This window comes from Diospyros lotus, chromosome 3 (assembly GCF_014633365.1).
Source record: "Diospyros lotus cultivar Yz01 chromosome 3, ASM1463336v1, whole genome shotgun sequence".
NCBI classification, from domain to species: Eukaryota; Viridiplantae; Streptophyta; class Magnoliopsida; order Ericales; family Ebenaceae; genus Diospyros; species Diospyros lotus.
In genome coordinates this window covers 4,943,457-5,087,635 of record NC_068340.1, presented here as the reverse complement: position 1 = coordinate 5,087,635, position 144,179 = coordinate 4,943,457, and the positions used below count along the sequence as shown (strand labels likewise).

At 35.5% G+C, this 144,179-nt stretch overlaps 8 protein-coding genes across 15 annotated transcripts; 5 read left to right on the top strand and 3 right to left on the bottom strand.

Annotated features, from left to right (window-relative positions):
* Positions 1–13,032: 13,032 nt before the first annotated feature.
* LOC127796357 (WAT1-related protein At3g28050-like) lies at positions 13,033–16,943 on the top strand. 2 transcript variants are annotated; one of them, XM_052328451.1, is made up of 7 exons: positions 13,033–13,257; positions 13,341–13,409; positions 13,545–13,645; positions 15,247–15,517; positions 15,894–16,052; positions 16,185–16,336; positions 16,459–16,943. In XM_052328451.1, exons 2-7 carry the CDS (start codon positions 13,380–13,382, stop codon positions 16,613–16,615), a joined length of 870 nt encoding a protein of 289 aa, XP_052184411.1. In that variant the 5' UTR covers positions 13,033–13,257; positions 13,341–13,379; the 3' UTR covers positions 16,616–16,943. The 2 variants fall into 2 exon arrangements, with proteins under 2 accessions (XP_052184411.1, XP_052184409.1); XM_052328449.1 differs by having other exon boundaries at positions 13,532–13,645; positions 16,459–16,942.
* Positions 16,944–52,615: 35,672 nt separating this feature from the next.
* On the top strand, positions 52,616–55,774 carry LOC127797738 (probable serine/threonine-protein kinase PBL28). 3 transcript variants are annotated; one of them, XM_052330874.1, is made up of 8 exons: positions 52,616–52,899; positions 53,086–53,187; positions 53,277–53,449; positions 53,673–53,871; positions 53,955–54,118; positions 54,214–54,318; positions 54,912–55,034; positions 55,141–55,774. In XM_052330874.1, exons 1-8 carry the CDS (start codon positions 52,785–52,787, stop codon positions 55,375–55,377), a joined length of 1,218 nt encoding a protein of 405 aa, XP_052186834.1. In that variant the 5' UTR covers positions 52,616–52,784; the 3' UTR covers positions 55,378–55,774. The 3 variants fall into 3 exon arrangements, with proteins under 3 accessions (XP_052186834.1, XP_052186835.1, XP_052186836.1); XM_052330875.1 differs by having other exon boundaries at positions 52,780–52,899; positions 52,985–53,187; XM_052330876.1 differs by having other exon boundaries at positions 52,800–52,899; positions 53,053–53,187.
* Positions 55,775–56,033: 259 nt separating this feature from the next.
* Positions 56,034–59,485, bottom strand: LOC127797544 (uncharacterized). Its single transcript, XM_052330532.1, has 2 exons — positions 58,261–59,485; positions 56,034–56,782 (listed from the first exon to the last, which is right to left on the bottom strand). Exons 1-2 carry the CDS (start codon positions 59,007–59,009, stop codon positions 56,518–56,520), a joined length of 1,014 nt encoding a protein of 337 aa, XP_052186492.1. The 5' UTR covers positions 59,010–59,485; the 3' UTR covers positions 56,034–56,517.
* A 152-nt stretch (positions 59,486–59,637) lies between these two features.
* LOC127797543 (xyloglucan O-acetyltransferase 1) lies at positions 59,638–63,651 on the bottom strand. 2 transcript variants are annotated; one of them, XR_008022242.1, is made up of 3 exons: positions 63,106–63,651; positions 61,546–63,022; positions 59,638–59,966 (listed from the first exon to the last, which is right to left on the bottom strand). XR_008022242.1 is itself a non-coding variant. In XM_052330531.1 (2 exons), the coding sequence occupies exons 1-2, from the start codon at positions 63,320–63,322 to the stop codon at positions 61,920–61,922; spliced, it is 1,320 nt and encodes a 439-aa protein (XP_052186491.1). In that variant the 5' UTR covers positions 63,323–63,651; the 3' UTR covers positions 61,440–61,919. The 2 variants fall into 2 exon arrangements, 1 of the variants encoding a protein (XP_052186491.1); XM_052330531.1 differs by lacking the exon at positions 59,638–59,966 and having other exon boundaries at positions 61,440–63,022.
* Positions 63,652–71,525: 7,874 nt separating this feature from the next.
* On the top strand, positions 71,526–106,205 carry LOC127797078 (uncharacterized). 2 transcript variants are annotated; one of them, XM_052329590.1, is made up of 7 exons: positions 71,526–71,787; positions 72,008–72,172; positions 72,283–72,363; positions 100,584–100,707; positions 100,807–100,872; positions 101,138–101,183; positions 105,450–106,205. In XM_052329590.1, exons 1-5 carry the CDS (start codon positions 71,531–71,533, stop codon positions 100,852–100,854), a joined length of 675 nt encoding a protein of 224 aa, XP_052185550.1. In that variant the 5' UTR covers positions 71,526–71,530; the 3' UTR covers positions 100,855–100,872; positions 101,138–101,183; positions 105,450–106,205. The 2 variants fall into 2 exon arrangements, with proteins under 2 accessions (XP_052185550.1, XP_052185551.1); XM_052329591.1 differs by lacking the exon at positions 100,807–100,872.
* Positions 106,206–106,576: 371 nt separating this feature from the next.
* LOC127797077 (nucleobase-ascorbate transporter 7-like) lies at positions 106,577–111,963 on the top strand. The gene is made up of 14 exons (XM_052329589.1): positions 106,577–107,505; positions 108,304–108,401; positions 108,510–108,686; positions 108,770–108,870; positions 109,044–109,119; positions 109,241–109,300; positions 109,409–109,593; positions 109,683–109,779; positions 110,206–110,292; positions 110,617–110,675; positions 110,782–110,873; positions 110,949–111,026; positions 111,113–111,273; positions 111,372–111,963. Exons 1-14 carry the CDS (start codon positions 107,400–107,402, stop codon positions 111,588–111,590), a joined length of 1,596 nt encoding a protein of 531 aa, XP_052185549.1. The 5' UTR covers positions 106,577–107,399; the 3' UTR covers positions 111,591–111,963.
* A 5,919-nt stretch (positions 111,964–117,882) lies between these two features.
* Positions 117,883–119,250, top strand: LOC127797798 (uncharacterized). 3 transcript variants are annotated; one of them, XM_052330940.1, is made up of 3 exons: positions 117,883–118,541; positions 118,650–118,789; positions 118,858–119,250. In XM_052330940.1, the coding sequence occupies exons 1-3, from the start codon at positions 118,280–118,282 to the stop codon at positions 118,987–118,989; spliced, it is 534 nt and encodes a 177-aa protein (XP_052186900.1). In that variant the 5' UTR covers positions 117,883–118,279; the 3' UTR covers positions 118,990–119,250. The 3 variants fall into 3 exon arrangements, with proteins under 3 accessions (XP_052186900.1, XP_052186902.1, XP_052186901.1); XM_052330942.1 differs by having other exon boundaries at positions 117,891–118,541; positions 118,892–119,248; XM_052330941.1 differs by having other exon boundaries at positions 117,907–118,541; positions 118,650–118,795; positions 118,892–119,245.
* Positions 119,251–136,782: 17,532 nt separating this feature from the next.
* On the bottom strand, positions 136,783–140,676 carry LOC127796284 (cyclin-D1-1-like). The gene is made up of 6 exons (XM_052328350.1): positions 140,326–140,676; positions 139,874–139,960; positions 138,511–138,609; positions 138,213–138,414; positions 137,958–138,088; positions 136,783–137,855 (listed from the first exon to the last, which is right to left on the bottom strand). Exons 1-6 carry the CDS (start codon positions 140,548–140,550, stop codon positions 137,646–137,648), a joined length of 954 nt encoding a protein of 317 aa, XP_052184310.1. The 5' UTR covers positions 140,551–140,676; the 3' UTR covers positions 136,783–137,645.
* Positions 140,677–144,179: the final 3,503 nt, after the last annotated feature.

The window sequence follows — 144,179 nt, the reverse complement described above, 5'->3', positions numbered from 1 at the left end:
TTCTTCTGGAGCCTATAAATAACACTATTTCATCGCTGTGAATGCTCTGTAATTTTTAACGCGCCGAAACCCTGCCCTTGTGTGTACGCGAGGTATAAAAATGTTTTAAATTTATTTAATAATGTTGTTTATGAATCAGTCGCATGTTTAGCTAAATTAATTAGCGACGTAACGACGATAATTAAAGTTGACTGCGCGTTTAATTAAATAATTTTTATTTTACGACTGTATAGGAAATTGGAACGTGAAATCGACACGCAGCTCAATATTAACGCGTGGTAAGGTTTAATATGGTTTGTGTGTAAATTTATTTTGGCATGGCTTGTAATAGACTCTAGGAGAAGTGTCTAGGCATGTGGCTGTAGATTTGGGCCGTGTGAGTTTCGAGATAGAGTCCTAAACACCCCAAATTTCTTGAGCGTGTTATAACTTAGGATTTTGGGACTATAAAATTTTTCATATCTCAATAGCTGTCATACATCACACAACATCCAAAAAACCTTAATTTTCACCTTCTCAGCTTAACAAACCCAATTATTGAATAGCTAAGACAGACATTAAAATTTCAAATGCGGAAGCTAGATCGAACCTGATATGGTTTACAACCATAATGCTTTATTTATCATAAAATTGTTCAAGACGTTTACAAAATGAATTACATGGACATCATCTCTCGCAAGATATAACTGAACGTCTTAAACATATCCAAGACATACATAGGTTCGCATATAAATGAAAATATTCTAAACATGCTATAGACAGCAAATTAAACTTATTCTTCAGCTACCTCATTTCCCTTAGAGTCGCTCGTCGAACCTGGAACGTTTGAATATTCCAGGGACATAGTCCAATTAGAAGATGAATCTTCTAGTAAAAAACTCTAAAAATAGTTTATATCGATGCATGATCAGATATAAAATGTATGATAAGACAACGAGAACTACTCCGAAGTGCCTCGTGAACACGTTAGCCTCCTTCAACGAGAGTTTTCTCAATGACGCACGCATAGCGCTTCTCGGGAGGTCCCTAACCATGACACTTTGGCCCGACTTCATAGTACTCATGCAAGCACCACATCCGTTGTTCCTTAGGCTCACGGTCTTCCCCATGAGAGCTTTCTCGATGGCGCACGCATAGCGCCTCTTGGGGGATATCCGACTTTTGCCCTCGGCCAACAACAAATAGGTACAACAATATGGCCATCCGAATTTTATAAATGCAACAGTTAAAAAGCCAATAGCATATATTTTTCAGAAAAATACATTTCATATATGCAACATGATTTCACGTAAGAAAATAACAAGCGTTTATGTATAAGAACTTCACGAAACACATCTCATGCAATAGAAGTCTCTCATAAGAGAATAAAAAATAGGATTTGGAGTATAGGAGTCTCATCTTGTTGGTTTATCTCTTCGACGGTATAATTTCACAGCAAACGGCCTATGTTTCTGTAGAAAACATGCGTTTCGGTAAACCTAACCTCGAATATTTTTATATAGGCTTGAAGGGTATTAAAGTAGGGGCATAATTGGAAAATTTGAAGGAAAATAGGCCCCTAACGCACCCTCACACGCCTTGGAAAGGCGGGCCACGCGCCTTCACGCACAGCCATTTTCCGACACGTGTAACTCACGCGCAGGCACCAGATTTCGGACAACAATGCCTCGTTTTCGTATTTCGGCCATAACTTCCTCGTTTCAACTCCGATTCCACCCCCGTTTGAACCTACGCGACCCTCTCTTCCCCCTCTACAGGATTATAAAAAAATGACTTATCTCGCTTTTTTTCTAACTGATTTTGGCGAATTCCGGCGAAAACCCGCAACTTTGACGAGGCTCGTTCTCCCCGACTTCTCCTTCGATTCCTTCCCGCCTTCTTGCCGAACTTCCTACTCTCTCTCTAGAGCAAGATCCTCCTCTTAGAGTGATTCAACTCTCAAGCTTGCTTGGAATGATTTGAGAACAACCCATGGTGCCTTTTTATAGATTTCTCCAACCAATCACATTATGCCACTTGTCAAAATCTTAGCCATGGACTCCAAAGACTCAAAGCCATAATTGAGTGGCTTTTGAAATCTAAAACTAGAATGAATTGATCTTTTGAAATCCAAGCTAAAACCCCAAACTTCTTTCAAATAACACTTTGGCCCTTATTTCAAATCCTCAACTTCAATATTTTACCACATAAGCTCTTAATTTTATCCTTATTTCGTTTGGATAATTCTCTAATTACAATTACACCCTCAAACATCAAATTTATAGAGATACTTAAAATTTCAAAATTAATAACTCAAAATTACTCAATATATACGATTTTTCGGAAGCCCCTTACCATCATTCGGTCTTTTTAGGGCTACAACTTAGCTTAACCGAAAACCATTTCTAATTTGATTTTTTTTCAACGTCATAAATCTCGCCTCGAGATGCTCGTCAAAAATATACCTTTAACCTTAGGTATCTAAGCTCTAGGGTACTCCCTACGACTAATTCGGTCACTTGTTGCCATTTCAAGCATATTTTTTGGTATTTTAAACTCACTTAAAATACGTGACAATTTCACGAAAATATGGGGTATTATATAAATGAAAATCAATGGGGCCACCAAAATCCGCTTTAGGGTGAGGTGGACAGGCCAGCATGCATGATGCACTTCACATTATTCTATAATTGCCATGCATTTTAATTTACTGCAACTCATATTACCCTTATTGAGTCCCCGAGACTCACCCCTGTATTTTCCCACTAACCCAACAGGTGGCTCGGGATCCGAGAAAGGAAAAGCGGTGTTGATAGATGAGCCGCCAGTTGGCAACGACTGTTAACCGTGGGGGTGGGGGTTAACCTCGAATGTTAATAATGTAATATAACTATTGTGTGATAACTATGAGTGTCAGATATGGCTTAACCTGAAGTAAACCAGAACCAAGTTAAGGTTCCCACTATGAGTAAACCCAGTAGGGTAGGGAACTTGTACCTGTCGGCTACGGCCGAAAACTGAGATATGTTTAATTATGTTTAGTGGTTGAAGTAATTTATTGGACTTGTTGATATAATTTGTTTGAAATTGGACTTATGCTCCAAGGGCCTAATCAGGTACGAGGCTCGGGGTGAGTTTCCATTGTCCTCGCAATTAACTCCGGAGCTCTCATCCGGTCGAAGGCGGCAAAGCCTGGACCCCACCCAGAGCGCCCTTATTATTTAAAAGATTTATATTGGCAAGGGCATAACCGTCCTTCGAGTAGGCCGGGGTTGTAATGTAGGTTATGGTGGCACCTGTTAGTGGGGCCGAGGCGTCACAAAATACATGGTCCATTTTGCATAAAATGATCGAAATATTCTATTCCATGACTTCCAAATGTTCAGTTCTTAACATTGTTGACCATATTTCTTTGAAAAACTGGCATAACTCAATTATTGGACTCCAAATTCAATTCGGTAATCCTGAAAATGCCTTTGGCAGTAACCGCTCCATGAGAACATAACAATCATGGCTCTTCAAGCCAGACAACTTCTCGTTTTTCATATCAACACATCTGCCCAATCTAGATACATATCCGTCAGGGAGTTTAAGTTCTTTTATCCATTTGAAAACACTTAATTTTTGCTCCCATGTGAAAATATATTGGGTCTTGGGTTTTCAATATTTACCCCCACCATGTTCTACTAATTCTAACTCTTCCGGCTTGCAACATTCCTTCAGGTTCATTCTTGTTTTGGTATTATCTTTAGTTTTACCTTTCACGTCTATCATTGTATTGAAAAGATTGTCAAAAATGCTCTTCTTGATTTGCATGACATCCAAGTTGTGTCGAATAAGATTATCTTTCCAATATGGCAAGTCCTAAAAAATACTTATTTTTGTCCAATTGTGTTGCACACCATATCCGGTCATAACACAATCTTGTTGCTGTAAGATAGATAAGACATTACATATTCTACAAAATACGTTTTCTCCACTTAAGCGAGGGGGTGGATAAGAATTATCAACTTTATTTTTTTGAAATGCAGTTGTATTCCTCTAAAATGAGTAATCCATTAGTAATAATTGTCGGTGACAGTCAAAAAATGATGTCTTTCCATCGTACGTGAGATTAAAATCTTTTGTGTTTTCCATATAATACAAGCATGCTAATCTACCTGATGTCATCTAACCAAATAACATTCCATATGCAGAAAAGTCATTGGCGATCCACAACAGAGTTGCCTCCATCATAAAGTTTTGCTTTGTTGATATGTCATAAGTCAACACTCATTCATGCTAAAACAATTCCAGTTCATCAATTAAAGGCTGTAGAAACACATCTATCTTACTTTTTGAATTTGATGGATCTAGAATAATAGCCGTTAGAAATATAAACTCTCTTTTCAAACATACTCCAGGTGGCAAATTATATGGGGTCGATCATAATGACTGGCTAATAAGAGTATGGGCAACCCGATTGACCATATGAAGTAAGCTCATCTGCACACAAATCAAGCCTCACATTTCTAGGATCGGAAGAGAAGTCAGGATATGTCCGATCGAAATATTTCCATACTTCACCGTTAGACGAGTGAGACAATACCCCAAACTTTCTCTGATTTTCATAGTGTCATCTCATGTTCGAAGCTGTAATTGTTGAAGTATAAATTTTTTGCAATCTTGGTATGAAGGGCAAATACCATATTCTCTTAAAAGGAATTTCTTTAAATTTTGTCGTGCCACTTCTTGCAGGTCTAAAACGATGATGGTTGTAAAACTTACAACTAGTCTCAAATTCATCATCCTTATAATACAATATACAACTATTTGGACAACAATCGATCTTCTGACAACCATGTCCAAGCTTAGAAACCAACTTCTTAGTATGATAAAAGTCATCAGGAACACGATTACCAGTTGGCATTTTATGTTGCATAAACTACATGATTTCATTATAACAGTCTTCTGGCATGTTGTAATCAGACTTAATGCTCGGCATCCTAATTACAGCAGAAGTTCACTCTTCTGCGTCACAACCCAGGTATAATGGGGATTGTGCAGTAGATAACATCTCGTAAAATGCTTTTGCATTTTTTCATTAAGTGGTTCCTCAATATTGTACGACTGATAACCGCTTCTGCTAGCCGCCCCTTGCATTGTAGCAAGCCCATGTGACGGCCATGTTACATTCATTACCATTTGCTCATATGGATTGAATTGATCTCTAAAATTATCTTATCTATAATATTCATTTACAATAACACTTGGAGGCATTACTGGCATGTCTTCCCCATGGTTCGTCTAGTAATAGTACCATTTCATGAATCCATGCTTACAAAAATCTATTTTCACCTCATTGACTGATTTGAACTTCAAACACTCACATTTCATACAATGACACTTCAACACTCATTGTCTTATGAAACTTTCTTGAGCAGATGCAAGTTAAATGAACTCATCGACAGCAGCATAAAATTTAGGAGTGATCTCGCCCCTTCTTAGTATACACCTATTATCAATTCACTAACGATGCAATGGGACTTCCATTTTCAATTCAAAATTGTATAACGACCACGTGTTAATTCATCACAAGTATATGACTGAATAACTATATATCTTGAAATTAATCAAATTATATTTCATGACTCCAAACTGTCATAGGCAACTGATAAAAATGAACAAAAAATAAATATAATAATAGATAATTTCTTATTCTCTTAAATTTTATTTATTTAATGTGCATATTTATCAATAAATAAATACAACATTGAGATAAATTTTGATTTTTTTAAAATACTATATATTTCTAAATTAAATTAAATTTTATAAATAGGTTTGTCTAAACTAAATATTCAGAATATTTTTTGTATTACTTAGTTCAACATGTTTGAATTGAATTTTTCTTAAATACTTATTTAAATTTTTATTTCCTCTAATACTTAAACACTTATTAAAGTTTTTAATTTTTACATTTTTTATTTTATTTTGATTGAATTATTAAGAACATTATAGTCAAAATAGTGAATCTAATTTATTTTTTATTTTTAGTGTTTGATTTTAAATAAAAATCTTAAAATCTATTAGTGTGCTTATTTCATTTTATAACAACAAAATATATTTTTTCATGAATAGTACTTTTATTTTTAATCTTTCATTCCTTACATATTTGAATTTAAATATTTATCTAATTTATTTCTTATTTTACTTCTAAATAAAAGTATTTCATTACCTACATATTTGAATTAAAATAATTATCTAATTTATTTCATATGTTAGTTTTAAATATTTGAATTGAAATTTTATTTATTATTTTTAATGTTCTATGTTAAATAGAATTTTTTTAATTTTTTAATGTGTATATTTTATTTTATAACAACAAAATATATATTTCTTTAAATACTATGTTAATTTTTAGTATTTTATTTCCTACATATTTTATTTAAAATTATAGTACTATATTTTTTAATTAGAAGTTTTACTGTTTTAAATTAAAAATAAAAAATAAACATTATTTATTAATACAATTACATAACGAAATATGATGTACATTTATATGATGATTATTAAATAACAATCAATAAAGTTTATATTTTAATTTCTAAACATACTATAACAAATAATATAAACAATGAACTAAAACTAAACTAATTAACATAAAATAACCATTAAATTAAACTAACACAAAATAACTGCAACTAAACTAACACAAAATAACCAACTTTAAAATATTTAAACTAAAACTAAATAACACAAAATAACTAAAACTAAACAACACAAAATAATTGTCTGAGTGACTGAAAGAATGGCCGCAATGGCACCAGAGGCAGTAACAACACCGGTGGGAGGAAGCAGCCACAGAGAACAAGAGAACTAGGGGGAAGAAAGAAATGGCATGAGAACAAGAGGAAAGGGGGAGAAGGGTGGGAGATTTTAAACACAAATCAGCAACGGGACTAGCCAGTCCTGTCGTTGAATTGCTAGTCTTGTCGTAAATCAACGATTAGAAGGGTCGTCCCGTCTTAGCGATGTTGTTGCACCTTTTTGTATATTAGTTTTGATGATGAAAAACATATATTGGCTTAATCCCTAAGTCATGAGTCAAGACTATGGTTTTCAGCATATATCAATTTCAATATCAAGTATTATTTTATTCAATGAAAACCAAGTTAAGTTTATTTTTATACATATGGAGATTTGCAAAAGCAAGTATTATGATTTAAAAGAATCTCCTAAAGTGTTTTTCAAAATTAGCCTTGAAATCGTTGGTCAAAATAATTCTAAGACAAAAGATCAACTAGAACATGTTTTTGAAAATGTGTTCATTTTGAAAAACTATTTTCCGGTATTTTGATATCTAATATCTATTGGTATTAAAAAGATTTTTAAAGAATTTTTCATGAAATAGAAAGTATACATTTTGGAGGTGGTAATATTACAAAATCCTGAATTTGTACCAAAACCCAAATTCTACTTTCTCATTCTTATAGATTTTGATTTTCTAGATATTTTTATTGAATCCAAATAGAGGGTACCTTGTTATTTACTTGTATATATTAAAGTAAATGGAAGGTAAAATATAAATAAAAGAAAATGTAGACATTTACTTAAACTAAAAAAATGTAAATATGCTGTGATGTATACATGCTGTGGATTGTGCTTTCAAGTAAATCATTCTGAAATCTGTCATGTTTCTGTGCATGTTTCGAAACTCATTTGAAAAGATTTTCATGTTTTTTAAAGTGTGTATGCTATTTCGAAACATCTATGTATTAGCATTTGTTTCAGGTTTTGTACTATGTTTCGAAACCTCATTTCCAGAGGGGTATATTTCGAAACATGTATATTATATTTTGAAACCTCTTTCAGTTTAAGCAGTATGTTTCGAAACCTACCTTAGTATGTTTCGAAACCTATGTCTCTGTCAACAGAGATCTGAGATGCTTTTTGCTTTGCATTTTAATATTTATCTAAAAGTTTTTCAAAATATTTTTTAATGCATTCTCCATGATTTGCAAAATTCAAATTCAAATTTGAAGTTGAGATCATTATTATATGTTAGTGGGGAATAGATTATGTCTCATACTCAATGTTGTCTCTAAGTGCATGTACAGTTGGAAATGCTGTATGTTTCGAACCATGAGGAGTATGTTTCGAAATCTTAGTGTAAATTTGTGATGTTTTGAAACACATATGCTATGTTTCAAAACCCACTTTTTCTGTCTTGTCTCTAACGGCTATAAACAGTTAGATTTCTATCTTTTGATACAAATAGCAAGTGTTTGAAGACAAGATCAAGTAAGAACAAGAGAGCACACTCTAGAGACACATACACAAGCACAAGTGGAGATCAAATCATTTATTCAAGTTTTCAAAGAAGATCCATACATACAATCCTTGATGTGTATTGTGGTGTAAAAAGGAGAAGCAAGCTGAAATCCAAAGTCTCGTCCTTCTAACTCTCCTCACCTCAAACTAAGAGGTTTATGCAACCATTGGTAAAACATTTCATTGCTATAAATTTGTTGGGTTTTAAAAATAAGTTTTATTCATTTTGTTAATGTTGTAAGGTTTGAGTTTAATCTAAAACTCATTATGATGTAAAAGTTTGAGTTGAGCCTAAAACTCATTGTGTCAAAGGTTCGAGTTTAGTTTTGAAATTCACTTGGTGTAAGGTTTGAATTAAGCCCGTAAAAACTCACTTAGTGCTAGGTTTGAATTGAGCCTGTAAAAACTCACTTTATAAGATTTTAGGGTGGACCGTGGTAAAACCCTTGTTGTGGTGATCACTAATAAAAAGTGATTTGGATTGAAAAATCCTTCAAGTGGATAAGTTTGAAGGTAGTGGACTAGGCGGGGTGCCGAACCACTATATATCTTGTGTACAAGTGTTCTTTAGCTTTCGCTTATCATTATTGCCTATTGCACATGTTTTCATAAGTTTTGTTATCAAACTCTAAAACAAAGTTTTCTTGAGCTTAATTGTATACATACATACAAACATATCTTTGATATACAAACTTCTTTGGTATACTCTTACTTAAGTAAATAATCTTTGCTAAAGATCATTAGTTTGAGATACAAGCCAAAAGATTTCAAATCAAGAAAAATATAAAAGTATATTTCGAAACATACAATCTATATTTTAAAACTAGCAAAACAGTGAGGTATATTTTGAAATATATATAATAGGTTTACTTAACAGAAAGTCTTATTTCGAAACATATAGCCTATATTTTGAAACCTAGTGTTCTTCCTTCAATCAAAGTTTTAAATTATCGAAATTTTATACAAATCCCAATTCACCCCCCTCTTGGGATCTATTTGCTATCATTAGGAACCAACAAGCGACAGGTTTGGCAATCCTGTCACAATTTAGCGACGGGAATCCATGACCCGTCGCTGATTAGTGACGGAAATTTCGTCACTAGAATTCTGTGACAGACTATTTCGTCACTATATTTTGTGACAGGCAAGCCACTGTTAAAACATTTTAGTGACAGATTTCAGTCACTAAATCCGTTACAAATTAATGTCAGATGGGCCCCCGTCACTAAATCATGATTTTCTTATAGTAAACAGTCATCGTCGACCCACACTTGCTGGAGACACGAATGGCGACGACATATAAGCTCGTCAACAATGCCTCAACTATTGATCTAGCGATCAAGGAAGACCCATGAGCAGCAAGCCCACTGAATATGACAAACATGGCCGTCGGTAACTACAATAACCAAGTTGAAACGAAACAACAGACAAGGCCAAAATAATTTTATAGAAAAAAACACAATATTTTTCCCCAATCAAAAGATCATTATACAACGAGATTGTAGCAACAAATAAGGCAGAGATACAACCTACCTCTGGTACCAACTCTAAGAAATTTACAAAAATATGCACACTAACCCCCAGCCATTATTTATATGCAAAAAAATCGTTACAATTGATTTTAATGCTTCCAATCAATGAGACAACTGCACATTGATGGTGTATGCCCTCATATTTGTTCTTGATTAGGGACCCAAACTATTTTCTGTATATTTTTCAATAGAGGAACCTCTCTATTTATAAACTAAACAATGTTTATCTTCTTTCAAAACTAATCCCATTGTCAACGTTCAGAATTGCTCGACTAAGTTTCGTCGGCCCGTACTGACCAAATAATTAGAAATACGAGGGGAAGAAAACAATAACACCATTAGCAAATAATACGCAAAAGTTTTTTTTACGTGGTTAGGCCAGAATGATGCTTAGTCCGCGACTGTTCTCTGATCATTTTTGCAGAGTAACAGTATGTATTTTTTTTATCCTCCCTCACAATAGCTTTTGACCCCTTATTTATAGTGTGGAGTATTTACAATTTACACAAAGTTTCAGGTTGTGAGGCCACATCATGAGGGACAATGTGTCATTATTTCCATAAAACAGGGAGAAAGTTTCACACCATGTGGGGACTAGTTCCCACAAATAAAGACAAGCAGACATCAGATTCGGATGTTATGCTTCGTGGTCTTCCTTGCGAGCTAATCGGGTTGACCAGCGAGTTAAAGCCATCGCTGAGAGCTCGCTTGCTATCATAACCAGAGCTCACGCTTTAGCAATTATGCGACCTCTTAAAGATAGCTTCGATCTTGGGCCCATTAGACTTGGAGAGGTTGAGCCTTACCATTGGACCATTCCTTGTCCACAATGGTCCATACAATAGCCCAATTAAGGCGGTTCGAAAAATACTCGTAACACCCATCAAATTAGTTTGAATTCAACTTGAAAAGCAATTATCACTCATTAACTAGTGGATAAATATCAAGAGATAAATCTTTAATGGTTTAAATGGTATTTATCAGATAAATAAGGTCACCTAATAAACAATTATACTAATAGATAATTACATCTAATTTAATTATTCTAATAGGTAATTACAATTCCATCTTCTACAACCATATTTTCCAAAAACAGACGCATCCCAACCCCTTGTCTTGTGCCACTAACCACCATGATCGCTCACCTCCTCTATCGTATGCACCACCACAACCCAGCCTCCTTTCTTTATCCACTAAAGGTTACTAGAAACCACCCATTCCTCTTCCATCTCTTATGGTCAGATTTGCCAAAAATTGGCATGTCCCAACATTCTATCTTACACTGTCGACCATTGTGATCATTTGTCGCCTCCATTACCGACATCACAACAACCCAACATCCTATCTTCTTCTGCCAAAGGTCATTAGAAAACCAGTCATTCCTCGACCTTCTGTCTCTTGTGGCCAAATCTACCAGACACTGATGCATCCCCAACCCTTTGTCCTCCATCGTTAGCTATGACGACGATCTGCCGCCACTGACACCACCACAACCCAACCTCCTCTTGATTATTATTTATGTATTTGTAATTAAATAATCTTTTACTTAATTTTTATTGATTATTTTTACATAAAGAAGGCTAAAAATAATTTTTAACATATATTCGATAATTATACAATTGTTTGAAATTAAATATCATTTTCATAAGATGTTTTCATTTTATAGTATAAAAAATGCATTTTCGTCAACCTATTGATTTGTAATATTCTTTTTCATGAAAATAAAAGCATACCAAACATAATAATACAAAGGAATAGTCATTTTATTTTTATTTATACCAAATATGGCGACAGAATTGAGTAGTCATTCCATTCCATTCCACTTCCTCGTCCCTTACCCTCTTCATCCTTCTAATCATACCAAATGTAGCTTTATTTTGTTGGTACTACGAAAGGATGACAAATTTTAATACAAGTGGTCCTTACCCTTTCCATTCTTCTAGTCATAGTAGCTTTATTTTCTTGGTACCACCAAAGGACGACAAGTTTTAATACAAGGGGTCCTGCAAATTTTGGACTCTCAGTTGTGTCACTTTCCATAGTTACATTATTTGAAATATTATTTGGAGATTCAAATTTGACACTTCCCTTGCTAAAATAGTTTTTGTTTGTGAGTGAAAAATAAAAAATAAATTAATTATACACTTATTGAGTTTTAACTATTTAACTTGTACATTCTTAGAACTTTAAAATTAACCTAATCAATTTTTAACCTTTTTCCAAATTAGTCACTCATTAAACTTTGAATCTTTGACTTAAACTTATATTATTTACCAAATTAGTTCTTGAACTTTTTTACAATGGCCAAACATCCCTTACCTAAAAAAAGATATTAATTAAATTAAATTAAATTAACTAACTTTGTTTCTTACATAGGATTTACAATTTAGGGTATAAGGGGGATGTAATGACCCTTTTGGAAAATTTTTAAGACTAATTTAGAGAAAAATAAAAATTAAGAGGGTGTCCTGTCAAAAACTCAAAATTTTAAAATATATGCTCAATTTATTTAATACCATTGTGTCTATGACTAATTTTTAAAAATTTAAAAATTGATTGGACAAATTTTAACATTTCAAAAAGTGTCTAGACTAAGTGATTATATTCTAAAAAATCTATGACCAATTTACCAAAAAAATGACTTTTCTTTGAAGGGAAGACATTATATATAAAATAACTTAGGGCAAATAGCAACAAAAAAAAAAAATTAAATATTTTCATGAATTTATAAATTTATTCAAACGTTTTAATTTTGTTAATTATATCTTAATTAACTCAATTGGGTGTAATTTTAACTAACACCTATAATTATTTTATAACTTAGGGCAAATAGCAAAACTTTAAATGTATATCTTACTTATATATATTTTTTATGACAAATGACTTGTCACGCGAGTAATAACAAGCGTTTCTTAAATTGATTTTAAATGTTAAATAAAATTATACTAAGTCTATTAAGATATAATTATCAAAATTAAAAAATTTAAATAAATTTATAAATTCACAAAAACATTTAGGGTTTTTTTCGTTTGCTATTTGTCTAAATAACTTATTAGTATTTACACATTATAAAAATATTAAATTAAATAGATATTATTCCAAATTGAAGCAAATCAAACGTACGTCACACAAAAATATCTGCAACTAATTATTGTCTTCATAACATGATGAGACACCTCACCTAGGAACCGTCACCCCCAGTAACTATAGCCCTATATCTTGAGAGAGAGAGAGAGAGCGAGCGAGCGAGGGAGATGAGAGGATCAGGGGGTGGGATGATGATGGCAGGGTTGGTGATGGTGGAGACGATGGAGGTGGGGCTGCAGACACTCAGTAAAGCTGCCTTGAAGAAAGGATTCAACCTCTACTCCTTTGTTTTCTACACTTACGCCATTAGCACCCTCTTCCTCCTTCCTCTCCTCTTCACTTTCCACAGGTATCTCTCTATCTATCTAGCTCAGATGCATCATCATCATCTATCTCTCTCTCATAGATATCTGTCTGTATATAATTGTACAGAGTGACATCGCCTCCTCCGAAGCTCACCTTCCCTGTGATATGCAAAGCCTTTGTTCTTGGCCTCATCTGGTACGCACCTACATATACTTATATATTGCATAAGCTCAACATTCTTGTTCTAGGTAGCTAGCTAGCTACCCACGGAGGATTAATTATATATATATATATTAATACGTGGGAATTATACACAGTTGCTGTTTGCAGTTCTTCTCGTTAAGTGGGATTGGGTTTGCCAATCCAACTCTGGCATCCGCCATGAACAACCTCGTCCCCGCCTACACCTTCCTTCTTGCTATTTTGATCAGGTATATATATATATATATATATGTATGTTCCATAATATATATATATATTAGTAAATCACCACCAGTTCAATTAATTAACTGTTAATTTAAGCAGAAGCAGGAGAATCTTTATTTGAAAAGAAAATAAGATGGATATATATAAAAGTGGAGCCACTTTCTGTCTTGTGATGCTTTGTAGGGACGGACAAAACTAATTGAGTGTCCAGACAAAATGGCTTTCTTTCCTGGAAATTGTCGAAAAAGTAGGTTGCAGTGAGTCACCACGAATTCATCCCATCATCTCTCTAAGTTTAGCACCGTTGGGTTTTTGTCTTCAGTGTTGAAAAATTAATTAAAAAAATGGCTAGAGGCTCCCTCAACTTTCACCATCTAATTATTTTGTCTCCTAACCGTGAGGGAAGCTATTGGCCCCTTAACTTTCAATTTTCAAGTCCTTAAATTATCAATTTTGTAATAAATATATACCTTAGTTCATCAATTTTATAATAAATATATACCTTAGTTCAGTAAATATTGCACGTGTATTACATTGACCTGGCCCTCACATTGACCAAGTCAATGAAAATGTGCTACATGTCTCGCTCTGCAAGAGAAGAAGGTCGACGGCGAGCAATGCAACAACAATCGTTGGAAGACAACGAAGAAGCTACAACAGCCTCCTCCAATGACCCCAATCGACGCCAGAAGACGACCGCGGTGAACAACCGCTGGTAACGTCGGTCCCCTGACCCCAATCGACGCCATCTCTGGCCACTAGCATGAGGAAAGCAAGCGACCGAATGACTGCTCGCCTCCCACATCGCTGCCCACCGAGCTGCTATTATCGACAACCTTCCGACCCCGATCAACGCCTCTCACATCGTTGGCGACCATCGATAGAGAGAGAGAGAGAGCCAGACCAGGGGTTGGATAGACACCTCCCACGCCATTGGCAACCATTGACAGAGAGAAAGAGAGCAAGAGCGAGAGAGAGGCAACAACCACCAATAGAGGAAGGCGAGACCAAGGGTTAGTCGGCGATGTGAAAAGAGGGACCAGGGTCGGTCGGAAAACAGGAGGTCGTCGACGACGAGGAATGCTAGGAAGGAGGAAGAAAAAGATGCTGCTGCACGCACCTCAATTGCATGTGTACCTTACGCATTATCCTAGGTGTATGCTAGATTCAAAATTAAAAGTTGAGGGGGCCCATGGTCTAGCCTCAAATTTAGGGGATAAAATAGTTAAATGGTGAAAATTGAAGGGGCTAGGTATGCCTTTACCCTAAAAAAAAAATAGAAACACCATGCCATCCTCCCGTCACCAGTGAACTCCCAAAACTATATATATATATCGTCATCTGTTTATGTCAGACAATCCTGTTATTATTTATTTGATTTCTTCTTAATATCAACTGATTACAAGAGTACAGCCAAGAACCTACAAACTCTGATTCTATATATTATCTTCTGAGAAAAAGACCCACTCCCAAGCCACTCAAAATTGAAATAAGTGCCATGCCCTTTCACTATGAAAAAATCACAGTACCAGTAGTTGTCCACATAATTATTGATTCTTTTCTTATTTAAATATATATCTAAATCCTTAATTTGGTGATGTGTTAGGATGGAGAAACTAAATTTGAATATGAGAAGCAGCCAGGCCAAGTCCATTGGCACCATAGTGTCCATCACGGGAGCCCTTGTTGTGGCACTTTACAGAGGCCCTTCAATCAACTTCTTCAAATCTTCTTCATCTTCAGCACCCAGCAGCAGCAGTAGCAGCAGATCTACCAAATTGTTAGATACTCTTCTTTCACCTCCATCACGCTGGAGCATTGGAGGCGTTGTCCTTGCAGTTGCTAGCTTTCTCAAAGCACTACTGTACGTTTGTCAGGTAGCTAGATCTGGCCGACAAATGAATGCCAATCAAACTTCTAGCTTTTTTGTTTTTTTTTTTTTCTTTATTTAATTGGATAAAATGGGTAATTTTGAAAGGCTAAGAAATGGTTGTGTGAAGAAACCGCAAACTCGAACCCACCCATGAGATTAGGCCTCGACAAGGTAGCTCCTCATGTGGCAGCGAGTCATCTCTCCCCCACCCAAGTGTCATCCAAGAAATTAACTGACGGTATCTCATATTTTTAAATAATTTTAAATACCCATCAAACTGATACAATATTACCCATCAAAGACAATTAGCGACAGTTGTACAATATTTTTGGCGGCTCTTCTTATATATCCAACTGATTAATGTTTTTGGATGGCTTTAGGCTTGGTGTGTGAAGGAATACCCGGCGGAGCTGATGTTAACGCTCATCTCTAGCATTTTCGCCGCCATCATATCTGGGATACTGTTTCTAGTTGCAGAAAACGGCCCAAATGCCTGGAAAGTGAGCTCTAAAACGGAGCTAATCGCCGTGACCTGCTTTGTGAGTGAAGAAAATAACATTAATTATATGTATGTTATATGATGGGTCTATTTGATTGCGATTTATGATATCATGTCCTCTCATTTGGCTTGTTCTTGCGGTTTAACACAATCAATAAGTTCACGGATTCAGGGTATCTACGGAATAGCAGTTAGGGGATGTGTTCACATGTGGGCTATGCGTTGGAATGGTCCGATCTTTGTTGCAATGTTTAAGCCGCTCGGAATAGTCATTGCAATGGTTGCCGGCGTCTTGTTCCTTGGGGACAAACTTCATCTTGGAAGGTGTTTCCGATTCTCTAACTATGCGCTTCCAATCCTCAAAAGAGATTGCTTCTTTAGAGATCATTAATTGTGCAAACTAATAACTCAACAAATTAACCCTTTTTTTGGTTGGTTGGTTGCAGTATAATTGGAGGAGCCACAATAGCTGTTGGCTTCTATACTGTCATGTGGGGCAAAACCAGAGAAGAGAAGGTTGAAGAAGACAACAACAATATGAGTGGTTTAGGTGTTGACTCATTCTCTCCGAAGGCGCCGCTTTTGCAGAAAGAAGAAGCTTGAACTAAAAACAAGAAATATTAAAATGGAGCCCCACGTCCTAGCACGGATAGTTCTGTATAGCAAATTAGGATGTAGATATGAGTCATGATAGTTACAACGTGAGAGTTTTATTTTTTTGTGGAGGTGATTTTTTATGGGCACTATATATTATGTCTCCTACCTGATGTGCTGTCATGTACCATGATTAACCTATCTCACGTACGTGAGACAATGTGTGGGAGGCCCTTAAGATGAGAAATTTTACCTTTTACACCCAAGAAATATTAAAATGAAGTATTCGTTCATGCTTTGCCATAATTATTATAAGAGAATGCTACTTGTACAATTGTTTAGACAATTGATTTGACAATTTAATTTAATTACAAATTTATCTTCCATTTCAATTACAAATTCACCCCTAATTTGCTACTTACTTCCTCGTTCTTCTTCATATTCTCTCTCTTCTCATTCTCATTCTTGTTCTCGCCACCGATGTAATTGCTTTCATCATCATTCGCCATCGACCTAGCTGCCTCCACCGCCATTGATGCCACTATTTGCCTCTATCGTTCCAACCACTGTCAACACCTTCATCTTCTCTCTCTCTCTCTCTCTCTCTCTCTCTCTCTCTCTTCTTCTTCTTCTTCTCTTCTCTTTTTTCGTTCTCGATGTTATTCGCCTCCAACCCAACTGTCGCTACTACCATTGAACGACCGCCATCAAGGCTTTTGGTCGTCGTTCCAACCGCCGTCGACATCTCTATCTCATTCTTTATCTCTCTTTTTTTTTATTCTCATCGTCGTTTGCCACCATTCTCCTCCTATAGTCGTTTGCTTTCGTTTCTCGTGATAGAAAGATGTATATTTTTTTCCATTATTATAAACACCCCCACCCGGATATCCCTAACCACCGGGACTACCCGAACAGGAGCGCCTACGGGAGGAGAAATAATGGTAAACAAGACCAAAACCACCCTGGCATGCATACACAAAAATAAGAATAACGGAAGCGAAGCTAAACACATGCATGCACTACGGGTACCCCGCTAGCACAGCGATCACATGATAAATAAATAAACATAGACTCCTGTACCGACATACACGAGACTCGAGAAAAGACCTAGCACAGTACAAAATAATAGAGTAAACCCTACTCAGACATCAGAGTTAATAGGGATTGACGGGACTGCCTGTACACCATATCGAGTCTGCCGCTAAAAGCTGACTTTCTTGCTCATGGCCCACGCTGCCACTGCCTACAATGATGGAAAAACAAGATGAGTCGAGAGACTCAGCAAGCATAAGAAAAGAAAGGCTGAAGGCTGCACAAAGCCAATAAACTTCTCCCAGAATACCAACCCCCAAATACACACAAGCCGTGAGACGCTACAACACAATAGTATAGCATAATAAAAGCACATACCGGTCCTTGGGGCCCACATAAGACACCTGGCACCCAAGTCCCATACCAACATGTCGCTGCCCTGAAAGGCAACATGTATCTCCAACAAACCTGCGCGCGCTGTCCCGGGTCAATACTCCTGTCACCCGTCCATGTCGGTACTCCCGACACCCGAGCCATAGGCTCCCTCAAAACGATACTCCCGTCCAATAACTAATAACTACCAGTAGCCATGCAATGCACATAGAAATGTAATGGCGTAGTGAGCATCAACGTGATACAAGGCGCCCATACATCCAGGCATCAAGCCATGCTCCGCCTACATAGTAAATCACACACGATGCATATGCCCGTGCTGGATGCAACATGACCAAGCTAGAATGTCCGTGTCCAAGCATACTCAATAAATGAATATCCCAACATACAACCCATACCCACGTGCATATCAAATCCTGAACAGTAATATAATAAATCTAATCGTGTAGTAAATCACATATTGGCAGAGCTAGTCAGCAGTGCCCGGTACCGGTCAACGGCCAGTGACTAGGAGTGTCCACCCAACGATCCACATCAGGGTCGTACAATAGTCTACCCCAACGTCACCAACAACCGACCCCTACCCTACTGCTCAATAGCTCCAACCGAACCATAAATAAATCCGAGAAAAACTGTAAATAAACCCGATAAAATCGTAAATAAACCCGCACGTCTAGGAACCTAGTTCCTGATTAGTGGTTAATTTTGTAAAAATTTTGTTATAATTATACCCTTCTTTCGATCTTAAATATGGTTTAAATTAGATATTAATATATATTTTATGGTTATATGTAAATTTAAATTGAAAGATGAATGAAATGAAGTTCTAAAGTAAATAATAATAATATATAAAATTATATATAATACATATATATCATTATATGCATGCATGTAATATATATATATATAATATAATCTAATATATATATGTGCCATGTGTAATACATATATATAATATATAATTTATTAATAACATTAAATTATTTTTATTTTTTTTAGGCATGAAGAATTCAAGTCCATGAAGACTTAAAGTCCATGAAGAATTCAAGTCCATGAAGAAATCAAAGCCATGGAGAAATCAAGTCCATGAAGAAATCAAACCCATGAAAAATTAAAGTCCATGAAGAATTCAAGCCCATGAAGAATTAAGACCCAATTTGAGCAACCCATGGAAAATATTATTTGGAGAAGGCCCAAAGATTATTTTTAATCCTAATGAAGATTAAAAACCAATTTATAAAAATCTATTTTTATTTTTTATGTGAGAGCTTTATTAGGTGTGTTTTTTAGCTAAAATCCATTTAACTATTAGGTGGATATTATAGCTAAAATCCATTTAACTTTATGAGTGCTTTATTAGGTATGTATTTTAGCTAAAATCCATTTAATATTAGGTGTGTATTATAGCTAAAATCCATTTAACTTTAAGTGTGTGAGTGCCCATTAGATATAATTATGTCTAATTGAATAATTGAAATTGTGTGGTTTGTATTGCATCTTGTGGCCTATAAATAGCTCACTTGATTGCATTTGTAAGTGTGATTATTATTCTTGAATAAAAGTTTAGTTGTTTCTTTATAATTCTCTCTTTGAGAATTGTTCTTGTTCTTTCTCATTTTCTTTAGTACTTTCTCTTATAATCTTACTTTTTTTTCTTTCTTCTTTTAAATTCTTATGTCATTTATTATTACTTTATTATTCACCGCCTAAGTGGCCGGTTAATTTGTGCCTTTAAATTTCTGCAATTTTCATTCTTGTCATTTAATTGTTCACCGCCTAAATGGACGGTTAGTTTATGCCTTTAAATTCTTGCAATTTTAATTCTTGTATTTTAATTATCTACCGCCTAAATGGCCGGTTAGTTTCTTCTATTTTAATTCCTGTCATTTAAATTCTGTTATTTAAATTATGTCATTTAAATTGCTGTCAATTAATTTAATAGAGATGAGTAGCTAAATCTAATCTTGGGTTAAGGCAAGGACAGTGTCTAACGCCAATGATTCCCAAAGAAAGCTACGCTTTAAATGAGTAACATTGGTTTAAACTTCAATATCAGTGTGTTTTGATTATTGAAAAATCACTAGGTTTGGATTGGAGCGTAAACCTAACTTAAAGCTTTCATGTCACGCATGAGAGTTACTAGAACTGGAAACGCTATCATACCCAAACCCGGATGATTAATTTAGTTGTTTTGTGTATTAATTGTAATTGAATTTATGGTAGTTTCTTAAATTAGAATCCCGCATATCATGTATGGGGATTGCTTAAACTAGAGCTATCATTATCTTTAATTGCATTTAATAACAAATCCTCATATCTGAAATTAAATTAATGTTGCTAATCTTTTATGCTAATATTTGGGAATCAACGGGTTGGCACTGAAATTGTCTTAACTCAAGTACTTTCCAATTTCATATTCTCACGTTTAGTATTTATTTCAACTTCTGTCTTGCTTTATTTTCTAGTATTTGTTATCTAAAAAAATCATAAAAAATCATGTTATCAATCCATCTAAATGCGTGTGCGTGTGTGTGACATTCTTTTTTTTTTTGCCATAAATAAATCTCTCAGTGGACGACCTGGACTTATCCAGAAAGTATAAATTTAAATTTGAACTACAACTGCACTCGTACACTGACGAGTATAAACCTCTCGCCTAAATAAATAAATAAAACATAAAATTTTTATTGTGTTTTGTTTTGTGTTTTAATTGCAGGGTGAGAGTGCAGTCAAATTTTGGCGCCGTTGCCGGGGAGATTAAGGCAAAAACAAAAAGAAAAAAATAAAAAAAAATAAAAAAAAGAATAAGCATCTCTTGATAAAATCGGTAACTCTATTTCTCTTTTACTTTATTTTTGTTTGTGCATTGTATATGAGACTGAAATCAGGTAGAATTTTGAAACACTATTTTCATATCATTCTGAGTCTTTACCTGCAATTGGATTGTCAACTTTACACTCATGTCTCAAAATTACTACAATCTGTCTGCACAAGATACTTATCATGATGAAAATTATCATTTTGAATCTGATTTGTCTAGACCTCTTAAGGATTATCTATACCCTCTTAGGCAAACCACTTTTGATTTGCAATCAGACACTACCCATTTGTTACCCACTTACCATGAAATTGAGGTTTGGTGTGCTGTGTGTGAAACTTCAGCTCATTTAACGGATGACTGCCCTATAATACCTGCTTTTAAGGAAGTATTGTATGGTCAATCCAGTTACACACACACACACAACTATGAGAGAATGTATTACCAGAACCATGAGGAAAACTACCATTCGGACTTTGATACATATCACCTTAATTCACACTTTCATCCAAATTTCTCATGGAAAAATGATTTTGTAGCCCAACCACATGAGCACTTCCTTTCCCAGCCTCAATCATTTCAAACTAATGAAGGGTCTATATTCGATGCATATCAACCCCCTCATGGGAGTTCATTAGAAGATACCTTCAATCTATTTATGCAAGGCCAAATGGAAATTTTTACACAAATGTCCAAATGTCAAGAACATACCATTAGAGTTACAGAAGACATTAGGAACCAATTGACACAGCTAACACAGACTTTGAGCATGTCAGAGCCTGTCCATCCCAACTCACTCCAAATCCCATTAATAAAACCCATCATCAAAAGTGAAAGTCAGGAGCAGGACATAGGAGTGACTGTCTTAAGGAATGGAGAAATAATTGAGAAACTTGATGCCCCTAGGACAGTACACCCTTTGGTGCAAGAAGAGAGAGTGGTTGATCACAGTGAGGTAGATGTCAATGAAGCCTTGGAGGAAGAAAAAGACCAAAATGATGTAAGAAAAGAAGAAACCTGGGAGGAAGAAGAGGATAAAATTCGAGAGCCAAAATGTGAAAAAATCATAAGTTTATCCACATTTACCCCTCAATTTCTATCTTTTAGGTTAGTCGATATTATTGAGGATCAAATTAAACCAAACACGTGTGAGATGTTTGTGCAAATTAATGTGCCATACGCGGATATAATAAAACCAACACCTCCGGACGATATATTTTCAAAATATATATGTGCATTCATGAGAAAAATCAATTTATATAATTTTGAAAATAACTTTAAAAGTGGTGTAGTGAATGGGAGATATTATACGATTAGGTGGGCAACCACTCATTTGATCCTTAATTGGAAGAAAAGAAAAAAAAATTCTAAAAAAAAAATAAATAAAAATATAATAAAATAATTTTATATATATATATATACATATAAGTTGTTCCTTTTCTTCATTACTTAACTAGTGTTTCTCTATGTGCAGTCTAAATAAAATTTCTCCATACGAGTTTATGTATTGAAGACCGCCAGGTATGCCTATCTTCTATCCTTTTATTGCCAATTGAGGACAATACGCAATTTAAGTTGGGGGGTAAGGTGTCTACAAAATTTTACCTAAAAAAAAAAAAATTAAAACAAAATTAAAAAAAAAAATTGAATTGAGAGAGACAGAATTGACGCTGGTGGTAGCCATCTTTTCTTGGGCAGTGCAATCACACTGCCCTATAAAGAAAGAAGGCACACTGCCAAATGTTGAAAACAGAGGCGCCGAGCGTTGAAAAAAAAAAAGGCACACTGCCAAATGTTGAAAAATGAGACGCTAAACAACGTCAAGTCTGACGGTGCAATTATGGCATGCCTCGAGTCGAGTGTAGAATAGTGATGCCCATTGCTCTATAAGAGACTCCATATCTGTATGAGGCAAGTCACCCCTCTTGAGCTCAATCTTCTCTCCTTTGTGTTATTCTCCGATCAGGTACTCTCATCCCTTTTGTAAAGTTTATAGTTCTTTACTTTCTTCTTATTATAATTTTTTTTTTTTTTTTAAAAAAAAAAAGGATCTTTATCTCTCAAAAATTCACAAGTACTATCCATCTCTCCTGCAGAATGATTTGAAAAAAATTTATGTTGCTAGGTGTGAAAGACTTAGGTTGTTGATGCTTAATAACATCCCTGAAGATATTCGTTGGCTGATCGAAGCAAAAGTTCGATTAGCTGGTGAAACTTCACCTAGTTTTAAGCATTTTCCAGGCTTAGGAAAGAGTAGTTTTGCGAAGAAAAGAAGAGCGAAAAGAGTGAATGGTTGTTACAAATGTGCTCGATGGACCTGTAACACACGATGCAAATCTGTGGGGTTTACGTCCATAAATCGAGAAGATAAAATTAGTTTCATAAAGGATGGACTGAGTAAGGAGTCTCTGGATGATATCCGATTGACTCTTGAGACGCATCCATGTGGAATAGTGCAAAGAGAACTTCTTGCTTTATGGACCCAGTTCAGAAGTGACCACCAACGCTATAGTCTTGGGAATCTGACTAAAAAAGACCCTGTTTGCCAATCTATAAGAAAATTGGATGGGAAGCTTATCTCCGCTTCATAGAAAGTGTTTAAGCCGTTTCTAGACGTAAAACCAGAGGAAGATGTGAGCCACAATCACAACTACTTATACATACGCATAATTTTTGTTTGTATTTATTTCTTGTTGAATTGTTGTATAGCTACTTTTGATCGCCAAACTTCTTTTCAGGACATACAAAAGGAACAAACATGGAAGGCCAGTTAGTTCGTCGAATCAATACCATATGCGTACTTTGTGGCTCTCAACTTGGGAGCGATATTTGTTACGCACTTGCAGCGAGCGAACTTGGTAAAAAAATAGGAGAGAAAAAAATTAATTTGGTATATGGAGGGAGAAGTCGTGGATTGAATGGTTATGTTTCACAAGCTGTACATCTTGGAAATTCATCTGTGGTAGGTATAATGCCAATCCCTTTAGCTGAACCACATATTTCCGGGATTACACGCGGTCAACTTATAGAAACGACTTCTATGTCTGAGCGCATGGCTTGTAAGATTTATCAGTCAGATGCCTTCATTGCTTTACCAGGAGGTTTTTGAACACTTGAAGAAATCTTTTGTATAATCTCCTGGGCCAAGAGTAATCTCCATACCAAACCCATTGGACTTTTAAATGTTAACCATTTTTTCGATGGGTTACTCTCCTTTCTTGATCAGGCTGTGGACCAACAGTTCATTTCTCGTTCAGCAAGAAAGATTCTCATTTCTGCATCCACCATTGATAAGCTGCTAGAGAAATTACATGCTTATGTTCCACAGTACGATCCTCATGAGCCTCGGATAGACTGGTCTAAGGCAATTAGTAACAAGCGCCAAAGGGGTCCGATTAATTTAGATTTATCACTGTGAGAAATGCTCTTTATTAAGATGGCTGAGTAAGGAGTACTTTTTGTACTCTTGAGACGCATCTAGTTATTGTACAACTCGCAGAATTTTTCTTGATTGTGTTCTTTAAAAAAAAAAAAACAAAAAAAAAAACAAAAAAAAAAAAAAAACATAACAAAACTGTGGAATGTTGTTAGCAAAGTCTTTGATAAGATGGCTGAGTAAGGAGTACTTTTTGTACTCTTGAGACGCATTTTGCTTATCTTATGACTTGCATGAAATTTTTATTTTGGTGTGAAAATATAAATATATATATATGGTGTGTTCATTTGTTGTTTAAGTTTTAGCAGTTCACAGCAAATCTATGGACTTGTGGAGTTACAGGTATTCCTAACAACCCTGATTTATTACTGCAATTCAAGTTGGGGGGTGTAAGGTCTAGTCATGAATCATCTGGTTTATATTTAACTGTGAGTTTGTAATTACTAGTTTGTAGTCTTGTGGGAATTGATTATCTTTATCTGCTCTTATAAAAAAAAAAAATTATTATGTGTTTTAAATAATGCTATTCCTAAAGCTTTAAAGTTATGCACTGATAGCCGGTTAAGTTTGCAATACGAAACATGAATGTATTGATTTCTCATTTGAAAACGTTTATGCATGAGAATAAGTAATTTACATTCATCAGGGATTCAAAATTTAGAAATTGGTTATCGGTCATAAAGTCAAAGGTAACAGTAATTAGCTGATTAGTACATTGAATGATCCCTCAACAGAAGTGGAGACTATTACCCAAGCAAGTGTTTGAGCCTAATAACCGTTAATTCTGAGTGAAATAACACTTACTCTAAATATGCTCTCTTGTTTATCTTATCTTTTCAATGGCTTCAAAATATCAATTCGCTTTGAATGTCTAGTATGATAGCGGATGAATTTGACTGGTTTCAAACTATGAATTAGATGACTGAGAAGCATGATAGGGGGATCAGTTTCTTTCATTTTGAGCCTATTTTTTTCTTTAAATCAACCTCTTGTTAGCCCATTTGAGCCATTTGTAGTACAACTTCTTTCGTTACCCTCGTTTAACCCATAACCATATGAATTTTATCCAACCTGGTGTGATTTTGGGAATTAGTCTGTTTATCTATTTTCATATTTAAAAAGAAAAAGAAAAAAAAGAAAAAAAAAAGAGAAGAAAAAAAAAAGTGAAAAAAAGAGGACAAATTCTCTTAGTTATTCAGCATAACTGTTTCAAAATAAATGCTAAAAAAAAAAAAAAAAATCTCGACACACCCTTTGCACACTCTACCTTTTCTTTGACAACCTGTATTAATCTTATAGCCCCATTACAACCCAGTCTGGTCCTTTTTTATGCTATAAATCATGTGATCTCAGAATTCGAGTTTGGAGTAGGGAATCATGTTTAAATTCAGAAGTTACTCGTCTAGAGCATTATTCCAATCATGAATCTATGTCAATTTCCCTGTTCTTTCATGAAAATATGTTCCTTGTATTTGGGATGGCACCGAATTTTGAACTTGTTCTGCATTTACTCTTATAACGGTGCACCCCCTTATGTGTACACTTGAGGAATCCTTTTTTATTGGAGAGAAAATCCATAGTAAGATTTGAAGTCAAAACTTCGAGGGAGTAAGTCTGTGTGTTGGTTATCCTAATTTCCAGTCCTGAGATTGTATGACCTTTAACTAAAAATCTGATTTAGAATGCTAAATTATTTATTTAATTTTATGCATTTCGGTTTCGAATTTGAAATTTTTACATTCATACAGTTATTGTGAATAAAGTTTGGCAGGTGTATAATCTGATTGCTAAGGGACTAGCAATGTTTAAGTTGGGGGGTATGATTAGTGGTTAATTTTGTAAAAATTTTGTTATAATTATACCCTTCTTTCGATCTTAAATATGGTTTAAATTAGATATTAATATATATTTTATGGTTATATGTAAATTTAAATTGAAAGATGAATGAAATGAAGTTCTAAAGTAAATAATAATAATATATAAAATTATATATAATACATATATATCATTATATGCATGCATGTAATATATATATATAATATAATCTAATATATATATGTGCCATGTGTAATACATATATATAATATATAATTTATTAATAACATTAAATTATTTTTATTTTTTTTAGGCATGAAGAATTCAAGTCCATGAAGACTTAAAGTCCATGAAGAATTCAAGTCCATGAAGAAATCAAAGCCATGGAGAAATCAAGTCCATGAAGAAATCAAACCCATGAAAAATTAAAGTCCATGAAGAATTCAAGCCCATGAAGAATTAAGGCCCAATTTGAGCAACCCATGGAAAATATTATTTGGAGAAGGCCCAAAGATTATTTTTAATCCTAATGAAGATTAAAAACCAATTTATAAAAATCTATTTTTATTTTTTATGTGAGAGCTTTATTAGGTGTGTTTTTTAGCTAAAATCCATTTAACTATTAGGTGGATATTATAGCTAAAATCCATTTAACTTTATGAGTGCTTTATTAGGTATGTATTTTAGCTAAAATCCATTTAATATTAGGTGTGTATTATAGCTAAAATCCATTTAACTTTAAGTGTGTGAGTGCCCATTAGATATAATTATGTCTAATTGAATAATTGAAATTGTGTGGTTTGTATTGCATCTTGTGGCCTATAAATAGCTCACTTGATTGCATTTGTAAGTGTGATTATTATTCTTGAATAAAAGTTTAGTTGTTTCCTTATAATTCTCTCTTTGAGAATTGTTCTTGTTCTTTCTCATTTTCTTTAGTACTTTCTCTTATAATCTTACTTTTTTTTCTTTCTTCTTTTAAATTCTTATGTCATTTATTATTACTTTATTATTCACCGCCTAAGTGGCCGGTTAATTTGTGCTTTTAAATTTCTGCAATTTTCATTCTTGTCATTTAATTGTTCACCGCCTAAATGGACGGTTAGTTTATGCCTTTAAATTCTTGCAATTTTAATTCTTGTATTTTAATTATCTACCGCCTAAATGGCTGGTTAGTTTCTTCTATTTTAATTCCTGTCATTTAAATTCTGTTATTTAAATTATGTCATTTAAATTGCTGTCAATTAATTTAATAGAGATGAGTAGCTAAATCTAATCTTGGGTTAAGGCAAGGACAGTGTCTAACGCCAATGATTCCCAAAGAAAGCTACGCTTTAAATGAGTAACATTGGTTTAAACTTCAATATGAGTGTGTTTTGATTATTGAAAAATCACTATGTTTGGATTGGAGCGTAAGCCTAACTTAGAGCTTTCATGTCACGCATGAGAGTTACTAGAACTGGAAACGCTATCATACCCAAACCCGGATGATTAATTTAGTTGTTTTGTGTATTAATTGTAATTGAATTTATGGTAGTTTCTTAAATTAGAATCCGCATATCATGTATGGGGATTGCTTAAACTAGAGCTATCATTATCTTTAATTGCATTTAATAACAAATCCTCATATCTGAAATTAAATTAATGTTGCTAATCTTTTATGCTAATATTTGGGAATCAACGGGTTGGCACTGAAATTGTCTTAACTCAATTACTTTCCAATTTCATATTCTCACGTTTAGTATTTATTTCAACTTCTGTCTTGCTTTATTTTCTAGTATTTGTTATCTAAAAAAATCATAAAAAATCATGTTATCAATCCATCTAAATGCGTGTGCGTGTGTGTGACATTCTTTTTTTTTTTGCCATAAATAAATCTCTCAGTGGACGACCTGGACTTATCCAGAAAGTATAAATTTAAATTTGAACTACAACTGCACTCGTACACTGACGAGTATAAACCTCTCGCCTAAATAAATAAATAAAATATAAAATTTTTATTGTGTTTTGTTTTGTGTTTTAATTGCAGGGTGAGAGTGCAGTCAAATTTTGGCGCCGTTGCCGGGGAGATTAAGGCAAAAACAAAAAAATAAAAATAAAAATAAAATAAAAAAAGAATAAGCATCTCTTGATAAAATCGGTAACTCTATTTCTCTTTTACTTTATTTTTGTTTGTGCATTGTATATGAGACTGAGATCAGGTAGAATTTTGAAACACTATTTTCATATCATTCTGAGTCTTTACCTGCAATTGGATTGTCAACTTTACACTCATGTCTCAAAATTACTACAATCTGTCTGCACAAGATACTTATCATGATGAAAATTATCATTTTGAATCTGATTTGTCTAGACCTCTTAAGGATTATCTATACCCTCTTAGGCAAACCACTTTTGATTTGCAATCAGACACTACCCATTTGTTACCCACTTACCTTGAAATTGAGGTTTGGTGTGCTGTGTGTGAAACTTCAGCTCATTTAACGGATGACTGCCCTATAATACCTGCTTTTAAGGAAGTATTATATGGTCAATCCAGTTACACACACACACACAACTATGAGAGAATGTATTACCAGAACCATGAGGAAAACTACCATTCGGACTTTGATGCATATCACCTTAATTCACACTTTCATCCAAATTTCTCATGGGAAAATGATTTTGTAGCCCAACCACATGAGCACTTCCTTTCCCAGCCTCAATCATTTCAAACTAATGAAGGGTCTACATTCGATGCATATCAACCCCCTCATGGGAGTTCATTAGAAGATACCTTCAATCTATTTATGCAAGGCTAAATGGAAATTTTTACACAAATGTCCAAATGTCAAGAACATACCATTAGAGTTACAGAGGACATTAGGAACCAATTGACACAGCTAACACAGACTTTGAGCATGTCAGAGCCTGTCCATCCCAACTCACTCCAAATCCCATTAATAAAACCCATCATCAAAAGTGAAAGTCAGGAGCAGGACATAGGAGTGACTGTCTTAAGGAATGGAGAAATAATTGAGAAACTTGATGCCCCTAGGACAGTACACTCTTTGGTGCAAGAAGAGAGAGTGGTTGATCACAGTGAGGTAGATGTCAATGAAGCCTTGGAGGAAGAAAAAGACCAAAATGATGTAAGAAAAGAAGAAACCTGGGAGGAAGAAGAGGATAAAATTCGAGAGCCAAAATGTGAAAAAATCATAAGTTTATCCACATTTACCCCTCAATTTCTATCTTTTAGGTTAGTCGATATTATTGAGGATCAAATTAAACCAAACACGTGTGAGATGTTTGTGCAAATTAATGTGCCATACGCGGATATAATAAAACCAACACCTCCGGACGATATATTTTCAAAATATATATGTGCATTCATGAGAAAAATCAATTTATATAATTTTGAAAATAACTTTAAAAGTGGTGTAGTGAATGGGAGATATTATACGATTAGGTGGGCAACCACTCATTTGATCCTTAATTGGAAGAAAAGAAAAAAAAATTCTAAAAAAAAATAAAATAAAAATATAATAAAATAATTTTATATATATATATATACATATAAGTTGTTCCTTTTCTTCATTACTTAACTAGTGTTTCTCTATGTGCAGTCTAAATAAAATTTCTCCATACGAGTTTATGTATTGAAGACCGCCAGGTATGCCTATCTTCTATCCTTTTATTGCCAATTGAGGACAATACGCAATTTAAGTTGGGGGGTAAGGTGTCTACAAAATTTTACCTAAAAAAAAAAAAATTAAAACAAAATTAAAAAAAAAAAATTGAATTGAGAGAGACAGAATTGACGCTGGTGGTAGCCATCTTTTCTTGGGCAGTGCAATCACACTGCCCTATAAAGAAAGAAGGCACACTACCAAATGTTGAAAACAGAGGCGCCGAGCGTTGAAAAAAAAAAAGGCACACTGCCAAATGTTGAAAAATGAGACGCTAAACAACGTCAAGTCTGACGGTGCAATTATGGCATGCCTCGAGTCGAGTGTAGAATAGTGATGCCCATTGCTCTATAAGAGACTCCATATCTGTATGAGGCAAGTCACCCCTCTTGAGCTCAATCTTCTCTCCTTTGTGTTATTCTCCGATCAGGTACTCTCATCCCTTTTGTAAAGTTTATAGTTCTTTACTTTCTTCTTAGTATAATTTTTTTTTTTTTTAAAAAAAAAAATGGATCTTTATCTCTCAAAAATTCACAAGTACTATCCATCTCTCCCGCATAATGATTTGAAAAAAATTTATGTTGCTAGGTGTGAAAGACTTAGGTTGTTGATGCTTAATAACATCCCTGAAGATATTCGTTGGCTGATCGAAGCAAAAGTTCGATTAGCTGGTGAAACTTCACCTAGTTTTAAGCATTTTCCAGGCTTAGGAAAGAGTAGTTTTGCGAAGAAAAGAAGAGCGAAAAGAGTGAATGGTTGTTACAAATGTGCTCGATGGACCTGTAACACACGATGCAAATCTGTGGGGTTTACGTCCATAAATCGAGAAGATAAAATTAGTTTCATAAAGGATGGACTGAGTAAGGAGTCTCTGGATGATATCCGATTGACTCTTGAGACGCATCCATGTGGAATAGTGCAAAGAGAACTTCTTGCTTTATGGACCCAGTTCAGAAGTGACCACCAACGCTATAGTCTTGGGAATCTGACTAAAAAAGACCCTGTTTGCCAATCTATAAGAAAATTGGATGGGAAGCTTATCCCCGCTTCATAGAAAGTGTTTAAGCCGTTTCTGGACGTAAAACCAGAGGAAGATGTGAGCCACAATCACAACTACTTATACATACGCATAATTTTTGTTTGTATTTATTTCTTGTTGAATTGTTGTATAGCTACTTTTGATCGCTAAACTTCTTTTCAGGACATACAAAAGGAACAAACATGGAAGGCCAGTTAGTTCGTCGAATCAATACCATATGCGTACTTTGTGGCTCTCAACTTGGGAGCGATATTTGTTACGCACTTGCAGCGAGCGAACTTGGTAAAAAAATAGGAGAGAAAAAAATTAATTTGGTATATGGAGGGAGAAGTCGTGGATTGAATGGTTATGTTTCACAAGCTGTACATCTTGGAAATTCATCTGTGGTAGGTATAATGCCAATCCCTTTAGCTGAACCACATATTTCCGGGATTACACGCGGTCAACTTATAGAAACGACTTCTATGTCTGAGCGCATGGCTTGTAAGATTTATCAGTCAGATGCCTTCATTGCTTTACCAGGAGGTTTTTGAACACTTGAAGAAATCTTTTGTATAATCTCCTGGGCCAAGAGTAATCTCCATACCAAACCCATTGGACTTTTAAATGTTAACCATTTTTTCGATGGGTTACTCTCCTTTCTTGATCAGGCTGTGGACCAACAGTTCATTTCTCGTTCAGCAAGAAAGATTCTCATTTCTGCATCCACCATTGATAAGCTGCTAGAGAAATTACATGCTTATGTTCCACAGTACGATCCTCATGAGCCTCGGATAGACTGGTCTAAGGCAATTAGTAACAAGCGCCAAAGGGGTCCGATTAATTTAGATTTATCACTGTGAGAAATGCTCTTTATTAAGATGGCTGAGTAAGGAGTACTTTTTGTACTCTTGAGACGCATCTAGTTATTGTACAACTCGCAGAATTTTTCTTGATTGTGTTCTTTAAAAAAAAAAAAAAAACAAAAAAAAAAAAAACATAACAAAACTGTGGAATGTTGTTAGCAAAGTCTTTGATAAGATGGCTGAGTAAGGAGTACTTTTTGTACTCTTGAGACGCATTTTGCTTATCTTATGACTTGCATGAAATTTTTATTTTGGTGTGAAAATATAAATATATATATATGGTGTGTTCATTTGTTGTTTAAGTTTTAGCAGTTCACAGCAAATCTATGGACTTGTGGAGTTACAGGTATTCCTAACAACCCTGGCTCTCAACTTGGGAGCGATATTTGTTACGCACTTGCAGCGAGCGAACTTGGTAAAAAATTAGGAGAGAAAAAAATTAATTTGGTATATGGAGGGGGAAGTCGTGGATTGAATGGTTATGTTTCACAAGCTGTACATCTTGGAAATTCATCTGTGGTAAGTATAATGCCAATCCCTTTAGCTGAACCACATATTTCCGGGATTACACGCGGTCAACTTATAGAAACGACTTCTATGTCTGAGCGCATGGCTTGTAAGATTTATCAGTCAGCTGCCTAAAGCCCCAAATTGTGAAAGGCCCCATTTTTTAAATTTTATATTTTTTATGTTTTTTAATAATAAATATTTTATTAAAAAATTAAATATAAAATATTAATTTTATATTTCTTTCCCGTACTCTGTCCAATTTTGTACTATTGTCTATCTAATTTTATAGTATATTCACAATTCTCAATTCTTAAACTCACCCATTAAACTCATTTTTCACTTCTCATTCCCTTCCCTCGTCATCTAATTTATAATTAATAATTATAATAATTAAATTAATGTAAGTCTACTAATAATATTTTTTTACGCATAATATGAATTTGATGTTGAATACAAATTTAGTAAAATTAAGCGATGTTTACATTTTTTTTAAAAAAATTAATAAATAAAAATAAAAAATGACATCAATTATGTAATTGATTGAAATAAAAAATTAACAAATTTTGTAGTGGATTGAACTTTAACTTCTTTTTTTTAATTTAATGAATTGATGAGTTTTTTTTTTAAAAAAAATATGTATTATTTATTTTTTTATAAAAAAATAATACTTTTAAAAAAGCTTCAAAAAAATTTTTTTGCCTAGAGCCCCCAAACTAATTGGGCCGGCTCTGGTCGAACCCACGACCACAAGTTTCCCCCTCGCGCACGCGTGCCACCTGAGCTGCTGCCTTCTTCATACATATATGTGCATTTAACTAAATTTAAGGTTAGTCACAACCATTTTCAAAATTTACATTTCAGCGCTCATATTTTCCATTAATTGCACACTGGCCCGAACTTCACTTTCCTTCTTATTACACTCAAACCCCGAATTCTCCAAAAATTCTACCAAATTAATTTAGTTACCCCTTTTTATAAATACTCCCAATAATTTATTTAAATTTCCTACTTCCTCAAAATTACACAAATAAATATTTTTCTTAATTTCCCCAAATACCTAAATAAATTAATATTTTCTTTTTAACCCACAAATATTTAATAATTACCACAAATACGATAATTAATAATGATTAACTACTCCCAAGAAATTTAATTAATTACCTTTAATTCCCTATTTTCCTCAAAACCACATAAATAAATACTTCATCTTAAATTCTCAAATATCCAATAATGTCCTCACACACCGGTTTGAATAATTATTATTTATTTTTAAATTTTGGGGTATTACAATTATATTGCATTTAATATTTTAAAAATTTTGACAAAAAGATGCGCATTTTTAACATATCACAAATCATAAAAACACTTAACAGATTGTATGGATTGCCTATTTTTCAATTTTTAAAAACTTAAAACTAACACATATAAATATATAATATATTTACTGAAAATATATTTATATATAATTTCAGGTTAAATATATATTTTTTAAATAAAAGTATATACTAATAGTTTTATACAACTTTACATATAATTTTTGACTTTTTATTTCAAGTAATATAAATAAATAATAACATAAAAACATATAATTATTTATATATAAGATAATTATAAAATATATAAAATTTTATATTTTGTATGAATGATAAAGAGAAAAAAATATAATTATATTGTGATGAATATAAAATAACAAAATGTTTTTTTAAAATAACAAACCAACTCCTAAAAGTTTTAACGTGTTATAAGCCAAAATTTTTAAAAGTTACAAAATTAGTTTAATTTAATTAAGATAATTTTGTATAATATGTTTGTAGTTTATAGTTGTATTTAAAAAACATATTTATGTACATTTATAAATATATGTAAATCTTTTGTGTAATATATATATATATACTTAATTTCTGTATATTTATATTTAGATAGAATATACATCTTCAGTAAACATCAGCGAACAGAGAGGAGAAGTCACTGGTGAGAATAAGAAGACCCAAAGAAAGAGAGATGAGACGAAGGTGTTGATGACTGCAACGATAGGGAGAACAAGAGGAGAAGAGAGAGAAGAAGAAAGAAAGAGAGAATGAGATGGAGGTGTCGGTGGCAATTGGAATGACAGAGGTGAACAACGACTTCAATAGCGGCGAAGGTTGCTGCGTCAATGATGAATGACCACAAAAACGACTGCATCGGTGGTGAACGGCGACAACTACAATGGTGATGAGAACGAGAAGACAGAGATAAAGAGAGAGAGAGAGAGAGAGAGAGAGAGAGAAAATGAAGAGGAAGAATGAGGAAATAGGTAGTAAATTAGGGGTAAATTTGTAATTGAAATAAAAGATAAATTTATAATTAAAACAGATTATCAAATCAATTGTCTTAAGAATTGTGCAACTAGCATTCTCCATTATTATAAAAGCATTGTCACATACTATGTTAAATTGGTTATTTAAAGAATAGACAACTGTTATGTTGTCTAATGTCGAGTAACATAACAATTGCCCATGAGAAAAAAGAGGTGGGCTCTTGTATGTGGGACCCACGCCACATGCATGGGGCCATCCAATCATCCTCTCTCTCTCTCTCTCAATCGGGTAACTAACATAGCAGTTCCCTTAAAAAACATTAACATACTCTCGTAATAATCCCTAATAGTCGTTGCGTTAAACCTCCATTGGCTAAGTTGTCTTGGTCGCCTTTTCATATTATAATTGACATGGGCCCTCATATTATTGATGTTAGGTGGGCTGTCCAAATCAGAGCTGTCATCGGCTCTAAAGAGGCAAACTAGCTGGTCTACAAGGCCAACCTATTTTTTAAAATATTTTTTTTTAAATTATTATTTAATTAATATATAAGATATAAGAGTATTTTTAAAAATGCAAACTTAAACAATTGTATATGAGATGTAAATTTATTTATATATTTAGAATTTTTTGAAGTGATTATGTATTTTTATGTATGAGATACAAATTTCTTTATAAAAAAAATGTAACCTCGAACATGAGATATAAATTATTTAAAATTGATTAATTATCAATGTGAATTTGAGATATTTTTTAAATAATTTTTTAAGGGTTAAGAGTTATTAAATTAAAATATCAACTATTCAAATTTAAAATTAAGTCATTTATAATTTTATTTTTATAAAATTAAAATGTAGTTGGGCCCAATGGTCGGAGCCCATGGACATAATTCAAGTTCTTAGTTGGGCTGAACTAAATTGCAAAACTCAAAAATATTAGAGTCAACCCAACTCTATGTAACTGACAAATAAACTGAACGCAATTCCAACGAGCCAAGCAAACCCACGAGCTACTCTGACCATTTAACGTTTCTACATCGGATAATGGTAGATGAACCACTCCCTTGACAATTTTGTTACAATTCATGTCAATATTATACATCTACTCAAAGCCCCAATTACAGATCTATCCCTACCAAGCTTTCTTTCTCATTCTCACTCTCTCTTTCTCTCCACCAAAAAGTTTTGAATATCCGTCTTGTCTTTTTTTTTTTTTTTTTTCCCTCTCTCTCTCTCTCTCTCACCCCTACTCGAATGCCCAAGTCTTTTTTTTTGTTGCCGACATACTCACACTCTCTCTCTCTCCCTCTCATTCTTGCTCGCAATTAATCGGACCTCCATTGTTGCAACCACCGTTATTTGCCATAGACGCAGTGGCCTCTGTTGTCGCCATTAACACTTTTGGCTGTCGTTCACCTCTGTTCCAACCTCCATCACCATCCGTCTTCGCTATTCCAATGACTGCTGACACCTCCATCTCCTTTCTCTATTTATGGATCTTCTGCCACTTCTCTTCGCCGTTCGCCTCCACCTTTCCAATAGTCGTCAATGCTTCCACTTCCTTCTTTCTCTCTCTTTTTGTGTCTTCTATTAAACCAACACATATATATAAATATATAATATATTTATTGAAATTGTATTTTTATATAAATTTAGGTTAAATATATATATTTTTAAAATAAAAATATAAACTAAACAACTATACAAATAAATAATATACTTTGTGTAACGCCCCGCTCACACTTACGGATGTACTCGTGAACAATCATCCGCACTGTTCACATGCCTGATAATTTGTGAAGAACATACTATATTTCAACACAAAACGCCCTAGGTGAGAACTAGGTTTTACCCTTCCCTTCCCATAATCCCAGAATCGACTAACAAATTGACTTTTACAAATTCCACATTCTTTGAACTAATTCCCATTTAAGTTACCCAAATCCTTTTTAAATATTTTAATTCTTCTTCTTTCCAAGAATTTCATCGGGTTCCATATAATTCAAAATTTCAAAAACCTATTGATTTTCCCAATTTCAAGAAAAAAAAATAATGAATTTTATTTTTCTAAAAATACTCAAAAAATCCATTTATTTTGAAAATTCCTCCGAAATCCAAAATTAATCCAGAAATGCCCCAAAATCTCAAATTTCCAAAAATTTTAAAAAAGTTAGCCAACAAGGCCTACTGGAACGTACGAGGCTCGGTAGGGCGCTGGCAGCGCGGGCTAGCCGAGGGCAGCACGTGCCTGCCGCGCGTTCGCACTTGCCACATGCTGCTGCCAGCTTCCATCCTTCACTATTTTTTTTTTCTTGGGACTTCAAAGCCCAAATATTTCAGAAATTAACTTTAATAAATAATAATCAAAATCACCCACATTTCCAAAAAAATATTATTATTCAACCCCTTTGGTGCTTCCAACAACACATTCCAAATATGAGATTTATACTAAAACTTAGGCTTCAACATGCCATAAACCATTATCTCACTTTCAAAATAAAATCATACATTCCAACATGAAGATTAAACACTAGATACCAAAGAGATACTTCATCCAAGCTTGATATATCACAAGTCATAACCAACAACACAATTTACATCAAAGTATCTTAGATTTTCCAAGGCCTCAAGCTTATAACATTCCCAACCTCTTGCCATATTAACAACCTACAAGGTGAGGATGGAAATCTCATGAGTTATAAATCTCAGTAAGGGTACAATACATAAGTAAATGAAATATGAAAGAGCATGTAATGCAAAATGGGTAGTCCTCCATACTCTCATAACCTCCACAGGTTAAGGCATCAACCAACCCTTCCCACAACACTAGTTCTCCATATAGCCATAGGTACACTAGAACTCATATCATGCAAGTGTTAACCACTACATGTAACTCATAAAGAAAATTTTTTACTAATGCATGCAAGACCACCACCCTTCATCCCTTACTTTTTGATTCTTTGATGCTTCCCCAAAGACTTCTTCTCAATAACAACCTTGAAATAAAATTTAAAGAAACTAAGTTACCATCAAGAGAAACAAAAGAATTTACACAAGAAAAGGAAGACTTTCCCTTACCATTCTTCCTTACCTTTATCTTATTCCATTTTCTTTTCTTTCTTTCTTTCTATCCTTTTTATTGGAAAGCTTCTCCCAATTACTCTCTTGAAATTTCTTTCTTTCTTTGAGAGATTTTTCCTTGTCTTGATATCTCAAACTCAAGACTCAATTTCTACCCTTGATCTTTCTTTACGAGAATAAATCTCAACCCTTGAAAGAAACACAATCCATGCCACTAGATCTCTTTAAATCCCAACCCTTTCATCACTTTACCTTTTCCAAGACTTAATCTCAACCACTCAAAGAAAGCACAATCCATATGTTTAACTAAAATTAAATCTCACCCATGAATTTATTTGGAGAATAAATCTCCACCATCCACCTCATCTCCCTTTATATAAATATCCACACATTTGGTAATCCATATCAACTTGGAGACTCAAATTTCCACCATTGGATTTATCCCAATTTCAAGATTTATTCTTCACCATTGGATCAAGTCTTAATTTCCCTTAAAAATCTCTCATTTCCCATTTAAATAAAACTTGAAAATTTTCACTCATCACTTGAGTGACCACATGAGAGATATAAATTCATTTCTTTTCCATTTAAACAATTCTTCAATTTTCAAAGCATTAATAAGATACTAGTATCCATTTCATTTTGAATTTCTTTATTCCAACATAATAATGGCCCTCATTAATTACAAGAGTGACCACTTTCCATTTCCTTTTTTCTTTATTAATTACAAAGAGAAATCTCATTTCTCTTGAACATTAACTTACCAAGTGTCACTCTTGGATATTATCCTTGGTTTCCAAACTTTGATCCTAGCAATCCATGTAGCTCCACCACATTTATTCTCCATTTTAGGAAAAATAGATTTCTCCTCACATATTAATAAACTATAATTAATTTTCCTCTTTAATAATTTAATTCCATCATGGAATTATACTCCAAATTACCAAAATACCTTTAGAAATTAACAATCTCATCGATCTCCATACAATTGCACAAATGAAAATAATTCTCAACACATTCTCATTCCAATAAGAGAATAATTTTCAAAATTTTCAATTAGCCTTTATTGGATCTCGCTACCCAATTCACCAAAATGCCCCTTCCCGAATGCACCATTATTCTCATATATCCACTTATCTTACGGGTACTTTTTCAAAAGTTTCCATCAACCTTCTATATTTTCTAACACCACTAACACCGCACTAAAGAAAAATTGATTTTTTGTGGCGATTTGTAAATTATCGCAAAATACATTTTTTGCGGCGATCTTTTTAAAATTTTGCGGCAGTTTTTCAAAACTACCCCAAAATTCATTAAAATATTTAATTTTGCAACAATTTTCAAAGAACCATCACTAAATTTAAAAAATAATTAAATAATTAAAAGTTTAAATTAAATTTCACGATAGTTTTTGAGAAACCGCAACTAAATTAAAAAATAATTAAATAATTAAAATAAAAATAACATGTCAAAACCGTCGCAAAATTCATTAAAAAAATTAAATTTAGCAGCGGTTATTGAAAAACTACCGCTAAATTAAAAAAATTAAATAATTCAAAATTAAAATTAAATTAACATTTGTGGCCGCGGTTTTTATAAACTGTCACAAAATTTATTAAAAAATTAAATTTTATTTAAGAAAATAATTAAAAATTAAATCAATAAAAAATATAAAATCTTTAAAATTTTAAAATTTAATTTAAATTAATCATAAAATTCATTTAAAAAATTAATTTAAAAACTAAAAAGAAATTTAACAAAATTTTAATAATTTTTAAAAAAATATAAAATCTTCTTGTTATTTTTTAATCAATTAATTTATTTTTAATTTATTCCACTATTCTTTTAAAAAAATAATCAATTAATAAATATTTTTAATATATATTAAAAAATATAAAATATCATTCTAAAAAATAGTGATTAGATTAATATATAATTTATATACACGCATATATGTCAAGGAGACTTCGCAGATCAAACGGTTTGAAACTAAGGGAGTGGAAGGCTAGGATTTAATTTCCAACATTGCCACATGGCATGCACGAGCTAGCGCCCGCACCCAGGCACGAGCAGGGCTAGGCCCGGGTGACCGGACTGCCCACGCTTGAGCGCTCCTGGCAATTAAAAATTTATTTCTTTTGTTAATTTTTGTGGACGTTTTTTAATCGCTACTAAAATTAAAATTTCATTTTTTTTTTTTTTTTGCGATGATTCTGAAACCGCCACTAAATATTATAAAAATCGATGCTAAATCACTTATTTTGTGACAGTTTAAAAATCACCGTAAAAAATATAATTTGTAATACCCCATATCTGTGTAAGGTCATCGCGTAATTTAGATGAATTTAAAATACCGAAAAGTGGGTTTAAAAGTAAAATAAATCATCGAATCGACCGAAGGGAGTACCTCAGACCCTAGATAATTAAGAAAAATGGTATAACATCATCAAGTAATATAAATTATGATTTTTGGTGATGAAAGAAATTGGATCGGGAACAGTTTTCGGTACAGCTGTCGATCGGGTTGAGAAAATCGAATTGACATAAGAGACATCCGAAAAGTCAATGAAGCATGTCAATGACTAATATTTTATGTATAGAACAACCCTTAAGTGATTTCGGGTTGAATCGAGTGGATTTAGGGTCAAAACGATCAATCGGGCCTAAGTACAATTTCTTAAATTTGCCCGAGGGAGGTCAAAACGGAATTTTTTGAAAGTTTCCAGAGAGAAATGAGAAGTACTAATCTTGAGGGTCTTAGTGATGGTGTTGGGAAGATCAGGGGCGTGAGGATAAGGACCAAAATGCAAAAGAAAATTTCAAGAGGGTCAAACTGTAATTTTCAAAAAATCTGCTCAGAAATAGTAGATCTGGCCGTGATTTGTGGCCAAAAAATCGGGAGATTTGCAGTTGTTCTTCAACAGGGCATGGCCAAGGTCGCGTAAGGGTGAAGCAATGGTCTCTAATTGGTCGAAAAATGAACGAATTTGGCTATAAATAGCCGAGTTTTGGTGAGGGTTTGCATCAAAGATTTTACTTCGGATTTCTCACATTTGGGAGCGAATCAGAGGTCCGAGATAAGGGGCTTTTGTTCCCCAGGTTGAGAGTTTTTGGAGTAGTATAGAAGGTGTTTTCGCATATATATATATATATATATTCGGCCGCCTATATATATACGTATTGCAGGAATGGTTAAATCGGGTTGTAGAGTGATCGATCGAAGGATCTAATAAGGGGCTTTTGGTCGCGAGACTATGGGCAGCTAATCTGGAAAGTTTCGTGTCAATCGGAGATCGAATCGAAGGTCAATTTGGTTCGTCGGAGTTTGGTGGTGGGCAGCTAGGGCGAGCTATTTTTGGCCAAATCGGAAGGCTTCCAATGGTTTTTTTCAACCAAAAGAGGTACCATTGGGATCAACTAAGGGAGAGGAGCAGCCTGGTGTCGTCGCTTCAATTTTTCGGTGTGCCGTCGCCGGAGAAGATGACCAGAGGTATTTTTTGTATTTTTTAAATGTTGAAAATATAGGAAATTCGAGAAAAAATAGAATTAAGGGAAATAAAATTATAGAAAAATATCCATAAATTCAATAAAGAGGAATATTTTATTTTGATGAATTTTTATCTTGAAACTTTCTTGAGGAGATAATTATTTTTCATTTTTGAAAGGAAATGTAAATGGAAAATAAATATGAGGGCTTTTTATAAAATTCTGAGAAACTTCCAGAAGGATAGGGAATTTATTTTATGAGTTTTGGTGATTTTTCATGAAGGATATTCTAAGGAAATCAAGGAGAAATAAATTTTCTCAAGGAAAAGTAATTATGGAAATTTGAGAAAATAGGAGAAAAATCTGGAAAATTTTCATAAAATTCCATAGGCTTATAAATACTATTTTATGAATTATTATGGAGAAAAAGTTGGAAAAATGCTTGAATAGGTATTTATTTGGAATTATTGAGAGAAAAATAGGATGAAATTAGAGGAAAATTATGAGAAAATTGGAAAAATAGATATTTATTTTCCTTTGAATGCATATGATGTCTAGGGTATCGTTGAAACTCGAGATTGAACTATAGAGCACTTGACACGAGAATCGAGGTCGGGCATGCATTTCGAAGAATCTTGAATTTAGCCCAAGGTGAGTGGTTCTACCGGAAAAACTTGTTTGTGGCATGTGAATGGTTTACTGTGAGTTGTTCAATCCACATTAAATTTCATACACACGTATTAAATTTCGTACGATAAATTGCATACATTGAGATGTTGATTTTATGTCATGCATGTTATGATTTTTGGCATTGGCATGTTATGTGTTGCCCATGTGGGATGTGGGTTGTTAACCCATGATGTAGCCTCGAGTGGCAACACTCGGGATGCGCGCTAGGAATTAATGCTATGTGACCCACTTGGGACAGGGCTGAGATGGACTTCCCCCTACAGTACTCAAGTGACGGGGCTGAGAATGGACACCACCCCGGTTGTTGGCTCAAGTGGCGGGGGTGAGAGTGGACACCACCCCAGGTTCCTTTGAGCAATAGCATTAATACCGAGGTGTCGTTGATTTCGGGGATAGTGCCGATATGATACTCTTGGGGCTACGGTTGCGTTGGGTTTTGAAATGCTTTTGAGTATAAGCATAATGCCTAACAATGACAATGGGGTGGTTCCCGGGTTCATTTGTCAAGGTTGTCCCTCTTAAGCAGGATTGGGTTTGCCAATTGGTCGATGTGGTCGTGTCGCCTTTAGAGAGATTGCATTTTCCCCGGTTATAGCTAAATGCTGTGTGCGATTCTCTTAGGCTGGGGTATGTCAGGATTTGTCGGTTTTATATATGATTTTGCATATTTTCATGAAAATGTTTTTGAACTTTCACTTAGATGATTCAGCATCTAATTTGGACTATGTCCCTGGAATATTCAAACGTTCCATGTGAAAGCAATGGCGTCAAGGGAAAGGATGTCGCCGAGATGTAGCTGTTATGTTTAGTTTTCATAGGTCTTTGTCTATGATTACGATATTCAGAGATTATGTAATAATTTGATATTTTCATGTGAAATATCGATTTGGTTATTGTAAAAGGAATTGTTAATTATATATCATTGAGGTTTCGATCTTGCTTCTACTGATGTGATTGATAATACCTATCTTAATCTATTATTTTCTTAAATTTTAATATGCTGAGAAGATATAATCGGGATTGTCAGGAAATAATTATGATGAGGGTATGTATATCGAGAGACTTATGTTGTGTGTATGATGTTGGAAAAAAAAAATATTCCCAAAATCTCAAGGTAATGTGCGTTCCTGGAAAATGGGGCGTTACAGTTGGTATCAGAGCAAACTAGCAAAAACCCCGATTGGAGACTCAGGGGTACTAGTGGAAATTGAGAATGACTGAGTCAGTAATGGTTAGTTCGATGTGACGTAATCTAGCTATCAAGATAGATTTGCAAATAGGTGATGTGAATCATTGAGGTTCGAGTATTAGAGTGATTTGGTATTTACCATGGATTCTAGGGAAATGAGAAACCTATGATGGTTCGGTTAATGTTATTGAAAATAGAGTCTAAGGATTCTGATAATTGAGGTTACCTCTAAGAAAGTGTTGGTGTTTTCCTTTTCAGATGGTGAAAACTCGAAGAATCACGGACCTCAATTAACGAAATGAGGAAAGTGGTAGTAGCAGTCATCGAGGTCGCTCTGTGAGTCACACCACGAGTAGTCGCCGTAGTCACTCTACGAATTTCGCTACAAGTAATCACCTTAGTCGTTCAACGAATCGCACCGCGAGCAGTAAACGATAAGAAGAGCAATCAAGTCCTAGTGAAAGTAGACTTAATCGAATGGAGCGGATCTTAGAGAGCGTGCTGACACATGTATCGAGGAACGAGCCACCAGGGCGCACCCCCCATATGCTGGATTAGTATCGCCGGTAAAGACCCCCAGTGTTTAGAGGAAAAGTGGGAGATGACCCTAGTCCAACTGAGTACTGGATAGAGCAAACCGAAAAGCTGCTCCAGCATCTGCAATGTAGTGATGAGGAGAATGTTAACTGTGCCACATTCATGCTAGAAGAAGAAGCTGGAAGATGGTGACAATCAACTAAGCGGGCATTGTAAAGGACACCCAGGCCAGCAACGTAAGATCCAAGGCCGAGACAAGCTCAGCCAATAACCTGGGAAGCATTCAAAGAAGTTTTCAATGCTAAGTACTTTCCCCAAAGCTGGAAGGAAGAGAAGACTTGGGAATTCATGAAATTAAGGCAGACTGATGAGATGTCAGTAACTCAATATGATGTTAAGTTTACCCAACTGATCAGGTACGTGCCTATGTACGAAACTGACGAGTGGCAGAAGGCGCAGCAATTTGTGGATGGATTAAAGGTGGATTTACAACAAGCTCTCAGCTCATATACCATCAGCACTTACAACGAGGCGCTGAACATGGCTCTGACCACCGAGATGAACTTATTGCATGTAGGACTGATAAGATCTGATGAAAAGTGATTCGAAAGGCACGGAGCATAAGTCAAGTGGAAAAAATTTCAAAGATAGTAAACCATGTCCTCGATGTAATAAAGAACACCCAAGAAGAAATTGTTCTCAAGGGTATATCACGTGTTTTTCATGCGGCGAAAAAGGACATAAGGAAAAGGACTGCCCTAAGAATAAAGAGGCACCTCTGACTGGGAATCGAATAGGGATCACATGCTACTCGTGCAATCAACCCGATCACTACACTAGTGAATGTCCGAAAAGACAAAAGATTGATCAACCCGGGAAGATAAACATGACGCCAGGACCTCATACCGGATAAGTCTATTGCCTAGCAAGAGAAAATGAAGAGGTCTACCCTGGCTTGGTAAGAGATGACAAAGAGACCTATCCAACAATGACCAAAGGTATGTCAATTTTTATTCAGATCAATTTTTTATGCATTCATGGCATATGCATTAGCTTGGAAGTAAACTTGGAAATTAGGTCTAAGGATAAGGTTAAGGCTTAAGGTCTAGAACACCAAAAGTCAAGAGCATACGAATTGTGTTAAGAAAAGGAAAATTATGGGTTAGTGACTGGATGGATCAGGTGTTGCTTACCAAAAATCGATTGCCAATCACGTTACTTGAAAGAGTTAAAGCAAGACATAAGGCGTTGACTAGGAAATCAAAAATTGGGTGACGTAGAAATGTTATTTTAAGGATCAATCTGAAGGAATTTGATGAAACTGATTTGGATCTCTTGAAGTGAAAAATAGAAATGATTACGGCAAGAAAAATTGTGGTGATATCAAATGAAATAGGTTATTTTAGGGAGATGTGTAACTACTTGTAAATGAACTATAACTGAAAATTCTGTGAGAAACACGTCGTACCTAGTAAGCAATAGGCGTTTAATAAAAGCAAATTGGGATAATTGATTTTTGATTGAGGTATTTAGGACATTTCAATTGAAAGTTGTATCAATATCAGTGATGTAATCTAGTAATCTGTCAAGTGCAAAATTTTGACGACGAAATTTCTTTAAGGGGGGAGAATGTAATACCTCTTATCTGTGTGAGGTCATCGCGTAATTTAGATGAATTTAAAATACCAAAAAATGGGTTTAAAAGTAAAATAAATCGCCGAATTGACCAAAGGGAGTACCTCGGACCCTAGATAATTAAGAAAAATGGTATAGCATCATCAAGTAATATAAGTTATGATTTTTGGTGATGAAAGAAATTGGATTGGGAACAGTTTTCGGTACAGCTGTCGACCGGGCTGAGAAAATTGAATCGACGTAAGAGACATCCAAAAGGTCAAAGGAGCATGTCAAGAACTAATATTTTATGTATAGAACAACCCTTAAGTGATTTCGGGTTGAATCGAGTGGATTTAGGGTCAAAACGATCAATCGAGCCTAAGTGTAATTTTCTAAATTTGCCCGAGGGAGGTCAAAATGGTAATTTTTCAAAAGTTTCCAGGGAGAAATGAGAAGTACTAATCTTGAGGGTCTTAGTGATGGTGTTGGGAAGATTAGGGGCTTGAGGATAAGGACAAAAATGCAAAAGAAAATTTCAAGAGGGTCAAACTGTAATTTTTGAAAAATCTGCTTAGAAATGGCAGATCTGACCGCGATTTGTGGCCGAAAAATCCAAAGATTTGCAACTATTCTTCGACAGGGCATGGCCAAGGTCACGTAAGGGCGAAGCAACGGCCTCTGATTGGTCGAAAAATGGACGAATTTGGCTATAAATAGCCGAGTTTTGGTGAGGGTTTGCATCAAAGATTTTACTTCGAATTTCTCACATTTGGGAGCGAATCAGAGGTCGGGGATAAGGGGCTTTTGTTCCCCAGGTTGTTGATTTTATGTCATGCATGTTCTGATTTTTGCATTGGCATGTTATGTGTTGCCCATGTGGGACGTGAGTTGTTAACCCGTGACGTAGCCTCGAGTGACAGCACTCGGGATACGCACTAGGAATTAATGCTATGTGACCCACTTGGGACGGGGCTGAGACGAACTTCACCCTACGATACTCAAGTGGCAGGGCTGAGAGTGAACACCACCCCGGTTGTTGGCTCAAGTGGCGGGGCTGAGAGTGGACACTACCCCAGGTTCCTTTGAGCAATAACGTTAATACCGATGTGTCATTGATTTCGGGGATAGTGTTGATATGATACTCTTGGAGCTACGGTTGCGTTGGGTTTTGAAATGCTTTTGAGTATGAGCGTAATACCTAACAATGACAATGGGGTGATTCTCGGGTTCATTTGTCGAGGTTGTCCCTCTTAAGCAGGATTGGGTTAGCCAATGGGTCGATGTGGTCGTGTCGCCTTTAGAGAGATTGCATTTTCCCAGTTAGGGCTAAATGCTGTGTGGGATTCTCTTAGGCTGGGGTATGTCAGGATTTGTCGGTTTTATATATGATTTTGCATATTTTCATGAAAATATTTTTGAACTCTCACTTAGATGATTCAGTATCTAATTTGGACTATGTCCTTGGAATATTCAAACGTTCCAGGTGAAAGCAGTGGCGCCAAGGGAAAGGATGTCGTCGAGATGTAGCTGCTATGTTTAGTTTTAGTAGGTCTTTGTTTATGATTACGATGTTCAGAAATTATGTAATATTTTGATATTTTCATGTGAAATATCGATTTGGTTATTGTAAAATGAATTGTCAGTTATATATCATTGAGGTTTCAATCTGACTTCCGCTAATGTGATTGATAATACTTGTCTTAGTCTATTATTTTCTTAAATTTTAATATGCTGAGAAGGTATAATCGGGATTGTCGGGAAATAATTATGATGAGGGTATGTATATCGAGAGACTTATGTTGTGTGTATGATGTTGGAAAAAAAATATATATTCCCGAAATCTCGAGGTAATGTACATTCTGGGAAGACGAGACGTTACATAATTAGCAGTGGTTACTCCAGCAGTTGCTGAAAACCATCACTAACTGCTAATTTTTTTTTAGTACTGGGTGTTACACTTTGGATTAAAATATATTTTTATATTATTATTATTTTCTTATCTATTTATGTTATTGCATAAACCTGAAATATGATATTATGGTTTTGTTTAACTTTAATTATAATTTTTGACTTTTGTGAAATATAATATTAAGATTTTGTACAAATAAATAATAACATAAAAATATACATAATTATTTATACATAAAATAATTACAAAATACATAAAATTTTATATTTTGTATGAATGACAAAGAGAAGAAATATAATTGTATTGTGATGGATATATGAATATATATATTTATTAAAAATAAATATTATAATATTTTAGTTTATAGTTTGATTTTCGTTTTATAATTTAAAAAATATAACAAAACTACAAAATAATTTTTTTAAAATAGCAACCCAAACTATAGTCTTAAAAGTTACAACATGTTATAAGCCAAAATTTTTAAAAGTAATAAAATAGGTTTAATTTGGTCTAGATAGATAATTTTGTATAATATGTTTTTAGTTTATAATTATATTTAAAAAACATATTTGTGTATATTTCTATATATGTAAATCTTTTGTGTAATATATATACTTACTTTGTGTATATTTATACATATGTAAATCTTTTGTGTAATATGTATATTTAGTTTGTGTATATTTACATTTAGATAGAATATATATTTTCAGTAAACGACAGCGAACGATGGAGGCGTCGACGGCGATTGGAATGGCAGAGGAGGACGGCTAATGACAATAGGAAAGAAGTGGCAAACGAGAATAGAAGACCCAGAGAGAAAGAGAATGAGATAGAGGCGTTGACGGAGACAAACGACGAACGGCAACATGAGAGAAGCAACGAGCGAGAATAGAAGACCCAGAGAGAGAGAATGTAACATTGAGCATCAAGCACAGGCCACCGACGTAAGCGAGCTCGCCGGCGACCAATTTCCTTCGTCTTCGAGCTCGTCGATTGCTCCTTCGTTTTTGAGCTCACTGGCAACGTATGTGGCAACCATTGCTGGCGGAGGACCAACGACGACAGGAACGAGTGCCGAATGGTCAGATTAGTTGTAGACACACGTCAATGCTATTGCTGGTGAAGATTCAATGACGGCAAGAACGAGCACCAAATGGCTAAAGGTAGAAGAGAAGCAGTGGATAGAGAAAGAGATGGAGACACAATGGAGAAAGACTGTGGAGTGAGAGAGATATGGGGGCAAAGTATGAGGAAGAAACTCTAATTTTGGGCCTTCTTTAAATAATTTGGGTTCAATTTATCGCGATATTTTAATGTTAAAATATTGTGATAAATTAAAGTTGTCAACAAAGTTGTCAAGGAAGTTGTGCGTCTAGCACTATCCTTCTACCTAATATATGTATGTATATATCTATAAATATGTATATCTATAAATAAATACATATATACATATGTACATATATATATATACAGTCAAATACATATTTTAGCCCATTTATTTATATATTTTTTTATTTTTTTTCAATTGTACTTTTAAATTTTTTATTATTTTAATTACACTCCTAAATTCATTGTTCTCAATAAATTTGTCGAGAAATACAATTAACGCAAAATTGTATAGTTGAGGTATACTAGCACTGCTAAACTTTTTGTTATTTAATTGAAATAACAAAAAAGTTCAAAAGTGTAATTGATTAAAAATTGTAAGTTGTAAAATGTCTTTACAATAACAAAAAGTTTGAATGTATAAGTGAAAAAAATGAAAAACTATAGGGGCTAAAATATATATTTGGATAAAAGACACACATATATTTATATGTGTGTACATAGGTACACATGCACACACAAATATATATACATACCTATATATATATATATCAGTGATTCAGTATTGTAGAGCAGCATGATGGTCCGAGCATCACTGTCATTAATTTTCTTGTCAAAATCACAGCATAAGCCACCCATGAAAGCATCTGCATATCCTCATTGCAATCAACCAGAGAGAGAGATGAAGGGGGGTGGTGGTGCAGTGGCATTTGTGGGCATGGTGATAGCTCAGATTGCACAGGCTGGACGGCTGATAGCAGGAAAACAAACACTGCAAACTGGTATATGTCCAACTTCACCATCATTCTGTACTCAAAACGCCATTTCTTCTCTCCTTCTTCTTCCTTCCTTCCTTCTTCCTCCATCCACGGGTACTTTCAGTCTTCTTCTCAAACTACCCCTCCTTATTAATTTACACTAATTAATAATTATATATATCTGTCTTTCTTGCAAGTGATTTTCTTCCTTGGAATTAATGCAGATCCCGCCCTCCTCACTTTCACCATCCTCTGCAGAATGTTCTTGCTTGGCCTAATTGGGTAACGCGCCGTGACATATTACAACACTAAAAGAAACTGTTTTAGAATGAATGAAGCTTGAGACTGATATATACAAGAGAAAACAGGTTAGGGGCAAATAGCACCTTAAAAATAATGAATTTATTTTCACAACATTAAGAGACACTGGACCAAAGTACTGAAAAGAATCCTTGTGATTGAAATGGGTGGCTTTTAGGATGGAGAAAGCAGACTGCAGTAGAAGCTCAAGCCTTGTGGCTAAAGCCATCGGGACCGCCACCCTCTACCGGGGCCCTTCTCTTCTGGCGGCTGCGCTTTATTCCAACTCCTTCGATGCCCATCTTCTCCTCAAACAACAGACCAATCAGCGGTTTATTAGAGGATCACTCGTGGCTCTTGATGGTGCAGTCTCTGTTAGATATAAGCCCTTAAGATCAGTTCTAGTGACACAATAGGGCTTGATCTTGTAATTCTTTAAACCTTATTTAATGGCAAGTTTTATGTTTAATTGAAATTGCAATATGATTTAAATTGAACATACAAATATCCTTTAGTATAATAAGGAGTGGATACCATTCTTAATTGTTAAGAATAATCGAGATGGATAATCCACAATACGTTATACTATAAATATGTTCTTTGCCATAGAGTTCCTAACTTGGATAATTAGTAACTCGCAAAGACTGGCACATCGTCTTCCTCCTTGTTCGGTATAAGATACCGAAAGACAAAATTGGTGGGTCTCGTACCACTCTGTATAAGATACAGAAGAAAGACGAGTGGGTGCTCGTTATGGGAACGAGTTCACTGAACGGGACTATTAATATTGAATCACATGGGTTTTATCTCACGGGTCAATGATTTAATATTAACTACGGATTTGCATTGGTCCTTAGACTTGAGATGACATGGATATCTATGTGTTAATGGATTAGGATATCAGCGATATTATATGATTGTCCTAATCAGGGATAGCCGTACGTATCTATGTGCCTAGTTCAGTGACACACGAGGTATGTGTGCATCAGACATGGAATCTATCATCTCGAGATATACGAGGAAGATATCATATGCGATCCAGTGGTCACTTGACGATAAATCCTTGACCGAGGTAATATGACGATGGAATTTGGATTCCGTAGAGGTTGTGTCATATTAATCAAGTGTGATTATTGGATTTGGTCATACGACGAGATCGAGAGATTTGACCTACTGACCGTGATCTCATATCTCGTCGGGATATAGTATGATAGAGGGACTGTATTGCAGGACACCGTAATGTAAGGTTCACATTCCCGCTTCACATTAAATTGGATAATCATGACATATTGCTAGATGTCACTCGTGATTTGCGAGAATTAATAATTGATTAATTCTCGTTGCTAATTTAATTGTGAACCCAGAAAGTCCCACCCAATAGAAATCGTTTTAAAAGAAAAATGGGGCAAATTTAGTAATTATGGAATTACTAAATTATAAATGCAATTATTTAAGAAATAAGAATAATTAAATAAGTAATATGATTATTTATTTAATTATTAATTTGGTTTGGGCTTTTTGCTAGCACCTAAAGCCCGGCCCAATAGCATTTAGGGTTTTAGGGTTTCTTATCTATAAATATAACATTAAACCCAAAATCCAATCAATCAATCAGTTGAATCAAAAACGGAAATTTTAGAAAAAATTTCTGAATCTCTTTTTCTCTCAAGTCTATTGAAGTCTTGACGATTTCGGGTGGACCGACTCGGCATCTCACGCGTGGGAGATATCAGGCGGGTTATCGGCAACGAAATCAGATTTCGTTTCGAGGTAACTTTTCGTTTTATGTCTTCGATTTAACCGTAAGATTTGAAAAATGTGATACCAATAAAATCAGATTTTATTTTTCGCTGTGTATGATCAAATCAATGTTTTCTCGCAGTCTCTGCACTATTCATGATCTCTGCACTATTCATGATTCTACAGGTCCATTAATCTAGGTTGATTTGTATTCACATATAGGGATGTTCAATTTTCAGTCATTGCTTGTAAAGGAATACCCGGCACCATCGCCATTCTATCGTCATAATTTGATCTCTCTGGTTCTGGAAGGAGACCGGAGTCCTTGGGGCTTGAAGCCCATGTCGAGGCTCGTCGCCATTCTCTTCTCGGTGAGCTAGCTCATAAGATCAAGTCAAGGCTTTGAATTCATCCATTCTATGTTAGAACAATGATACAGACAATAAACCAACTTTGGCTCCGTAATAACAAAGTATAATAAAACTGTATGGTAATGGCAGTAAAAATTATCGTAATTATTCATGTTTATCGAAATATCACTGCATCCCAAGTTGGCATAGGAATATGATGCATTAGGAGAACAGGGCCTCTCTTTGGGGCCATGTTTCTGCCCTCGGGGATGGTCATTTCAGCCTTCGTGGGTATCGTCCTCTTGGGAGATGCTTTCCACTTGGGAATGTAAGCAATTATTCCCTCTCTTTTCATTTCCCCTCCTTGAAAATCATAGGAATATTGATTGACTCGACACCATTATTGAGTGAGTTTCTTGATTTTTGCAGTTTGGTGGGATCAATTGTAAATTGTTGATGTGGGGAAAAGCCAAAGAAGGAAAGATGGTTGATGACAAGTTGGTGAGCAACTTGGAATCATCCAACAAAGAGGATGCTCTGTTGCAAAAGTGATGTTTGACCAGATCTAATCATGTGCTTAGAATTTGTACGTATAGTGAAAATTTTATATAGAATGATGTAAGTTATTAATATCAATACATTAAAAATTAAAAAAAAAATTGGAAACAAGTTAAAATTACAAAAATGCCATTACAACATCATTCTGTTGTGTATATATATTTTAATTGAGCAGTACTTGGCTTTATCATGTAACATTATGGATTGTTCAGATCAAGCCAAGTAGCCAATTCTATGAGGACTGCATGATGAAGGGGCAATGCGTTGTTGATTTTGTTATTTAGATCTCTGAGCTTGGAGAAATTAATCACTGTGTGATGTTGATATTGAGTGGCTTTCTTTTTAAAATGGATGGATTTTACAGCTTCCCAAACAAGCCATAAAAAATGCTGCCGCATGATCATATGATTTTGACAATGTGTATGGGAAAGTGAGAGATTAAGTGGACCTTTCAATATCCAAATATTCATGGTACCAAATCTTTATTTGGATGTTTTAACTTTGAAAACCATGTCTGATTTGCGAGTCATGGCATTTTGATGTATAAAAACCAGAATTTGGAATGATAAAACAACAACATACAGGATGGTATTGAAAGCTGTGTCATAACAAGAGCAATTAGAGAGACAAAAATATGCGTTATGTTTGGTATTTGTTTGGTATTAAATATGCTTGCCAGTAGAGGTTGTTTCACTGTAAAGGGTGGGAGAAAAGAAGCATTAGAGATAAAAGAAGATGACCCCTCAACTGCATTAATAATGGTGGATAACAAAAATAATTAAATGGAGAAACTGCAGCCTGTCTTTCCTTTCCAAACACCCCACCACATCTCAAGGCAAGCAAGGAGAGAGCCTCTTTGGTGGGTTCCAATCTACAGCTTTCTTTATTCTGGTTCAGGTTGGTGGAAATTCAAATGCTTCAGCTGAGTAGTTTGAGTATTCCCTAATACTAATTTTCATTTGCTTTATGCATACTCTTAAAGGATTTTATACCAGCCATGGCATTCTCATTTTCTATATGTGTATCTATCTCATCAATGGTTTCTGCAAGTGATTGAACCGCTGATTCAAATCCAATAACTAGATTGGTTCAAAGAAGAGAACAGAGATACCATGCCTTTCGGGTTAGTCTCAGCATGGAACAAGCGCAAGAAAACTAAATCAGCTGCTGATCATAATTACCCTTGTATGTTCCAACTGCTTCTACTATGATCTGAGCTTAATTTCTTACATATTCTCAACCCCCCTTAAGAATCAGCTGTTAATGCTTTTCAGGGATATACAAACCTCTGGAGTATTGGCAACTCCCGCTCTCGAAAAGACCCCAAGGATCATCAGTTTTCACACTCAAGGAAATGGAGGAAGCAACAAATTCTTTCTGCGACGAGAATTTAATTGGGAAAGGAGGATTTGGCAGGGTTTACAAAGGCACTCTGAGGTCAGGAAAGGTATATATATGTATATGCTTCAACTTCAGACTTCAACATGGTTCCAAAGATCACAAATCAATTACAGGATTCCTCCAACTATCCTACTTAGATTCAAATCTCTAAACTACTAAATTTCGCCATGGGAGCGGAGCCATGGCTTGTGATCTTTTGTCCTTGTGAAAGAGGCAAATAAGAGTGTCATAACACCTAATTTCCCAATTCTGTGTTTTGGAATCTGAAGGTTGTTGCAATCAAGAAAATGGACCTACCACAGTTTAAAGAATCAGAAGGGGAGCGCGAGTTTCGTGTTGAAGTTGACGTGTTGAGCAGACTGGACCATCCAAATCTGGTTTCTTTAATTGGCTATTGTGCTGATGGGAAGCATAGGTTTCTAGTTTACGAGTACATGCAAAACGGGAACCTGCAAGATCACCTAAACGGTTGCTTTTTCACAATACAGCCTGCCTGTTTTCAATTTCAGATTCCAGCTTCTAACATCCAACTTTCTTGAACTCGACTCTAGGAATTGGAGAGGTAAAGATGGAATGGCCTTTAAGGCTCAAAGTGGCACTTGGAGCAGCAAGAGGACTCGCTTACCTCCATTCAAGTTCTGATGGTGGGATTCCCATTGTTCATAGAGACCTTAAATCCACCAACATTCTTTTGAACACCAACTTTGAAGCGAAGGTAACCAACTTGAATCATTTTCTATAATGTTGTTTGGGCTACTAGTTCTATTAGAGTGAAACTGTTTCTCAATGCTTCATTATCTGTTCCCGCAGATATCAGATTTTGGGCTTGCCAAGTTTATGCCTGAGGGTGAGGAAGCCTATGTTACTGCTAGAGTACTTGGCACTTTTGGCTACTTTGATCCCGAGTACACATCGGTATGCATCTTCAACTCAAAAGGATAACTCTGAAGATTGTTTTGCGTCCAAAATTATCATGTACTCTTTTAACTTCTTCATATTTTCTCTCCAATTCTCTCTCTTATCTTATGTATAAACTATTTGCAATTTGGTCTTCCTTTCCTTTCTTCTTTATATTGGCACTATTTGGTCTTCCTTTCAGTCCTAGTTCCTGCTATGTTTGATCTACAATGACAAACAACTACCACAAAAAAAAAAAAAAAATGATAATATGATATTCAGTTAAGTAAGCGAAGGAAGGAATAGAAGCAGAGCCTTCCAGAGTTGTTGAGATCCCCCTACCCACTCATGGAAGCATCTGAGATTTCAAGAAGGCTGGAAAGCCATAGGGCATATTCTTTTCCCCAAGAGAATCATCATCCATAGAGCAATTTTTGTCCTCAATTATCTGGATTAATGACAAGAAATAGGGAATCTATATACAAACTTCAAAATTATCCTCTTTAACTTTTAGGTACTTATTGAGAGCTATCTCCAAAGTTAAGTGCAATGGTTCTATGAAAAGGCTCTCTTTCTTTTCATGATATTAAGTGATTATCAAATGGCAACAGACAGGTAAACTCACCTTACAAAGTGACGTCTATGCATTTGGAGTTGTTCTACTTGAACTATTGACGGGAAGGAGAGCTGTGGACCTGAACCAAGGACCCAACGATAAAAACCTTGTTCTCCAGGTACAACATTGCTTCTCAACTATTATAGTACTCTAGTGTTTTGAACATCAGACACTACTAAACATTATTATTATGAGATAGTAAGGGAGCTTAGAAAATGTTTCAGGTGAAGCATATCTTACATGACAAGAAAAAGCTGCGTAAGGTGATTGATCCAGAGATGAGCAGGAGTTCCTACACAGTGGAGTCTATGGCAATGTTCGCAAATCTAGCATCGCGCTGTGTCCGTTCTGAAAGCTCAGAGAGGCCCTCAATGGCAGAATGTGTAAAAGAACTTCAACTCATTTTCTATACAAATTCAAAAGGCTTGGGAATGACTATGCATACATTAAGAATGATCTAGAATGCCAGTAAAACTGCTAGGCAGTAAGATCAAATATGGTTTATAAAATTCCTCCAAAATCTTGTTCTAACAAAAGGTTATGGAAGACCTATAAGCTTATCAGTACTGATAACAAGATTTTGAGATGGGACACAATCCAAGACTTGTATGATATGACAAAGAAATCAATTAACCGGAGATGGTTTTCTTAATAATTGAAAGAACTGAAAAGGGGCAGAAAGGAGATTCAACAACAGAAGGGAATATTTCAAATACGATGTGGGTTCTTAGTAACATCATTTGGTTCTAAAGTGTATCACTTAGTGGCTTCCGTTTTTCATGATTGTAAGTAAATTATCTAAGAAGCACGACAAGAAAGCTGCAACACTTTTATGAATAAAGATCGCATCAAGTTCTGCTGGAGACGAAGAAGAAATATTCCACATCTTCCATGGATTATGGTATAATAACAATGTTGAGCTTACCCACCACCCTAACTTATTTAGGATAAGGTGCAGTTGATGATGAATAATGTTGAACTTAACCACCACCCTAACTTATTTAGGATAAGGTGCAGTTGATAATGAATAATGTAGAGATTATGGATTCTTAAAATCATCCCCACAAATATGCAAGTTCTTACAAAGAAACATCTCGCCAATGCGAAGTATTAAACATCACTCGTAAAAAAATAAAAAAGGTACTAAACATCATGTTTTACCATTCCCGAGTTGAGCCGAGTTACTGCAGAAAGAATTATCTCCCACGCCATGCTATGTTGAAAAGGGAGAAAAAATCAAGCATATTCAATAGTAAATTTGGGAAAAAGTACTAACAGAACCAGATTATGGTAGGTTCTGAAAGGAGAACCCAAGAAGAAATTCGGAAAGTATGGATATTAAATTTTTACAATCTGCAAGTGCTTCTTTTTGAGAAATTCTGGGAAGGCAGAAAATAGAACGTGAAAAAAGTATGACACGTATTCTATGATTTGGTTAATGTACAACAGTGAATCACGTGTATTTGAGATGTTGAGAGGGCGGAAGAAGAAAACATCAAGAATTAACAGCAGCAACCATACAATGCTTCTGGAGGGGGGGGGGGGGAATGTAGTGCTTCTTCCCTGTACTTGCCCAAATTTTCTCATCTTCTCGTATGTGCTCAAGAAGGAAGTTCCTCATTAGGCTTGGAATTTTCTGAAGAGTAGTTGAACGCTGGAAGTTCCTTGCGCATCAAGTGCTTGCGTCTTCGTAATTTCAAAAGGACCAAGATGCTGTCCGTTTTCACAATGCTATAACCTGCTTTTGCATACATGTTGAGTGGAGCTTCATCAATCAATCTGCAGTGCAAATAAACTTCTCTTGAGGAACACATCTGGGAGATTAATTCCTCACTTGCCTTCAGAAGATTCCAACCAATGCCCCTCCTGAAATTGTAATATTACAATTGGGATCATGCAGAATACAAGGGGCCACATCTTAGACTTCCGAAACTGAAATAGAAGTGATCTCCCAACTAATTACCTTAATGATATACAAGCCATTGACAAATTATTGTTCAAAAAGACCAAATATGAGTACAAGCGAGAAACCATGACCAACATTATCAGGTGTCTGATCAAAATTAAGCGGCCATAATTTTAATGCCCTCACTATTCTGAACAAAAGTCAAGTGTGGGGATGGGATGGTCCATAAGAAAAGTATTTTCCACACCACCAATCTGTAAGGAATCCTACTCAGTGGAGGATATCAACCCAGTGGAGAATCCAGAACGTGAGGGTTCTGTCATTGTAGTGTCTGGTGAGGGTTAAATGTACATAACCGCGCACAGCATGCAAGCAGGCTGTTTCAGTTCAGGATCATAGCATTATAGATATTTTCTTTTACATGCTACATCTTGTTTCTGTATGTTAAGTTGTTTTCAGGTTGACACCTTAACTTGAAATAAGAAGTTCCAAATACGTTGGAACTGAGAGAAAGAATAAAGTTGAATCGGGATTTGATGTCACACCAAATCTGGCACAACTATCATAAAATGGATTGACTTCTGACATGGCAGGGAAACGGCATATCAAGGACCTTCCAATTTTGGTTTCTTTTTTGACGAACAACCATCTACCCAAAGAACTAATGACCATCCATGTCTCCAAACTAAACAACATGCCAAATCTTAATCCAAACCACCAATATGAAACTTCATCATTTGTCTTAGTATATGGGTAAGTTAACAGCACAAGCTACTAATTGGCTGCTTTGGGCTAGGTTGTAAAATATTGCAACCCATATCTACTCAATCCAAACCCCCACCAATTTGCTGTCCAAGGACCAATTGACAAATTTTTGTCTTGAAATGAATGAATTACGAGCCACACTCTTTATGTACCAAGTTGGTAAGTCCAAAACAATGTATCATCAGTATAACATTTTCAAGTAAAAAACCGATAATCAACAATGGATTTGTTTAAAGTGACATCCTATTGCTTTTCTAAATCCCATCTTTCATGTGCTGCACGGCTTAACCAGCAACCGATGTCTAGAACACAAAAGCCCCAACAACATACAAGGAAGCCAAAACAAGTTGAAAGTCGAATTCCATGTCTACAAAAAATGAAAATGTCTTATGGTCCTGATGATATTTCTAGAACTCAAGATTGTAAAACGACAAAATCACAGAGCAAAAGATTGTGGCATATTATCAAACAAACATGAAAGAATGATAATTTAAATCAACTAACTAAATTGCAACAAAGAATGGAACATATCACCAAAGCTTGAAAAATGGACATGTCATATGGTCCAAAAACACAAAATTACGTCGCAAAAAGTTGCGATGTGCAACATCGTATTAAACTAACACTGAAACAAGAAGCAGAAACTCCAGACACCCATAAAAATGAAACAAACCTCCTTAGCAGCGTCTTTACGGCCATATTACAAACATATGGCGAGTCCTTAGGAGCAGTCGGCGTAGGAGGAGAAGCATTAGCACCCCTTCTGTCAAAAGAAACCTCCACAGTGCCAGCCAACTGCAAATCTTGATCCCCGTCTTCTCTATAGAACCCGATGAGCGTCGCAGTGTGAGGCATCAGACTTCTCCGCTCTGTCAAGTACTGCTTCAGCAAGAACCGCAGCAGTGTCGTGTAACCCGTGGGCAATACCAGCGACTCTGCGAAAGACTCGGACAACAAGCCCACCACATTGTCCATGTCCTCGGATTTCATCACGCGAACAGACACCGACCCAGATTTCAGTTCTTGAAAATAATCGAAATTCTCGAGGAACTGAAGTTTCTGGATCTCTTCGTTCGTGAGAAACCGTCCCGTGGGAAATGGATCTTGGAGGCTAAATGATGACGATGTTGAAGGAGAAGGAGAAGAAGAAGAAGAGTCGGAGCAAGATGATGAAAATGTGAGCTTGTATTTGTAATGGCTGGTGCTGGGGAAGAAGACAAGAGGACGTGGTGGTGGTGGTGGTGGTGGTTGTCTGTGAGACAGAAATGGCGGCGGTTGGTGGCGGTGCCAATTGCGGTGGTGGTGGTGGTGGTGGTGAAGGCGGGAATCCAAGAAGGAAAGAGAGACAGCCGTGGCCATGGATAGAGAAACAGAGTATTTTGGATTTACTGTGCGTTGGGGGATAAGCTTCTGACCGACCATGTTTTGGGAATTATTACATCATAAATCTTGATTTCAAAATTTAATTTTTTTCCCTCATAATAAATTATTTTTAGTAACAAACTGTAAATAAAATTAAATATTAATAATGATTATATTTTTATTAAATAATTATAGCAAGCAATTAATTTATTTTTTTAATTATGCATGATGAACCACACAATTTTAGGATTATATATTTTTAAATTTTCAAATTTTATTTTTAATTAAAACTATCTTAATATTTTATATTTTCAAAAGTCATACTATTTATTTTTAAAAATTTTAAAACATATAAAAATAATATTTTCTAATTTATAGTATAGACTTGAACTAAAAAACTGGGCTTTTTTTATTTCATAATGAAAACTTAAATTATTCTAATAAATAAAATTAAACATATACATATATATTATTTTATTTTAATCAAAAATTAAATTTTTAAAAAAAACTAAAATTAAACCAAATACTCATTTAAACTTTTTATAATTTTAATTATACTCCTAACCTGATTTTTAAATTAATTTAATTTATATATTTTGACATTTTTATTATATAACAAGTCAAACTTTTCGTTATTTTGATTATATTCTTAAAATTATATTTTTGAATCAATTTAATTTTTTTATATAAAAATAAAATAAAATAAGATAATAAATTTAGGTATAAATGTTGCCCTAATTCAAATATAGTGAATTATAAATGTTGCCCTAATTCTGAGATATGTAAATCATTTTAATTGGGCACAATCTATTCTCTCAGCAGTTTGATTTGAATAATGAACCTTGGCACTTGGAGATCTTGCAAAGAGATTGTTGGTTTTTATTCTTCTTTCTTGGTTTTGGAACAGAGTGGTGCTTTGAAGAGCATAGACTTAAAAAAAATAAATAAAATAAAATTACTAGCTTGAGTACCATGAAAATCAGTTCAGCTTTGCTTTGTTTTGTCGATGGTTCTAGCCTGAAGAAGAAAAGAAAAATTAAACAAAAAGTGCTAACTGCTAAAGGAATTTAAAAAAAAAACTATCAACTAGAATCGTGTCGTGACTGATGAAAAACCTACTAGTGAAACCCATCAACGATGGGCTCGTTGCTAGTGGGTTTTAGTACACAAAGAGAGAGAGAAAGAAAAAAGAATTTATAGTCGATGCCATCGATTTTAAGATTCGACAAAGCAATAGATTTGGAATCATGAAAACCTTTGGGTCTCTCTCTCTCTCTCTCTCTCTCTCTATACCAGAAGCCACTCGCAGGCTGAAACCACAAATGTGGTGCATTTTACCCACCTAATGATGAATTAGCAAAACAAAAAAGCCTTATGAAATGTTAAAAATTAACTATTAAATATTAAAAATGTACTAAAGAAGTGAATGAATTTGAGAAGCCACTAGGGTCTTTAAACTTTGTCCCTGCACCATGTGATCCGATTATGATAATACAGAAATTAACCCAAGTCCTGTTCATAAAATTCATCACATCAAAACTGAAACCAATCGTAAATTAATACTAGCAACTCATCATGGCGAGTTTATTTTATTGTTCCGCATGGCAGATACACAAGGGTTAATGAATGATCATCTGTTAGATTAAGATCCCTGTTACCTTCTTCTGTTCTTCACAGCCTTCAATATGCCACTCATTAATACAGGTCCCCCAAAATCATTATAGTTTCTATCTTCATGGAAGGTTGAGTTATGACTCCTAACTCAACCTTCCATGAAGAGATCATCCAAGAGATTGACCAGATCCCCTGCTAAGCTCAAGTGATAGTGTTATTACCCCCATTCACTCTTGAAACCTAATTGATAATGGTGACAGATCACACCAAGACCACGCGTGGCAAACGAGGACACTCTCAATTGAATTCAAAACACAAAACACTTTCTCTGAGCATTCAACACTCGACCCACATAGACTACTAGAGGGGGGTTTATAAGCAACAGGTGCCTAGTCAAAACACCCAAAACAAATAGATGTACCCAGAAGCTATAAACAAAGGTGCTGACTTTTCTAGAAGGCAAGCTAACACTGTCAACTATTCCTAGAAGACTCAGCAAGAGGTAAAGTTACTGACCCTATCTTTTCTACCTTGTAGCTGATAGGGTAGGCTGGTGCTTCTTAAATAACCTATGCGAAGGTCGCTTTGGATTCCCTTCTACTCACCAGCTCCTACCAATGGGACCACACCTCCACTAAAGATGAAAATAGCACTTGTGTAGACCTTTTCGTCTTTTAATGTGCCTACGGAAGTTGTCAAGTTCTACATTATGTTCGTTCTTGGCCTTCTTGTTAGGCAAACTACCATAAACTTATTAGGAACTAGATTTGATTTTCATTTTCCCTCTTTTTCTTCTCCTTCTTCGTTTGTCTTTTCCTTTTCCTGCCCAGAAAGAGGACTGGCACAGTTGAGATAGTCAATTGAGTCCCCCAAACATAAGGCTAAGCTTAAGAATTTGATAATTGGAGTTTATCATCATAATGAATGTATAAAAAAAAAATAACAGACAAATGGAAATACTGAAAAAAAATAAAAAACTTACATGGGAGTGGACCAAACTAACAGACAAATGTTGAAGGCAAGTATGTCCCGTTGATGGGGCCAACCTGTGGATCTAGATTCTCAAGGAAGCAACAGTACTACCAATCCTCCTTTGATACAATGAAATCTGCACATTAAAGCCATGTGAATGTATCATGTAATTGTAGACCACCCATTTCATTGACAAGATCTGTATCACATTCTCTCCCTCTCCATTTATCTCTCTACATATCAGAAACAACCAAACCAATCACTTGTGTCCTCTTTCTCTTGGCTCTCTTCAAGGCAATATGCACAGGCAATAGGAGGAAAACATCAAAACCCTTCATTTTGACACAGCAATGGCTTATGGGTATTTATTGTACCATAGAAATTTTATCTTCCTTCCCTGGACCGACTCTCCCACCTCTTCATCACATCCAACAACATCTGATTCCATGTATCAATGGGCCCTGGCAGGCACCAATGGACACAATCATTTTGAACCCTCTCTTGAATCCCATTGGCAAATGGATTAGGGTACATGTATGGTCCAGGATGACCATCTGGTCTCATTAATGCCAGTTTTGTGACATCCAAAGCCTCTAACCTTAATCTTGCAAAATTCTTGGTTTTTACCTTAGCAGCCTTCACTTCTTCCACCTCAACTTTTCTCATCTCTTCATCCATCCCCTCAAGCTGCTTCTCACCTTCCTTGTAAGGCTTGGTCCTGGGACAGGCCCCAAACTTGTCCCAATCCCCTTCAAAATGGTGGGGTGAAAAAGTAGTCACAATCACATCAATCGCCTTGGAGCCGCTACCTTTCCTTTCAATAATAGCGTTAAGGGTAGTCTTAAATGCCTTCCCAAACACATCATAGAATCCTATTTCAGTGTGGTTTTGGCCTGTGCATGAATGGCAACCCAGCACTGAACCACCATAAAAATACACTGCTGGGTGTAGAAACCAGTGCCCTACTGATAGCACAACCATGTCCATCTGATCCATATCAGACGCCCACCTTTCATCCACAGAATCCAAATACAGTTTATTATAGTCTGCGCCCTCTGATTTCTCAACACCCTTTACAAGAAAAGGGGACCAATAAATTGAAACGTTGAGATTGTGAGAAGGAAAGTGCCATCTCCTAAACTTGTTATCTTCTCCACTGGTGTAAACAAGATGAGGGGGAGAAACAGTGGCCACCATACAAAGAAGAGACTCCAGTTGGTTCCTGGCCATTGAATCACCCACAAAGGCCAAGTGCTTGTTCCTTAGAATTTGAAGAAAAGTTTTGGGTTCAAACCTGGGGAGCTTGCAACCATGGGGCTTCCACCTCCAGTAGAGGTAGCCCTGGTCAGGCCTGCTATGGCTCATACAGTTCTGGCCATCCTTAATTGTACCACAGCTCGTGCCGTTGTACAACGGGCCCAGCTTGTCAGCAACCCATACGCCATTGGTGTAGTCGCATTCAGCCTCAACGTCGGCCCTCTTCTCTTCTGCGAAAAAAAAAGGACAGCAAAATCAATGATCTTGCTAGCTATAACTTGTAATACTTGGAAAATGCAAACCATTAATATACCTTTCAAAGAAGAAGACGAGGAAGGGGTGGCGGTGGCGGGGGTGGAGATAGCAATGAAGTCGTTTCTGGGAAGCTGATCGGTGGTTGAGGGAGAGATGGGTATTGGGTAGAGATACAAGCGAATGATAGCTATGGGAAGAAGAACATAAAGACACCAGGGTAGGAGCTTCTTTGTCATAGAGTAATTTTGGTCTTTGAATGGGCTGAATGAACCCATCTCAGATAGATCCCTTTCTCAGTTCTTCTCCTCCTCGTAAACTTCAAGAGTACAGCAACATAAACCTTAGATTGAGCCCCAGAACGGAGAAATGCCTGGAGTTGACACCCCCAGAAAGAGAGAGAGAGAGAGAAGAAAAGTGGGTTCTTCGTGGGGGTGGGGTGTCCAGTCAAAATCACACAGAGAACCCCATCATATAGAGAATGAGAAGACTAGCGTGTTGTTGCCAACTAATTTCGTACACCATCGGTGGTGAGGCTGCTGCTGCTGGTGCCGTGACATGTGGTGCCCTGACTTCCTTGTATTCTATAGTTTGTGTACAGATTAAACATGCGGCCACTGGATGGGCAGCGCAGCCCACAGCCCTCGTTTCAAATTAGATGGTGAATTAGGGATGGAAATTATACCCGACCCACCCGCAAAACCCGCACCATTTCAGGATAATTTGAACCAAAACATTTTTTAATAGAATAAATACCAAGTCTAGGTTGGAGGCGAGGATGAGTCTCAACTCACATATATATATATATATATATAATTTTATATTTCTATCTATATATAGAATTTCTGTCTAGAAAGATATTATTTTTAGTATTAGATATTATTTTTCTTATTATTAAATTGGCCATCTGATACTTTATCTATTATTTTATTTTTATTTTTAAATGTTAAGATTACTTTTTGGGTCAATTGTGAACTGTACTCTTGACTTGTCCGTTTCCGTATAAAACTACAACATTTTGCATAATGTATTATTTGTTTATGATTTTTATTTATTTAAGTTATCATTAGGGTGTGAACGATTTAAATTGGTCTGATTTTATAAGAATTCAGTAATCGAATCATTTTTAATGGTACCAAAAAAATATAAACTGTAACCGAACTATTACATGTATAAAATCAAACCATGACTAATCCGTCGCATCGGACCGATTTTGATTCTATCCAATTAACATTTAGTTTCTAAACATTTTCGTAAAATATGAAATTATAAATAAATTTATTAATTAAGATAAACTCATAACTTCATTAATATTTCAAATCTTGAAGTAAATGTAGAACAAAATAATTCATAGACTATCTCATCAAATGAGATTACATCGACCATTTAGTATAACAATAGCGCATAAAAATCTAGAAATAAAAGAGTTTATGAATAACAATAACTAATAACAAAAAAGAAATAAATAAAAACTAGTAGATTAAAATTATAAATAATAATATATTTATGCATATATATATATATTCAAAAAATTATAATATATATATAAATATAATATTAATTTTGGTTCGGTTCAATAATTTCAATTGATACAATTCAATTATTTTAATTATTTAACCAAACAGTTACTTATTGCACAATAATAAATTAATAGGACTGATTAGTAGATCTGAAACATCCACCGACAAATTGGCGCATCTAAGAGGACACATTATTTAGAAATTAATTTTGTGGCTTAAAATTTAAGGGGGGTAATAATTCTATGTTACGATTAAAATATTTGCTTGGAAACAATTCATGCTTTGGAAAGTGGGTAGAAGTGCTTCATTCATTATCTTATTGTATGTTGAGAAGGATAGTCATGGAGAACACGTCAAAGTCCATTCATTGTAAAAGTGAGGCGGTTTTTTTATTAGCTGAGGGATTATAAAATTAAAATTATTATTATATAAATATAATAATAAATTTATAATTATGAACAAGTATTAGTGTCGAGACTCTAATATTTAAAAAACTTGTAAGAAAGAAAACAATTAGGAGTGCAAGTCATCTCTCATGCAAGATTTGATTTATGATGTTTAAGTTATTTTTCGTTTAAGAGCGTAGAAAAATAAAAAAAATTATAGTTTGAGTGAGATTTTTATCTTACTTTGATTAGAAAAATCACTTCTTTTACTTATAGAAATTGAAGTTGATAGGTGAAAGAGTATTTACGTCCTATTAGATCATTTTTTTAAATTTTTAAATAAAAATATTATATGCAAGTTTAACACATTCTTGAATTCAAAGGGGGTCTGCCGAGACACCCAATAAAGCCTTTCGAAAAGGTTTCTTGGACTTCTTTTTTTAAGATTATTTCCCTTGAGATTGGATCTATTTTTTTTTTTTTGACACAACGAGAATAAATTAATTCAATTAAATTATAATTTTAGTTATTTTGATATAAATTTAATAAAACACACATCCTAAATTGATAATTAATTTAATCATATTTCATTTTCAAAACATTGTTTAATACTCATTGTTGGGTGTGGGTCAGGGTCTCACGCAAGAGGTCAAAGTGATGAGACAGCAAAAGGGCCGCCTCCAGAGAGAAGGGAAATCATTCAAAATTCCCCGCATGGGATTGAGACTAGTGACCTAATTGGGAGTACCCTTCTCTTCTCTTCTCTTCTCTTCTTCCCCTAATAAACACATTTTACACGTCCTCACCATCTACGATGAATCTCGATAATGACCGGATAACAATGGCGATGATGAATGACGGTGGCTTGTTGAAAAATAAAAATAATTCTTATACCAACTCAGACCAACCCAATTCTCTTAAAATAAGTAAATAATTTAGTGTTTGAAAATAGCTTAGATGGTAGAGAATGAATCGTGATATGTCAGTGTGATCTTAATGGATTACGTGTTTAAACTTTAACCTCCTTGAAGCATATCTCGCGATTTATCTCTTCTAATAGAATCAAGAGATTGAGCGATGGGAGCCCCGCAAAGAAAGGTCATCTTAAATAAATAATCTATTACCCCTAAGATATAGGTTGAGTTGTCAGATGAATAATATATTTATGTTAATCTGATAGATTGTGAGTTCGATTCTCACCATACGCAAAAGTCAAATACCCAATATACGAATTATCTCTCCTGACGTAATAAAAAGTCACGAACACCGAAGGTTGTACAAGGATAATCATTTCAAGTAAATAATCTATTTAATAATGGAATAAACCTATGATGCATGAAAGTCTTTGAGTCACTTCAGTATTTTCAAAATGTTCTATATCTAAAACGTCAAAAAAGGTCCCGACAAAATATTTTTAGATCATTTTTATAATTTTAAAAATAGCTTATGACCGTTTCTTAATATTAAGAAAATATAAAAAATGCATTTCTAATTTCTATCCATGAAGAGATTAGAGACAACAAAAATTATGGATGAAATTTTTTTGTCACTAATTCAAATTTTTTATTTTTAGTTTTAGAATTTGGTTGATTACATCATGGAATTTATATTTATTTTTATATTAAATAACTATTTTTTATATCATTTTATATTAAAAATTGTATTTACAAAAAAACCTCTATATTTTTTATTTACATATTTCTCCTATGTTTTCCTTTTCTATTTTTCTAAAAAATATTACTTTTTTATTTCTGTTTCGTTATTTATTTTCCATTTTTATTTTTATTTCTAGAAATAAATTATAAATCATCATCATAGCCTTATCCAAGGATGAGCATTTATAAAAATGGGTGGAATTTATTTTTTTGATATTGTTTCTTAAGTTTAAATTAATAATTATACTTAAAAATAATAATAAATTTATAGTCATATGACTTTACTTATAAGGAGCGTTTGGCATAGGAAAAGTTTTTAAATTTTTGAGAATATTAGGTTAGAAATTTACATTTTCATATTTAATATAACTTTAAAAAAAATAATATTAAGAAAATAACATTCTCATAATTTATTTTTAATCAATTTTCCTACAAAAAAATTTACACGAGAGGGGTTGGGAATTTTTTATTCCAATTAATTGAAAAAAAAAATTAACAAGAAAAAAGACTAAAACACCCTTTACTCTCTTATAATCCCATAATTTTTTCACGATTATCTTCGCCATAGCTTCTTTCTTGCTATACTCCTCACACGTTATAGCCCTCACAACTTCCTTCGTTGTTGCTCACAAAAAGCATATATTATGTATATTATATATACACATTCACGAATATATACATAATGTGTAAAAAAACCAAAATCTTTTAACTTCTTGAAAGAAATTGTGAGTCTCAATATTTTATATACTATAAGGAATTATAATTTTTAAATAAGGATAATTTAAAAAAAATAACATAGATTCCTATAAATGTTGCATTTAAACTAAACATAAGAATATAAAATTCTCAAAAAAAAAACTTAATATTTTTAAGAATATTTAAAACTAACCAAATATAAAATTATATAAATCCTTAAAATTAATCTCAGAAATCATGAATCTCCAAAATTTAAAATTTTCTCCCTCCCATAGAGATTTATCTTTGTATAGACTAAAGGAAATCAAGATTCGTTCAAATTCTCAAGATTTCATCATGAATTCTTAATTTTGATTGTTGTTATATAACAAAATCCTTAGTTTAAATTCAAATTCAAATAATCTCTTCCATATGATTTAGTTAGATTTGAATTAATTCCTTAAGATAGCATTTGTTAAAATGAATAAAATAAAGTAATATTAAAATAAGATTGAAATGAATTTTGGACCAAAATATAGAATTATCAAATATAAGATTAGAAAATATTTTAAATTATTTATTATTTTTTAAAAAATATATTAGAAAATATATGCATCATTTTTTCTTATTTATAAGGTTAAATATATGCAATTATAGTCTAACATGTGATTTATATTACCTATGGATCTATTTATAACTTTAAAAAAAAAAAGTTCAAAATATTTTATTTAGAGGGGGAAAAATAAACACATTTAAAAAAGTCAGATAAGAAATAACATAACTTATATTTTAAGTGTCACCAAATAAATTTAACAAATACATTAAAAACAAAAATTTGAAACACTTTTTATATCTTATTTTTTTGATCTATATTTTAATTAATAAACATTATCTAACAGATAACCAGACACAAGCAAGAGGGGAAAGAGAGCGAGGCCCATACCTCCTCTCTTATTTTGTCCATATCGAACAAACGTTATACTACTTACCAATATAGACAACATAATATTCTCGCACTATTTAAATATATATCTAAATTGGGTAAAGATAACATATTGCTTCCCTTTTACTTACAATAGAGATGCACATTATGACTTGTTTTTCCGTATTAACTTAAAAGCGTAAAATTCTTGAGAGCTAGACAGATTTATAAACTGAGAACTAAAAGATTAAAATGTTCTCATCCACGTTGCACTGTACTTTTTTTAATGTAATGTGGACGAGAGCATTTTAATCTTTTAACCTTCATTTTATAAGTTTGTTTGTCAATTTATCTGACTCTATAAAAGATCTCCTTAAAAATTTCTGTCTCCATTATTGATTAGACACGTGGAAAACGGCAATTAGCCAGCCCCTTACTGATTTAATAATAACATTAATCAAGGTCAAGGGCACATGCTTTCAAAAGTCCATGGCTCTTAATTAGTTGCGTTTTTAGTTTTAGATGTCACTATCTCATAAAAATTAATTAATTATTTTATACACACAAGACAGGACAGATTAGGTGGCCAACCACACCATAATCAAATCACCAGCCCATATTAGTTGAGATTTTACATCAATTTCAAACCCTAATACGTGCCCACGTTCCCCTGTGCCCATTAGTGCATAGAAAAGAAGAGATAAATTATAAATATAAGATTTTATTTTAATACATAAAATAAGAATTAAATTCATGACACACCAATATAAATTTGATATATCATTAGTTCGATTGCTCGATTTATAACTTGAGAGCGAGTAATGCTACTTAATAATTTATGTTAATACCTTATTAATTAATTATTAATATATATATTCTTTATCTGAATGATTTAATAAAAAATAGATTAATAAACATCAACTTAAATATACAATTAGCATTACTCATCCCCTAATTTTATTAGAACCAAGACAAAGCATTTATCATTATTAGAGCCAAGACAAAGCACAGAGACTCATTAACATCATTGATGAAGCATGGCTGAATAATATCCAGAGAGGTTGAGAGCAGTGGTGGTGGTGACCAGCTCACAATCCATATATAATATAATATATTGGAGCTAGCTTGAAAAGCAAGCTCACCAGATCCATGCCCTCCATTCCCACTTGATATGATAATAAAGGAGGCCATCTTTTACTGTTTGAGAGGGGGCCTTTGTCACAGGCCTGGGAGTTTTCATTCATCTTTTACTTTTTTTTTTTTCTTGGCTTCTTTGCTCATGGGCTTCTTATGTCAAGCTCAACAAAGTGAGACATCCCATCATTGTGCAACCAGAGTAGCTCCATGTGAAGAGAGAGAGAGAGATATATAGATGCAATTGCAATATTAAAGAACTCAAATTAAGCCCACAACGCATTAATCAAGCAATTCGATAAGTGATATATATATATTTATAGTTTGTATCGATAAATCATGAATTTGATCCTCGTCTTGCCTAATGAGATAAAATCTCATATTTGTGATTTACCTTCTCTACTAAAATTTAGAACATGAGCGACATGGATTGTGCAGAAATAATAATAACAAAAACCCAAATTAAAGAAGAAAATGGACACTAAACGAAATCAAGATTTTGAGTCGGGAAAAAAATTAAGTTTGTATGTTAAATTTTTTCTTGTAATATATTATTTTTTTAGTTTTTACTTTTTTGCTTCTCTCTTTCATTTTAATTGACATTACTTAATTGCTCCATCTTTTTATTTAAGGAGAACCAATGTTATAAAATATAGTAATATTTATGCACAAAATAAAGGACACTAAAAGACCATTACCCTAGATGTTCTACGTCTTCTTAATGTCACTTCTTCCAACCTTTATAATCTTAGCTCAAGATAACCAACATCTATTCAACAATTATAATTTTATTTAATCTTAAACTCGTGAAATAAGAAGAATTAACTGAATTTTCATGGCACGTGTGACATTAGCTATCTTTATCACTATTTTCTCCCACGAAGGATTAAAAAAAAAAAAAACTCGAATAATGAGTCAAATGTACGAAATTTATTATTGTTCTTATAGTTTTTAATGGTTTAAATCTATTTCTAACTTGAATATCAGAGTGTTGTTATTTTAATTGAGAAAAAAATTCTTTTATTCTTATTTATGCAAGCAATTCTAATCCATCTCAACAATACACACAATTAAAGTCTTATTTAAATCATGTAAATTTAATTTTTGAGTCATTCTTACATCATCAATTCATTTAAGGAGCATTATAAAAAAGCTATGATCATTGCCTCATTGCACTTAATTCCCACTTAAGCATACTCAATAATCTTTAACAAAAGTTTAAGTTTGTTTATTTAGAATTTTGTCAAGCACAAACTTAGATCTAAATTCAAGTTTTAAGTTACAATAGAGTTTCAAGTTGTTATTTTGGAAGCACTTAGAATCAGTTTCTCTAGTTGGAATTCATTACCTCACAATTTAAACAAATTCAAAGATCAAATAGATATGAAGAAAACATAATAAAAAATTGATAAAAATTAAGACAAACCACAGAAGAATACAAAGTCTTATCTTGATTCAGATTGTCTCTTAGGACAACCTTACATCCAGTCTCCAAAACCTCTCAAGAGCATCCTTTATTTGATTTACTAGAATGCGATGAGTACAGAAATTCCTTCTCATAATTACAACATTTCAAAATTACAAATAACTATTTTATGACACAACTTTTTCTCTTTTATTTTCTCGTGAGGATAATATATCGCCTAAATATTTAGATCACTGTCCTATTTATAGAAGATATGACATTAACTTCTAAGCACTTTATAACCAATATGGATATTACCGGTTTTAACCCCCAACTTAATTCTAAATACAAGTTGGTTATCGCCTATCTATACTCTCTAAATTTCGATGCATTCTTACCGCCAATCATAGGATTACTCGAGATAACACCTTAACACAAGTTTATCTATTTAAAATTTCTTTGAGTTAAACGGGTATACCCACGTAATTAAACCTTAGGACTTCGTCAAATGTGACAACCTGGAGTAAATTATAAGGTACGACCTTGTAAAACTTGGAATAAATCTTAATGAAAATTTAAAATTCATACACCCTACCTTACAGTATACTGTAATAAATTAAACGTAAAGGGGAATAATTGTTAGTTTGAAAACTTCGAATAAATTACAAAATATACACAGCAGAAGAAGGTTTCAGCCCAGCCCAAACGGAAGTAGAGTCGGTCCAACAGAAAGCGCAATTTGGGCTCCCAAGCCCAAATTCCTTTCCAGAGAACCTTGTAAATGACCGAATGGAGAGAGAGTGCGGTTCTCCCCGCAAGGACGGAGAAATCGAGGAAGGAAGAGAAGAGGTGGAAATGGAAGGGAACAACTTCGTCGGCGGCGGTGGCGGTGGCGGCGGCAGTGGAGGACCAGGCGGAGGAGGAGGAGGAGGAGGAGGAGAGGACTTCGCCGTCGGATGCATCCTGTCGATCAAAACCACTCTTGGCGACGAATTCGACGGCCAAGTCATCACCTTCGATCCGCTCTCTAACATGCTTGTCCTTCATATCCTTGCTTAAACCCCAGAATCTAATTGCCCGCACATTTCTACGTAGTGATTTATATGCACTTATCTCCACACATATATGTTTACTCATACAATTTGTTACTCATTCTCCACTGATATATCCTTGCTTGAACCCTAGAATTAAGTTGTCTACTCCCACTACTAATATATGTGGTGCATTTTCGATTTGACTTCTTTAACTGTGTATGTGATTGGCACAAGAGGGCACCAAACCGGTATCGGGTCCGAAGCGGAACATAAGGCTATTGAAGGCCAATTATATAAAGGAGTTTGCATATTTGGGCCAAGCCGAAGACCCTCTTGATATCAAGAGGTGTTACCTCGATCTCAATGCCCTCCAAGCTCGAGAAGAGTCTGCCATTAGGTACCTGGGATCTGCCTATAAACGATTGCAATTTCAAATTTTGTATTTGTCTATTTTTTTATTCTACAATCATTTTCTTCTTAGTGGTGGCGATATATGTCGAGTTGCAGGCAGGCGGAGATAGAAGCTGAGAGGATTGGCGTGGGTGTTACGGCAGAGGCACAGAATATTTTTGATGCATTGTCAAAGACGTAATTCCCTCTGCCCTTAATGATTGAAAAGAATGTGATATTGCCTGTTATTAGTGAATGTGCCTCTATTTACCTCAGTGATCTTTGCTTTTCTTCTGTTTCATGAAATTCTGTGTCTATGTCTTTAGTCATATGCAATAGTTATTCTCTATAAAGCAGTGTTTCTGTCATTGAAAATGTACTAAGGGAGCCAAGGATTGAATCTTAAGATTGACAAGGACCCCATTCCTACACTGAGAAATTTGAAACCAACACTCCACAAAAAGTAGGAGCAAGGGGCAGAAAACCCTACGAAATAACATTTTTATGATTACTTGGTTATTTCGCGAATTGTTTCATTCATGTTTCTAAATAAAGGACACATTTTCTCTCAAAATTTATAGCCCATCATGTATTCCACAATATGATGTACCATTGTGGATGAATTAAGAAGGGTCACTGGGGCAGATTTAATGGGGTGGGGGGGGGGGGGGGCACGTGCTCCCACTGTGTATTCTAGACTTTTTAATTTATTTTGCAGATGGAGTAGTTTTCCTCGTGAGTTTTTACTTTAATATGTAAAATGTTAGAGAATGTTCACATGGGATAAGGAGGCAGGACACTACTTTTTGGATTCTAGGTTTGATCCCCAGCAGACTTGAGTAAATGTTTTATTTATTTTGGAATCTGGAGAGAGCATTCCTAGCAACTATGCAGATCAAGTATTAGTAGAATTCCTATAAGCCTTAATCCTATTATTAGTACAATTTCTATAAGCCTTAATCCTGTCTTTGATACATAAATTTTAACCAGCCACTTCTCTTTATATATGATTATATTTTTTGTAAAAGTATTAAATCACTTTATCAGAGAATTTAGTTATACAAGTAGAGAAGAATATTAATACGTATAAAAAGATTTTTTGGAGTAGTTCAATCTGACTTGATTCAAAACATGTAATATTAAGTTCCTACTCTATTATTCAATAATAAATTTTACTACTCTCTGGTTAATGTATTTGGTTGCAGCAATTTCAAGCAAGACTCATTCTCATTCATCTTTAAAACCAAAAACTGACAAATTGCTTGTAGCCTATTGTGAATTTGATGATGAATATTCTCATACCGTATGTGAAGTTGGCAGACAGAACCATTTTCTACTCCCTTGCATGCATCCTATATAAAATTTTGAGAAAACTGAAGCCATATGGTGCATTATAGTATACTTTTATGGGTATTATACCTATAAATATTTATTGTACCCTACTCTTATGGGTAATATACCTGTGAATATATATGTGGCTTGTAACTATATACACACACAGAAGATGTTAGATTGCTGTGAGGCTCTCTCCAAAAATTTATTTTTTTGCATAAGCTGTCTGGCATAAAATAATGAAAGGTATTTCCTTTGAATAGATTGAGTAGATATGTGAAATTTTTGTATTTGTTGAATAAGTATTTTGTTGTATTAAGTTAATATATCATGGAAGGATATTTATTTTTATGTGAAGCAAAGTTCTAAAATTTATAAATTCTGTGAATGATAATTCAAATTATAAGTTGTGTCCCCACCACCATACAAAATTCCTGTCTGCCCTTGAAAGGGCCTATTTGATTTAAAAAAAAGACCAGAAATATTTTTTCATTTTTTGTTTTTGTTCATAATTCACTAAACATATTCAATGAACCATGTCTTGTGTATTCTATTTACAGATGATATTTTGTTGGTGGATAAAATAAAGGGTGTGAATACTAAGCTTGAGATATAGAGGGATACTTTAGAATCTAGAGGTTTTAAGTTAAGTAGATTGAAAATCGAATACATGGAATGCAAATTTAGTAAAAACATAAATGTTTATTATATTATAGTAAAATTGGGAGATCAAGTCATTGCAACAAAAGATCAGTTTAGATAGCTTAGATTAATAATATAAAAAGATGAAGAGATTAATGAGGATGTTATTCACAAACCTATGGCCAGATGATTAAGATGAAAAACTGCATCCGACATTTATGTGGTAGTAAGATATCATTACAGTTAAATGGAAATTTTTATAAGAAAGCTATAAGATTAGCTTTGTTGTATCACACAGAATGTTGAATAGCAAAGCATCAATATGTGCAAAATATGATCATAGTAGAGAGGAGAATGTTAAGATGGATGCGACTATACAAGAAAAAAAAATTAGAATGGCTTATGTTAAAGATAAAATGTGGGAGACACATTTAAGATGGATTTGTCCCGAAAGAAGAAGACCAATAGAGACTTTTGTGAAGATAATGGATGAAATGGAACAAGTATGTAGTAAAAGATGTAGAGGAAGGCCAAGATAAATTTGGGTGGAGACACTTGGGTGTAATGTGAGTTATATGAGCCTTACAAGAGATTAGATATACTTTTTGGTGTCAAACAAATTAATTGTTATATAGAAGTACTTGCATGACGACAAAACACAAGAAGTTAGGTAATTTACTTAATTCTTTTCTATAATTTTTATAAATTTGTTTGTATAAATTGTCATGTACCTAGGGTTTAGCCTAGGGTTGGATTGGAAATTGGAAGAATGAAGGGGGAAATTTAGAAGAAGAATAGGGAGAATTAGAAGAGCAGAAAGCGAGGGACAGAAAGATTGAGAGAGAGAATTTAGAGGAAGGAAATCAGAGTATTCAATTATCAATTCAAAACATAACCTCTCATCCTCAGCCGTGACTTATATATAGCCTATAGCCTCCCACATGCACCCATGTGCAATACAAAAACAGCCTAACTGCCTATTAGCTAAGGACAAAGCCTTATACCAGAAAACAAGAAAAGGAAATTACAATTATTGTATAATGCATGTAAACTCCTACTATTATATTTACTAATCTATCCTTGGGGTCATGACATAAATGCACATTGTTCTTATGCTTATGTTATTTGTATAAATTTGTTTGGTATCTTGGAAGCTTCAATATTTATATTTTATTTATTGTATAAATTTACAACTTGAATTGACAAAGTTACAATTAAAATTGCACGTAATGTTCAAAAGGACCTATATACAAGAACAAAGGAGATGTTCAAAATTGTGAAAATTACAGAGGAATTAAGTTAATGAGCCATACCATGAAACTCTGGGAGAGAGTAATAGAGCAGAGGCTCAGAAAAGAAACAAAGGTCTCGGAAAATCAGTTTGGTTTCATGCCTGGTAGGTCAACAATGAAAGTTATATACCTACTGAGGTGCCTAATGGAAAAGTATCGGGATCATCAGAATGACCTACATATGGTGTTTATAGATCTAGAAAAGGCCTATGATAGGGTCTCTAGAGAAGTATTAAGGAGGGTTTTAGAGAAGAAATGAGTCAGAATAGCCCTTAAGGACATGTATCACGGTGCAGAGACAAGGGTCAGAACATGCGGAGGGGATACTGAACCGTTTACAACTACAATAGGACTGTATCAAGGTTCTGCACTAAGTCCATACTTATTTACTCTAGTAATGGATGAACTAACTAAAGATATTCAGACAGAGGTGCCATGGTGTATGCTATTTGCAGACGACATAGTGTTGGTGGATGAAACAAAAGAAGGAGTGAACACTAAGCTTGAGTTGTGGTGAAACAATTTAGAATCTAAGGGATTTAAATTAAGTAGAAAGAAAACAGAATATATGGAATGTAAATTTAGTAAGAATGCAAGAGTGGATGATGTTATAATAAAATTGAAAGACCAAATCTTACAAAGAAAAGACCATTTTCAATATTTGGGATCAGTGATTAAAAAAGATAGAGAAATTCACGAGGATGTCGCACATAGAATTAAGGTAGGTTGGCTAAAATGGAGAAATGCATCGGGGGTGTTATGTGATGGTAAAATCCCATTAAAACTGAAAGGAAAATTCTATAGGACAGCTATAAGACCAGTGTTGCTGTATGGTTCAGAATGTTGGGTAGTAAAATACCAGCATGAGCAAAAGACGAGTGTAGCGGAGATGAGGATGTTAAGATGGATGTGCGGCCATATAAGAAAAAATAAAATTAGAAATGAAGTTATTCGTAATAAGATAGGAGTAGTGCCAATTGAGGAGAAGATGAGAGAGACTAGATTAAGATGGTTTGGTCATGTGAGAAGGAGACCAAGAGACGCTCCTGTGAGGAGAATTGATGAAATGAAACAATTAGTCAAAAAAAGAGGTAGAGGCAGACCCAAGAAAACTTTGGGAGAGACGTTAAAGTTTGATATGAAGTGTATGGATATAAATGAAGATATGACAAAAGACAAAAATACATGGAAGTCTAGAATTCATGTAACCGACCCCACACAGTGGGATAAAGGCTGGATATGTTGTTGTATACCATATGCATTTATCGTATACATTTTTTGTTTATAATTTCATTTGATTTTGGTATATATTTGTTGTATAAATTTGTAGAAACGGAAAGGAGCTAATTTTCCCTTGATTAGTGGGAATTATCTCAAATTTTTTGATTGATACCCCAAATCACTTCCTTGATTGATAGAGTATATTGTAGGACTATTATGTATATTCTTCTTTCCTAATTTTTTCTTTCCTATTGTGTTGTATTCTTCCTCTATAAGAAAGATAGGAATCATTGTATTTTAATTCACAATGAAATAGAGAATTTCTTCTCCATACATTTTTAGCTTATATGGTATCAAAACAGGGAAGAAATCACAGTCGTTCACTATGAAACCCTAGGCAACCGTTCATTTAATCACAACTGTTCACTTTGTAATCCTAGGCTGCCATTGCCCAACATTGGCCGTCGGCTAACTAACCCTCGACCACCGTCGTTCATCTCTAATAGGGTCCCGCGATTGTCAAAACCCCAGGTCGTTTGCCCCATCGTAGTCCTCAGATGGCCTTCACAAAGCCATTCGACCTTGATTGACCTTCGCGACACTGCTGTTGGCCATCAATGTGACGCCAGACGCCCTTTGCGATACTGCTACCAGTGCTGTTTTGTTCTCTACTTGGCCCTTGTCCAACACCACCATGTCTGACATTGCCTTTACAACCACTCCAACCCATCAAGCATAGGCAGATCCCGTTCAGTTCCGAATCCCTCAAGTCTCCTCCGAACCATACCCGGTATAGATTACTACCATTCATCTTAATTGTACCAATTTTTTGTGTTGGTCCTAATTTGTTCGTATGTGTTACGGTAGCTAGCTGTTAAGTGAAGATAACAGTGTATTTGGGCTATTAGAATGTAAATAATCGTTGAGCATAGCTGGGGAAAATGTCCCAACATGCAGGATCGCGTGAAGCGCACCCAGTGCACGCTGTAGCCACTTGTAAGTGCACATGGCCACTTGTTCGTGCACATGGGCAAGACCCAACGGCTTTTGGCGCCCAAACGAGCTTGATCAGTATATATAACTGATCAAGAGCACCTTAATGGTATGTTGAATGAAATCAGGAAATCAGTTTTCTTCTTAATTCATTTCCCTCCTAAATTTCACTCTCCTTTTTTCCTCCAAATTCTCTCAAGTCTTCTCTCTCTTTTCCTCTCGCCATTCTCGATTTCACTTGTCAGATCAAGAATATGACAGTATGTACATTCGAGGACGGGGAAAGATCGATTATTTGACGGGCGCTATGTAGGCTCTTGACAGTGCAAACCCAACTTATGACACTTGGGATGTCGAGTATTCAAAGGTGATGACGTGGCTCGTGAACTCCATGGAGGAAGAGATTAGTTCAAACTACTTGTGTTTCTCTACGGCTAAGGAACTTTGGGATGAGGTCACTGCCATGTATTCCAATTTGGGTAATCAATCCCAAATCTACGAACTCAACTTGAAGCTCGATGAAATTCGGTAAGGCAGCGACACCGTCACCACATATTTCAACTCCTTGAAGCATATATGGTAGGATCTGGATCTCTTTAACACTTACAAGTGACAAAGCCCTGACAACTGCAAACATTATCAAAAAATGGTTGATGCTAACCGGGTTTTTAAATTCCTTGTTGGCCTCAATATTGAGTTTGATGAGGTCTAAGGTAGGATCATTGAAAGAAATCCTCTTCCTTCACTCAGTGAAGCCTTTTCAGAAGTTTGGTTTGAGGAAAGCTAAAGACTTGTCATGCTTGGCAAGAAGAGCAGTGGTGCGAGTGGTTTAATTGAGAATACTGCACTTGTTACTGTTGATGCTAATGCTGGTGGACGACAACTCCTTGGTCAACAAAAGGTTGAAAAGAAACCCTGTGTTTGGTGTGACCATTGCAACAAACCATGCCATACTCGGGAAACTTGTTGGTTGATCCATGGAAAACTAGCCAATTGGAAGCCAATGTAGAAACAACCACAACCTACTCTGAATGAAGTTGAAGCTAAAGTTGGACCGTTCAATAAAGAGCAGATCGATCAACTCTTGAAACTGCTAAAGTCTAATCCGTCACCTAGTGCGCCCAATTGTTTATTGGCCCATTTAGGTAGAAATCCCTTCGCCCTATCTTGTTCCTTTAAATTTGCTCCTTGGATCATTGATTCAGGGGCATCTGATCATATGACTGGTTTATCACATCTATTCAATTTGTACATTCCTTGTCCTGGTAGAGAAAAATTAAGAATAGTCAGTATAGTCTTTCACCTTTTGCAGGTATAGGTCTCATTAAACTCTCTGATAGTATTAATCTTAAATCAATACTTCATGTCCCTAAACTTGCCTGCAATCTTTTGTCTATTAGTAAACTTTCAAAAGATTCTAATTGTCGTGTTATCTTCTTTGATTCTTATTGTACCTTTCAGGACCAGAACTCGAGGAAGACAATTAGTAGTAGTAAGAGAGATAAACAAACTTTACTATTTGGATGGGCATGTGTTCAGTAATAAAAAAGCTCATGGATTGAGTGGTATTGCTTCGATTTCTATTTCTGATCAAATAATACAATGACATCTTAGGATATGCCATCCTAGTTTTCCTTATTTACGACATTTATTTCCTAAGTTGTTTAAAGGAGTGGATGCTTCTATATTTCAATGTGAAAGTTGTTAGTTGTCTAAAGATCAGCGTGTTAAATTTTTTTCAAAACCCCACTACCCTTCAAAACCATTTTATTTGATTCATAACGATGTTTGGGGACCCTCAAAGGTTAAAAGATGGTTTGTAACTTTTATTGATGATCATACTAGACTTTTTGGGTTTACTTAGTTGCCAAGAAATTTGACGTGGCTAGAATTTTCAAAGATTTCTTCCACATGATTGAAGCCCAATTTAACACAAAAATTTGTATTCTTTGATTAGATAATAGAACCGAATATTTTAATGAATCTTTGGAGGCTTTTTTTGAAAGAAAAAGGAATTCTATATCAATCCACATGTCATGAAACTCCCCAACAAAATAGCATTGCTGAACGCAAAAATAAACATTTACTTGAAGTAGTTAGGGCTTTTATGTTTTCCATGAATGTCCCAAAATATCTCTGGGGAGATGTGGTTTTAACGGCCTCCTATTTCATCAATAGAATGCCAACTCATGTTCTAAACTTTGAAACTCCTTTACATTTTTTAAAAAAGTTTTTCCCCGTGTGCTGGTTGTACTCTGTGTTACCCTTAAAGGTCTTTGGATGCACTTGTTTTGTTTATATTTTACAAACATTTCGTTTCAAATTGGATCCCATAGCTGGAAAGTGTGTTTTTTGGGGGTTATACTCCAAATAAAAAACGATACAAGTGCTTTAACCTTGTGACAAAAAAAAAAAACTAATATAAGCATGGATGTGTCTTTCCTCGAGAATCAACCTTATTTTTTCAAAAATTATCTTTAGGGGGAGAATGGTATGGAAGAAGATAATTTTTTGGAACTTTATGTTGAAGAAGATACTTTTTTGAAAATCCATGAACCTCTTCCAACCATGATTGACACTCCACTCCACTCTGATAAACAATCCAAGGAAACGAATGTTCAAAAAAATAAAGAAGATGATGTGTTTAGTTCACATGTGCCTATCATGATGGAGTTGAAAATAGGGGGAGAATTACCACAAATGGATCAATGCAATTCGAAATCGGAGCTTCAATTTTATGCTAGAAGGTAAACTTAGAAGAATACTATCAATCCGAATATTCCTCTAGCAACTGAACAGTCGACATCTCCTAATGATGGTCTTCCTTCTTCTTAGGGTAACTCTAAACTTACTCCTTTGAATTCTTCCTCATTTGATTTGTCTGATCTTGATGTCCCTATTACTACTAGGAAATGGGTGCGATCTTGTACCAAACACCCTATTGCCAAATACTTGTTGATGGTTTGCCCAAGTTAAGTGTGCTGGAAGCTTAGAAGAAATCAGAGGAGTCAATGATGATGATCAAGTGGCAGTTAATGGGTAGGATGTTTCTGTAAATAACTGAATATATTAGGGGTAGTTTAGGCTTTATAGAGTCAGTTATATCCCTAGGTTGGTCCGTTCCATAGTTTATAAATATGAGGGCAAGGGATCAATTGTGATCATCAATCAGAAAACATTTCATTCTCTTGTTTGAGTACAGTGATAAAGAGAGAGAGAGCTATGAGAAGAATAGTTCTTGGATTCTTTTTGAAGAGAATTGTACTCGGGTTGTATGAGAGGGCAAGTGATTCATTTTACTGATTTCTTTCATTATTAGTGGATTGTTCTCTCGGTGGAATTGTTGGATGTAGTGTCATTTCCATGGCATGAACCAGGGTAAATATTAGCGTGCAAGACTTGTTGTTTGATCTTCCTTTTCTATTTCAATTATGTCTTTCTTTTACTTTCTGATTTGTGTATGCGTTGTGGTTGATTCGGTGAGTAATTAAGTGAGTTATTGGGTGCTAACAGTGCTCCAGTTTTAACACTTGTCATACCAGAAATTCTCCAATCACCATAAATCTTTCCTTTTTAATATTTCTAACTTGCATGTTCCAAGAACTATTTAGGATGCCCTAGGTGATTTGGATTGGAAGTTAGCGGTAAAGGAGGAGATGAATGCTCTTGAAAAGAATGGGACTTGGGAGATTGTGAAGCTACCGAGAGGCAAAACCATTGCAGGTTGTAAGTGGGTTTTCATTGTAAAATGTAAGGTAGATGGGAGCATAGAAAGGTACAAGGCAAGACTTGTTGTCAAGGGGTTCACCCAAACTTGCAGGATGGACTATCAAGAGACCTTCGCTCCAGTGGCAAAGATAAACTCTATTTGAGTACTCATCTCCCTAGCAGTGAATTTCAATTGGCCTCTATACCACCTGGATGTAAAGAATGCCTTCTTGAATGGCGATATGAAGGAAGAAGTGTTCATGGACCTCACACCTGGATTTGAGGAGAACCTTGGTATCAACAAGGTGTGCAGATTAAAAAAATCCTTGTATGGTCTGAAATAGTCACCAAGAGCATGGTTTGAAAGGTTTGGGAAGGTAGTGAAGAGCTATGGTTATATTCCGAGCCAAGCTGACTACACAATGTTTTTCAAGCACTCTAGAGACGGTAAAAGGGCTTTATTGGTTGTATATGTGGATGATATAATAATGATTGGTAATGACAGGGCAAAGATTGGATAGCTTAAGAGAAAGCTAGCACATGAGTTTGAGATCAAGGATTTGGGACCCTCAAAGTACTTCATTGGGATGGAATTTGCAAGATCTAAGGAGGAAATCTTTGTCAATCAATGTAAGTATGTCTTGGATTTACTTAGTTAAATAGGAATGCTTGGGTGCAAAATAGCCGAAACTCCCATTGAACCTAACTTGAAGGTGCAACCTGCTGAAACCAAAGATGTGGTAGATAGGGAGAAATACCAAAGACTTGGGCAGACTCATCTATCTATTCCACACTCAACTTGATATAACTATTCCAGTGAGTGTAGTAAGTCAATTTATGCATTCTCTAGGTTCATAGCACTTTGAAGTTGCCTATAGAATCCTAAGGTGTCGTGTACCTAGGCGGGACCTACTGTAATAAGAAACATATGGCTGTAATAAGTTTAATTAGTGGAACATTTGAATTTGAATGCGGGAGTGGCAATCGTTTTATTGGCGCCAACTTCTCGGGGAGGATGAGTATAAAAGCTCGATCTCAATTCATTTGAGAGGCATCGAATACAATTTGAATTGCATTTTCTCTCAATTTCCCTCTATAATTCTTCCTCTCTCGTTCTCCTTCTCAATCATTCTCCCTTAATTCTCTAATTTCCCCTTCCCTCTTCTTCAATTCTCACCTAATTCTCTTCTAAATAGAGGAGAGTTATATCTGTTGGATCAATGATTTGACAAATTGGTATCAGACCAGTGCTCTTGGCCAATGATTCAAACAATTCTAAATGCAATGGTAGACGACACACGTATGAAGCAGATGGAATTGCAGTTGTAGTAGGTGATGACCACGGTGATGGAGATGCAGACTCGAGTGGGATCCATGGAGAAAGCAATTGGAGTGGCGATTGATAAGAAACTTAGGGGATGACAGATTGTTTTGGTGGTTGACTGGATGAAGGGGGTAAGTCCTATCAGCTTTGACTTCAACAAGATGGAAGTCATGTTGGAAAAAGGAAGGAGGGTCACTCTCCAAGGGAATGTGGAAACAGGGGCCTGCAGGTTGATTAAGGGGAAATAGTTGCATAAGTTGCTCAAATACAAACTCTCCCAAGTGGCTCAATTATTCTCAGTTGAGGCAGGGGAGGAGATGGAAAAGCAAGAAGAACAAGGAGGGCAGTGTATGATGGCAGCTAGCAATCAGACAACACCCCCATGTACATGAAATGATTTCCCTAGATACACTATTGATTGAATTTCAGGCCTTATTTGCAGAACCTAGGGACCTTCCTCCTAAAAGGCCATTTGACCATTCCATTCCCTTACAACCCAATGCAGAACTAGTTAACATATGATCCTATAGGTACCCCCCAAAACTCAAAACCAAGATTGAAAAATTGGTGAAAGATATGCTGGACCATTCTATAATCTATCCTAATAGAAGCCCATTTACCTCCCTTGTCCTTTTAGTAAAAAAGAAGGATGGAACTTGGCATTTTTGTATTAACTACTGCCAGTTAAACAACATAATAGTTAAAGATAAATTCCCTATTCCAATTATTAAAGACCTATTGGATGAATTAAGCCATGTCTCAGTATTTTCCAAACTTGACCTAAGATTTGAATATCACCAAATCTGGATGAACTCAATTGACATTCCTAAAACCGCTTTTAGTACTCACCATGGGCATTATGAGTTTACAGTAATGCCATTTGGATCAACCAATGCACTAGCAACCTATTAGGCCCTAATGAACCACATCTTTGAGCCCTATCGTAGAAAATTTGTGTTGATATTCTTTGATGATATTTTGATCTACAACACTACCTTTTCTCAACACCTAGAACACCTTAGGACTGCATTCCAAGCCCTTAGATTCAATCGGTTGTGTATTAAAAAGTCCAAATGTGCCTTTGCTCAGAAACATGTGGAGTATTTGGGGCATGTGATTTCTAGTGCTAGAGTTAGCACGTACCCTAAGAAGATATCAGCTATGGTTGCTTGGCCTAGACCGATTAATGTCAGGTCTTTGAGAGGGTTTTTGGGGTTGATTGGCTATTACAGGTGATTCGTGAAGAACTATGGGGTGATTAACAAACTCATGATTGAATTATTAAAGAAGGATGGTTTCAGGTGGGATGAAAAAGCAGAGGCTGCATTTGGTCAGTTAAAACAGGCCATGAGTGAAGTTCCCATGTTGGGAATTCTTAATTTTAATAGGCCATTTACCTTGGAGGCAGATGCTAGTGGGACGAGAGTGGGAGCTGTTCTGACTCAAGATGGCCGACCCTTGGCTTTCATGAGTCAGGCCTTGGCTCCAAGGCACCAAGGGCTTAGCACATATGACAAGGAGCTATTGGTTGTACTCAAGGCAGTGGATAAATGGAGACACTACTTAGAAGGGGGTAGTTCACAATCAAGACCGATCATGAGAATCTCAAGTTCCTTTCACAACAAAAGTTGCACGCTAATTTGCAAAGGAAAGGTATGGCCAAATTGATGGGATTGAATTTTATAATTTAGCAGTGAACTAAAACGCGGCCTAGGCGGCCTCTGGCCGCCCCGATTGTGGCCTAATCGGCCACCTTAGGCGCCTGCCCGGCTAATTGGTACCGGGCGGCGCCTAGGCGGCCGCCTAGCCGCTTGAACGCCTGGCTGATTGTTTTTTCCCCTTCTCTCTCGCGCGCACCACCATCGACTGTCTATTGTAGAGTCGCCGTCACCGTCGCCTCTCTCGTGCTCACACGCCACCATCGTCTCTTGCAGTTGCAGAGTTGCCGTCGCCGCTTTCCATTCCTGTCAGCTTTGTCGTCGCACGCCGCCGCTTCCTCCAGTATGTATCCATCTTCCTCCACCTCCACCAGCAGCAGCAAGCAGCAACGCAAGCTTGCGTGCTTGCTGTTGCTGCAAGCATCAAGCAGCAGGTTGCTGCTTCTTGCTGCAGCGCCGAGCTTTAATATTTGCTCGTATTTGAGTCGTCTCCTTGCTGCTCCTTGTTGCTGCCTTTGTTAATATTTCAAATATTTTAATATTTACAAGCAAGTGTTGTTACATCATTTATTTTAATATTTGTTAATATATTAATAAAAAATAAAAAAACTCTGGGCGACGCCTAGGCCCCGTCTAGGCGCTAGGCGCCAGTCTGCCGCCCGCCTAGCGCCTTTTAGAACACTGTAATTTAGTATAAGAAGGGAAAAGAGCACGTAGTTGCGGATGCTTTATCAAGATGTCATAAGGAGGGAACTAGTGCTGCTGTCACATCATTGGTTTAGATTGGTACCAGGAGGTGGCAGTTGTCAGTTGTTAGCTTCCTAGGATCTGATAATGGTTCTCGATCGATAGAAAGACCGAGAGAAATGAAAGGAGATATCGAGAGAGAATTGAGAGAAGAAGAATGCATAATTAGGGGAGAGATAATAAAGAGAGAGAGATTCTAAATATTCTTATGATTTTTCATTTCCCATGGAAGGGAAATTCAACACTATATATAGCTGATTTCCTAATCTCCCATGTGCGGTAACCGCATACATGTGCATGGGAATGAATCAGCGGCTGATGCAACAACTAACTAGGTACAACCTATTACAATTAACTTACAAAATATACTGTTTTCACCCTCCTACTATTTTTAATTACAGTAAACTCCCCCTTAGTTAATACATGACAAATACACCCCCCCCCCCCAAAAAAAAAAAAAAAAATCAAAAAAATCAAAATTTTCTTGTCCTCAAGAAATGCTGAGAAGGCTCTCCATGTGAGGGAATTGGTTGAGTAAATCTGGAAGGTATTCCTAATTGTTATTGTTTGGATGAAGGCCCGACCATTGGACTAGTACTTGAGTGACCATTGGACTAGTACTTGAGTGATGGGAGCCTCGTGCTTGTCTATCACCCTTTTATCCAGAATAGCTGTAGGTTCTTTAGGCTTGTCTCCAGTATAGAGAGGAATAGGCAGAATTGTTCTCACTTGATGTGTCCCTACCAATTTCTTCAGAAGAGAAACATGCCTATAAGCCACACTTCCCATTTTGGCAATTATGAGAAATGGACCATAGAACTTTGGCATAGAACTTTGGCTGCAACTTTGAGGTAGGGTTTTGAGTTAAGGCTCTTAATTGTCTTGGATGAAGCTTCAGATATACCATCTCCCCCACTTGAAACTCCGTTTCACTCCTTTTATTTGCGAATTGCTTCATTCTGTTCTTTGAGTTATCCAACTTAGTTTTGATTATTTGTAGAGTTTGTTGCCTTTGTTGGAGGTAAGTGTCTAGAGTTGCCACTGTTGAGGAATCTCCTAATGCTAGAAGTAAGGGCGGCTTGTAGTTGTAAAGGGCTTCAAAAGGAGACCTTTTCATGGCACTATGGTGGTTGGAATTGTACCACCATTATGCTGTAGTCAACCATTTGTGCCAAGACTTAGGTTGTAAGAAACACGAACACCTCAATCAAGTACATCTCTAGACTTTGGTTAACCCTTTCTATTTGCTCGTCGGATTTAGGATGGTAGGCAGTACAATAGACATGTTGAGCTTGACTCCCAATAACCGCATTAATTCCTTTCATAGTAGGCAATAAAGATCTTGTCTCTATTTAACACTATGGCCTTAGTCACCCCATGCAATTTAACTATATGATCCATGAATACCTTGGCTATTTCCCGAGTAGTGTAAGGATGAGAAAGCCCAATGAAATTGCTGTATTTGGTGAATCTGTCTACAATTACCATAATACAATCCCTCATTTCTGATTTTGGGAGTCCTTCAATGAAATCCATGGATATGCTCTCCTAAGGTCCCCCTAGAATTTCTAATGGCTACAGTAGCACCAGATAAGCCACATTTTTTTGTCTTGCACCTCTTGCAAGTGTCACACCCCATGACAAATTCCATGATATCCTTCTTTAATCCCAGCCATTGGAAAAGTTGTCTAACTTTATCGTAAGTATTTATAATACCAGAATGTCCTCCGAGGGGTGAATTGTGCAAAGCTTCAATCTCCTTCTGTCTGAGCCTTTCATCATTCCCCAAAACCAACCTTCCTTGGTACCTTATGATACCATTGGTCAATGTATACCCCGATTTAGCGGTCAGATTGACCACTAACTGTTGCAATAGCTCCTTAGTTGTACCATCTGTTTCATAACTCGAGCTAATTTCTTGGCACCAATCCAGAATTACCATAGTTATCACAGCTGAGTTGCCCTCTTCAAAACACCGCGATAAGGCGTCTGCTGCAAGGTTTTCCTTCCCTCTCCTATAATGTATAGAGTAATCCAGTCCCATTAGCATTGTCATAGCCTTCTGTTGCAAGTGAGTATGTAACCTCTGTTGTAGCAAAAATTTCAGACTCATGGTCTATTTTAATCACAAATTTACCCCCTTCTAAATAATGCGCGATTTATCCACTGCCATCAATACAACCAAGAGTTCCTTCTAATATATACTTAACCCCATGTGTTTAGGTGCCAATACTTGGCTAAGAAAGGCCAAGGCTCTGCCCTCTTGAACCAAAACAACTCCAATTCCACTTGCACTTGCATTTGTCTCTAGTGTGAAGGGTTTGTTGAAATCCGATAGGCCTATAATTGATACCTTACTCATAGCGTCCTTAAGTTCACAAAAAGCTTGTTCTGCCCCCTGGCCCCAACGGGATCTGTCTTTCTTCAACAATTTAGTTAAGGGTCGACTGATAATGCTGTAGTTTTTGACAAACCTACGGTAGTAGCTAGTTAACCCTAAAAATCCCCTAAGTCCCCTCACATTATTAGGCTTAGGCCATTCCAACATTGTTGCCACCTTGCTAAGGTCAGTACTTACCCTTGCTTTAGATATGATGTGGCCCAAGTACTCCACTTGCTTTTGAGCAAAGACACACTTTGACTCTTAAATATACAAGTGATTGGACCTAAGGACCTCAAAAGTGGTTTTTAGGTGGTTAGTGTGTTGAGCAAAGGAGGGGCTGTAGATTAAAATATCGTCAAAGAGTACCAAAATGAATTGTTATGATTAGGAGCTCCTAGAAACCGATTCAATACTTAAGTTTGCCAATCTCTCTCACTCCTAACCTAGAAATCAAACCAACAGCAGAATATAGATAACAGGAAATGAAAACAACAAAGAAACGAAAGTAAAAGAGCAATCAAACCAAACAAGAGGCGTACAATTATCCTGGTTTGAACTACAAAATGCAATCCTACATCCAGCCTTCCTTTGAGAGACAAATCCATTAGAAATAGCTTGAAACAAGATACAAGAACCTTCATTCTCTCTCTCACACAAGTTCACTGCTCACACAAGAGAATACAAGGACAAACTTTCCCTCTAAGCCTTTCTCTCTCTCAGCAATATCACTTGCATATAGAGAAACAACACTAGAATGATTTGTTATATTCGACTTTAAGTCTCTCGCCTCCTATTTATAAACTATAGGGGCGGTAATTACAAGGCTAACTACTTAGCCTATACAAAAGACTAATATATCCCTCATAATAGAACAACTAAGTTAACTAATCTAACTTAGAATAAATTAGTCGAAAAACATCTTCACTCTAACAGGTTCTTTTTTTCAACTTCTAGAAATAATCCTCCATTCAAAAACCCAACATGAATTGTCATAGATATGGTTAAAAAATATGGTTCATCAAAGACTGGAAGGTAGCTGGGGTGTTGGTGAGGTCGAAGAGCATTACAAGGAACTCATAGCGTCCTTGATGGGTTTTGAATGCTGTTTTATGGACATCTTCAGGTTTCATCCAAATTTGATGATAACCTGATCTAAGATCTAATTTGGTAAAAACAGTGGCATGCTTAAGCTCATCAAGTAGGTCTTCTACAATGGGTATTGGGAACTTGTCCTTGATGGTTATGGAGTTTAGTTGACGATAGTCAATACAAAATCTCCATGAACCATCTTTCTTTTTGACAAGCAAAACAGGTGAAGCAAAATGATTGTTGTTGGGATGGATGAGTGATTTGTTTAGCATGTCCTTGATGAGTCTTTCAATTTCAATTTTTTGTATGGGGGGATATCGGTATGACCTTAGATTAATAGGCTCGGCATGGGGTTTCAAGTTAATAGAGTGATCAAAGGGTCTTTTGGGAATGGGGTTTTGCAAAGAGGTCCTTATATTCAATCAAAAGTAGACCAAGAGAATCAATTTCTTGTGCCTTTCTTTGGGTGTGAGGTTGGCTACTAACGACCACCTTTAACTCCCCTTCTTGTCCTGTTGTCTCCCCCGTATGTTCCACTGCCTGAATAGAGAAAAGTTGAGCCATTTTAGTGAATTTACTTTTGAACATCCGTTGCAGCCTTTTACCCAAAATCATCTTGCATACTCCCACCTCTTGATTACCCGCTAGGGTCTTCTTACTACCATCTTTCTCGAAAGTTACCGTCTTCTTATTGAAATCAAAGCTGATTGGGCTAACTCCTTTCATCCAACCCACTTCCAACACCACGTTGCAGCCCCCCAACTTGAGCAGCCTCAAATCAGTTGAAAAATTTTCCCTATTTATCTCCCAACATAAACCTTTACATGACGATTGGCTCATCACCTTGTGGCCATTAGCAACTGATACTGATAAGGGGTGGGAAGGAGTGACTTCACACCCCAACCTTCTTACCATAGCTTTATCCAAGGAGCTGTGGGTACTCCCACTATCTATGAGTACCATGATTGGATAATTGTTTACCCTTCCTTCCACCTTGATAACCTTGCTATTGTTCACCCCTTTCAAGGCATGTAATGAAATCTCCCCTTGGTCTTCCCTCTCAATCTTCGATAATTCCTCTCCTTCCTCAATGTCATCATCTTCTCCTTCTAACAGTAGCAACTGTCTTTTACACTTATGGCCTATGAAATACTTGTCTCCACATTTGTAGCATAGGCCAGCTAATTGCCTTTGCTCTATCAGTTTACTTCCAATGGTAGGGGTAGGGTTGGTGGGAGGTAAGGCTAAAACACCCTTACTATGGGATCCCACTTCCCTTGCTGCTATTCTACTTCCAGCCTGCCACCCTCTTGCAATTACTCCCCTTGCATGATTCCTCAGTTTTTTAATCAGTGCCTCAATAATCATCTCTTGTAGCCTTGCACTTTTTGCAGCCTGCTTCACCGTTTGGGGCTTTATCATCTTCACCATGGGCTTCACTTCATCCCCCTGGCTGCTAATAAAGCTTGAAACAAAATATTCCTCGAATAAATGGGGGTTGTGCACCATTATCAAGGATCTTAGCTCCTCAAACTTGAGTTGGTAAGCTTGTAGTGTCCCTTCTTGTTTGAGTTTATTAAACTCCTCAATTATATCCCTCATACTCCAATCCCCAAACCTTACACAGAGATGATCAACAAACACAATCCATGGGCTCCCCTCCTTCACTACAATCCACCCTTGATACCTAGCATCTCCCATATCATTCAGATAAGCAGAAGCTAGGGTGATCTTCTGCTATTCTAGAATTTGATATAGGGAGAATACTCTTTCACATCTCCTCGTCCACCACCTCGGATTCTCACCTTCAAACAATGGAATCTCAAGTTTTGGCACAAGATAGCTCGGTTGGTTGCGGTTAACCAGAGCTCATGGCCTCTTTTCTCTTGTATTTTCCCCCATTGTTTCTGTATCGAACTCGAACTCCGACATTCCCATTGGCCGATGCTCCATTCCCACTTTGGGAAAAATGGGCTCTGTCCTTTCCCCAGGAGGAAAATTGGGTGAGAGTCTCACCGGATGCTAATTGGCGAACATTTGTGCAATCTGTTGCATCTGCTCCATCATTTGTCCTCGAAGCAGAGTACTCTGCTCACGGCTCTCCACCTTCCAGCGTTCCATTGCTTGATCAATCTGGGAATCGATTGATTCGATTCCAGCTCCAATAGAAGATTCAAGTGTTCCCATCTGAGTTTGCATTTCCGCCATTGCTGTGGTTACTTGCTATAGCTAGGATTCCATTTGTCTCATCCTTGTTTTGTCAGCCATGGTTATGAATTTTGGTAACAATCGACGCCCAAGAGCGTTGCTCTAATACCAGAATTGTTAGCTCCCCAAGATCTAATAATGGTTCTCGATCGATAGAAAGATTGAGAGAGAAAGGGACGGAGATGTCGGGAGAGAATTGGGAGAAGAAGAATACAAAATTAAGGAAGAGAGAATATAGAGAGGAAGATTCTGAATATTCTTTTGATTTTTCATATCTTGTGGATGGGAAATTCAACACTATATATAGCTGATCTCCTAACCTCCTATGTGTGGTAACCGCATACATGTGCATAGGAATGTACCAGCGGCTGATGCAACAACTAACTAGGTACAACCCGTTACATCCAACTTACAAAATATACTATTTTCACCCTCTCACTATTTTTAATTATAGTAAACTCCCCCTTACAAGTTAATACATGACAACAAGAAGTTATGACAAGGGAATGTGGACGAGAGAGCTAATGGAACAATTGAGCATTGACAACAATAGCCAACAAGGATATACTACATACAATGGATTGATCAGATATCGAGGGAGGTTGGTGATCGAGGATTGTGAGGGCTTGAAGAATAGAATTCTCTAGACCATGCATGACTCCCCTCTTTGGGGGGGGGGGGGGGCACTCTGGGATTCAAAACATCTATCGAAAGGTTAAGCAAGTGTTCTACTGGCCAAGCCTAAAAAAACTAGTAATGGAGTTTGTTTTGAAGTGTGACACATGCAAGAGGTACAAGCATGAGTCAGTGGCAAGACCAGGGTGCTCCAATCCCTTGGCGTTCTTGATCAGGCTTGGACCAATATTACCATGGATTTTATAGAAGGCTTACCTAGGTCAAAAGGGAAGGATTGTGTCGTAGTGGTGGTAGATCGGTTAACTAAATACAACCATTTCCTCAGCTTATCCCACCCATTCACAGCACAAGAAGTGGCTTGGCTCTTCTTGGATAGTGTGGTTAAGCTGCATGGAATCTCCCAAACAATTGTTTCTGATAGGGACAATGTGTTCACTAGCCTGTTTTGACAAGAGCTACTAAAATCCCTAGGCTCTAAGCTTCACGTGTCCACTGCCCATCACCTGGAGACAGATGGCCAATCCGAGAGAGTTAATCAGTACCTTGAAACCTATTTGAGGTGCTTTTGTTTTATGCAGCCTAAGGGATGACACAAATGGATGTCCTTGGCATAGTGGTGGTATAATTCCTGCCACCATCGCTCTATCAATCTGACACCATTTGAAGCCTTGTATGGTTACAGGCCTAACTTGCCCCCATCCATTGGGGGGCCAACTATTGTTGCTGCCTTGGATGCCTATTTATAGCATAGGCAAAACACTTTACAGACCCTGAAGACAGAATTGGCTAAGGCCTAAAGCTAGATGAAGCAATTGGCAAATAAGAAAAGGAGCGAAAGGGTGTTTGAGGAAGGGGAAGAAGTATACCTCAAGCTCAGTCAACCTCATCCGAGGTCCCTCTCTAATTAACCTGTTTCTAAACTGAGCTCCAAATTCTATGGCCTTTATTCTATCATCACAAGGGTAGGGCAAGTAGCTTATAGGTTGCAGCTACCTGAGGGAACACATATTCATCCTGTGTTCCTCCTCAAGAAGTCAGGGGGAAACCAGGTGGTCAGTCAAGCACTTCCACCTCATTTTAGTGAAGAAGAGCCAGCAGCCACACCGGTAGCCATCTTGGACAAAGGGGTGACCTTCCAACAAGGAGCTTGACTAACCCAAGTACTAATGCAATGGTCTTCACTGTACCCCGACAATAACACTTGGGAGTACCCGTGTGAGCTTCTCCAGTAGTTTCCCAGTGCGGCCAGCTTACTTAACATTCTTAGGGACAAGAATTAGCTTAAGGAGGGGGAATTGTTGTGTACTTAGGTGGGAACTACTGTAATAAACATATGGTTGTAATAAGTGTAATTAGTGGAACATTTGAATTTGAATGCAGGAGTGGCAACCGTTTTATTGGCGCCAACTTCCCAGGGAGGACGAGTATAAAAGCTCGATCCCAATTCATTTGAGAGGCATCGAATACAATTTGAATTGCCTTTTCTCTCAATTTCCCTCTATAATTCTCCCTCAATTCTTTAATTTTCCCTTCCCTCTTCTTCAATTCCCGCCTAATTCTTTTCTAAATAGAGGAGAGTTATCTCTGTCGGATCAAGGATTCGACATAAGGTACCTAAAGGGAACACTTGGAAAAGGTTTGCTCTTCAAAAAATGAGGACACCTTCGCATAGAGGCTTATGCCGTTGCAGATTGGGCAGACAGTGTTACAGATAGAAGATCTACATCAGGCTATTACACCTTCGTGGGAGGTAATATTGTTACTTGGAGGAGCAAGAAGCAGAATGTGGTGGCCAGAAATAGTGTTGAATCTGAATTTTGTTTAGTAGCCTACAAGATTTGTGAGGTTATGTGGATAAAGAGGTTACTAGAGGACTTAAGGTTTTCACTTTCTTACCAACAAAGGTCTACTGTGACAATAAAGCTGCGATTTCCTTTACTCACAATCTGGTCCTCTATGATAGAATGAAGCGTATAAAGGTGGATAAGCACTTCATCAAGAAGAAACTTAACAATGGGATAATCTGTATGCCTTATATTCCAATAATTGATCAAGTTGCTGATATTCTCACAAAGAGATTACATGAGAGTTAGTTTGAAAATCTAGTGAGCAAGTTTGCCATGGAAGATATCTTTAAGCCAGCTGGGGGAGTGTAGAAACGGAAAGGAGCTAATTGTCTCTCGGTTAGTGGGAATGATCTCCAATTTTTTTATTGATACCCAAATCACTTCCTTGATTGATAGAGTATATTGTAGGAATATTATGTATATTCTTCTTTCCTAATTTTTTCTTTCCTATTATGTTGCATTCTTTCTCTATAAGAAAGAGAGGAATCATTGTATTTTAATTCACTGTGAAATAGGGAATTTCTTCTCCATTCCCTATTAGCTTATAAAATTAAATGTAAATATTTGGGTTAATTTTTTTAGGTATATTGTGCATGTACATGTTAAGGTAGGGCATTAACAAATAGAGAACATAGTTGAGGTGTGAAATAAAAGTTCCATGCTGCTTGAAAATAATTAACACAAGTAGATTTATCAAACACCATTTTCTATTTTTGTTTCTAAATTTTTGGCAATGATAGCAAAAAATTATGGATCACATCCCTTTTGGTTAAGACAAGTAGATTTATAATTAGTTATTATATGGTAAACTTTTTGGTTAACTTGATTTTTATATAATTTCCTCAATTTTGAGCATTTCTTCTATTATTGTAAGTGGGCATTAAAATGCTATTCCTCCACTCATCCGACATCATTTTTTATTTATGGATCACATTCAATAATTTGTTAACCAAAAAAATTCCCTATTCTCCCATGCATTTCCAATACTTGCATCAGTATATTATCTAGTCTAATTGCTTTATGTCATGCTCCTAGGGTTGGGCTAGGGTTTGAATAGGAATTTGGAAGAAATCGAGGGGGAATTAGACTGAAGAGAGGGAAATATTGTAAAAATTGGTGGAGAATAGTAGACATAAGAGAAAAAGAGAGAGATATCATAAAGAAACGAGAGAGAGATCAGAACAATTGAGAGGGAAAATAGAATTCAATTCATTCATCCATCATACATTCTCTATCTACCATAGCCTATTTATAGGTTGTCTAACTGAAAGGTACAACAGGTAAAGCAACAAAGTACAACACCTAACAATTACATGTAATTTACTATTACTATTATGCCCTTGGGATTGTGACAATTCCCCCCTCCTTGAGAGAGGTCCTGCTCTTCGTCTAATCCTTGTCTTCACTATCTAATTTATCCTTCTTTCTTTCTCCTTCTAGGTCGCTTCCTCTTCATGTTTATGTTCCTTCTTTTTTCTCTTTCTTGCAAATGTAAAATGCAGTCCTCAAAGATAACCATGATAAAGTTTTCTTCTTCTTCAAATTATCGTAAGTGCTAATAATTTCTTGGACCTTCATACAGAAATTACGCCTTTCCTCAACCTTTAACCTCTTTCTTTGGTCCTGCTTCATGCAGTCATATCTAGATTTGGACCTCCTATAATAATTTTCTAGAATGCAGAGGTCCAAACCTCCTAATGTTAAGACTGCATAAGCCTTATGATCAGTTTCCCTGGGGCCAATGTGAGATTGTGCAGGTCCGAATTGGTTGATCAAATTTCTTTAACTGCATGTGGACCGTTACAAACTTGATCCATCCTAGGGTAGGTGTCAGGCATACCCCTCATCAGCTGCATGAAAGCTATCTTCACCGCAATCCTCCTTTTCCAATGCTACTTCACCAGCTTCCTGCAAACATGTGATCGTCACTGATCTCCTTGCTTAAGCTCTCTTTCTCGCCGGGGTATTGAGTTACAACTCACAGGTCTACTTTCGATTGTTCCTTAGATTCTTGCACTTTGTGATTGGTAGCCATAGAAATACCTTCGTTCTATTGGCTGCTCTTAAGATAACCTTTAGGGGGCAGCCCATGCTTTCTGTAAATGGCTTCCAGTGCCAATTCTTGCAGCCTCGCCTTCTCCGCGACATGTTGTATAGTGACAGGATGCATCATCTTCATTGTAGGCCGCAGCGCATTGTCAATTCCACTAATGAAATTTGATACAAAATAAGACTCGGGTCAAGTTTGGATGGGAATTGATCCCAAGTGTTTTCTATTTCTCAAACTTGACCAGGTACTCCATAACTGAGCTCTCTTGTTTCCGCTTGTTGAGCTCCTCTTTGTAACTCTCATCTCTGGCCGGATCCTTCTTCTTAGAAAATATTATCAAAAAATCATCAAACTTACTCGATAGACCTTTCAATTTGCTGTCAACTACGTCCGTAGTGCTGCCAATTCTGTCCAAAGTATTCTCAATTCCTGTATCCATCTTCTCAGTTCAAATCCTTGCAAATTCTCCTCTGTAACAGTTTCTTGATCAGCTTCTAAGGATCTCCTCGGAAACTTGAATTTGGTCTGGTAAACCTAGTCTGCCTCCTTAGCGACTTCAAGTTCAGCTAACCTAATTCCGCCTTAATCGCTGCTTCAAAGAAATCGATCTGATCTGGTACTGCGATCAGAGATGCTTGAGTTTATCACCGCTTCCAGATTGCTGCTGGGATCAGGATTGGTTGCTCTAGATTCCTTGTTGAGGAACGTCACCTTCCTTCGTGCTTGAACCTGCTAATTGAATTCGCTGAGAATCAACCTTTTGCTTCGCCCTCAGAAGTTGACTCTAGACTCTGCCTTCAAATTCAAGCTGAGAATTAATCGAAGGAACTCGCCTGGCCTGCTTCACCTTCAAAAGTCAAAGAAGAATTGATAGAGTTGCAACCGAGAATCGACCTGTAGGTATCGCCTGTTGGATTAGTTGCTCTGGATCTGCTTCGGCTTCAGCTTCAACTTCGGACTGCTTGACTTTTCAACCTTTCATGACTTAATTGGCTTCGTTCAGCCACTTGATAATTGCTTGAATTCAGCGCCTCTGATTCGAAACCGTTTTCTAAAATTCGCCTTCTTGAATTGCAGCAACTGAGGAACACTGGTCCAGATCAACAGCTGGAATTCGCCTTCAAAAATCCAAACCAAACTGCTACTAGTTTGACAGAATCACAGTCGAGGATAGCTTTACTCTGATACCAAATGTCACGCTCCTAGGGTCGGGCTAGGGTTTGAATAGGAATTTGGAAGAAATCGAGGGGGAATTAGATTAAAGAGAGAAGTACAACAAGAATTGGGGGAGAATAACAGACAAAACAGAGAAAGAGAGAGAGATCAGATCAATTGAGAGAGAAAACAGAATTCAATTCATTCATCCATCATACATTATCTACCTATCTTAGCCTATTTATAGGTTGTCTAACTAAAAGGTACAACAAGTGAAGCAGCAAAGTACAACACCTAACAATTACATGTAATCTACTATTACTAATATGCCCTTGGGGTCATGACACTTTACTATTCTTTCTTTTTCAATGCTTTCTTTATTTGACGTATACATTTATAGAACATGTAATTTCTTTATCCTTTAGAATTACTAAGGGGTTGTTTAGTTGTAGAAAATAGTTCTGATTTTCCAGAAAATTACTTCATAGAAAATGCAAAATTAGAGAACTTGTCTGATTATAAAATTTTTCTAATCAGAAAATGAAGATTTAGAAAACACGGTGCTCCAAAATTGAACTGAACTTGGAAAAATCCTAAAATATGCTTCCCAAAATTTCCTTACTGATTTGGAGATTTGAAAAATGCAGTTCTCTACAATTTTTCCCCAAATCATCTTCATCTCCTTCTCTAATACACTTTGCCCAAATTCCCCACATCTATCTTCTTTGCACATATGTTTGAATTTTCTGAACTGGAAATTAATTTTATGCACTACTAACTTTTGAGCATTTCCCAAATTTTCTATGGAAAATGAAAACTAGAGATTTTGTAGAAAATTGGAGATAGAAAACTGAAAAACATTCTTCGCAACTAAACATCCCCGAAGATGTTTCTCTACTTCCATTTCTCCTTGATTGCTCCCTCATTTACTAATACTTTTTGGTTTTCATCTTTATGCATTTCATTTGGCTCAAATCTCTTATTTTTCATTCTCTTGCTTTAGCTAGTTTATATATATATATATATATATCTTGATTTAGCGTTTATATATCAACTCGCTGAAATAATTTTCATAAGCTTTTAACTTTGTTTCACTAATGGCCTTTTTTGCTTCTTTTTGGCCAAACTATACCTCTTTAGTGTTTTTTTTTTTTTTTTCTGCTATGACATTTATGTAAAGCCTTGTAGTAAGCTCTCTTAGTTTTGATTTTCTCTTCTACCTCATCATTCCACCACCAAGACTCTCTTTGATTTGGGAATTCTCCCATTAATTATCAGATAACCATTTTTCCCATATTTTGAATAGTATTAGGCTATTAGCCATTTCACTCCACATTTAGTTAGCCTCTCCTTTTATGATCAAATCTCTTTGACCACACACTTCTTCCTTGAAAATGATTTATTTTTCACCTTTTAAACCCCAGCATCTAATTATTGAGCCTTTTTTTTTTCCTCATTTATTTCTTCCATTTTTTTTTTTTTTTTGATATGGACATCAAGATTCTAAAGTCTATGTTGAGTAGTCAAGCATTCTTCCAGTAACCGTACAATCCTTATGATATAGTCAGTTCGCTTGTCTCGTGAAAAAGTAGTCCATTTGGCTGGTTGTAAATCTATTTTTATATGTGATTTAAGTGTTCCATCTTGTTTTCTAAACCTAATCCTGGGTATGATGAGCTCATATTTAAGCTATTTTAAGTGTTCAACCGGTCTAAATCATCCCAAAATTTTGCCTTCATCTCCTCTCCTATCCCAACTTGCATATATTATAACAATATTCATAGTTACTTCTCCCAGAACAACTTTAACTACAATAATCTTAGCACCTATTCTCTTCACATCCACTATCACATCTTTTAAAGTCTTATCCATAATAATTCCCACTCCATTTTTTGCCCAGCCCTTCCTTGATTTTCAAAGTTTATATCTAGGTTTTGACAATATTTTAGTCTTATCTCCAATCCATCTTGTCTCTTGGATGTGCATAATATTAATTTTTCTTTTAATCACCACATCTACCACTCACATAAAATTTCCTGTCAAAGTCCTAATATTCTGTTACCCAATCCTTAATCTATGATATTGGACTAGCTTCTTTATTCACATCTATCAATGAAAATGCGAGAAACTTGCAAATTTGACACTTCATCCAAGTGCCGATGCAGAGATTCTAGCTCATTGGTGACATGTGGACTGTAGTGCATCACTATGATAGGTTACTCCCCACAATAATTTTTCATTGTCTAGGATCATGTTTGCTTTGTTTGATCCGGCAACTTTTATGCTGGCCGTTGGCTACCCAACGCAACCCTCATTCTCTGTCTAGGATTGGGACTGGCATTAGATGAGATTCCACAGGCAGAATTTAATTGAAAGTAGAAATTGAACTGGAATTTGAAAATAAACACATGTAAACTAACAACAAAATAAATAGGCGAGAGCGTTAGCTAGGCACAATGGTAAGTGAAGCAAGTGGTTGAACTTCAACATCTACTTCATCAAATTTTACATGGCTTAAATAATTATTTCTGATTATATTTTTAGTTTTGCATGATGGTAATTAAGTATGTGAGCTCCATGACTGCTTTTGTCGCTATGCTTAAACTGCTTTTATGTCATCAAAATTTACTTAGCTCTTCTTGAGAGGTCATTTTCCCACCTGTTCTTTCTTCAGTATAAATATCTTTCCTCTTCTTTACTCAATTTGGGGCCTTCCATTTTCTCGAGCTTAATTACATGTATGGTTTTGGCTATGTCCTGTTCTTTGGTACATGGGTACATATGACCTGACTTCTCACCCCCAAAAGAATTATTATTTCCCATTTGGGGCATAAATCATTGTTCATTCACCCATTTCAATGCACACTAGTATGGAAAATCTCAATTGGCTTCTGGATGTTTGTTCTTGCATATTCCAAAATGGAAAAAAAGATGGTAACAAAATTGTACATCACTCAGATGTATGCATTGCGATAACATCAACAATCACGGGTCTTTATCTCACTAGTTGGAGTCAGCTACATGAATAGGACTTTGGCCATCTCTTTCCATGGCCATATCCTTTATGAGGCCATTAATCTAGTCTTTAAATATTGAAACAACTTGGTGTGAAACTCTGTATAAGCTCTAGTGCTATTCAGATCTACTGATACATGAAATGAAATATTGTTGAAGTTTGCCTAGAGTTTTGATGTGGTAGAAGATCAGTAATGTTGAAGTCTATCGGCTGGAAGTTTTAGATCAATTAGGGCTTTTAAATATAAGTGTAATTACTTTGTAATTTTGAGGGCCTAATTGTATTTTCCCATAGTAGTTAGTTATTTTGGGAATCTCGCCGTTTTCTATTTATAGGAGGGCGAGGTAGGCAGTCGGTTTACTGATAGGAGAGAGCTTCTGTTTTGTCTATGTTCGAGTGAGGAGTTCCGTTCTTGAGAAAGAGAGAGGCAGTTCAGTCTTGTTCATTTCTTGGGAGAATGTGTACTTGTACTCGGGGAGATAGATGAGTGTTTAGAAGCTTGGTGTACTGATCTTTGTCATCCTAATAAAGGCTGTTTGAGTGGGTGTTGATTGCTGGATGTAGGTTTGCCTAAAGGCATTCCGAACCAGGGTATATCTTGTCTCTTCTGGTTTTGTTTTTATCTTTTCTAATTCTGTTTCATTGCTGGTTTGTGTGGTTTTCTGTTTTCTGCGAGTTTCATTGAAATCGCAAAGGGAGTTCTCTTTGGTTGGCTTCGGTTTAACAGTCCTATATATCAACAAATATCATGGGCAACAAAATAAGGTTGAAGTTCTTTAAATTTTGTAGTTCAAAGTGAGCCTATCCTTTCATCTTTTGTTTGTGAGCTTGGTTGGGTGTTTCTTCTGACATCTGCTTCAAACACGACTTGTTTTTGAGTGATCAGTCTCTGTTTAAGGACTTTGCACATGCATTTTAGAGTCCATTCCCCAACTTAGACTGACTTGAGTACTGGAAAATTGCTTGCTTGCTGTAAACTGCATTAAAGTCTGTGACCTGGAAGTTTCCATAGCAATATATTTTGTAATTTCTAGATCCAGTTTGTTAGTGTGCAGATAATTATGATCTCCACTGATTTAATAATTTTCTTCAATTGGTTTCATTGGCTTGTAATCAGCCTTCCTGTTCGTTGGGACAAGACTGTCATAGTTGTGATGAATGAAGTGCGTGTTAGTAGCCCATATCTCCCTGAATCTGTTACTGGAGGAACTCCTGCTGCCAATGATCGAGTGAGGAAAGTGGTAAGGCAATCTTGATAAATTGAAGAATATAATTGTGATGAAAGTTTGATAACATTTTTACCTTTTCATTTGTCTATTTTCCATCCCTGCTATATTTAGCTTGAGCTTGAAAGGAAGAGGTTGCAAGCTCGAGGTAGCAGTCAGTGATGGTTGCACCTTTGTGCGGTAAGTTTGCTGTCGAAAGCTGCTAGGTACTACAAATGATGGGTGTGTTGATTTCACCCAATATCATCCCAAATGATGGGTGTGTTGATTTCGCCCAATATCATCCCAAATGATGGCTGTGTTGATTTCACCAAATATCATCCCAAAAAACATATATTATACTTGTGCAAAATTTTGTCATTATGAAAAGAATTTTTATTTTCCCTATATCTCATTCCTTGTTTACCAACTCCAGCTGATATTTTATTCATTTTTCTGTACCAAGGGTAAGCTGGTGGGGCAGCTGTCTGGTTTTACATCATAAACTTCAGGTAATTTTTACCTTAGTATGATTTTTCATGTCAATCACGATGAAATAAATTGCCTAATCAGAGGGAATGGGCATGTGAAACCATGACAACAAAAATTTTTATGGTTGCCCATCTGCAAGTAACAAAAAATGAATCCACTTGGACATAAAGGCCAATGATCATATATAGTCTAAACATATGAGGTTGCCACTTGTAAACTCTGAAGGATGTTATATTGGATGGTAGAAATTGAACATGGGATATGAATCTTCTATTCAAATGGAGAAGTAATTCTTTCCATATCCTTGTGGCAGGTGCAATAGTTAATATCAACCCATCACTGAAATCAAATTACCAGAGAAAGTGCTTTTGTTTGAACAGAGAATTTTCATTCCAAGATACAGCCATTAATGAATTTTGTTGATACGGATAAGAATTAACTAACATGAAGCTAATGCTTCAGGAAAGGCGAATAGGGGTAGATTGAAGTTGTTGTATCTCATGTGATGATCAAATGGGAAGGTGCAGATATTGTGTGATGTTCAAATGAAAAGTGAATCAAGATTTGTTTGAGAGCCAACTAAACCAAAAAAATCCATTATTAATTTTTTTTTTTTTGGTGGGGGGTGTGGCTGTCTTGGCTATAGTTTGGCAAGCCAAAATCTATCATAGAGAATGGGTAAATTTAAAAAAAGCTCAATTCTATGACCTAATGTTACATTACTAGTGCATTGGAGGGTTATGTTACTTGGTGTCAAGTTTTGGGTGAGGCCCATGGTATTACAAGCAATGTCAGAGCCAACCCAGACTTGTCATTGTATGGTATGGTCACAATAGCGAGTTTGAGGCTTGTGTCAAATTATTTCTTTCTTCTTCTTCTTCTTCTTTCTAAGTGAGTCAAAATCATTTCGTTGACTTCTGAGGATTTTAAGGACTAAATAGGGGAGAGTGTCTTAATCCTATCTGATCAAATTTGAACACAAAGCTGGACAAAGAAATTCAAACATTGAAGGCTAAAAATTTGTAAAATTAGCAGCTGCAACCAACAAGGACTTGAACTATTGAACTAATAAATTCAAATGTCAAAGGCCACAATTGTAAAATCAGCAACTCAATCAGTAAAGGCTTGAACCATGAGCTGTTGCATCTAATAAAGTTATATGGCACAAACACCAATTTATATTGGTGTCAGTACCCAGGCGTATAGAAGTAATAGATAATAGATGTATTCCTTTGTTTGTATTTGCTATTAGTTTGGATTGAACCAGCTGTACTTAGAAGTAGTCGCAATTGTACCTAGAAGGCAGCAGCTTTCAGTTATAATTGGTTTGAATATTTGGCAGCCCTATTGGCGCCAAATCACTGCTATTTGGATCAGTATTTAAGACTGATCCAGCATAATTCATGGGCATCAATCGATACATTTGAATATTTTTGATGTCTCTCCTTCAAATTCTCTCTCTCTCTCGATCTTATTCTCCCTCATTTCCTGTTCTTCTGATTCTCCCTATTCTTTTGCTAAATTCCCCCCTCATTCTTCCAATTTCCAATCCAAACCCTAGGTACACGACAATTGGAAACTCCCAAATAGCATATAATTTATTTTGGAATTTTATTCAAAACTCCCTAAAATCTCTAGTACAACAACGTATACTTGATTGCATACTTGATCACAAATTAGCTAATATGCAAATTAGTTTGATTAAGGAAAACCTGGTTTCCAATATTGAATAAATTAAACATATAGAAACCCAGTTGCATTGACCATAGTCAAATATGGGTCCTCTATGGAAATTAAATCCATTCCAATTAACCTAAACCTAGAAATTCTAAAATCTAAGCTATGCTGAAGGAAAATAAGTTGGCTCCTTCTCTTTGAAGCCTAATATTAGGTTACCCATTTTGAAAGAAAAAACTGATTGTTCTTGAATGCTGACCGTCCCACATTGGCAATGCTTTGGGGAGGTTCATCACATATGCCAATAAACCCTTTTTGTACCTCCAATCTAGCTCTTGGTATCAACTTTTACATATTATAGCACAAATCTTCGTGTTGTTCAAGCTCTAATATCATGTGTTAGGGGCAAACTTGTACGGCTGTTCAAACCCATTTTCACCCAACAAGCCCTCTTGATTTGCTTTGGAAACACACCCATGCAATGAACAAGTTCTTGACTCAAGTTACTTAACTGAGCCTATTTAAAACGAGTTTCTATATTGCCGTTGTCTAGGATGTTCAGGTGGCACTTAGTTGTGCACACTTGTTTTAGCTGATCCAAAGTAGTGTAGCACATTCATTCTCATCTTGCCCAAGGGTTTAAACTTGAAACCATGTGAATGACAAATACCAATGATAGTCAGCAGGCATTATGTCCCCCACAAACAATGTGCCACGAGCTACCCACAAGCTCCAAGGGTATGAGCACGTACGGTTTATCGTGCATGTGGCATCCCTGGCGTAAGTACTTCAACAACAATGCACAATTGCAGGGCACCCAACAAGCCAGGTGAGTTGCACTTATACAAACAGCCTTGCAAGGCACAACACCTTTCCATGAATATGATTGATGTACCAATTTATTTGCTCATGTATCCAAGCTTAAATATATGGCATTTGAATTCCACAAACCCACTTGCTATCAAGGCCCACTCATGTTAGCCAATAGTTGCTCAAAAAAGGCTAACTGTAGCACATGCACATGTCCTTTTTGTGGTGCACAACATGCAAGGTAGCACTTCAAAAGCCTTTTTTGTTTTTGTCATATGTTTTATTGATGGAACACTCAAGGCCTAGTGTTAACTTACACGGAAACCTTTGCCTATGTGGCATGCCCAATGCTAGCTCCCCGGCCATCCTTGATATCACCCTCGTAGTAAGGTCCACAAGTCACTATCACCAAGGAGAGTCCACTTAATACTACCCACACTATGTGCCACAGGGTGGGGCGGGGTGCTAGAGCCTACACTTGGAAGATCCTTACCCTTGTAGTATCATTTTGAGCTGTCTTTTATGTGACAACTTAAAACGCTGAATTGCTCGAGGAATCATCATGGCTCCATAAATTTCACTTGAGCTCTGAATTTTATTCCATTAGTTGTGTTGGACTCCTTGTGGCAGTTTTGGGAAAAATGCTTGACCACCTGGAGTATGCAATCCTGATGTATGCAATTGAGCTTACGACATGCATGGCGTGCTTGCCTATGAGGCACAAACATGGATGCGAATATGAACATGGAGACACGACATGTTTCAAAAAAGTAGGATACGACATGGTCGCGATATGCTAATTAGTAAAATAAAATTTATGCATTTAAAATTCATAAACTGAAAATCCAAATGAATAACTTCAATTAGCAATCAACTTACAATCCAGTCGCCTTTGTCCCTCACAGTCCAATCAAAATTTAAAGAGCTAGATAATAGAAGAGTGAAGGGTATGAAAACTTAATAGTCATGCAATCAAAATGTGGAAAAACAAAAGAATCATGAAATTGCTATGTCAATAAAATAAATCAAGAAGAAAATCCTTATTTTTAGTCTTTTGAGGTATTCATATAGGGGACATGTGTATCCTACGTGTCCCCTCCCATGTCCTCTTTAAAAATTTAAGAAAGTGTTCGGCACTCCACGTGGATGTATTTGACGTGTTGGCGTGTCTAACATGTTGATGACACCGATATGGCAGCCTCTAGGGGGTGTTTGTGCTTTATAGACACCTGCTCATGCTTGCCAAGGTGCAACCAACTCAACCTCTTTGGCTCATCCAGTAGTTAGGACAACTAGTTTGTGACATAGTGCCATGTTTCAAGGTAATTGTGTTTCACCAAGAACCTCAACCCATTATTTTTTGTTTTTGACTTTTACCTTCTCCATGGAATGTTCTTAGATCTTTGATGTGATTGAGAATCTATAGGAGTGTAACAGGACAAAATCAGGGATGAAGAGAATCAGTTGAGTACTGTATGGAGTTACTGGGACTTGAAAATGACCTAAATTGGCAATTTTCTATCTTTTTTATGTAGGACATCAAAGAACCCTCCTCGGCCATGTTCTTAATGATGATTGCAAGCTGTTAATTACCCTGAAGCGATTTATTTCACAGTTTGGTGCATGCCTTAGTTTGATTGTGGTGGTTTGCTGTTTGATGACATATCATGGAGGCCCTTATTGAATGTGAATTAGTATTGTGCATTCAAATTGCTGCCAATTTTGGTGACTTGAACAAGTTTGGTTTACATTAACTTGATCTCATTTTCCCAGTGCTTAACGTCCTGTGTTCATTGCAGATGTGACTTTTGCGGGACTTACTCGGCGTATTTATTTCTGGAAGTAGCTACCTGCCAGCCGACGGTGATACACCTTCTTGCCGACTTGATTTAGCTAGTAACTGAGGTCTTCAAGTTAGCGATTGTGCTAGTCTGAAAGTGCGCTGTCTCCCTGGCCTGTTTCTTATTGTAAAAATTCTAAGCACAATACTATTCAGAGCTGATCCCATGTTCCTGAGCAATAGGTTAGGTTCTTAGAAAAATTGGAATTGAAGACACTGTATATATCCAGCCATTGCTAACTCGGGGTCACCAGGACTGTCTTCCTTCTTTGCCACTTCCTTTGACTTTTGATTTAATCTGGCATCTTGGGTCCATGTCTGAGAAAAGCGATGGCTTGAAACTGCTGTGTGGACCCGAAATTGATTGAAATAGTCTGGGTTTAGCACACTAAGAATGAACGATCTGTTAAAACAACTTATGCATATACGTGGATGTGGACTATGGATTGTGGATTGTGGGGACAACTTTGATGGACGGTTCTGTTGGCATCGCAAAGCGATGATTCAGAAAGGTGAGACTTTGCACGAAAGGAATGTGGAAACATGCCACACTTGAGAACTTTCCTACGTATCATATCCATGCATATAATATATTTTTCTGGGTGGTTGAGATTTATTGTGACGGGTGGCCACTATGGGCTGCTGTATGCTTGCTATTGCTAATATTTAAGAAAGGTAATCGAGCGAGTGAGCTTCGTCTCTCCTTTTTCATTTCGATGATGGCTTTGCTTTTTGGTTTTTTTGGTCAGTTGAATCCGTCAAGTGGTTTAATTGAATGAAAGTAGCAAGCTCAATGACTAGTGACAAAAATACAACTCAGTATCAGTTGCCCATTATTTAAAACCTTGTCATTTATAAGCTTTTGCGTAAATGAATTGAACTTGACTATATTTTAGCAATTCTTCTTTATGTTGCTAAGTTCCGCTTTAACTTGAATAGATAGGTGCCTAAGTTGCAAACTCGAGCTGTCAATGATAACTGATTTTGAAAAGACAAACTTCCTGAGTAAAAATATATTCACGATGCATTCATAGCTTTGGTGTGTGTTATGGAGAGAGATGGATTTGGAGAGATCACCCAAGTGTGATGGTTGAAGCGATGGTGAGTTTAGAGGTTTTTAATTTGAGTCTCTTGAACTTTATATGTTCTTCTTAAGGCTCACGTGGTTTTTGATTATGGTAATTCTAGATTTAAATGAGGAATAAAAGGACTAATGGTTGATGCTAATATGATAACCAATGCGTAATGGATTACTGTTGAAATTCTTGAATAACACCTTAGGTGTGAGAAAACTTTTTAACTTTTAGCTCAAGTTGTAATATGCCTGGCCTTAATGGGAGAGGTGCGTGCCCAACAAGGTCTTAGATGGTGGTGTTTGCTCTCTTGAACTTAATCTTTACGCGAGAGCAGAGCATAAAGCAGGTTGTAGAACATGAAGAAGCCATCCCCAAAATAATAATCAAATTGGAACAATTTTTAGCTAAAGAGGATTCTCTGCTAGTAGCAGAGGCAAAGAGGGTTCTCACTTTCGGATTTCGCCTTTTACTTTTCTCCTCTTTCTGCTTCTTTTGGACTCTTCGCACTCCTTTATGCCTCCTTGGTTTCTTCTAATGCGTTTTGGCTCGTAATAGCCCACCATATGCCAAAACTTTTCTTTGCTTCAGGCGAAAGAAAAGAAGAGCCGAGAGGCTTCCTTCTGGCAATTGCTGCCTCCTCCACATTTTGATTTATAGTCATTAGCATGTGCATACCGAATTATAACATACTTTGAGTAAGCAAGAATCTTTTTTCTGGGTCTCAGTGAGGAGAAATCCTTAATACATATATGACTCAGAAATTTGGGGTTTGGGTACTGTTAACTATTTCATAGGAGTTGTAGTTTCAAGGTTGAGAGAGGAAAAGAAAGATCATGGCCGGAGCTGCACCGCCGCCCAAGCAAGAGGAGCTGCAGCCACATCCTGTCAAAGACCAGCTTCCCAACGTTTCCTACTGCATTACCAGTCCTCCTCCTTGGCGTGAGTTTCTCTCATTCTCTTCTTTTCTCTTTCCCTTTTTGCATATATTTCAGGTATTTTACGTGGATAGACACACACACACACACATCTGCACATCCCTTTCTGGAACACCTTGCTTTTCTAACTCTTATATGCATTTCTTCCATCTGAAAATCTTATTGGGAACTGATCCATCAAACCCTCTTGCTTTGTATTTCCCCCTGTTTTTAACCGTCTTATTGGCTTATACTTGCTTATGTGTTTATTCAATTCATTATCATCATCAACTCCCTCTTATGCTAACCAAATTAGGTTTGGTGGCATGACATTCATTCATGATGTTAACTGAATTCTGAAATTCATATTGACATTACAAATCCATGTAAAAGAACAATGTGAAAAATTTTTATGTTGATGTAACCCCTAACAAGGGTGTGATGAGATAATGTTCCTAATACTATCTTTATATGGAAAAGTTTTATAAGATGATGGTGAATGAAAATAATTGACAGTCATGTTCCACTACATAGTTGATAATGTGAAACCAACTTGTACAACATGGAAACACTACGTTTATGTGTATATTCAACGATTTGGAAAAAATTCTCCATTTTTAGTACCTCATTGAATTGTGTGCAGCCTGGAGAAAAACTATCTTGTCTTGCTTGGATATATTTTGTTGTGGCAGGCAGTGTTTTGTGTTTGCTATTTGATGTTTTCAACATATTTTTGTTTTGACCCATATCTTTATTCTTGGACCTACATTGCCTTTTTGTGTTAAAACGGTTGCCCTAAACTTGGATTTGTCTCTTAATGCAGCTGAGGCCATACTTCTCGGATTCCAACACTACCTTGTAATGCTAGGCACGACGGTTCTGATTCCTTCCAATCTTGTTCCCCAGATGGGAGGAGGAAATGTATGACTTCCAGCAATTATAATGAGAATTTTACAAGCAGTTGATATTTCTGTTTGCAATTGATATTCTTCATCAATCTAATTGGTAACCATTTGTTGGCCTTCTCAGGAAGAGAAAGCAAAAGTGATTCAGACACTGCTGTTTGTTGCTGGCTTGAACACATTCATGCAGACACTGTTTGGGACCAGATTACCTGCTGTGATTGGAGGGTCTTACACTTTTGTGCCTACTACACTTTCAATCATCTTGGCTGGTCGATATAGTGACATTTTAGATCCAGTGGAGGTTGTTTGATGAATCCCTCTAGCTTCTATTACTGCACTCTGTTATATTATGAAAATTGTTCACTTACTGCACTGTTCTTGCAGAAATTTAAGAGGATAATGCGAGGTATCCAGGGAGCCCTTATCGTTGCCTCTGCTCTTCAGATTATATTGGGATTTAGTGGCCTTTGGCGTAATGTTGCAAGGTTCGTTCAATACTTCCCACTGAAAATTTCAGTTACTTGTTAATTCAAAAGTTATATCTAAATTGGACAACAGAGAGATAAATAAATAAATAAATCTGTGCTATAGATTATTTGTGTTGTGGTTCTTGTAATTTCCTTTAAATTAATTTGGCTAATCATTTACACGCGTACAGGTTTTTGAGTCCACTATCTGCTGTCCCATTAGTAGCTCTGACTGGATTCGGGCTATATGAGTTTGGGTTTCCTCTGGTATGCATTCAGATTCCTTGTCAAATGGACTTTTTCAGTTACTAGAATCACTATTGGCCTGTTTTCTCTGCTTTATTGTATGTGTGATTTTTGGGTATTGATATTTGCATTGACTGTATAGCTTGCCAAATGTGTGGAGATTGGATTGCCCCAGATTATCTTTCTAGTCATCTTTTCACAGGTGATTGTCTTAATTTCTATTTGGTGTCCTGTAATGTCATCACAGTTTTTAACGAAACAGTTGATCTCTAGTCAGATTTGAGTCTCAAAAACTTCTGGTTTTTTGCAGTATATACCACATCTAATGAAGGGACAGGGGCATGTCTTTGACCGCTTTGCGGTTATATTCTCGGTTATTATTGTGTGGATCTATGCTCACCTACTGACTGTGTGTGGTGCATATAAGAACACCTCCACAAAAACTCAATTAAGCTGCCGAACAGATCGTGCTGGAATTATAGGTGCTGCTCCATGGTAATTCATTATTTCTCTTTAAACAGATTCAGAGATAGCATCTTTTGATGGTGGTGTACATCGTTCATAACTTGCATTAAAACATGCAGGATAGATGTCCCATATCCATTTCAGTGGGGAGCTCCCACATTTGATGCTGGAGAAGCTTTTGCTATGATGGCTGCTTCATTTGTTGCTCTCGTAGAGGTCCGTTGCGTTCACAAATTGAATCCAGAGCACATTATTGAATATAAGGATTTTTTTTCCTAAAGTCCTCTACTTCTTATCTTTTGATTTTCTATTTGTATCATCTACTTTGCATGCTGTCAATTTGGCGTCAGAATTTTACTTTTGTTCATCCATAGTCATATATGGCCACATATATGGGGTCATGGTACTCTCTTCTTCTCCTCTCTCAGACTATTTTAAGCACCGGTTTCCTCTCCAAAGATCCTTGTGCATATCCTTGTGTTTGTTGGGCGCTTCCTAAGTAAAATCATAATTTTCATTGTTTAGTACTTCAATTTGCTAGAATTCTGTTTAGGGCGGTTGATGCTGGCATTAGAGTGGATGGTTTGACATTTTGATCTGAATGATATAGGTGTTTCTTATATAATTTCCCTTTGTTAACAGTCAACTGGAGCCTTCATTGCTGTGTCGAGGTACGCCGGTGCAACTCCTCTGCCACCTTCTGTTCTCAGCCGTGGTGTTGGTTGGCAGGTAACTGGATTACTGCTTGCTCTTGCATCCAAAGGAAAAAGTTTATATCCTACAACTGGAATTCAAATATTAAAATTTTATTTTAACATTGGGTTATTGTAGATTGAATTTAAAGCTAATACTTGTATTAAAAATTTATAATCATATATGAGGTAGAGGTAGTTTTCCCCTTCAGCTAATTGCAGTGCATTCAGAGTTTAAAGTCCCCTTTTTTTCCTCACCAAAAGAACAAAAATTTTGTGGTTATAAGCGTGACTTGTTTTCGATTTCCTGGAGATTCTGATTTGTTTTCATTTTTTTTTTTTATCACATTCTTGGTCTAAGGGAGTCGGCATATTGTTCTCTGGAATGTTTGGAACTGGGAATGGTTCATCAGTATCCGTGTAAGATGCCTGTGGAGAACATCCTTAGAAACATCTTTCCGTCAATTTCTGTGGAAAATTCCTACATTAGATTTAACTCTTGAAGCTTGTTTGTTTCCTCCAACAGTGAAAATGCTGGTCTGCTGGCTTTGACACGTGTTGGCAGCAGAAGGGTGGTGCAGATATCTGCTGGCTTCATGATATTCTTCTCCATACTTGGTAACTGATTCATGTCCTAGGCACGCACAAAATTTAAGCAATTTTCTCTTCCAATACTAACACTTAGCATCTCAGGGAAATTTGGAGCTATTTTTGCTTCAATTCCGGCACCAATTGTTGCAGCCTTGTATTGCCTTTTCTTCGCTTATGTAGGTCAGTGTCATGAACCGTGATCTACTTTCTGATTGCTTCCCTTATTTTCTCTTCATCATTGATTAATTAAAGCTACACATGACCAGGAGCTGGAGGTCTTAGTTTCCTACAGTTCTGCAACTTAAACAGCTTCCGGACAAAGTTCATCCTAGGATTCTCAATGTTCATGGGTTTATCGATCCCACAGTATTTCAATGAGTATACGGCAGTGAATGGTTTCGGCCCTGTCCACACTGGAGCAAGATCGGTATCGCCATGAACCTAACCTATATAACTCTTACATTCAATAAAAATACTTTCTTCTTTCCTTTTCTCCTATCTAAGGCCATAATTTTCATTTGGCAGTTCAATGACATGATCAATGTGCCTTTCTCATCCGAGCCATTCGTTGCTGGCTTGTTGGCGCTACTTTTGGACGTCGCCTTGCACCGGAAAGACAACGTGACCAGGAAGGACAGGGGCATGTATTGGTGGGATAGGTTCCGGTCCTTCAGGACAGATACGAGAAGCGACGAATTCTACTCACTGCCCTTTAATCTCAACAAGTTCTTCCCATCAGTGTAGACCAGTTTTAGCGTTTGGTCAAGCCATGCTAGCAGCTAAGCTCCTTCATTGTCTTGTGCGTACACTTCTCCTGAACATTCACACCATCTCTTTCTGCTTCTTTTTGCGGCTTCCTGCTCAGTGACAAAGTGTAGTTTAGCACAGTGACGGCATCTTACTAATGTAATGTGGTTTTGGGTTAAACGCCACGGATTTGGTGCATTAGTTTGTAGTAATTCTGTTGCTTATTTCTGAACTTATAAAAAAAATTGAAAAATGCTATTTGTACTCCTTATGCTACACTTTCGATTACATAATGCAACTAAAATGATAAAAATACCCCACACCCAATGTGGTGAGACAAGGTTGTGAGGTATAAAGGGTATTTTAGTCATTTGCGCTTATGTATAACTTAAGGTGTAACTCTTGATATACAAGTAGTATGGTCTAAAAAAATTATGGGAGTCGATAGTCATTAATTAGATTGGGCCTTAACTGAGTCATGGCCCATTGGGTTTGACATAATTTTGCTAAATTGGGCATAGTGACCCAAAAGTTGGAAAAGATTCTTGGAACCTTCACTGTTCCGGTTTCTCCTTTTTCCAACCTCATTGTGGGTAAATCCTCATCAGTTAGCTTAATTTCCTTTTCTTTGAGTTAACTTTCCATTTCTTGACTTGAGACATTGAAAATGAGGAAAAAATAAAAAATAAAAAAAGTTGGTAAACTGGAAACGGGTTTTTGATTGGGCTTAATACTTTGTGAGGCCCATACCAGATCAGTTGGCCCAAGTCTAGTGTAACCTTAGAGAGAGATTTCACCAAAAGGGTCAGTCTAGCTACATTATCTCAATGCATGATGCTTTTCTTCCCATTATACAGTCATTAATAAGCCATATAATATACAACTGTTGTTGGTTTATCATTACATTAACGAATTTCATATATGATAATTTTAACATAAACATGACTAGAGAGTGAAAATTTGCAATATATGCTATTAGGAAATAGATTAGATAATTTATAACTATATATATAATTAAATGGTAATATTATTTGTATATGAAATTTTTATGCTCAAGAAATTATACATTTATTCACAAAATTATCAATTAAGTTTTTAGAATTATAAATACTTCAGTGTTTTACTACGTAAAGTGTTTATAATTTTCAAAAACTAATTGATATTTTGTGAGGAGATGCTATTATTTCTTTGTAAATGTACTACTAATTTTTTGAATGTATAAAAGAATGTACAGATTCTATGTATGAAATACCATTATTGATAAACTAAATATTACTGTTGATGTGTGTTACGGGCATTTTTTGGACTGCCTTGGGCTACTGACGAGGCTGCAGTGGGTTGAAAACGGTCTGATAATGAGGCCCGACCTCTCGAAGTCCAATAGGCCTAAGGTCGAAGCTATCTCTGCGAGGTCACATGATTGCTAAAACGCGAGTTTCGATTACGATAGCAAGTGAACTACTGGTGATATCTCTAGCTCATTGGTCAACCCGATCAGCTCGCAAAGAAGGCCATGAAGTAGAATAATCGGATTTGATGTTTACCTATCCTTATCCTAGGTTACACGGAAATAGAAATGGAAAACGTTTCCAATAGGAAACGGAAACGTAGAAACGGCATTTTTAAAAAAAAGTAGGAAACAGAAATGCGGGGTAAACTTTAAATTTTAAAAATATAAGAATTTTTTTATAAATATAATTTTTAATATAAAAAAAATATTCAAACATAAATTTTATAATGTATTAGAAATATATATATACTGTTAGCTTCACATATGTATATATATATATATATCTTCGTTGCAGACATTGTTAGGAAATGTATATACATATATATATACTGTTAGGAAGTATATGTTGCAGACACTATTAAGGGAAGGAGAAGAAGAAGGAGAAATCGCTGGGAGAAGGAGAAGAAGAAAATATGGGAAAAGAAGAAGAAAAAAGGGAAAAAGAAAGGAGAAAGCAGGAGAAGAAATTGCTGGAGAAGAAGGAGAAGAAATTGCTGGAAGAAGAAGAAGAAAAAGAAGAAGAAGAAAAGAGGGAAAAAGGAAAGAGGAAGCTGCTGTGTGAAATTGCTGGAAAAAGAAGAAGAAAATGAAGAAGAAAGAAGAAGAAAAGAAGGAAAAAGAAAGGAGGAAGCTGCTGCGTGAGTGCAACCTTGCTGGGTGGCTGGAAATGCGTTTCTGGCTAGAAACGCGTTTCCGGCTAGAAACGCTTTTTCGGTTATGTCTTTTAAATTTTGAAACGGCTTGAAATTATTTAAAAATTACACAAACGGCCTGAAAAATGTTTTGGGGCATTTTTCGCGTTTCCGAAACAGGAAACAGTTCAGAAACGCTGAAATGGCGCCTCCGAACCGTTTCCGTGCTTCACAGTCCTTATCTATAGAAACCAGTCCTCACATGGTGCGAAACTTTTACTCCATGTTTTATGGAGATAATGACATACTGTCTGTCTCTCACGATATGGCTCCACTACTTTGAATTTTGTGTAAATTATTAATATTTCACACTATAAATAAGAGGTCAAAAGCTATTGTACAGGCATGATAAAATATACATACTATTACTTTGTAAAAAGAATCAAATAACAGTCGTAAACTAGGCATCATTCTGGCCGAATCACGTAAAAAACTCTTGTGCATTGTTTGTTGATGGTGTTATTGTTCTCTTCCCCTCGTATTCGTGATTACTGGATTAGTACGAACCGACAAATCTCAATCAACCATTTTTGAACGTTGACAATATGGCTTTACAAAATTATCAAAATACTTCTCCATGGAAGCCAATTAATGCTTGCCACATATCTTATTCTCAAGCCTTGGGGAGGACATGTCTCATCTCTTTTGACCAAAATTTAGCTTCTAAAATAATACAATGTCAATTTCAAAAGGAAGACTCGAATTTAAATCTTGAAGGATTTGGGGTAGATACAGAGATTTTGATCCCCTGATCAGGTCTCTTTCGAAACCTGTGAGATACGAGCTCAAGGATTTTAGAGTCTATTCTGAGTACTTCGCATCTAGTCGTTCTATAAAATATAGGGATTTCCTCTTAGATACGATATCTGAATCAAGTTTACTTTCAACTTTTTCCTTTACAGAGTTATAGCCATTTTTCTTTTACTAAATTGAGAGACCTAGCCCTGCTTTATTCTCTTGTATAGGTGCAATTTCACTTCAGATTCGAAATTCCAAGACTGCGTGTTTTTTTCTTGTAGGTATAGTTTTCAAGATGCTGACTCTAAAATATAAATTCTGATATTAAAATCCCAATATGATGTGTGGTGATTAGTCGTAGAACCATATCATCGACTGTCAAAGTCATTTTATTATGATTTTTATATAAAAAATCCAAAGGACTTTCACTTTAGGGAACAAATGTACTGATAAAATAGCTACATGTCTCAATGTAGGCACAAAAAATTTAACCATTGTGACCTGTAAGTGTCTCCAATTCTTGAGGCAAGCCAGTCACCGAACTGATTTTGCCTTAATAATATCAGTGGCAAGGTGACCACCACCTCTTTCCCATCCAAATGTCCATTGCTGATTCATCTGAATCACAGACATGCTCCTTGACAAGCCAATAATTCAACAAAAAAGGGCGATTACATGTCTCCATTTGCACATAATTTGCATGCAAAAAGGATCAATCAGCGTCGCCAAACAGTGAAAAGCGAGCAAAAGTGGAGAAGCTTTTTTCATCGTGCATGCATTTGCAAAGTTTAGTGTTGGAAAGCAGACTCATTTGGCTGCTAAGATCCAAAATACTTTGAGCCTGCATAGTCCTAATTACAACTTTAGCACTTTAATGATCAAGGCCTGGAAATGCACATATTCATGTATATATTGAATCTCTATATGTTCTCCCCATCTTAAGGGCAATTTTTAGAAAGCTGGGAAAATATTAGTATATATATCAGACATGTATAAGATCATATTCTAATTAATTAGAGAGAAAATAACATATTTCTAGAAAGGAGATATTTTCCATATATTTTAATTTGTTTGGGAGGTAGGGCGATTACTGCAAAGATCAATTCTTGTTTATTAACTCACATATTTTTCATGCCATGCTAAGATGAAATGATGAATGGCCTTCTTTTTAAAGAGAGTCCCCACCAACATTTTGAAGAGACTGATTCTTTTTAGGTTAAAGCAAGGCCTATTTCCCCACTAGCTAGCAGAAATACAATTAATAGAGACGCTTCATTATCCAGTTAAAGGATTATTACATGGGCATGCTTATCTTGCACTATAAACAATAAACTGCTTCTTGATCATGTCACTTTAAAGTCTAATTAATAATGATTAATTTTTTGAAAACTCCCCTTTGAAGAAGCCAATGTGTCATATTGATAGATAGATACATATATATAAACAGCAGCAATAACAAAGAAGAAGTGTCGATATCCACTAGCTAGCTCAGTGCATCCTACAGAGGTAAACAAGGCTTTTGTTTAAGGAAATAGCACAAGAGTGGCCAGCCCACATCTTTGACTGTCATTAACGATATCCAAATTGAACTCCTAGCATATGGTTTTAACTGTTAACCTTCAATAATGGACATAAATGTGTTGCTGACATATATGATTAAAATATCCTAAGCTTCAAGACTGATGGTTCTATTCTTGAAGAATTAATGAACATTGTGAAGTGGGTAGTACTATGTTGTGTCGTTATATATCCATGAAAGCTAGCAGACATGGACGAAGATTAGTTTAAAACTTGCTACTGAGATTTGTGATTATTATTTCTGTCGTGTGTTAATTAGTGTCTTTGAACAAACAAGAAATTTTCTTTTTTTCCTCTTCAAAATGAAATTTCATAACCAAAGTGAGCTCCTGAAATTTGATGCCTTGAATCTTGTTCATCAACACAGCCCAGCAACTCTTCACTTCTCCCTTTCCCCTTGTCCTCCAGATTCTAAACAAGTTATATACATTAATCAAGATGTTAGCTCAAAACATTCTTTAAAATACTTTGTAGAAAACTTGTGTTTTTTGTAGCACAGGGGAAGAATGTGGAGAAACCAATTTCAAAACCATATCCCTTTCCCAAAAGAAACCAACAACAGAAAACCTAATTCAAAGATTGTCCAAAAACTTTGCTTTAGAACGTTCACATGACATGCAAAACCTAAAACTGTTGCCCAAACAAAGTACAGTATGTGAACAAAATGGGGTTAGAGCCTTTGAATTTAAGACCCTTTCTGCATTTAATATTAAAGGATGCCCCAGTCCACAGCCATAAGAAGTCAAGACCATTCATTTAATATGAATAGCTGTAGCCCCCTACAAGAGTCATTTTTGAACGAGGAATAGCCAGTCCATCAAATTTAATTAATATTTGAAGCCATCATTCCCAACACCTCACATGGCTAGCATAGACCGACATTAATGAGATTAGGGTCTTTCTCCAAATCGGGCAAATCTGATTTGGAGCTCAAATAGTTTAATTAAGGTTGATCAGATTTACAAGACTCAAAACGTTAGTGAGATTACTTCCTTTCTTTAATTCGCTTTTCTCACCATCTTAGTTTAGAAATAAATTTTTATTTTTTTTCAGAGCTCGAACTGTCTAGCTCCGACACCACGCGGGCTCATAAGTTATTAGGTTACTTATAAAATATAGATTTGTCCAGATAAAATCTTAGTGGATCAAATTTAGTTTTGTTTATCTTGTCATAATATTCATAAACTCCACCATCAAGTGATTTATGTGGTTACCAGTAAAAGGTGACAGACATGGTTAAATATATATATAGCTATTAATAGTTAATGATGAATATTTGATGCAAGAATTTCCTAACGCAAGATGATTAGAACAATTATATACGCTGAAGTTGTCTTACTCTTTTAGCCCTCAATGCAAATGGTATTTTTCAACTTCCCAAGTTCTTATGGAATATTTGGGAGAATGTTCCAATGCTTGGACTGCCAAAAATTTAATCTTTCACAAACCTAACATTATAAATTAAGCTCAAATACTTGGCCGGACTAAAAAAAGACAAAAAAAGAAAAAAGAAAAAATAAAAAAATAAAACTAGTTTTGGGCTCTAAAATAATTTGGTTATATCAATTTGTCAACGGATTATATATTTTCTGGATAATGATTAACCTTACTGAGAATTTTTTTGCATAACTTGCCAAGAAGAAAAGATAAAGAGAAGGCCAAGCATGGCCACATGGATACAACTACTAAGTCTAGAATTTGGGCCAAACAGGATAAGGTGGCAATGGAATCTCTCACATCCACACGCTTTGCTTAGTAATTTATACAACTAATGAGATCACTAAGATAAACAAGATCTCAAGCTTGCTTAGTTTAAGCCTTGACCTCGACGACAACGCCCTTTGCTGCCTTACCAAGTGGCAATCTCACCAGCATCTAGGGAACGATGCCGGCGCCCGGTCAGGGTGGTTCATGATGTAATTTATATATATAAGTGCGTGTGTGTGTGTGTGTATATTATGCACATTTTCCACATATATTATGTTCATTATTGCCATGCCTATCATATAGTACAAATGATTTATTTAAGTGATATCATATAATGCAAGTTGAATGCCTGTGTGATATAAAATGAGCCACCTAAATTTGTTTGAGTGAGAGACCCCCTTTTACCATTGGCTAGAAACAGACTTCTTCTTCTTCTTCTTCTTCTTCTTCTTCTTCTAGAGATGGGAAATTGCCAGGCGGTTGATGCTGCCGCTTTGGTGATACAACATCCTGATGGGAAGATAGAGAGGATGTACTGGGCAGTGAGTGCTAGTGAGGTGATGAAGATGAATCCTGGCCACTATGTTTCTCTCATAATACCATTGCCAGTTTCCGGGGAGGAGAGTGCAGACGAGAAGACGGTTCGATTCACCCGCGTCAAGCTTCTCAGGCCAAGCGACACTCTTGTTCTTGGCAGGGCTTACAGACTAGTCACATCTCAAGGTTGGTTGGTTGGTTTGGCCTTCTCTAATTTTGTCATGTTTGGGTTGAAATCTTGTTTTGAATGTTAGTGAAGGTTCTGAGCGGTTTCCTCTGGTTGGTTGTTAATAGAGGTTATGAAGGTGTTGAGAGCTAAGAAGTATGCAAAAATGAAGAAGAACCAGGCTGATCACTCAGGCGAAGAAATGGATCCAGAGAAGCAGCCTGTGGCCGGAGAAGCAGGGAAGTCTCCGTTGGAGAAAGCCAGCCAGGTAAAGGTAAAACTCCCTCCCAATTAATGCTTCCAAGCTGCTCACAGTTAATCATCGTGATCTGTCAGTCGGCTTACAATCAATCATGCTGGAAACTTGCAGCCAATCAGAGATGTGAGGCACCGGCAGAGGCCAGGATCCACAAATTTGGCTGCACTGAGGTCGAAATCATGGCGGCCTTCTTTGCAGAGTATTTCTGAGAGTACAAGCTAATGGTGGCTTAGAAAACCTGGTAACAGAAACAGGGAATCCATGTTCTATGGGAGTGGCTGTTCTAATCAATATCAATACCCATCTGTATAGCTAAAAGAGCAATGGTCAATGGATAACAACACTTTTTTCTCTCATTTTAGCAAGATCCATCCCATTAGTGCAATTTTTTTGATGCTTGTCAAGTATGATGTGAAAGCTCCTCCTCCATGCTATATATGATTTCCAATCCTGCTCAAGATCATTTCTTTCGTCATCCTTTGCATAAAAATCTCACCAAGTAAAAAACACAATCACGATGGCTCGGCCGAATTTACAAAAGTGTTTTCTGTAAGGATAGAATTTTCTTTTAGAGCCCATATACCACACACATTGCTTCATCTTATGATGGAGTTCGGGTATCGTGCCATTCAAAGGTACAAATCCAGGAGATTGGCAGGACTTGGGTTGGAACTAATTAACATGCATGCACAGAAAAGTTAAAAGCCAGCTTGATAAAAGCTGTCTGGATGACATCGACCGACCTTTCTTTAAGAAATATCTGCCCATTTTCCACAAAATCATATGAAAATTGAGAGCAAGGTGGCTGTTGTACACACCTCCTGTTACCAGTTCAATCAGAGTGTCAGGGGGATTAAGCTATGGGAAACAATTACCACCCTCCCATAGTCACATAAATGCAGGAAAAAAAAAGGAAGGAAGAAAATGACAGAGTTTTGCTGCAAAAGGAAGATGCACCTTCGCCCTTTTCATCTCCATTATGGGTTTCACTAAAATAGAAGTGTCTTTTTCACAAGAATGAGCTCTTCTAATTTGCTTTCATCTAATTAGACGCCATCCTTAATCTTTTTCATTTTGTGCTTTTTACGACAATTTAAAGTTTTTTTAAGACGATTTAGAGTTTCACTTCAAGCATTACAAAAAAATCAACATTTAGCGGTGGTTTTTTTTTGCATTTAGCAGCGATTTTTAACTGCCATTAAGTATTTTAGCGGTGGTTTTCAAAACTAAAATTTTATATATTAAAATGTTTTTAAATTTATTTTTATTTTTTTAAATTATATTTTTAATGAATTTTGCTATTAATTTAAATGTAATTTTATATTTATTTAATTTTTAATTATTTTCTTGAGCAAAATTTAATTTTTTAATGAAAATAATGAATTTTAATATTTCAGATTTTTATTTAATTTTAATTTTAATTTTTTTAATTTTTCAATTTTTTAATGAATTATTTTATTTTATTTTTATTTTTAAATTATTTAATTTTTTTTAAATTTAGCGGCAGTTTCTCAAAAATCGCCGCAAAATTTATTTTCTTTTGAATTTTGTGGTGGTTTTTGAAAACCGAAGCAAATGTTAATTTAATTTTAATTTTAAATTATTTAATTTTTTTTAAATTTAGCGACGATTTTTTAAAAATCGCTGCTAAATTTATTTATTTTTTAATTTTGCTGCGATTTTTGAAAATCGTCGAGAAAAAGAATTTAATTTATATTTATTTTTTTAAATTTAGCGACGATTTTTTAAAAACGCCACAAAATACCATATTTTGCGGCGATTTTTAGAACCAGCCGCAAAAAAACTACTGTAAAAAATCAATTTTTTTGTAGTAAAATAGTTACCATATAAAGATTTCTCATCAAGTTGACAATAGTTGAAGAAGGCAAGTAATTGTGTGTAAAGCTAATAATCCAAGCCAAGAATTAGCTGTTCACTAACTGCTACTGACATAATAGAAACTCACTTTACCTCATATCAAATCCAGCATTAGGACTTGAATTCTTTTCAATGAGTTAAGACATGCAAAATGCACTCAAATGCCAAAAAGTACAGAAAATTATTAGAATGTGTGAGATTTTTCTAAGAACATCTCCAATCCACCTCAAATTTAGGGTAAAATCCCAAATTTAGAGTGAAATCCTCTCCAACCCACCCCCAAATTTGGGGTGGTGAATGGTATTGCCCCAAATTTGGGGTAGCACCATTCACTTACCCCAAATTTGGGGTAATATGTTTATCCCCATTTTTCCATTCCATTTTAGTAAGTATAACAAATTTTAATTTCTTTTGTATCCTTCTGTTATATATTTTTATATTTTTTTATTTACTTATTATTAGTATTAATAATATTTAAATAATATTAATAAATTATAATCAATTAAAGAATAATAATTATTAAATGCATTAAATTAAAATTTTTTAAATAAAAGTTACATGCATGATAATTTGAAATGACCTAAATGAACACTACAACATCATACATTTTGAAAACTATAGTTTTGAAGATTTAAATACTACATAAGCAAATACAATAATTTAATAATCCAATAGATCACTTTTAGATCTTCTAATATGATTAAAATATTGGCCAAAGGAATGGGGGTACTTTGAGATCCGCCACCTTGTTGTTGAGTTCTTTTTTATAAAACTTTTATTTGTTCACTTTGAAAATATTCTTGTAGATTTGGATCATTTATGATGTCAAATCTTTCAATAAAATCTTATTTTCCTCTCGATATTTAACCATGGCCAACTTCTGAGAATTACTAATTTCAAAAATTAAGTTTTCTTACATGTTCAACTTTATGTTTGTGCGGTAAAGATTTTTACATTATATGTATTTTTTTTTAATTTTTTCATGTTCAATATAATGTTTTGTTAATTGAGATAGTAAATGTAATGTTTTTATAAAAAAAATTATTAATAATTAAAAAAATTAGTTAATTGCGTTTAGGTAGTAATTTAAGTTGATATATGATAAATAAGTAAATAATTTTATAAATAAAATAAATATTTATAATAACAAAAATAAAAAAGAATATACTATTCTTGTACCCCAAATTTGGGGTAGGTTTTACCTCAAATTTGGGGCAAAGGGTTGGAAATGCCCTAAAGAGATTTTTTGCAATTCAATTTTAGAAATTATGGTGAAGAAATCTAGTGTTAGTTGTGAATGTGTGTATGTTCTTAAATCTAGGAATGTTGTTTAAGAAAAGAAATGCTTTAGTTGTTGTGTTAATTAGGTAGATCTTGTCAATGCATAACTATTATATGTAGCAGCCTTTATTAATGAAAAATAGAGAAAAAGTGTGTTGTCTTAATAAGTTTTGTTATCACAAAATCTGTTTGAATTTTTGTCTTTTACAAGAAGTGTTTATTGTGTGTGAGAAAGAACTCTAATAGTGGTATCAGAGTTGTTTTCTTACAAGTTGTGGGTATAATTTCTTCTTTTTTTTTCCCTTGTTCTTGGGGATTAAAGATTGTGTGTTTGAGAGAAAATAAGTTAGTCATCTTTTTACTAAACCAAAAATTTGAAAATTGTTTGTTATGGCATTAAGAAGCTTTTCTACAGTTGGTCCTCCAATTTTTTCTAGTGAGAATTATCAAATGTGGGCTATTAAAATGAAGACCTACTTGAAAACTCTCAACCTGTGGGATGTAGTAGAGCAAGGAGTAGCACATGTTCCACCTCTAAGAGAATGCTACGTTGAATGAAATCAAGAAGCATGTGGAGCAGGTTACCAAGAGTCCCAAGGCACTTACATGCCTTCATTTTGCAGAATTAAAAATTATTTTTGCAAGGATAATGGCCTGTGAAATAGCAAAGAAGGCTTGGAACAAATTGAAAGAAGAATTTGAGAGAAGTGACAGGGTTAAGGTAGTCAAGTTTTTTACTCTTAAGAAAGAGTTTGAACTCTTAAAGATGAAAGAATCTGAAGGTGTTAAAGATTATGCTGCTAAACTTATGGAAATAGTTAATTAGATTAGACTCTATGGTAAGTTTATTTCAAATCAAAAGGTGGTGAAAAAGATCATAATAAGTCTCCCGATAAATTTGAGTCCAAGATTCAACTATAAAAGAATCATATGACTTGAGGACTCTTATTGTTGCAAAACTTATCTCTAATTTACAGGCATAAGAGCAAAGAGTCTCAATGAGGTATGAAGATATTACCAAATGAGCCTTCCAAGCTCTCCAAGCAAAGCATAAGGGAAAAGCTCCACTAAGAATAAAGAAAAGGGAAAATGAATTAAACAAATATGGTTATGGGAAAAGAAAATTTCCATCTTGTGGAACTCATGGAAAGATATATCATGCCAAAGATAGATGTTGGAAGAAGGTTCATGCAATTTTTGCAAGAAGCAAGGTCATATAGAAAGATTTTGCAGAGTAAAGCAAAATCAAACGCAACAGCAACATGTCTAGCAACTTATTCAGCGAGCCAATTTCATTGGTAAACAACCACATGCTGAAAAATATCTATTTTTTGCATCTCAAGTTTGTGATTCACCAAAAAAATACATTTGGAATGTTAATAGTGGTTGCAACAACCATATGGCCAAAGGTGTAATCTTGTTTAAGTTCTTGGATAGATCAATCAAAACCAAAGTCATAATGGGAAATGGAGAAGTTGTACAAGCTGAAGGAAAATGTTCAATTGCACTTTAGATATGGAAAGGTATGAAACTTATTCCAGATGTTTTGTTCATACCAAAGCTTGAACAAAATCTTCTTAGTGTCGCACAACTGATAAATAAGAGAAATTTTGTGGTATTCCAAAGAAATCTCTGCATTATATTTGATTCACATGGTTGCAAGATTACAGAAGGAAGAATGTAAAACAATAGCTTTGTCTTGAATTTGAAATCTGATGTATTTTATACTGGAAGTGATATCGTAGTTGATCAAGAAATAACTACAAAGGAAAAGAAAAGGTTGGAGAAAACTAATTGTGTAGATGTTGAAAAGAAAATTTAGCATTGTAATGCAGTCATTTGCAATATTATTTTAGATGTTAAAGAGTCCAAAATCATATGTTTGGAGTAAATCAATTAGGGAGAAGTTTAAAAAAAGTAAATCAAGTTCAATACCATTAGTTTGTGATGAAATTGTGTCAAAAGTTAAGGTTGAAATGCTTATTGTTCCTTCAAGAGCTAATCAAGTAATTTGGTCCAATAAGAGTTCATCAAATGTGAGATTGAATCAAGTTGGAGTTTCTTAATATTTTAATGGTGAAATTAAATTCTATTATTTCAGTTACTAATCATCATGTTCAGAATGGAAGAGCAAAGCAAATTTATGTGAAGAACAGTCCAATCAAAAAGTCTAAGAAAAATTATTTTTTGAAGCTAGTTCATTGCAAATCAGATTATGAAGGTTCATGTTTGAAGAGTTGACAGCAAAGATTGAAATCTCCAAGAAAAATCTCAAGGAAAAGTATTAGAATGTGTGAGATTTTTCCAAAGAGATCTATTACAGGTAACTCCAGAAATTATGGTGAAGAAATCTAGTGTTAGTTGTGAATGTGTATGTCTTTAAATTTAGAAATGTTATCTAACATCCCATTTTCTCAGACATGTTATAACTTAAGAAATTTGAGATATATTTTTTTTTTCTTAAAAATAATCTCAACATCATATTAATTCCCAAAATTTTCCATTTACCTACCTAGCATGAGAACCATCATACATCATAAATGTTAGGGTAGGTATTCACCAGTAGTGGAAACATGAATCGAACCTAAGCATACATCAAACCATATTAACAATACATGATCGCTTCGAACATATCCTATAATACAAGACTATTCATCAACAGAACATAAGTTTTTCAACATGACTTGAAACATAATATAACATAACCAAATCTTCATGAATAAGCAGAACTTAAACACATGGATCTACACGTAGAATCCATCGACCACGTCATCACGTGCCTTGAACCCTAACTTTATCATTAACCATAAATGAGATTATACATCATCATTCCTCGAAACGTTCAAAATTCGATGTAACAGAACTTAAACACATGGGCTACATAACATTCAATCATTACATTTTACACTTTGCTAAGTGCCATATCATGCCTCATTCATCCTCGTTTCTACTACAATTTCCATCTAGAACGTTTAAATATTCTATGGGCAAAGCCCAAGTTAGATGATGAATCATCTAAGTAAGGGCACATCATTTATATCTCATACGTGTATGCAATGCAACATAACATCATTCTTTTCGTTTGAGTTGAGCGCACCCAACTGTTACTCTCCATTTTAACAGTCTTCTTATCAGGCTGAGGTGTATGGGTGCACCCTTGGTAGAGTAACGACTCCAATCTCTAATCCCAAATCCTTATGCGTTGCATGATCAATAATATCATCGTAAACATATGCATAATTCATCATCAATACATGTAAATGCACTATACATGATGCATAACATAGCATAGCATGTCAATATGATAGATTCATTTGCATAAAACTGGTTTTGGGTTGAACCGCTTACCTTTTGCACGAAGTTCAGAGTATCTCAAAAAAAGTGCATCGCCTCGATTTTTGTGTCGCACTTAGAGATCACTTAATCTCGAGCCACAATGATCCCTAGACACTATATTTATTTCAAAGGAACATAAATATTTATTTTTCATAATTTTTCCATGATTTCTTCTATTTTTCTCCATTTTCCTCTATTAATATTTCAAATAAATACCTCCTTAAACATTTTCTTCAATCTTTTTCCACAACAATTCATAATATTCAAAAAATTTTAAAATAAAATTCTAGAACTTACCCCGAAGTTTCGTTTGCACACATAACAAGGCTAGTCGTTGCGGAAACTAAGAAACCAAAAAGGAAAACACTAAAACTTTAAACACAAACCCCTTTTGATTTCTTGATTTTTTGGGATTTTTTACAAATTTTTTTAGCATTGCACGCGCCCCCACGGGCCCTTTTTTGGTCCTCCATGTGCCCTCACTCGCGAGGCCTAGTTGGCACGTGCATTGCACGCACTAGTAGTCTTCCTCGAGCAACCACGCCCCCAGCCTGGTTTTTCCGCATTTTCTCTTTCGTTTGAACTCTGTTTCTCCTCCCGTTTGAACCTACGCCTTCCTCTCTTCATCCTCTACAGGATAATAGCTTCAAATTGCTCGATCATAGCTATTTTTTTAACTGTTTTTTCTTAGATTCTGGCGAAACTCGATTTTTTGATGAAGCTTCGTATCTCCCTCAAATCTTAACGAAAATCGCTCAAATTCTGCAAAAATGTTCTTCTAGACATGGGGAACAAAAACCCTTTATCCATTTCTCTCAATTTTTCCTCAAACGCTCGAATCTTTGAATTTAATTTTTTGAAAGATTCGACCAACTCTTAAATCCTCTATTTATAGGTAACCCTGAGCTCTCAAATGCTCATGGTTGCATAATCCAATGTCTCTAAGGCTTCTACCTTCCCTAGATCGAGTCAAAACATCATCATTCAACTCTCAAATTATGCACCTGTAACACCCCAATTCTCGAGAGGGCGTTACGTAACGTAAGATTCTGGGGATATTTTTTTTTCCAACAAACAACAGAAATTCAACACAAACCGTTCCCCGAAGATCCCATTACATCTTCTCAGTATATCAACTATGAACCATCAATAACTAAGACAGGTTCACCAACACAAATGCGAAAGTTAGATCGAAACCTTAACAGGTCATAACTGAAACTATTTTATTTATAATATAAAGTTGAGCCAACGTTTACATGATGTTTTCAAAATAACAACATAACTGAAAATAACATAAAGTAAACTATCCACTAATCACCGTCATTCCTCGGCAATCCCCTTTCCTTTCTCATTACTGCCTTCACCTGGAATGTTTGAATATTCCAGGGATATAGTCCAAATTAGATGATGAATCATCTAAGTGAGAGTTCAAAATCACATTTTTCATGAATGAATGCAAGACATGAAATAAACTAATACACCCGGTAAGGCCTAGCCCAAGAGAATCCCACGCGCTTAACCCTACCACGGGAAAAGAATAATTTCTCTAAAAGCTATGCCACCATACCGACTCGACGACGCAACGTGATTCTAGCTTAAATGGGGCTGCCAACGCATCTCACCAAAATATGTTCCCACCTTAAGCATCCAGGAACCACCATACAATCCCAACTCCAAAATTTCACATGGACCACCTAGTCATCCTAGTGCAACTTCCCTGACCAAACGGCCTGGCACGAAAACTAAGGCGGCTATCCTGACATGCACACCAGCATCAGATACCCCTATTATTCCGTCACGCCCTTGGAGAATTACGGCTACATTATCCAGACAACATCCTAGGCTGACATCCCACATGAACAACACTGTATGGACCACCTAGTCGTCCTAATGCAACTTCCCTGACCAAATGGTCTGGCACAGAAACCAATGCGGTTATCCTGACATACACACCAGTATCAGATACCCCTATTATTCCGTCACGCCCTTGGAGAATTATGGCTACACTATCCAGACAACATTTTAAGCTGATATTCCATACGTACACATAAAACGCAAGACAATGCCACATTTCACAATTCAATGCATCATATAAACAACATTTATAAAATGCAATGCATAAGTTCAAAACGTTTAGGGACGAACCTCCCTCATAAAAACCAACCGTCACCGGTTACCCTTTCAATGCACAAAACCATTTTGCATGAAATCACCACATGTTCAGATAGAACAAGCACAATAAATCAAGTTTTGGGGGTGAACACTCACAACTTAAAACCAAGTTTTTCAGTAGAACACTCACCTTGAATGAAACTCTGAACACCTTGAATCTTGTACCCAACCTTGACTTTTGTGTAACTTCTCAAGTACTTTGATCAAACCACCTTCTTACACGCTTTTACGCGCTGCCCAAGTGCTCTGCGCGTGTGATGCTTTGCGTATGGTTGAAAAAACCTCTATCCACTAAACCCGAAGCTCTCTTATTTGGCACGAACTTCTCACAATTTCGAATAAGAAAGCTTTGGTTATGAACCCCTATTTATAGGTTTTGGAAACTTAGCCACCAAGAAATATATATTCTGAAATCATTTCAAATCTTCCAAAATCTTTTTCAATCATTCCAAATCTTCTAAGATTTTCTGCAATCATTGTAAATCTTCTAAAATTTTCTATAATCATTCCAAATCTTCTAATATCTTTTGCAATCATTCCAAAATCTTCTAATATCTTATCCTTAAAGTCATCATGAGCCTTCATCTTATCTTTAACGTCATCATGAGCCTTCATCCTTATCTCTAAAGTCATTTATGAGGATTTTCTTGAATCTCCCAAATGCCCATAATAAAAAGGTTTCAATAATTACACTTTGGTCCGAACTATTGGATAATTGCACTTAGACCCTTTTTAACATGGTCCCTAAACTAATTTTTAATTGCATTTTAGTCCCTGGAGAATGGGTTAATTATGCTAATGCCCCTAATTTTTAGGTAAATTACACTTTTACCCAAATCTCAAAAATTACAATTTTGCCTCTGGCTCAAAAATTAAACTTTTATCTCCAAACATCCATAATCCCTTAAAACATCCTATTTCCTCAAGTATCTGAATCTAAAAATCTCGAGTATTACATCCCTTACGATCATTAATTTCGATTTTCTCAGCCTGGTTGATAGCTGTACTAGAAACTGTTCCCCATTTAACTTCTTTTGATGCCTAAAATCATAACTCATATTACTCGTCGATACTATACCATTTTCCTTGGCTATTTAGGATTCAAAATACTCCCTCTGACTAATTCGGTCGTCCAAAGTTGCGTTAGTGTACCCAATAGTCTCATTTTTTCATAAATTCCATTTATGCCCTTCATTAAATATTATTTATAACCTCAAACTATTCCCGGGTATTACAACACCAAATTCCCGCAAAAAAGGGTCAAAAAAATAGAAAAATCAACCACATTTGTGGCTAATGTCGACCTAGGCCCGACCCTGAGCATCCCTTATCACCCTTCCTTGAGCCCCCCGTGGCCGAAGGCGACTGTTGGCGACTAGCAAGGTAGGTCGGCCATGGCAGTCACCTCACTATTCAAGTTGCAAAAATTGTACTTCAGCCCCTCTATAAATTTCCAATTTCACTTTGGTTATTTCTTTAAAGCCCCTAAGCTTCTCAATAGTTCCATTACGACCCTAACGCTCTATAATTTTCATTTCATCCCTGAAGATTCAAGAATAACATTTTTTCAACCTCTCTCGAGCAAAATTAAGAAATTGCACTTAGGCCTGAATGTACATTTTGATCTTAAACCTTTTCGTTTCGACCTGAAATTACTGAAGGGTTGTTCCTTATGCAAAACTAGAGCCCCCTCAGGGTTCTGTTGATTTTTCAGAAGTCTTCTACGACAATTCAATTTTTTAGCCTAAATCATAACTGTACTGAAAACTGTCTTTGTCCCGATTTCTTTCAATGTCATAAATCATGCCTTGATACGCTCGTCATTACCATATCATTTTCCTTAGACATCTTGACTTCATGGTATTCCCTACAGTAGATTCGGTTGCTCATAACTGTATCAAAATTACCTTATAATCTTAATTTACCTAAAAATTGTATTTTTGCCCTAAGATAAATTACTTTTGAGCCCTTTGAAAATTCGTAGGTATTTCATGTTGTCTAAGGTAGTGTTTGTTAAAATGAGTAAGATAATGCTCTATCAAGATAACTTATTTGTAAAATTCAAGATAAGTTATCCAAATAGGGGAAATGATAAATTTATTTTGAAGGCTCAAGATAAGAAGTCGTATGACTTCTTTCCAGAAAATTTAACAAAAATAATGGAAAGTACTTTTATCTGAAATACTTTACATATCCTATTTTTTTCAATCTATATCTTGGTTAACAAACGCTATCTAAATAAAGAAATGTTTTAGTTGTTGTGTAAGGTAGATCTTGTTAATGCAAATTATTGTTATATATATAGCAGTCTTTGTTAATGAAAAAGACAAAGAGAAAAGTGGGTTGTTCTAATAAGTTTTGTTCTCTTAATTATTTATTTGAATTTCTATTTTTTGGAATTTGTGTTTATTGTGTGCGAGAGAGAATTCTAACAAAAATTAACTTTTAACCTAGAAATTTGAAACATATGATCGAGGTAGAGATTTAGAGAACTTGTGTACTGTTTGTTAGACATGGAGACTCGGATAATATGGGAAAAAGTTTGTAAAGAACCACACTTGCCAAATCTCTAAGTTTGAAAAACTTATTTTAAGAGTTTTCCAGATTTAGTTTAATTTTCGAGAACTCTATTTTTCAAAATTTCATTTTCTATTTTGAAAATTTGTGTATTTAAACAAAATTTTTAATTTTATATTCTCTGTGGAGTAATTATTTGGAAAACTAAGGTTGTTTTCTACTACTAAACATTCCCTTAGTGTCCCAACTCCTATCTTAAACTTTTTTTTTTCGTTCATTTTGTCGACAGAAGAGATCATGTTTGTGTCAAAAATAATAAATTTGAAGCCTTGAATCGAAGATAAAGCAAAAACTAAGATAGTGTTCTTTTTGTGTTTCAGTTTTGAGATTTGAGTTTTGAATTCATTTTTTGTTGTGTTTTGACTGTTTATTTTGAGATTGTTGAAAATGTATTTTTTTGTCATTTTGAAAAACTGTTTCTTAAAATATAAAATTAGAAAACGTGTTTATTTTAAAATTTTAAAAAACTATTTTGTGTTGTTTTTTAATTTTCTTTTTTTTTTCTCTTTTCTTCTTCTGTTCTCTGGCGTCCTGCATCTTCTCCGTCGTCGACGACCACTACTGACCAGAGATTCACATGATCAGAGCCTACCATTTGAAACTCCAAGCTAAGGGGGTTAACATACACAAAAATAGGTCAGGTTTAACGATTGGATTTTCATAGATCTAATTTTTAATTTTCAGCCAACACCTATATACGCACTATTGGTCGCCATCGGCCACTGTGGCCGGTGATTTCTGGTAATCAGAGGCAACCACCCGACACCCAAGGGGCCATCGACCAACATACTCAAAAATCAGCGAAATCCAACAGCCAAATCTCCTTAATTAGATCTAATGGCAATTGGCAAGATCGAATTAGAGTCGAGAGAAGAGAGGAGAAAACAGAGGAGAGATGAGACAACCAACAAAATTGAATGGAAGGGGCAATCGATGGGGACTTGTGGCAGTGACAGAGATGGCGGGCGCGATCGATCGATGGCTGAGGCTTGAGAGAGATAATGAAGAGAGATCTACGAGATTGGGGAAGGGTGTGAGTTTTCTGTGTTTTGGCTGAATCAATATGTTTTGACTGAAAACATCCAAAACAACATTTTGACTGAAATTTTTTTACAATTTTTTTTTTTTGATTTCGAAAATGTATTTTTAAAAATAACAAAATAAATGCATTTTTAGTGTCTTAAAAATTTAAAAAATTAAAATGAGCTAAAAACAGTAAAGTAAAGAGAACATAGTTTAAAATTTTTAATTTTACATTCTTGTTTATGTACTAGATAACCTAAGACAGACACTAATATGTGCTAAATTTATGCTAAATGATATATTGAATTTTGCAAATTCATTTTAGATTATCTGAAATAATCGTAAAACACAAAGTGAAATTAATAAATAGAAAATTTTACAAACCTGAGCTCATCAAAAGAAGTTCCTAGTCAAGGGTACAAAAATCTCATCCTGTTCCTAATGCCTGATCTACAGCCACAGTTCTGTTGGATCATAGATCAGTTAATGAAATCTGTTTAACTTAATCCTTGCATGTCCAATGAAGTAAACCAATAACAACACTTTTAGTTATAGAACTTTTAATAAAATTACAAACAATATGTAAAATACTTGAATCGCAACGGAATAATCGAAGCTAATTTATCTAACGACCTCCATGAAAAAAGTTATAAAAGTTTTTTCGTATGTCTACCTCTTGTCTATTCAAGGCTCAAATGGTGACGTCGAAGATAATATATAAGTGATCAGAAATTGATTCTAATTGTCATGTATTTTTCATTAGGCTCTATACCTATTTATAGATATCACACAGATATAGATTGGTATATCTCTTTAAGAATTTGAATCTAATTCAAATTTCAGTCAATTATCTTATTATTTTGTTAAAATTCAAATATAATTAAATTTTAAATAAATTCAAATTTTAAATACATATCTTATCATTAGGGAATTTATCCCAATATAAGTGCAATTCTAACATCAGTCTCTATAACTTGATTAGTTTACAGCTCTAGTTATACAATGATAAAAATGCTATATATAACTCTAATCTGGTGGCTTCATATGGCCAGCCAGACCCGGCCCAGAGTTGAAGGGTGCCAAATAATGAACAAGTTAGGTTCATTGTGATCCACATACAGTTGGAATTAGAATTCAGGGAACAAGGGAAATAGACTTGGGCTAGTATTAATGGGGTGGGTTCATGACCCAAAACCTTTGAGGAAAAAGAGGTCTTGCCTTGGCCTGACAACTGAATAGTGCATAAGTACTAAGCCAATGAACTGCTGAATTACCTAATATAAGTAAATCAATACCATCTTACGTTATCATTTTATACAACCAAACGACAAAAATAAAAGAAACAACAGGAGGAGAGAATAATGCCTTTTAAGTGTATCTCGGGAGTGATGTGAAAAGTCATTTAAGTATTTAATCATGCTGCATATATATTACTAGAATGACTCAACTTGTACCCAAGTTTCAGCAATCAACCAACAAACTAGCTGTTATATCATGGATTGTTCATTAGAGTTCTTTATTAGCTCACAATATTTAGTTAATCATTTAAATAGGTATGCATAAGAGGGGGATTTTTTGTCCTGCTTCCCGTTCTTTTGTATTAGATTCAACTTGGAACATCTGCTTGAAGGTGGGATTTTGATGTGGCTTGCACAACTGTGAATATATATTTTATTTGCTTCCCCTAGATTTTTTTGGAAAATTAAGCATCCTCAGTGGCAAAAGGTGTTCTTGGTACATGAGATTCCTCTATTTGTAAGGTTGGGTGAATGTCATTTTTATATATAATCTTACCGTGTGTTGTAAAGGGTCTATTCTCATAAATTCAAATCTATGACTTTTTCGAAACAAATGAGAAATCTTATTATTACTGGGGCTCACCAATAACATGTCATTTGAAAATTCAACTCCAGCTCTTGCTCTTCACCTTCGTCCAATTAAAAGGAGATCAATCTTCCTATAGATTTCTTACATTTCTTTGACATTAATCCACAGTGTTGCTGTAAGATGATGGTTTCTTAAGTACTGTAATTGCACAAGGAAAACGGAAATTTCTAACCAATTATAGTTTAATTAGCCGACGCAAAACAATGAGGACATACAGTAACACTCCTGTATTAATTACTTTTGTTTTTTTGTGTATCAAAAGACATGGAATGAGACAAATAGGACGGATTTAGAAAAGCTGTGTGCATATAGTGCTGGAGATGAATCTTGTGGCTTTTAGTCAATTCTTAAGGGGGTTTCATACTGTTTCGGACGAGGGTTTAAATGCTAATAAGTAATAACCCCTGCTCAGACAAGAATCTTTATAAAGTGAACAAAGCTGGAAATATATAATCCATATCAGATTAAAAGTTCCAAAAGATAAGTGCAGTTTTCACTTTAGCTATACATACCTTTCTGGGTACATTCCCCTTGTACTTAGCTAATTAATTCACTTGTTTCTCACTCATACCACTTTCTTAATTAAACTGATCAGCAGCGTACAAGCTTTCTGGTAAACAACAATTTCTTTTCACACCCACCTTTTTTCCTTTTATAGCTGCATAGTAAAAGTCGTGGTTCAAGTAGCACCCTTGAGTTTTAAGTTTATTTTGTTTTAACAATAATTTAGTTCAACTTTACTTCTGTATTTTTTTATTCTTCAAGCATTAATTAAGCTAGCATAAGATCAACTTTGGCTACAAAACGTTCCAAGACGAGAGGCTTGTGCTTGCTGTTGTGGTTATGATAGGAAGGTATTATACCTTGTTGATTATGAGAAGCTTTGGTTCTTTGTGATCACAGTTCAGATGACTGTTCTTTTGCTCCAGTCTACGGAATGGAGGTCCAGCAGGCACCATCACAAAGCATGAAAAGAGCAAGACGACATCTGCACCTCCGCTCCCTCGATACAAGGCCCCTTTCTTCTCTATTTCTTCCTTTCAACTTCTTTTGATAAAGAGCATCCAAAGATAAATATATGAGTGGGAAAGCCATAAAATGGGGCTCATGCGTGTGGTAAAGATTGTCTTTTTCTGCATTTCTGCAGGCTCAAATCATCTTTATACAACTACATAGATGTTCAATTAACCAAAAAGCTAGGGGAATCACCAACGGAGTTGGTAATAGAATGCACCGTGTAAAACTTGACATTGATCATGTTAATCAGTCAATTGAAAAAGTGCATGCACCATGTTAAGTATCCATAACTTTGAACCCGTAAGTAGAGAAATTCAAAACAAAGTGTATAGTAAATAATCATGCCAGCTCAAAGATGCAGTATTAAAGAGAGAATGTACGTTTCCCAGGTATGTATGTATACATATATATATATATATGTAGTGGTAGAAACAGGACTTCCTTTTACTTTTTCTTTTTGTGCAGAATATTTACTTGGGATGGGGACATGGAGTAGTATCCATTGGAATTGAGAGTGGTGATGATCTCTGGCACTCAGAATAAAATCACAATCTATATCTGCAGGCTTGGTATCATCCTACCTTTTGAACTCTTTACTCCTGGGGGCCTATGAACTTTTGCAGCAACCCCACCAACATTTTTTTCCAACCAAAGGCAAGCTTTCAAAAGATGAAAATTTCGGGGGCCTTCTTTCCTTGTCATGAGCACCTAAAGTTGAAATTTTCCTATAAAAATTGGCAAAGAACTACGATTTGCTTTCTGCGGCCTTTGAAACCTACCTTCCACTGGGAGAGAAAAGTGTTTTTGGCTTTTGTTTTTTGTTCTTAGGATTCCTCGCTTTTAACGGCTATCCATATAAGAATAAAGAAAAATTGTGGGACGATCATTTTGTGAAAAGAACTATGCTTTAGGCCCTACTGATAGTATCTATTAAATTGAACCCCCTATATGAAGTGAGTAGCATTAGGAATTCATAGGTGTGTGTGTGTGAGTGTGTGTGTGTGTGTGTGATCACTGAGTTTTAACCAGTAATCCATGATTACCAATCACACTTCTTTTATGCTGTAACAGGTGAATATCATTTAGCTACCAGTTAATGATTTGGCATTCATGATGAAGTGGGAACCCTCATGCTGAAACAATCCAATTTATAGATTTCATCATATATATTGATCATCCAAAGAGCAGGCACCATGTCATCCCAGGCCCTAATTGAATAAATATTCCCAAGGACCCCTTTTTTGTTACTGGTTATGATACACTTGTCTCTAGACATAAGTAATTCTAATATATTATAAAAACATGAAAAAGATAGCCTAGCAAGTGCACTACGCTCTCCCAAAGTCAGTAATCTCTAGATGATACTGCCATTTCCCCCCACAATTTGTCCCGTTACTTGTCTTCTTGATGTTTAACTAATCCAGACTTTTGTCAAATTTAATCGTATTAATTTATTTATTCTTATCAGTTTGTCAATAACGAAACTCACGTTTTGGTTAATGCGACTTTCTTTTTAATTAGGGGAAGAAGGTGGCATCTAGTAGGTTAAGTGGTCCAAATCTTCAAGGCTCCCACTGAATAGTCTATTTAGGAAATGGACGTCTCTTAAATTGATGAGGGCGGGCCTGCAAATTAGATTAGTAATTACACAGCTAGTGATTCCAACACCTTTACATAGTGGGAACCACAGACGGAAGAAACCGATCAAAACCATAAAAAAAAAAAGTGATACATATTTGAAGAGGCAAGTCCAAGTACACCAATGTTCATGCCCTAATTGTCTTCTGCCATCCTAGATTGATCATATCAATCAAGTGGTCCTAATTATCGTCCATGAAGAATTTATCAAACTACTGTACTTCAAAAGCTGATATTAGGTAACAGTCCAAGTGGAATGGGTGAGAAATGCACAGATCAGTGTCCGTTGAAACTTGTGAGTTTTCCTTCACAGTAGTGGTCCATCAATTAATGCAGTGGCCTTATAGTCAAATGTACGGTATATCTGAAATATCTGCATCTAAGGCACGGCATGCAGACATGGGTGATAAGATTAACGCATGGCAAAGTGAAAGTACCCACATAAAAATGTATGTCTACAATTTACGCATCAAAAAAAGTACCACTTGTCAATATAGAAGTATACACACACACACACACACATACCACATATATACAAGGCATTTGGCCTTTTTCTGTTTCCAAGTTAATAAACTGCCAATAAAAGTTGCTTTAATTCCTTGGCTTCCCACGTGATATCTCACTACATATGCACTCTAATTTTATATATGTACAAGTATGCATGGGCAAATGTTACAAATATACAAAAAAAAAATCATTTGCCCAGAATGATGTGGCATTTCTCTAGCTTTTAAACAAATATAACCCTCTAATTAAGCTGTCGAATATTTCTTGTTCTGGTGACAAATTTTATTTAAAAATTTTGACGCATTAATGCATCATAGCTTTGTGCATTGGTAGTCTTATGTATAGTTGGGGAGAGAGCTGGGTTGCTTTTATTGGCCGATTGTCATGAAACCATAAAGGAGTATGGGGTAGAATGCTATACATTGAACTGATTGAGTCGGAAGCGAGTTTGTCTGAAATCTAGGGGACTGGGGGTGATAATACTTAGTACAGACATGGTCACTTAGTTACGAGAGGTCACTGGCAATGGAGTGTCAGTCATCGAAATGAACCAACCTTTATTGCTAGGGGCCAAGTAGTCCCTTCAATGCACTCATTTCTGCCTCATAAAATTGCTTACTTGTAATGAAAACAAATAGCAAAGCTACAAAATCTTGACGGTCATTCACGTGCATCACACAGGGACGGATCAAAATTATATAAATTGGTATGGACGAATCCAAATACAACACACATGAGTAAGGCCCCATAGACCTTTGTATGGTTAGGCCGAATTTAGGCCATTGAAAAGCAAAAATAAAAAAGCACTCAAGGATCCTCACCGTTGTTTGGACATGAACAGGCAATCAATCTCCAAAATAGAGAGAGGGAAAAAAAAAAAAGTGAAGGTAAAGAAAAGAAAAGAAAAACCACACGCGCACACACGTGCGGATAGTACATTAATCAAATGTACACACGTACCACTCCCAAGTCTATTATGTGGAGCTACCTTATTATTCTTGGCACCCAATTCTTCCCTTTGAAATTGGGGTCGAGGCAATGATGGTGGCCTAGACGTGAAGCTTGACTAATCTCCCAAGAATTCCGCAAACTTCAAAGTTCAATTGAATCCCTTGTATTTGCCAACCGTAAATTTTCTGTCTTTGAACCCACTGCGCAATGGCATGGTCCCATCATTTCCTCGATCCTTTTGATTTTCAGTAATCAAAGCTGCCTCTGAATTCAATCACCCCACTTCTTTCACACTCCACTACTACATTATTGAACAATATTCTCTCTCTCTCTCTCTCTCTCTCTCAATTTATCACTCAAAAATTTTATGTACTAAATCCCCTTCCCTTGGGAATCAGCAAAGCCAGTAATCAATGGCAGTGCCCACCAAAAAATTAAAAAAATCTCCAACTCCCCCACGTATAGAGAGTGTATGCTTTAGTCATGTACATCACTCACTGTCACTTTTTTTTTTTTTCTTTAACATCATCCAATATACATATAGAGGACTCCAGGCAACTTGGACCACCATTTGCTTTTATTGTATACTACTGTTTCCTCAATCAGAGCCTCCCTTGTCATCTACCCATATGCTCTTGTTTAGTTTTCTCCTTTTACAAGATGACGACGAAGATGAAAATGACGAGTCACCTGACCCTATTGTCGCCCGAGACGTCACCCGGAGTTGTGGTAAAACTCTTGGAGGCCTCCTTCGCCTATTTTCAACTGGAAGCTCGTACATCAGCTGGTAGCAGCTGATGATTTTCTCCTGAAAAGATTTAAGATTTTCCCAAGTTGGCATCTATATATATAGAGAGAGAACATATTTATTAAACACATGTCAAAAACTAACAGCATCCAGAAAGCTTACTTTGCTTAGTCCTTCACACCATGATTCAGCATGTGCAGGATTAACAAGAGAAAAGCTTGGAATATCTCGGGCTGCACAAAGAATGGCTGCGGCAGCAATGCATGACGGCCAGTATTCAAGAAGACTGGCCTCTGTTCACATCAGAATTAAATGCATGACTTAATAATGTTATAAAGAACGGCTACTATCAGTTTAATCCAAGTAACATAGTTAACCTATATTTATGTTAAAAACTATTAAAAGTAGTTGTTATACCTTGAATACTGGACAGGATAATTTGTGTAGCCCTCGAAATCAGACGCGCAGAAAAAGTTCCTGTGGAGTCTAGCTTGTAAGCAAAGTAACTGATAAAACTGAATGGTGTAATGGATCGCAGCCTCCAATCGAGCACACTGAGTACAAGAAGTTCCATCCGACGGATTGTTCTTGGCTCAAAAATGAATTTTGCACCCTCCACCTATAGAAAACATTCACGGATCAAAAGTTTATAGAGGATAATTTTGACCGAGTCAACTATTCTGCAGAAAGCTGAACGTTACGTGAAAAAAATTACCTGAAGATCCAAAAGAGAAGGAACCAGAGGTTCCTCCATCTTTGCAGCTACGGACAAGCAAGCGACAGACAGAAGTTGCATTGGCCACCCGTTTGTTTGCTGGAAGCAAAATAATGAATAAAAACTCAACCAATAATATATAGAAATTTCCAAAATTGAAAATACTGTTAGTTATTAGTATTTCTAGAGTAGCACCAGGCAGGAGCCTAATCCAAGTAGAGTCCACACCGATATAGTAATTAGGTGTTTATGATATAATGTGGGCCAGCAGAATGTGATTGGTTAACCATACTTTTATTTCCGTTCTTTAATAGAAAATCTTGCGGATGATTCTTCATGGATAACTGCGAACACGATATATTTTTTTCCTCTTCTTTGTCATTGTTGAAGGTTGATAATTAGAAAGCCAGGCTGACGACCAAATAATGAAAAATTGGAATTCTTCATGGCATTTTGTCAATGTACTGTAGTGCCATGACTTGTACGTGACAAGACAAGTCTACTAACTATTGAAGGCACCATAAAGCTTGTACACTGTATAAAGCTGTCAAATATTATTAATAACACTAGTACATAGCGCACGATGATTAACTAATTGATTTTTCCTTGTTGGATAGTGCGCACAATACCATGATCTACTACTACAAACTAGTACAGAGTTGAGTGCACCGATAGAATCTAATCTCATCTCAGCAATCAAACTTCTTGCAGACCCACCTAATCTGTGTCTGAAGTTGAAATGCCTTTTTATAGGGCAGTATTACAGAAAGAAGACTGGGAATGGGCTTTTTGCGCATTTTATCCTTCCATCAATAATTAAAACAACTTAACTAGTGATGCAAAATGACGATCGACAAGAAGTTCATTCGGCCTCTCGATTCGGCTAAGACTCTTGGCTAATTATCATTATTCTTAAAAAAAATGGAGAAATCAGTGGAAACTGTGGAATCTGATCAATATAATTGACAATGGGTAGTCACTGTGAAATCAGTCAAAGGCACAACACTTTTCCTAATGTTACATGAAGTCATTACTCAAGTCCTTTTCATAATATTTTTAAAAGCAAATAATTTTACTTGCACTCTTTGCGTTAAAAGACAAAAGGTAAAGTGGTTTATTTAGATGAACTGATCATTGAGTATTCTAGGTATTTCATAATAAAAGATCAAAACTTAACTTTTATTTGTGATTTTTATAAAATAAAGAATACTATTTAAATAAGCTGGCAATATGTTGAATCCAAACAAAACAATCCCTAGTATCTTGTCCACTCCAAAGGGAAAAGTCAGAAGCAAAGCAGATTTTGGGTTTAGATTTTTTTTTTTCGATAACATGTTTGGTATGTTGGTGGGAAGATAATTACCGGCAGGCGGCGAGAGTACAGGAAACGATCCAAGTAGTTGACGGAGAGATACGCTGTTAACGGCTGGAACCCATAGTAAGCCTGCACCTGCAAGACAACAAGTAACTGATCAGCTTCATGTAAATTTAATTTAATATTTGCTCACACACGCTAGATGACGAGAATAGGCCAGAAAGTTCGTAGAGAATGAACGCGCCGGCTCATCGAATGTTTGAATGAGCCACCAACCACAACCAGCATCGGATTGCAATTCTAATTGCACAGTACCTAACTAGCACACATTAGCATAATCAGTTAATGCTTAAATGCGGATATGTCACTCCTATTCCCATCTCCGATGCGTATATGTGTGTGTGGGTGTGTGAACATATTTTTTGCATTACGAACTTAGGTTGATCCGATAGGACTTGTTTTGTTAGAGAAGATGATTAAAGTTCATCAGGTATGGATACCTTGAGAATCCACGCAACGGATTGCTCGCGAGCGGATGCGTCTAACGGCTGAGAGTGAAACCGTTCAACATAGTCAACGCCCGGCACATAGTTCCTCTCATCTTCAATGAATCCGGCAATCCATTCGTCGGCTACTGCCGGCGACTCGAGGTTTGAGGACGACCATTCCGACAAGATTCCCGAATCCTCGCTGCACAGTAGGTCATCGGAGCACGAGACTGACATGATGACGGTTGTGTATCATACTGCTCCCGCCATCTGTATGGACTTCAAGAAATCGTCGCAGAACAGCCGGAAAGTTGCCGGAGAAGTCGCCGGAGTGACCAGGGCTAGGTTTCAGTTCGAAGGTTGGATCTGTTTCTTCGGATATATAATGACTGGAGCTCTTGTAGAATAAAATTATTTTTCTTTTTTTGTTGTTGAATAAACACTTAATTAATTTTTAATCAAAAAGAAAATAAAGTATAGAAAATGAAGAAATCCTGTGCTTTTAATTCTCTCTCTAATTGGAATTAGGTGTCATTTAGCATTAAATTTTTTAAATATTAAAACAGTGCACTTTTAATATCATATTTAATTATTTATTGAATAAATTACATTCAGACCCCTATAATTTAGATTATTTCTACTAACATCTCCTGTGATTTAAAAGTAATTTTTCAAATTTTTCTAATTTAATTTTTTGCACAAACACTCCCCCTCGTTACAAACTCTTTTAATTAAGTTTTAATTATATTAATTAAAAATTAAATTAAATTAAATTAAAATTAAACTTAATCAACTTTATAATCATCATCATTGTTCGTTTAAATAAAAAATAGAGGTTGGCTTAATATTTTTATTTACTGTCAATGATCGCAAAACGAATTGCCCAAGTTTTTAGCAGCTAGAGGCTCTTTAGTGAACAAATATTGCATGATGGGCGATCTCCAATTATCGACTGTTTCAATGAATTGCACTATCCCTGCACCTCTATTCTTTTATATTGAGTCTCTATCGAATTTTTATATGGACCAAGCACCTTGAGGTGTCTTTAATTTGTTGCTATCAATTTGGATAGGGCATTAGCATGTTGATTTGTCAAGTTTAATTTTAGTTTTTTGGATATAAAGAAAAATAGAAACTAAATTTTTTTTCCTAAAATTTAAATTTATCATTACAATCTCTCATAGCATAAAGTTGAAAACGACATTTTTAAGGATATTTTTTGAATTCAAAAATTAAATAAGGACATTTTTGGAACTAAAAAAATTTCAGTGCACCAATAGATGTTTTTGAGCACAGAAAAGAAAATCATAATTCTCGTCGATTTTTCTCTTTTTCTTGTGAAAAATCGATTTCTCACTCTCTCTCTCTTTGCTTTTAAAATTCAGTATGTTTTCTCGATTATTCTCTTTTAGATTCATTAACAACTCGACAATTTTACTTTTTAAGGTTTTTTGTGCTCCTTAGTTGTTGATTTTAAATATGGTTTGTATTCAGTTTATCTAGGCAAATCTATGGTGAATATCTCGTTCTAAATATGGAAAGTTAGGTTTTCAATATATTAATTATATAGTTTGAAATAAAATTGTTGAAGTTTATATTCTTCGTATTCTTAAAATTGTCAAGCAAATAAAGTTTTAAGATTGTTTGGTGGTTGTTTTGTGCTCTTGGGTACATACAATTTGGTTTTTAAAAGGAAGCAATATTAAGTAGTGTTGTGGGATGCACTAGGTAAATTAAAACAAAAAATCTTAAAATTTATAAAAATATTTCAAATAGGTCGAAGACCAGAATGACCCCGAAAAAGTTTTCAGGGGAAAGAGTCTCTCAAAGTCTCTAGAAAGTCTATGGGATGACGTAGCCCTTAGTTTCCCAAGGCCCAAGACTCGTTCAAAGTCTTCCAAGCCCAAGCCATTCGATGATTTCGAATAGTCTTCAGACCCATTCGAAAGATACTCATTATGGGACTTTGACCCCGAAGATACCTCCATACTCTGCGGCCTTATCTGATGCATTTTTCCCGAAGAGTTGGGAGACTCATATCAGTATGCCACGTGTCACTTGGACCCCATCTCCAAATGTTTGCAAATACTTGCCCATTTCACAACAAATGGACCTTTTTGGATCTTTTTGACTTTTTTTCTCACACACAAACTCAAGAGCCGAAGACTTAGACTCTAGACTACACAAAACCCTTTGAGAGACAACTCATCGAAAGCCTCACATCTGAAACATATACACATACATATATTCATACTTTTACTTTAGAATATCATTGTCTGATTTAGGTATCAGAGTGCTCGTATGGGAAAGATCCTCGCGTGCCTTCTAACTATTTCTACGCTGCAAACCCTTTCGGTGCCACCCATTCGAAGACACTTTGAACCCTGCAAAAGACTAGCTATCTGAAGATTCAAGACTCTTGAATACTCTCAGAAACTATCTGGAGACTCTTTGCATCCTAGCTCTTCTGAAAGCGATCAAGCCCGACATCTATCAACCCACCTATGGTGCCCTGAACCTTGAGCTTTTGATCTGACTCTGCCTGAACTGTTCTACAAGATAAATAAATTTAATTATTATAATCAAACAACAACAAATAATAATTAACTAGATACCTAAATGGACGAGGATAAGGGTTGGGCATAGCTAACTAGTAACCTACTGTCAGATTGTCTTTTGCCTAATGTTGGTTCATTTATCCGAGTGCTCGTCTCAAATGAATGAAAAAAAAAAATTGTAAAGCTTATTTCTTATATTCATCTCAACCCATCATTTGCAGAATAATATAACGGTGTCGTTGACTATGTACAACGCCTCATTATGAAGTGTTTTCCTTGCGAGGTGATGTTATCTATCAATTTTCTTTTAATTTTCTTAGTGTTCTTTATCGCCAGAAATTGAGAGGAAGAACAAGAAGACCTTGTTTTTTACTTTTTGGTATCTATTTTGATTAATTAGTTTTTAATGAATTTAATTTAACTTATTAAGAGTTAAGTTAAATTAAATTCTAGAGACCTTTGAATCATTTTTAAATCATAGTCGAAGAATACAAGAAATAGAATTAGATACCGTAGTGGCACATGATCACTATAATATAGAAAAGTAAGAATTGAAATATCTTAATAACAAAAATATGGCAAAAGTTGTGTTAAGCTGAAACAAAGAAATGAGATACTGGTGCTCCCTTAAGACAAAAGATAACCTAAGTTACACAGAAACGAAAATAAGAAATAAATAATATACGAAACAAAAATAAGGAAACGTCATTTTTTAAAAAAGTAACAAACGAAAATGAGGGAGAAATACATAAATAAAAAAATATAGGAATCTTTTTGTAAATATAATTTTTAAAATAAAAAATAGTTTTTCGATCTAAAAATAAACATAAATTCTATAATGCATTCAAAGAAATTCTAAAAAAAAAAATTGAGTTAGAAACAAAAAAAAATTATCTCTATTCGTGGATCAATATTTTTTTAATATTACAAAATGACCACGAAAAGTTTTTGAAATTAAAAAAGTGGCCTAAAAACATTTCTTGGTGTTTTGAAAACAAAAACGTTATTGAAACGCCGAAATGATGCCTCATTGAGACCATTTTTAAGTTGGCCTCGAAGCACATCAATTCTAACCTCTTGTCCTTGACAACACAAGAAAAATAAGAAAATTCAACAGCCATACTATTATCTCTAGTTAGTCAAGAATTAATACTAAGCAAATTCTCACTGATTTCAGTAAGATAGAAAACATTTTATAAATGAAGATGAAAGTAAGGTTTTGTATGAGAATTTAAAACACTCTTACCTAAATAAGAAGTTTCTTACCATTTCCAATTGCCAATTTATCATTGTCTCTATGATTGAAAT

Coding starts and splice junctions, on each gene's coding strand:
- LOC127797544 (XM_052330532.1), bottom strand. CDS start 59,009: ATGGTCGGTCAGAAGCTTATCCCCCAACGCACAGTAAATCCAAAATAC. Junction 56,783..58,260: donor GTAAAGACGCTGCTAAGGAG/GTTTGTTTCATT, acceptor TTACAATTTCAG/GAGGGGCATTGGTTGGAATC.
- LOC127796357 (XM_052328449.1), top strand. CDS start 13,076: ATGAGAGGATCAGGGGGTGGGATGATGATGGCAGGGTTGGTGATGGTG. Junction 13,646..15,246: donor CTTCTTGCTATTTTGATCAG/GTATATATATAT, acceptor GTGATGTGTTAG/GATGGAGAAACTAAATTTGA. Junction 16,053..16,184: donor TAATCGCCGTGACCTGCTTT/GTGAGTGAAGAA, acceptor TCACGGATTCAG/GGTATCTACGGAATAGCAGT.
- LOC127797078 (XM_052329590.1), top strand. CDS start 71,531: ATGGAGAGAGAGTGCGGTTCTCCCCGCAAGGACGGAGAAATCGAGGAA. Junction 71,788..72,007: donor TCTAACATGCTTGTCCTTCA/TATCCTTGCTTA, acceptor GTGATTGGCACA/AGAGGGCACCAAACCGGTAT. Junction 100,708..100,806: donor ATGATCGAGTGAGGAAAGTG/GTAAGGCAATCT, acceptor TGCTATATTTAG/CTTGAGCTTGAAAGGAAGAG.
- LOC127797738 (XM_052330874.1), top strand. CDS start 52,785: ATGGAGAAACTGCAGCCTGTCTTTCCTTTCCAAACACCCCACCACATC. Junction 53,872..53,954: donor CCTGCAAGATCACCTAAACG/GTTGCTTTTTCA, acceptor ACTCGACTCTAG/GAATTGGAGAGGTAAAGATG. Junction 54,319..54,911: donor TTGATCCCGAGTACACATCG/GTATGCATCTTC, acceptor AAATGGCAACAG/ACAGGTAAACTCACCTTACA.
- LOC127796284 (XM_052328350.1), bottom strand. CDS start 140,550: ATGTCAGTCTCGTGCTCCGATGACCTACTGTGCAGCGAGGATTCGGGA. Junction 139,961..140,325: donor CCGTTGCGTGGATTCTCAAG/GTATCCATACCT, acceptor GTTGTCTTGCAG/GTGCAGGCTTACTATGGGTT. Junction 138,415..138,510: donor CTTCTCTTTTGGATCTTCAG/GTAATTTTTTTC, acceptor TGTTTTCTATAG/GTGGAGGGTGCAAAATTCAT.
- LOC127797798 (XM_052330940.1), top strand. CDS start 118,280: ATGGGAAATTGCCAGGCGGTTGATGCTGCCGCTTTGGTGATACAACAT. Junction 118,542..118,649: donor CAGACTAGTCACATCTCAAG/GTTGGTTGGTTG, acceptor GGTTGTTAATAG/AGGTTATGAAGGTGTTGAGA. Junction 118,790..118,857: donor CGTTGGAGAAAGCCAGCCAG/GTAAAGGTAAAA, acceptor GTGATCTGTCAG/TCGGCTTACAATCAATCATG.
- LOC127797543 (XM_052330531.1), bottom strand. CDS start 63,322: ATGGGTTCATTCAGCCCATTCAAAGACCAAAATTACTCTATGACAAAG. Junction 63,023..63,105: donor CTCGTCTTCTTCTTTGAAAG/GTATATTAATGG, acceptor TTTTTTTCGCAG/AAGAGAAGAGGGCCGACGTT.
- LOC127797077 (XM_052329589.1), top strand. CDS start 107,400: ATGGCCGGAGCTGCACCGCCGCCCAAGCAAGAGGAGCTGCAGCCACAT. Junction 108,687..108,769: donor ACATTTTAGATCCAGTGGAG/GTTGTTTGATGA, acceptor CTGTTCTTGCAG/AAATTTAAGAGGATAATGCG. Junction 109,301..109,408: donor TTCTAGTCATCTTTTCACAG/GTGATTGTCTTA, acceptor GGTTTTTTGCAG/TATATACCACATCTAATGAA.